Genomic DNA, 144179 nt, shown 5'->3' with positions numbered 1-144179 from the left:
ACAAAATAAAAAATAAATAAATCAACCTACCCAATTTAGAATAAGTCCGAGAATAGAATGATGAAGAAAGAAGAAGAGAAAACCCGCGTAAAAAAAAATTAGTTAGTTGTTTCGTAAAATAAAGAAAAGAAGTTTTCATCCAAAGAAAAGAAAAATAAAAATAGAAATAAAATAAAAACTCCAAAAATAGAATAAAAGGGAGTCAAAAGCCAAAGAAAAGAAAAAGAAAAATATGGCTAAGGATGGAAACAAAGTGTAGAAGCAAAAGTAAATAACAAGGTTTTCTAGTTACGTAATATGAAGACTCTATTATCTCAGACTTGTCCTTTTGAATATCCAATTCCTTCCTTCTTAAACCATCTCCTAATCCCCGTGAACACCTAATAAAGACCTCTAGCTCAATTAGGAATAGGTTAGTGTGATAGTAAGTGGCGATGTGTTTGATCGACCCGCTTCCTTGTTGTCATATAGAGATTGTAAGGTAAAGTGTGCCCATCGTATTAACCGGAGTAGCTAAACTTGAGTGGAAAAATCAGAGTGTTGTTTCTTGACTATTATTGTGAGAACCTACTTAAGGACGCTTATTCCGAAGTTCCTAAAACAAACCTCGCTAAATATTTTATAGTACTACTCATCAGGTATATGTTTATTGTAGGTGATAGATTATTATGCATATATTAACTTAGGGTTTCGACTTGGTTATTCTTATTCAATTGCTAGAGAGATGTATGGATAGTTGAGCATGAATAAGGAAACAATAGTTTTATTTTCTTAGTCGTTGTAGTATAGATGAAGTTTGTGAGTACCTTCATCGAAAACTCTCACGAGGTTATAACTCGGCCCACTAGGGAATTCCTAGTGGTTTAAGGCCTTGTTGCATATGGTCAATGCAATCGCACTCAAATAAAAGAGTAGTTAGAACTCCATTTTTGGTCACTTATTCTAATTTTCATCTTTGCTTGAGGACAAGCAAAATGTTTGTTTAAGGGGTGGTTTGATAAGAGCCCAAACTGTAGTTTTAACCCCTTAATAATCATACTGTTAGACCAATTATGTGAATAATAAGTAAGAGTTAATACCGATTACGTGTTTTTATACATTTCGTGCTTCAAAGTCCATTATGTGCGTAAATGTGCCACTTTTAGCGAGATAAAGGAGCAAAACTTCCCAATGCCATATCTTTGGACTCAGACCTGAATTGGGCCTACCTTATGTCAAAACGACCGGCTCGGAAAGAGATTTGCAATGGTCCAAGCCTTGACCTAATCAGAGGAGCAGAAGTGGACGAAAAGTCTGTTGAAGCCGAATCTAGTCAAGAGGCCTTTTTGATCGAAGAATTGGGTTTTGGGTCCGATTCTCTTCGCCCAAAAACATGGCTCCAAGCCCATGCACGATTTTTGGATCTGGATGTATAAAAACAAAAGCTTAGCTCATTGTTAATGGTAGATTAATGAGTAGAGAATTAGGGTAGATAGGTTAGAGTAAAAAGTAGCCATTAAAATAGCTTCTAGATCTAGTTTTATTTAATTGTTTTTTATTAAGTTTAATTTCAAATCCAATTCTTGTTTAGATTAAACTATTAGAATCATAGTTCTTCATTAGTATTAATAAATAAATAGCTATTAGTTAATTTAGATTTTTGTCATTTCCATTTCTAGATTTAATTTCAATTCTTGTGTTTATTTCATTTTAGTCATTAAATTAGATTTCATTATTGTTTAATTAAGTAAATTTCAATGCTTTATATTATGTTTAGTTTTAATCTAAATGGAAATGATTATGAATGACTCAAGGCTAAAACCTCCATTAGAGGGGGTTGATGAAGCCTTGATGAAAACTTAGTGGTTAGTATAGAATTGGTTGTAGAATCTATTCCACTCTAGAAGGTCGCGGTTTTTTGCCATGAGAATGGGTGGACGACCTCACATGCTAGTTAGTATCCGTAGGAATGCCATGAACACTAGGGATTAGAACTCAAATTCTCGCCGTGAAGAACGCGGAGAATTGAGATACAACATTCTACGCCAGGTCGTTAAGTTGGATTCGAGGTGGATTCAATTCCCCCTATAATTTCTTTATCTAGATTCAAACAATCGTTATTTCGTGAAAGCATTCGTAGTTTAAATTCAAATAATCAATTTCATATTGCATCGTAGTATAATTCCCTTCAGAAAGCTCTCATTGACTTAAGACTGATTTCTTAGGCTTAGAAAACAATCCATGCTAGGGAACTAGGAGTGGAACGAACTTCCTACTCCACTTAGTGCAATTCGCATCGAGAGTAGAAGCTTTGATAATTGAGACTCGTAAGATTAGTTTTAGTTTACTTACGGATTGAATTCATCGCTCATTTTGTAGGTAAACTATTCATTTTACAGCTTATCAATAACTGCATTTTCTTTGAGTTCTCCATCAACATTGATGATGAACCAATGGAAATTACTAGGTTCTTGCTAGCATTTGTTCTTGGACTTGCTATGCTCGCTGAAATACAAGACCCATGGTGTTATTGGGTAGATAATATGTATGTCTACACTTATGAGTTTTGCATGAGTCGATGGGGCGCATTTTCCGTGATCGAGGACCAAGGGGACTATAACGCCGCTTTTGGTAGCCCGGCCCATGAACATAGGAACTGTTATGTTTTGGATCATGCTAAACATTTTGTGGGAATGTCATTTTTCTTCCGTGAATGATGCCACTTGCAGCCTCTTCCTTGCTTTAGCCACGGGACGTATGTGTCATGACCTTCCTTAACCTTGATGTCTAGTTTAGCACGAGCCTATAGCATGAGGCATAAGTACCTTCTTATGCCTGTTCTAATTTCCAGATTATGCTATGTTTCTTTCCTATTTTTTTGTACACGCTTTCACGGATTGGATTACGGCTCCATTAATCGCGGCAACCCACCAATAGTATTATTCGATCTTTCCATGCAATGACTTGGCAAGGGTGGAGGATACAACCTCATCAAGGTTGCACCCTACACCCCGGCCGCACCAAGTGGCTTTTAATAGGTTTGCAATAATAGATGATAAATGGCGGGAAGCCTGGCAAATTATCATGGCATGGCAGACGCTGAAGGAACCTCACTTTTTAGAAGAAGAGGATGAGGAGGATGATGAATAGAGTGGGAGATAAGGTAAGTTTGAATTCTAGTTAGTGTCTGCTTATGTCCCAAGCAATTTGATTCTTGTTAACCCCATAATGGGTGGAACTCTTATAGGCTTCAAGGCCGCTTTTATATTAGTATGTTTTAACCTTGTTTTGCAGATGTTCCAGAATTTCACGCTTTTCCATGGTATTTTTCTACCCTCTTTATTTAAATGCTTTGAGGACAAAACAGGTTTTCTTGTTTGGGGCATAGAAACACGGTAATTAAGGCATCCGTTAAGATATAAATATGTATAATATGCATTTGTTTTCTAGTTAAAATTTCAAAAATTCAAAAATATAAATAAATAAGTTCATGCTATACACTTAGGAATATTGGTATTGTTTTCCTTCTCTATGCTCTTAATAATCTAGAGGTCTCAATGAGCTTTTGCATTAGAATAATTTTTAGAAAGTTAGGGTAATATGTAGGTAATAATCTTTACATCTATCTATAAATATATTACATGAGTATCTATGATTGTTAGCAAGAAGTTATCAAATCTAGGCTAAAGTACTTATTCTACAAACCCGTGGAGAATATAGCCTAAAACCTTATATGAGCTAAACATTTGAGAAATGACACAAGGGGAGAAGTAAAACTGATAGAGAAATCACACGCCCACTTGCTTGATCACTAAACCATATCCTAAGTGAGAATTTAGGCCCCCTTTGGATCGATATAGCCAGAAATTCAAACCTATGAATTATTTTCCGCTAGTCCCCCCTCCGAAATTTTTTAGCATTTCATAAACCACAAATCCTTTATCCTGTTACAAAACAAAACAAAATAAAAAAGCAACCTACCCAATCTAGAATAAGTCCGAGAATAGAATGAGGAAGAAAGAAGAAGAGAAAACCCGTAAACAAAAGTTAGTTAATTGCTTCAAAAAATAAAGAAAAGAAGTTTCCATCCAAAGAAAAGAAAAGTAAAAATAGTAATAAAAAAAAAACTCAAAAAAAAATAGAATAAAAGGAGTCAAAAGCCAAAGAAAAAGAAAAAAATATGGCTAAGGATGGAAACAAAGTGTAGTTGCAAAAGTAAATAACAAGGTTTTCTAGTTACATAATATGAAGACTCTATTATCTCAGACTTGTCATTTTGAATATCTATTTTCTTCCTTCTTAAACCATCTCCTAATCCCCGCAACACCTAATAATAAAGACCTCTAGCTTAATTAGAAATAGGTTAGTGTGATAGTAAGTGGCAGATGTGTTTGATCGACCGCTTCCTTTGTTGTCATTGAGATTGTAAGGTAAAGTGTGCCCACCGCACAATCGAGTAAATAAACTTGAGTGGAAAAATCGAGTGTCAGATCTTGACTATTATTGTGAGAACGCATTTTAAGGACGCTTATCCCGAAGTTTCATAAATGAACCTGCTAGGCACTTCATAGTATTACTCATTGATATATATGTTTATTGTAGATGATTGATTATTATGCATGATATTAGCTTAGGTTTTGACTTGATTACTTTATATGCATTGCTAGTGAGAGGTATAGTTAATTTAGAGCATGAATAAGGAAACAATAGTTTTATTTCTTAGTCGTTGTAGTATAGATGAAGTTTATGAGTACCTTCATCGAAAACTCTCACGAGGTTATAACTCGGCCCACTAGGAATTCCTAGTGGTTTAAGCGCCTTGTTGCGATATGGTCAATGCAATCGCGACTCAAATAAACGAGAGTAGATAGAACTCCATTTTTGGTCACTTATTCTAATTTTCATCTTTATTTTGAGGACAAGCAAAAATACTGTTTGGGGTGGTTTGATAAGAGCCCAAAACTGTAGTTTTAACCCTCAGAATAATCATACTTTTAGACCAATTATGTGAGTAATAATTCAAGAGTTAATACCGACATTTGTTTTTATGCATTTCGTGTTTCAAAGTCCATTATGTGCAGAAATGTGCCACTTTTAGCAAGATAAAGGAGCAAAAGGTCGGTTGCTGAGGAGTTCGCGGATTAAAGGCCAAGATTAAAGAAGACAAAGTCTTTCTAAAGCCCGGTCAAAAGCTGAAAAGTCGATGCGTGCAGAAACAGCACAAAAAGTCAGCAGAACTTCCAAAGGCCTTATCTTTGGACTCATACCTTGGAATTGGGCCTACCTTATGTCAAAACGACCGGCTTGGAAAGAGTTTTCCAATGGTCTAAGACTTGACCCAATCAGAGGAGCAGAAGTGGATGAAAAGTCTATTGAAGCCAACTGCAGCTGAAAAGGCCTTTTGGATCGAAGAATTGGGTTTCACCGATTCTCCGCCCAAAACATGGCTCCAAGCCCATGCACGAGTTTTGGGATCTGAAAGTATAAAAACAAGAGCTTGACTCTTTGTTAATAGTAGATAGTTAGACCTAGATTAGTTAGCCTCCATTAATTAGTTTTAGAACTTAGTTTTAGAATTTCGATTAGTTAATTAATTAGTTTTTCATATCTTGTTTTAAATCTAGTTTTATGTTTAATTAATTACTTTAGATCAAAGTAGATTATTAATTTAGTATTTGAATCATTGTTTTATTATTCATTAGATTAATAAAATAGTGTTCTTGATAATCTAGTTTCATTTTCATTTATTTATTAGCTTAAATCCTTAGATTTACTTAATTGTCATTATTAGTTTAATTCAATTATTGCATGAGTAGTTTTGAATTGAGTTTAAACAAGTAAAGTTCAAATCTTTATATCATGTCTTGTTCAATTCCATTGGGAATGATAATTGATGATTCTCGGCTAAACCTCCATTTGAGGGGGGTTGAGAAGCCTTGATGAAAGCTTGATTCGATTATCATCGAAGTCGCCATAGTTTCCTTTCCACTCTAGAAATGATTAGTTCACCATGAGAATGGGTGTAATCGCTCACATGCTAGTTATGAATTGGTAGAAATGACATGTGTAATTAGGGATTAGGAGTAACTAGATTGTTCTCTGGGCAGCTCAATTCGATTACTTAATTCATTCTTTGTTAGTAGATTAAGTCGAAGTTAAGGTGGAATCAATCCCCTCTAACTCCTTATCATAGAATCAACGAGCATTCCCATAGTTGTTCAAATAGTCGAATTAGTTGCATCTTGTGGGTAGTTGCATCAGAAGTCTATTTATCATTTCGTAAATCTCTCATTAGACTTTTAGTTAAGATTACTTATAATGAGAAGAACATACCATGGAAGGACTAGGCGCGGAACTAATCATCTACTCCACTATATCTCCATAGGATTGAGAGTAGAAAACTTTGATAAATCATAGGCACATTATTAAGTTTTAGTTTACTTACGCTTTGAGTTTTATCGCTCATTTCAGTAGGGTAAACTTTTATCTTTTATGTTTTATCACGCTGCATAAGAATTGCGGATGACACCGGGTGGAGAGGTGTATGATAAGAGCCCAAAACTATAGTTTTAACCCCAGAATGCCATACTATTAGCCCAATTATGTGAGTAATACCAAGAGTTAACACCGACACGTTTTTATGCATTTCGTGTTTCAAAGTCCATTATGTGCAGAAATGTGCCACTTTAGCGAGATAAAGGAGCAAAGGTCGGTTACTAAGGAGTTCTCGTGATTAAAGGCCAAGATTCAAGAAGACAAAGTTTTCTAAAGCCGGTCAAAAAGCTGAAAAGTCGACGCCGGGCGTAAAACAAAGAATAATAAAGTCAGAACTTCCGGCTATATCTTTGGACTCAGACTCGAATGGGGCCTACCTTATCATCAAAACCACAAGCCGGAAAGAGCTTTCCAATGGTCTAAGCCTTGATCCAATCAGAGGAGTAGAAGTAGATGGAAAGTCTGTTGAAGCCAACTGCAGCTGAAGAGGCCTTTTGATCGAAGATTTGGTTTTGGGCCCGATTCTCTCGGCCCAAAACCCCGCTCCAAGCCCATGCACGATTTTGATCTGAATGTATAAAACCAAAGCTTCAGCTATTTGTTAATGGTAGATAGTTAATGGTAGATAAGAGGTTAGAAAATAAAAGTAGCTTTAGAATAGAAAGTAGCCATTAGAATAGCTTCTAGATCTAGATTTAATTTTTTATGTTAAGTTTAGTTTCCAATCCAATTCTTGTTTTAGATTAAACTCTAGAATCATTATTCTTAATTAGATTGATTAATAAAATAGCTGGTTTGTTAATTTCGATTCTTGTCATTTACATTTGTGTTAGATCTGATTTCATTTATTACTTGTTATTCAATTCTTTAGTTATTAATTAGATTTTAATTATTGTTTAATTTAGATTAGTAAATTTCAATTCTTTATATTATGTTTAGTTTTAATTTAATCGAAATGATTAAGTGTAATGATTCTCGCTAAACCTCCATTAGAGGGGGTTGAGAAGCCTTGATGAAAGCTTGATTCGACATCGTAAAGTCGCTGCAATTTCCTTTCCACTCTAGAAGCGATTAGTTCACCATGAGAATGGGTTTAATCGTTCACTTGCTAGTTATGAATTGGTAGGAATGCCATGTGTAATTAGGGATTAGGAATAACCATATTGTTCGCTGGCGGCTTCAATTCGGATTACGACGATTCATCATTAGTAGGATTAAGTCGAAGTTAAGGTGGAATCAATCCCCTCTAACTCCTTATCATAGAATCAACATAGCATTCCCATAGTTATTTTGATAATCGACTAGTTGCATCTTGTGGGTAGTTGCATCGTAGTTCTAGTTGCCACTTCGAAATCTCTCATTAGACTTAAGAGTAAAGAGTACTTATTTATAGAGAACATGAACATCTTGGAAGGACTAGGAGAGTGGAACTAACTTCCTACTCCACTATATCTCATAGGATTGAGAGTAGAATCTTTGAAAAACACATAGGCAAGATAAGATAGTTTTAGTTTACTTTCACGCTTTGAGTTTTATCGCTCATTTCGTGAGGTAAACTACTTCATTTTATGTTTTAGTTTTAAAAAATTGCCATCTTAGTTTCACTTTTCGTGATTGTTTTCGTAGAGAGTAAGTACTTTTCTTAAAGTCCCATTTCACCCACCCACCCTTGTTTGATTCATACCGCGGGTTTTACGATTCAGCCGTTGAAAAGTTCGGACAAAAATACACCGAAGGGACCAAGGCTTATAAGGAGCCACTAATCGCTCTCTATACCTCGAACATTGAGCTAACCTCACTCTAAAAACATCAGAATTTGAAAATTACACGGAGCCGACCATGCCCCTATGAGAGAATTCCTTTGCTAATTTTTTTCGAATTCTACAGTTTTTGACTCGAACTTTGATTTTTCAAGTTTTTCAGTGTTCTAACTTGTTATATACACTAAACACGATAAACAAGATGCTATTCATAAGCCGGGCCAAGGACACAATCGTATATCCTTTCTTCCTCGACTCCTCGCGATCTCCCTCGTTAGAGGTTTATACTAGTATATCGAATTGTTTGAGGGTTGATGGTTTAGCTAAATTTGGTTTTAACCTTGTGAGATTAAGGTCCGGGCTTAACGTAAACACCTAACGTAATTATACAACAACGCCAACAAACAAGTCTATCTAGTATACCACCCACTACACCTCTAGCTACTATTTCACACACATCACCGACACAATGCCCGACAAAGAAGAGACTCCTCTCTCGACTTTTACAAAGCCTTGAGCGATAGCCCCATATCTTGCATCGTTCTAGTAGAAACCCAAATTGGGGATTTAATCCCCCAAATATTTTAATTTGTTACCCGCTTTTCATGGATAGACCATGAAAACCTTATCGCCACACGCCAGTAGATTGAACAAGTCCTAACAACATTCCACCATCCCACGGTTGGAAAGGAACAAATTAAACTCAGGGTATTCCCTTTCACCTTAGCCGATAATGCCGCCTTGGTTAACGCCAAACGCCTAATTCGTGGACTCGTGGGCTAAACTTGTTCACCGTTTATGGAACATTTTACCCACCCCTAAAGACGGATGAGATGCTTTCCAAGATTCATTTCTTTTCGACAAAATCCTCATGAAACATTTTTAGAGGCTTGGAATCGTTTTCACCGATCTCCTTATAGAGTGTCCACATCATAACTTAGCTTAAAGACACGTTAGTTCATGATTTTTCAAAGGACTTCTACACCACCATAAAGAAGTCCTAGACATAATGAATGCAGGGGTAGTTTCTTAAGCAAAGGAGCCTCGGAGGCTTATAAATTTTTAGAGGATCAAACTAAGCTTAAATAACAACTGGGGGTAGTGATGATATCCACGCTCCATTTGGTTCATCAAATACAGTTAAAGGCGGGGTATGTTTGAAATTAAACACGCATCCAAAGCTTAAAACTCTAATCAATCACTCACTAAAAAGGTAGGAGGCCATTTCTGTTCTCAACAAAAGCCTATCCCCATCATGAACGTGAATTCAAATCCATGTAGTTTCTGGTTGAGCCCCGAGCATCCCCGGACACCCATCGGCCCTATAGCCTATGAACAGGCTTTGTTCCATTAATAGTGAACCTAACGCCCCTTGGAGACAAAATCCCAACGCCGGTTGGAGAAATAACCAACACGCCACACCTCCGTGGTACAATAATCAATATGTTAGGCCAACACAAAGTTTTAACCAAGCTCCACCCACGACAAGGATGTGGTCGGGGTAATTTTAATAATTATAACAACCAAGTGCAACCTCGACAAGGTCAAGCACAAAGTCAAGGTAGTTATAATAATTATAATGCTAATAGAGGTATCGTGCTGCAGAAATAATAACTATCAAAATCCACCAATAAATAATTCACGCGGAAATAGTTCCAGTTTACACCACCCGCGGACTACTACACCCACACAACCGGATCGCCTTGACACCTTCATACAAGTAAGCCAAAACTTTTCTAAACCATGGCTCAATCTAACCGGCGGCCTTCTACAATCCATTAATAATTTAACTCTAACAGTTAATTTAAGATAAAGCCCAACCCAAAGGTGTGTTTCCAAGTCATTAAATACCTAATCCTAAAACAACAAATACAGCCTTTGAGGTAACCGATAATACTAGTAATGAATATGAAAAATGTAGGTGAGCTAAAGGCCATCACCCTCTCCGCTCGGGCAGAGTGGTTGATAACAAAGTAACTATGCCTACAGTTACCCCACCAAGAGCCCCTACACCTACTATTTTACTAGATAATCAAATAGAAACTCAAGACCCTACCACCGGAGGTAAGGGTACAGTTACAACACAACCTAAGAAACGTAAAGCCACGGTTAAACATCCAGGTGATACTATTGCTAAATATAGACGAAACCACCGCTTTCCACAAAAATAGCCGCGGTTAAATAGGGATACAACCATGAGGAGATTAGGGATGTTTTCAAGAATCTAACTATAAACCTTCCCTTCCTCAAGCTATTAAAAAGCTACCACACCATGCTAAGTTTCTTAAGGAATTGTGTACTACTAGGCGTGAAGACAAATATACCAAAGACTTTTTTTTTTAATGAACAATTCCCAACTCTATCTGAACATAATGGAATTGTTAAGTACAAGGACCTCGGGGTCCCCATCGCATTAAATGCACCTTAGGATATTCTTATACGACGACCCGCGTTATTAGACTTGGGGCTAGTGTTAACTTATCCCCGCTTTTATTTGCATAGACAAATAGGTCTTAGACGAGATGCAACCCACTAAAATGTTCCGTAAAAGTTCAAGATTTTTACTATCCTTGATTTTGTCATCCTCGATAAGTAAGTCGCTAACCACTCGTCCCATCATCTTAGTATGCCCTTTTCCGGGCAAGTAACGCCAATGTGCTCATTAATTGCTCGCGATGGTTCAATGTCCATGTCTTTTGGCCATCTTGCTGTTGAAGTCAATGTTTTAAAACAAAGACACACTTGCACCCCGGGATTCGGTTCATGGATGGAAAGGTTAAGATGATGAAAGCTTTGCTCGAGATTATTCCAACAACACGTTCCCCGATAATCATATGCCCAAATTCTTTTCCTTTGAAGTTCGAGACTCAACATTTCCATTCCTACTCTATTCGATACACATATTACACGGATGAGGATGAGATAGATGATTTTCTCAAAGCATGTAGAGAACCATCATAGTAACGAGGATACGACCAATCTAGATGAGCACCTCGATGAAGTTTCTAGAAGGGTGATAATTCATCCTATCAAGACCTACTTTCCACAACATCCACCTCGACTTCCCTCCTTCCACCTTTCAAAGGAATCTCAAGTTTGCACTCGATCCTTTTTGTTTCTTCTCAGGTTTCATAATTTTTAAATCCACCTAGTAAACAAATACTTAAGACAAAAGTCGCGTTTGACACCTTCATTTTCAGACTTGAGATAAAGTCCTACACACACCATGAACGAAGTTTTGTGCTAAACCCACATCCTCATTTTTACATGCTATCCTTCAACAACTTATCCATATCGAATTTACATATATTCTCCACAACCATTCACTTTTCCACACTTATTTACTAGAACACCCACTCGCTCAAAAAATGAAAGAAGGTGCATGCTCAGTTACGTGAATTAGGTGATCCGACTTCGCTTTCAATTTCACTAGGGTTGCGCCATAGGAAATCTTGGTGCTTTGATTATGTTTGGATATGTTTTCATGGATATTTATTTATGGAATGATCCACAACTATTTGGCGGTTGTTGATATATGATAAACTACATGTTCATACATATGTTTAGATAAAGTCTCAAGTATTCGACTATAAATGACTCAACTTTTTGTGTTTGATGCATTTTCATTTCCATATATCAAAGGAGTGCACCATTAATAAACTGGCCCTCCTACGGAGTGTGTGGGCTGTAAGCACCGGATCCTAAGTCCACATTTAACATAATTCACGCTTTCCACTCTTGCATGTTTTTCTCGGATTTTGATAGGTGTTTCTATGGGGTGAATTATGTCTTTCTTGTTTATTGTTTTTCTTTTAAAAAGTATATATATATATATATATATATATATATATATATATTAAAGAATAAACATAGTAATCTAGGAAGTCTGGTGGAATCGACTTTTAAAAGCATATCCACTACTAAACAACAAATTTTCTTAAGCTTCACAAAAAATTTGTTTGGGGTGTAAGTGTTCGTACTTCCGGTGACGTAGAATGTTTATGTTTTCCATCTCTATCCGGTGATCCTTTTGACCCAACTATTGAGGAATGTCTTGCACATATCAAGATTTCGATGATATGGACTTGAGAGCTCTAGTGAGAATCATTCACCTTCCCACCAATATTCCCCACCCTCCACCTTTTCAAAGGAACCTCGAGTTTACTTTCGATCCTTTAGTTTCTCCTGTGCTTCATGATTTTTTAAATCCACCTAGTAAACAAATACTTCCCAAAGGATAAACCACTTGACACCTTCATTTTCAGACTTGAACAGTCCCTAATTACACCATGAATGAGTTTTTGCTAAACCCACATCCTCATTGTTTCCATGCTCTCCTCACAAAACTTATCCCAATCCACCATATCTTCCACAACCATTCACTTTTCCACACTTATTCACTAGGACACCCTCTCGATTTCAAAGATGAAACATAAGGTGCATGCTCGGTTATGTTATAGGTCTATTCGACTTCGGCTTTCATTCCACTAGGCTGCGTCGGAAATCTTGGTGCTTGATTGTGTTTGGATATGTTTTTCGTGATATTTATTTATGGAGCGATCCACAACTATTTCCGGTTGTTGATATATGATAAACTGCGATTCATACATATATTTAGATAAAGTCTCGAGTATCGACTATAAGCGACTCAATTTTTGTGTTTGGTGCATTTCCTTTCATTTCCATATATTGGTGAGTGCACCATTCAGGTAACGGGCCCCTCCCTATGGGGTGTGTGGCTGTAAGTACCGGATCCTAAGTCCACGTTTCACATAATTCCGTTTTCCACTCTTGCATGTTTTTCGGTTTTTTGAGTCATGTTTCTCTATGGTGTGAATTATGTCTTTCTTGCTTATTGTTTTCCTTTATATTAAAACCTAATTCATAAAAAGTAAAAAAGTTTAAAGCTATAAAAAATAGTAATCTAGCAAGTCTCGGGAATCGACTTTAAAAGACCCCGTTTTAAAACAAATTTTTACAAACTGTTTTCAAAAATTTGTTTGGGGAAAGGTGTGTTTAGTTTTTCCATTCTTGATCACTTAAATTCCTATTCTTACCCCACCTCGCTCTCCCTTGAAGAGTAGCTAGATTTCTACTTGTTTGTTGTTTTGATGTTGTCTTTTATTATTTTTAGTAGATAGGATATTACGTTGTTAAATTCCGTAGTTAATTTTGACTTTTGTAGTGAAATGTTGTTTGAATGACAATATGAATATAATGTCGTTATTTTCATTATCGTGATTAGTTAATGTTGATCCCACCTTCCCAAACTGTTTTGGGGGTGGTGTTATCTATTCAAAGCATGATTTTATATAAACTTCATTCATTCTACACTCCAACCTACACTACACCTAACTTCCATCACTTTCGCTTTTCACTCCCCGTTTTCGTCTCGATTTTCAATTTTCAGCAACTCGGCTTTTCGCTCTGAGGGCTTTTCGGCGCTCTGTATATTTTGTTCGAATTTTGCTCAGGGCGGCGCCAGCGCCAAGCTGAAGCGACGCCCTCATCTACTGGACCTAAAAGCCAGCAAGTTGAAAGCGACCAGCTAAAACACTCTGGAATTCTAAAATTTGGAGGCGACTCAGCGCCTATCTGGCGGCGCCAGCGCAGCGCTGACTTCCGTGGACCAGAAAAATTCCAGTTTTTCACGGGTAGTTTCGGATCATTCATAGCTATTCCAGGCGTAATTTTGAGATGACATCTCCTATAATAATACCGAAGCAGTCTTTCAAAGATTTGTTCCAAAGCACTACTTATGGTGCTTGGTTTTGTGAGGTGATCACCGCGTAGGCTAGGAACGCTTATGGGTCTTGCTAGCAATTGTTCTTGGACTTGCCATGCCCATTTGAAATACAAGACCCATGATGCTATTGGGTAGATAATATGCATGTCGAGGAGTGGAGGTAAGTTTTAGTTTTGTTGTTGAGTGTGCGCTTATGTCCCAAGCAATTTCATTACGTTAACCCCATAATGGGTGGAACTCTTATAGAGTTTCGTCGGTTTTTGTATTTCCTATATTAGTATGTTCTAACCTTGTTTTGCGGATGTTCCACAATTTTAGCGTTTCCATGGTATTTTTCCTACCCTCTTTATTTAAATGCTTTGAGGACAAAGCATGCTTTTGTTGGGGGGCATAGAAACGCGTGTAATTAAATCATCTGTTAGGATATATAGATATGTATAATATGCATTTGTTTTCTAGTTAAAAATTTCAAAAATTTAAAAATATAAATAAATAAGTTATGCTATACACTTAGGAATATTGGTATTGTTCTTTCTCCATGCTTTTAACAATCTAGAAGTCTCACATAGTACGTTGCATCGACGGAATAATTGTTAGAAACTTAGGTTAATCGTAGGTAATAATCTTTGCATCTATCTATAAATATATTACATGAGTATCTATGATTGTTAGCGATAAGTTTTCGAAATCTAGGCTAGAGTACTTATTCTACAATCCTGTGAGAATATAGCCTAAAAAGCCTTATATGAAATGAAACTTTTGAGAAATGACACAAGGAGAAGTAAAATCCGGATAGAGAAATCACCGTCCACTTGCTTGATCACTAAACCATATCCTAAGCGAGAATTTAGGCGCTCTTTGGATCGATATAGCCAGAAATTCAAACCTATGAATTATTTTCCGCTAGTAAGCCACTCTGAGCCCTTTCATTAGCCCTTCCATAAACCACAATTCCTTTACCCTGTTACAAAAAACAAAAACAAAATAAAAAAGAAAAAGAATAAATCAACCTACCCAATTTAGAATAAGTCGAAGGAATAGAATGAGTGAAGAAGAAGAAGAAAAACACTGTGTAAACAAAATTGTTACTTGCTTGAGGAAAATAAAGAAAAAGAAGTTTCCATCCAAAGAAAAGAAAAATAGAAATAAAATAAAAACTCCAAAAAATAGAATAAAAGGAGTCAAAAGCCAAAGAAAGAAAAAAAAAATATGGCTAAGGATGGAAACAAAGTATAGAAGAAAAGAAAATAACAAGGTTTTCTCTAAGTTACATAATCTGAAGACTCTATTATCAGGACTTGTCCTTTTGAATATCCATTTCCTTCCTTCTTAAACCATCTCCTAATCTCCGTAACACCTAATAAAGACCTCTAGCTCAATTAGGAATAGGTTAGTGTGATAGTAAGTGGCGGATGTGTTTGATCGACCCGGCTTCCTTGTTGTCATTGAAGTTGTAAGGTAAAGTGTGCCCACTTGTACCTTTGGATGTGAAACTTGAGTGGAAAAATCAGTGTTGTTTCTTGACTATTATTGTGAGAACCTACTTAAGGGCAGCTATTCGAGTTCTCGAAACAAACACTGCTAAACATTTGATAGTACTACTCATTGTATATATGTTTATTTTAGATGATTGATTATTATGCATATATTAACTTAGGGTTTTTGTTGGTTATTCTTATGTAATTGCTAGAGATGTATAGATAGTTGAGCATGAATAAAGGAAACAATAGTTTTATTTTCTTAGTCGTTGTAGTATAGATGAAGTTTGTGAGTACCTTCAACGGAAAACTCTCGCGAGGCTATAACTTCGTCCACTAGGGAATTCCTAGTGGTTTAAGGCCACTGTTGCATATGGTCAATGCAATCGCACTCAATAAACGAGATTAGGTAGAACTCCATTTTTGGTCACTTATTCTAATTTCTCATCTTTGCTTGAGGACAAGCAAAATCTTTGTTTAAGGGGTGGTTTGATAAAGAGCCAAAAACTGTAGTTTTAACCCTTAATAATCATCTTTGTTAGACCAATTATGTGAATAATAAGTAAGAGTTAACACGATTACGTTTTTATGCATTTCGGGCTTCAAAGTCCATTATAATGCGAGAAATGTGCCACTTTAGCGAGATAAAAGAGCAAAAGTCGTGAGAACTTCGAATGCCATATCTTTGGACTCAGACCTCGGATTGAGGCCTACCTTATGTCAAAACGACCGGCTCGGAAAGAGCTTTGCAATGGTCAAGCCTTGACCCAATCAGAGGAGCAGAAGTAGACGAAAAGTCTGTGGAAGTCAACTGCAGCTGAAGAGGCCTTTTGATTTGAAAGAATTGGGTTTGGGGCGATTCTCCGCCCAAAACATGGCTCCAAGCCCATGCACGATTTTTGGATCTGAATGTATAAGAACAAAAGCTTAGTTCATTGTTAATGGTAGATAGTTAGGTTAGAAAATAAATTAGATTAGTTAGCCTCCATTAAACCTTAATTCTAGATCTAGTTTTCATTAGATTAATTAAGTTTAATTTCATTTCAATTCTTGTTTTAGATTAAACTCTCAAATTATTGTTCTTGATTGATTAGATAATAAAAATAGTTATTTTTTGTCAATTTCGATTTATAGATCTAAATTCCATTATTGTTTGCTATCATTTCATAGTTATTAATTAGATTTAGATTATTGTTTAGTGAAATCGCATAAAGTTAGAATCTTTTCATTATGTTTAGTTTAGATTCAATGGGAAATGTTAGTTTAATGAATCAAGGCTAAAACCTCCATTAGAGGGGTTGATGAAGCCTTGATGAAAACTTAGTTGTTAGTGTAGAATTGTTTGTAGATTCTATTCCACTCTAGAAAGTCGTGTTTAAGCCATGAGAATGGGTGGGCGACTTCACATGCTAGTTAGTACTTTCGGTAGAAATGCCATGAACACTAGGGATTAGAACTTCGAATTTCTTGCCGTAAGAAGCGTGAGAATCGAGATACAAGAATCTATACTAGGTTATTAAGTTGGATTCGAGGTGGATTCAATTCCCCTCTAATCCTTTATCTAGATTCAAAAACAAGCATATTTCCATAGTATTAGTAGTTAAATTCAGCGTAGACTCATTTTAGTTTCATCGTGAAGTATAACACCGCCCGTAAAGCTCTCATTGACTTAAGAGGCGACTAGTTAGACTTAGAAAACAATCCATGCTAGGGAACTAGGAGTGGAGCGAACCGTACTCCATTTAGTGCAATTCGCATTGAGAGTAGAAGATTTGATAATAGACTTCGTAAAAGTTATAAGTTTAGTTTACTTACGTTTTGGATTCGTAGTTCATTTCGTAGGTAAATTATTCACATTTAACAGTTATCACTTGTCCTCAAGCAAAGATGAGAAATTAACATAAGTAACCAAAAATGGAGTTCTATCTACTTTTCGTTTAGCCGAGTCGCATTGCATTGACCATATGACAAGGCCTTAAACCACTAGGAATTCCCTAGTGGACGAGTTATAACCTCGTGAGAGTTTTTCGAGTGAAGGTACTCACAAACTTCATCTATACTACAGCGACTAAGAAATAAAACTATTGTTTCCTTATTCATGCTCCAAACTATCTATACATCTCACTAGCTATGAACAAGAATACCCAAGTCAAAACCTAAGCTAATATATGCATAATAATCAATCATCTATAATAAACATATATATACAATGAGTAATACTATGAAATGTCTAGCAGTCCGTTTCTGAAACTTCGGAATAAGCGTCCTTAAGTAGGTTCTCACAATAATAGTCAAGATACAACACTCTGATTTTTCCACTCAAGTTTAAGCTACTCTAGTAGTGCGCGGTGGGCACACTTTACCTTACAATCTCAATGACAACAAGGAAGCCGGAGTCGATCAAACACATCTGCCACTTACTATCACACTAACCTATTCCTAATTGAGCTAGAGGTCTTTATTAGGTGTTACGGGATTAGGAGATGGTTTAAGAAGGAAGGAAATGGATATTCAAAAGGACAAGTCTGAGATAATAGAGTCTTCATATTATGTAACTAGAGAAAACCTTGTTATTTACTTTTGTTTCTATACTTTGTTTCCATCCTTAGCCATATTTTTCTTTTTCTTTTCTCTTTTTTTTTTCTTTGGCTTTTGACTCCCTTTTATTCTATTTTTGGAGTTTTTATTTTATTTCTATTTTTATTTTTCTTTTCCTTAGATGGAAACTTCTTTTCTTTATTTTTGGAAGCAATTAACTAACTTTTGTTTACAAAGGTTTTCTCTTCTTCTTCTTCCTCATTTACGTTCTCGGACTTATTCTAAATTGGGTGGGTTGAATTTTTTTTATTTTGTTTTCTTTTTGTAACAGGGTAAAGGATTTGTGGTTTATGGAAGGCTAAAGAAAGGCTTAGAGGGGCGACTAGCGGAAAATAATTCATAGGTTTGAATTTCGGCTATATCGATCCAAAAGAGGGCCTAAATTCTCGCTTTAGGATATGGCATAGTGATCAAGCAAGTGGACGTGTGATTTTCTATCTGGATTTTACTTCTCCCTTGTGTCATTTCTCAAATGTTTGGCTCATATAAGGCTTTAGGCTATATTCTCACAGGATTTGTAGAATAAGTACTCTAGCCTAGATTTGAGAAACTTATGCTAACATTCATAGATACTCATGTAATATATTTATAGATAGATGCAAAGATTATTACCTATTTATTAACCTAAGTTTCTAACAATTATTTCGATGCAACAACTCATTGAGACTTCTAGATTGTTAAGAGCATAGAGAAAGAAACAATACCAATATTCCTAAGTGTATAGCATAACTTATTTATTTATATTTTTGAATTTTTGAAATTTTAACTAGAAAACAAATGCATATTATACATATCTATATCCTAACAGATGCCTTAATTACACGTGTTTCTATGCCCCCAACAAAAGCATGCTTTGTCCTCAAAGCAATTAAATAAAGAGAGGGTAGGAAAAATACCATTGAAGCGTGAAATTCGGGGAACATCTGTAAAACAAGGTTATAACGTACTAATATAGGAAATAAAAACTGACACAACTCTATACGAGTTCTACCCATTATGGGGTTAACAAGAATGAAATTGCTTGGGACATAAGCAGACACTAACTAGAATGAAAACTTACCTTATCTCCCGCATTACTCATCATCTTACTCATTTCTCTTCTTCCATAAAGAAGTGAGGTTCCTTCGGCGTCTGCCATGCCATGATAATTTGCCGGGCTTCCCACCATTTATCATCTATGATTGCTAACCTAGTAAGAGCCACTTGGTCCGGACGGGGGTGGGTGCAACCTGATGAGGTTATATCCTCCACCCTTGCCAAGTCATTGCACGGAAAGATCGAATAATACTATTGGTGGGTCGTGCGATGTCGGGCCCGTAATCCAATCCGTGAAACGTGTACAAAAAACAGGAAAGAAACATAGCATAATACGTAAAATTAAGACATGCATAAGAAGGTACTTATGCCTCATGCTATGGGATCGAGCTAAACTAGACATCAAGGTTCGGGGAAGGTCATGACACATCGGCCCGTGGCTAAAGCCAAGGACGACGCTGCAAGTGGCATCATTCACAGAAGAAAAACGTCATTCCCCTAAAATGTTTAGCATGATCCAAAACATAACAGTTCCTATGTTCATGGATAGGCTACCAAAGCGGCGTTATATTCCCCTTGGTCCTCAATCACGGAAAATGCCCCGCCATACGACTCATGCAAAACTTCGTAAGTGTAGACATACATATTATCGACCCAATAGCACCATGGGTCTTGTATTTCAGCGGGCATAGCGATCCAAGAAGAAATGCTAGCAAGAACCTAGTAATTTCCATTGGTTCATTATCAATGTTGATGGAGAACACTTGTTCTCCATCTGGTCTTTCAAAGAAAATGCAGTTATCGTAAAAATAAGATACTAGAGTCGGAGAATAAAGTGCATCCGGTCTTACCATAAAGCGGCTCCCAAGCCGAATGTGATCGCCACAAAACCAAGCACCATAAGTAGTGCTTTGGAACAAATCTTCAAAGACTGTTCGGTATCAATGTTGGAGATGTCATCTCAAAATTACGCTTTGGAATAGCTGCGAATGATCCGGATACTACGCCTAAAAACTGGAAATTTCCCGGTCCACGGAAGTCGTATGAAAGGCCTCGATATAGAAGCGAAGGCCTCTGAAGAAATTGAAATTTCGAGTGTTTGTTTGGCTGGTGTTTTTAGCTTCAGCTTGGGCTATGGCCTTCGACAAAACTCAAAAAATATACAGAGCGCGAGTGCGCTCCTGTAAGGCGCGAGTGCGCTTGGAGTTGCAGAAACTCAGAAAATGAGCCGAAACGAGGGAATCGCGGGAGTGAAAGGTGAGTGATGAAGTTTAGGTGTAGTGTGAGTTGTGAGGATAGATTGTATCAAGTTTATATAGGTTTAAAGTTGCTAAAATGGATCGGGAAGTTGCCAAAACTAATTACGGCTGTTTCCGGAAATCCTAAAATTTCCAAACCCGAAAACGGAAACAACTCATATCCTTGATTCTAATTCAAACCCAGTATCTTTTAGGTTGATTTTATGATAGAATGTACCTATTTAATCTAGATTTCATCCTACAATGATACTCAATCATAGATATGCCTAAACGGCCATATTTTCACCTTGACTCCGCAATAAATTCTAACACGAGGGTTATAAAAATATTGCTTGAATTGATAAAACCACCCCCAAACAAGTTGGGAAGGTGGGATCAATATGAAACAACCACGCATACTGAAAATAACCCCTTATATTAAAAAATTCATTCGGAGTACATTACACTACAAAATTCAAATTACGGAAATAAACTTGCATTAAAATAAATAACAATAACGAAATTACAAATAAAACATAAAACATCAAACTATACTATCCCTAGCTACTCCGGGCGGTGGCGGAGGGAACATCTCGAGATCAAGCCTCCCGAGCTCTCGAAGAGCCGCAAACACCATTCATCCTCGGCGACGACGCTCGGTGCTGGATGGTGTGTCCTCGGAAGGGCCCCCGTGAGGTGGGAATCATGTCGACATCTCGCCCCGGGCTGGGGCCGAGCTTCTAGCTCGGCGCCATCTGTTCCACCTCTCGTCCCTCTCCGGGTGCGGAGCTCGAAGTTATCTTTGCATCGTTGCTGTCGAGTCCGGAGGTCTTCACAGATAGTGTTAGTTTAACGCATGCCTCGATGGATCACAGCCATGCGTTACGCATCCGGCCCAAAGACCTCTCCAAGGCATCCGCGTCAAAACCGGTCAAGTCCTCCTCATCCTCGGAGGCATCCTGATGTCCCCCAGCCTCCTCGGCATTCTCAGCTCCTCCATCCTCTTCTTCTTCTTCTCTATCCTCAGCCAATCTCCAAACCCGTTGGACACACTCCTTATAGATCACGAGGGTTACGGTGGAGAGTGATGTATGTCGATCGATCGAAGCCGCTCTCAACTTGAGCATGATCTTTGTTATCAACACAGGGAGAGGGGCAACAAACCTCCCTACTCCCCTAATCATGCTCAGTAAAAACTCTACGATGCAGAAGTCATACTTCCGCTCCTGGAGTATCTATAAGATATGGAGGCGATTCAGGCCGATATCGCTAACCTTCCCTTCCCTCGACGGGCGTTGACCAATCCATCGGGCTGTAGCCGGTGGTTGGTCCTAAGGGAAGCTCTGTCGAACACAATCGCGATCTTGCATTGTAGTCCCTCCAATAACTGTCTCATGCATCAATGGCTCTACCCCATTATCTTTGGGACTCTAGCAGGTGACATCGAGATGGATTCTAGGCGAATGCCTAGAATCTCTCTAACAACCGATCGTCACTTCCTTCGCCTCTTCGCTACCACAACAAAAATCCTAGTCCCTTCCAACTCCCAGTATCATAGAACCGTCGGACTAAGTCCCGTGGTAATAGGCTTCGGTCGAAAGTACCCACAAGCTATTCGATCTCGACCGATCATCTAAATCACTTGATAAGAGCCCAAAACTATAGTTTTAACCCCTTAATAATCATCTTGTTAGACCAATTATGTGAATAATAAGTAAGAGTTAATACCGATTACGTGTTTTATGCATTTCGGGCTTCAAAGTCCATTATGTGCGTAAATGTGCCACTTTAGCGAGATAAAGGAGGAAAGTCGTGAGAACTTCGAATGCCATATCTTTGGACTCAGACCACCGAATTGGGCCTACCTTATGTCAAAACGACCGTCTCGAAAGAGCTTTGCAATGGTACAAGCCTTGACCCAATCAGAGGAGCAGAAGTGGACGAAAAGTCTGTTGAAGTCGAATCTAGTGAAGAGGCCTTTTTTTGATCGAAAGAATGGGGTTTTGGGCCGATTCTCGCCCAAAACATGGCTCCAAGCCCATGCACGATTTTTGGATCTGGATGTATAAAAACAAAAGCTTGACTCATTGTTAATAAAAGTTAGGTTAGGAAGCTCATTGTTAATGGTAGATTATTTAGTAGAGAATTAGGGTAGATAGCTTATATAGAAAGTAGCCATTAGAATAGCTTCTAGATCTAGATTTAATTGTTTTAATTAAGTTTAGTTCCATTTAAATTATTGTATTAGATTAAACCTTTGAATCTTGCTCTTCAATTTGATTAGATAAATAAAGTAGTATTCTTTATCAATTTCGATTTTGTCATTTCAATTCTAGATCTAATTTCAATTCTGTCCTTATTTCATTTTAGTCATTAAATTAGATTTCATTATTGTTTAAATTAAGTAAATTTTGAATCTTGATAGTATGTTTAGTTATAATAATATGGGAAATGATGTTTTGATGACTCAAGGCTAAACCCTCCATTAGAGGGGTTGATGAAGCCTTGATGAAGACTTAGTTGTTTAGTATAGAATTGGTTGTAGAATCTATTCCACTCTAGAAGGTCGTGTTTCGCCATGAGAATGGGTGGACGACCTCACATGCTAGTTAGTATCCGGTAGGAATGCCATGAACACTAGGGATTAGAACTCGAAATTTCATGAGAAGAAGCGTGAGAATTGAGATACAACATTCTACACGCTAGGTTATTAAGTTGGAGTCGAGGTGGATTCAATTCCCTCTAATTTCTTTATCTAGATTCAAACAATCATATTTCCATAGCATTCGTAGTTTAAATTCAAATAATCAATTTCATATTGCATCGTAGTATAATTCCCTTCGTAAAGCTCTCATTGACTTAAGACTGATTTCTTAGACTTAGAAAACAATCCATGCTAGGGAACTAGGAGTGGAACGAACTTCCTACTCCACTTAGTGCAATTCGCATCGAGAGTAGAAGTTTTGATAATTGAGATAGTAAAAGATTAGTTTTAGTTTACTTGCGCATTTGAATTCATCGTTCATTTCGTAGGTAGACTATACATTTAACGGTTATCATCACTGTAAAACGGCGCGAAGTGGTCGGCGGTAAAAGCTTGCTCCGGCAAAATTCGGCGTTGTTGAGCCATTGGAAGTTTGGAATGTAGTGGGGGTTTAAATGTGATGTAGTGGTGGGATTTTAATCGACCGGTTGAAGCAACAGTGGTGGTGGTGGAGTGGTGGCGCGGCAGCACCAAAATTTTGAATTTTCGGTGGTTTTTAGTGATGTAAATCGGTGGGAGTGGTGGTCGGTGGTGTTTGGAGTCGATTTGGGTTGGGATTTGATTTTGGTGGGTTAATTCTCGTTTTTCTTTTTATTTTGATTTTTTTTTTTAGGTTTTTGGAGCTTGGCGTTAATGGCGGAATGGAGAAGAAGATCGCGAGTGCTGCTAAAGGTAAGGGTGCGCGGTCGTCGCTGTAGGTGGGCGCGGGTTGGGCCCAAGCCCAAAATCGAAATTTGTGATTTTTTTCGATTTTTCGCAAAACTTCAAATCAAAATTGCCGCTTTATTATCGGTCCGATTTTTGCAAATTAGATATGGAAATGATCAGGAGAGAATTTCCAATCCAATGATCCATAAAACACTCTATTCCGACCGTGGATGACATATAAGATAGTGGAAAACGCCTCGAAGTGCGTGCATGACGACGTTATCGCGAACAATTGAACTCTAAATTCATGGATTATGTCAACCCGAATCGTAATACAATAAAAACGGCCTAAGAAACTCTAATGGGACATAAATATTTAGTAATGCGGAAACATTTAACACCCCACCCCCAAACAAATTTTTACATGAAGCTTAGAAAATTTGTTTTTAGCGATGGGTCTTTTAATGTCGATTCGAGACTTCCTAGGTTACTATGCTTATTATTCTTTATATATATATATATATATATATATATATATATATATATATATATATATATATTTTTAATTTTAAAAATAAAAACAATAAACAATAAAGACATAATTCACCCCATAGAGAAACATGACTCAAAAAAATCCGATAAAACATGCAAGAGTGGAAAACGTGAATTATGTTTAAACGTGGACTTAGGATCCGGTACTTACAGCCACACACTCCATAGGGAGGGCCCGGTTACCTTAATGGTGCACTCACCAATATATGGAAATGAAAGGAAATGCACCAACCACAAAAGTTGAGTCGTTTATAGTCAGATACTCGAGACTTTATCTAGACGTATCTATGAACATGCAGTTTATCATATATCAACAACCGAAATAATTGTGGATCATTCCATAAATAAATATCCCAGAAAACATATCCAAACACAATCAAGTACCAAGATTTCCCATGACTCAACCTAGTGAAATGAAAGCGAAGTCGGATAACCCTATTATGTAACCTATCATGCACCTTATTTTTCATTTTTGAATGAGTGGGTGTTCTAGTAAATAAGGGTGGAAAAGTGAATGGTTGTGAAGAATATGGTGGATATGGATAAGTTGTAGAAAGACAGCCTGTAAACAATGAGGATGTGGTTTTAGCACAAAACTCATTCATTGTGTGTGTAGGGACTGTCTCAATTCTGAAAATGAAGGTGTCAAGTGGTTTGTCCTTCTGTAGTATTTGTTTACTAGGTGGATTTAAAAAATTATGGAGCACGGGAGAAACAAAAGGATCGAGTGCAAACTCGAGATTCCTTTGAAAGGGTGGAAGGAGGGGAATCGAGGTGGATGTTGTGCAAAGTAGTTCTTGATAGGGTGATTCATCACCTTCTCGAAGAAACTCATCGAATTGCTCATCTAGATTGGTCATATCCTCGTTACTATGATAGTCCTCTACATCTTTGAGAAAGTCATCTATCTCATCCTCATCCGTAATATGTGTATCGACTAGTGTAGGGATGGAAATGTTGGAGTCTGAACTTCCAAAGGAAAGAAATTTGGGCATATGATTATCAGGGAACGTGTTGTTGAAATAATCTCGAGCAACGCTCTCGATCATGCTAACCTCTCCATCCATAGACGAATCGGGTAAATGTGTCTTTGTTTTAAAAACATTGACTTCAACAGCAAGATTGCCAAAAGACATGGACATTGAACCATCGCGGCAATTAATGAGCGCATTGGCAGTTGCTAGAAAGGGTCGCCCTAAAATGATCGGGACAGAGTCGTTAACGACTTCCGTGTCGAGGATGACAAAATCAGCCAGATAGTAAAAATCCTGAATTTTTACCAAAACATTTTCGACGACACCCTTAGGATACTTAATAGACCGATCAGCTAATTGCAACGTCATTCTAGTGGGTTGCATCTCGTCTAGACCTATTTGTCTATACAAATAAAACGGGAGTAAGTTGACACTAGCCCCCAAGTCTAATAACACGGTCGTCGTATAAGAATCTCCTAAGGTGCATTGTACAGTAGGATGACCAGGGTCCTTGTACTTAACAATTCCATTATGTTCAGATAGAGTTGGGACTTGTTCTGTTAAAAAGGTGTCTTTTGGTATATTGGTCTTACGCCTAGTAGTACACAATTCCTTAAGAAACTTCGCATGGTGTGGTAGCTTTTTTATAGCTTCGAGGAAGGGAAGGTTTATAGTTAGATTCTTGAAAACATCCCTAATCTCCTCGTAATTTGTATCCCTAGTTAACGTGGCTAATTTTTGTGGAAACGGTGGTTTCTGTCTATATTTAGCAATGGTATTACCTGGGTGTTTAACCGTGGCTTCCTATTTCTTAGGTTGTGTTGGAACTGGTACCTCTACAGTGGTAGGCTCTTCAGTTTCTATTTCGGTATCTAGTAATATAGCAGGTGTAGGGGCTACTAGTGGGGTAACTATAGGCATAGTTACTTTGTTATCAACCATTCTGCCAGAACGGAGGGTGGTGATGGCCTTTAGCTCACCTACATTTTCATACTCGTTACTAGTATTATCGGTTACCTCAAAGGCTGTATTTGTTGTTTTAGGATTAGGTATTTCGTTACCTGGAAACACACCTTTGGGTTGGGCTTTATCTTGAGCCAACCGTTTAGTTAAATTATTAATGGATTGTAGAAATTTTGTTGGTTAGATTGAGCCATGGTTGGTTCGGAAAAGTTTTGGCTCACTTTTATGAAGGTGTCAAGGCGATCTAGTTGTGTGGGTGTAGTAGTCACGGTGGTGTGTTTGGAACTATTTCACGTGAATTATTTATGGGTGGATTTTGATAGTTATTATTTACGGAACGATACCTCTATTAGCATTATAATTATTATAATTACCTTGACTTTGTGCTTGACCTTGTCGAGTTTTAAGCTTGGTTGTTATAATTATTAAAATTCCCCCGACCCTCCTTGTCGTAGTGAGGCTTGGTTAAAGCCGCATGCGTGAGCCTAACATATTGGTTATTGTACCCTTGAGGTGTGACGTTTTGGTTATTTCTCCAACCGAAGTTGGGATTTTGTCTCCAAGGGGTTAGGTTCACTATTAATGGAACAAGCCTGTTCATAGGCTATAGGGACCGATGGGAGTCGGGATGCTCAGGGCTCCAAACAGAAACTACATGGATTTGAATTTACATTCATGCGGGGATTGGCTTTTGTTGTACGAGAAATGGCCTCTACCTTTTTGTGAGGGATTCAATTAGAGTTTTAAGCTCGGGATCTGATTTAACCTCAAACATACTGGTAGCTAGCCTTAACTGTTGAAGAAGAACTAGCGGAGCAGGAGTAATCGTCACTACCCCAGTTGTTATTTCGCTTTAGTTTGGTCCTCTAAAAATTTATAAGCCTCCAAGCTCCTTTGCTAAGAAACTACCCCATTCATTATGTCAAGGACTTCTTTATGGTGGTGTAGAAGTCCTTTGAAAAAGGCACGAACTAACGTGTCTTTCGCTAAGTTATGATGTGGACACTCTATAAGGAGATCGGTGAAACGATTCCAAGCCTCTGAAAATGATTCATGAGGATTTTGTCGAAAGAAATGGATCTTGGAAAGCATCTCATCCGTCTTTTTGGGGTGGGTAAAATGTTCCATAAACAGCTGAACAAGTTTAGCCCACGAGTCCACAGAATTAGGCTTGGGCAGTTAACCAAGACGCCGCCTTATCGGCTAAGGTGAAACGGAATACCCTTAATTTAATTTGTTCCGTACCAACCGTAGGATGGTGGAATGTTGTTAGGACTTGTTCAATCCCTACGCATGGTCTAATCCATGAAAAACGGGTAACAAATTAAAAATATTTGGAGGGATTCGGAAATCCCCCACTGGGTCTGCTAGAACGATGCAAGATTTGGGGCTATCGCTCAAGGCTTTGTAGAAGTCAGAGAGAGGAGTCTCTCTTTCTTCCGCCATTATATCAGGTGGTGTGTGTGAAATAGTAGCTAGAGGTGTAGTGGGTGGTATACTAGATAGACTTGATTGTTGATGTTGTTGTGTATTTACGTTCGGTGTTTTTGTTCGGCCAGACCTTAACCTCATACAAGGCTAAGACCAACTTTAGCTAAACACGTCAACACTCCAAACAATTCTGATATACTAGTATAAACCTCTAACGGGGAGATCGCGAGGTGTGGAAGAAAGGAATACCGATTGCGTCCTTGCTTCGCTTATGAATAGCGTCTTGTTTACGCTTGTTCGGTGTATATAACGTGTTAGAACAACGAAAAATATGAAAGATCAAAGTTCGAATCAAAACCGCGAAATCGAAAAAATTTGATAAAGGCGCTGGTCAGCATAGATAGTGGTCGCTTCCAGTGTATCTTAGAATTCCAGAGTTTAAAATGGTCGCTCCCACATGGGGCTGGTCGCTCGCTCGTCAATCGATGAGTTAGGGTCGGCTCAAGGAAGGTCTTGTGGCCTTCGGTGTAATTTTACCCGAATTTTTCAACTCAAATGGACAACCACAAAGATGAATCAAACAAGGGTGGGTGGGTGTAATGGGACTTTAAGAACAGTACTAACACTACGAAAACAATACGAAAGTGAAACTAAGATGGCGTGGTATGAATTTGATAAATGGGTAAAATTTTGAAGACACTTCGAGGGGATTGATTCCACCTTAACTTCGACTTAATCCTATTAACGCGATAATCGTAAGAATCCGAATTGAGCGGCATGAGAACAATTGGTTCTTCCTAATCCCTAATTACACATGGCATTCCTACCAATTCATAACTAACATGTGAACGATTAAACTCATTCTCATGGTGAACTAATCGTTTCTAGAGTGGAAAGGAAATTACGACGATTCTACGATATTCGGAATCAAGCTTTCATCAAGGCTTCTCAACCCCCTCTAATGGAGGTTTAGCCGAGAATCATTACGCAATCATTTCCGATTACATTTAAACTAAACATGATATAAAGAATTGAAATTTACTTAATTAAACAATAATGAAATCTAATTTAATGACTCAAATGAAATAAGGACAGGAATTAAAATTAGATCTAGAAATGGAAATGACAAAAATCGAAATTAAGAAAAATACTACTTTATTGATCTAATCAAAATGAAGAACAAGATTCAAAGGTTTAATCTAATACAATAATTGTAATGGAACTAAACTTAATTAATCTACATGAAAAACTAGATCTAGAAGCTATTTTAATGGCTACTTTCTATTCTAAGCTACTTTTATTTTCTAACCTAAAAATCTACCATTAACAAAGAATTAAGCTTTTGTTTTTATACTTTCAGATCCAAAAATCGTGCATGGGCTTGGAGCCATGTTTTGGGCCAGAGAATCAGGCCCAAAACCCAATTCTTTCAGTCTAGAAAGGTCTCTTCAGCTGCAGTTGGCTTCAATAGACTTTCCATCCACTTATGCTCCTCTGATTGGGTCAAGACTTAGACCATTGGAAAGCTCTTTCCGAGCCGGTCGTTTTGACATAAGGTAGGCCCCATTCGAGGTCGAGTCAAAGATATGTCCGGGAAGTTCGCTAACTTTGTGTGTTGTTTCTGCCCGCGTCGACTTTTCAGCTTTTGACCGGGCTTTTAGAAAGGCTTTGTCTTCTCGAAACTTGGCCTTTAATCACGGAATTCCTTAGTAACCGACCTTTGCTCCTTTATCTCGCTAAAGTGGCACATTTCTGCACATAATGGACTTTGAAACCTGAAATGCATAAAAACACGTAGTCAGTGTTAACTCTTAATTATTACTCACATAATTGGTCTAAAAGTATGACTGTTAAAGGGTTAAAACTACAGTTTTGGGCTCTTATCAAGCACCTTGAACAACTCACAATAAGCTAAGCCAAGCATGGCTGACTGCATTATCATAAAGCTCAATCATAGAGCAGATGTAAGTAAAATTGGTATGTGTTTTTCCCGACTTTCAGCAATTAACAAATAGTTGAATCAATCATAAACGACAAGTTATAACTCACAGGTAGTAGCAAATTATAAATAATAAAAAAAACAGGTGCAATTGGTTCAAAAATTGCATTCACAACTCTCAATTATAAAACTAAGACACCGACTAAAAGCCCTCGTTGCAACAAAAACTCAAGTCATTCAGAAACTACTGAAAATGTAGCAGCTTTGAAACTACACCCACATCTTAATAGGATTTGACATATTCCTGGACAACGGCCTTTGACTGAAATTGTTTATATGTAAAATTTTAATGCACAAGTTCTAAACTTTATTTAAAGGCAAACATTTTACCCAAAAATAATATCAATTTGATTAGAAACTCATCTATATTTAATATTCTAACACTAGAAAATTCAAATCATTTACCGAAAGATCAGATCAAATGTCCTTACACATCTACATACAATTAAGAAAAGGATCGATAAAAGAAAGCTACTCTATTTTTTCTACTAATGAACAATTTCTACCAAATCACAAAAAAAAAAAAAAAAACATCTTATTACAATTCTACAAGTACAGCAAAGAAAGAGATTGATTATCTACAAGTGCAGCAAAGGAGTGATAAAGTTCGATGAAGCTGTGAGATGAAGAACGAAGCAGAAGCCGGCGGCAGAAGCAGAAGCAATGAAGATATCTTAGTTTTCTTTTCTTCTTTTTCTTTTGTTATTCACTTATTTGAGAGGTTTCAAGATTCAATTTTTACCAAAATAAACGGAGGGAAAGAATGAAAACAGCAGCGGGAACCAAGACGTATTTTTTATGTTTTTTTTTTGAAGAAAATAAATATTAAAATTGATTTTTCCATTTGTGGTCATAAAAACAAGTACTTAAAGCCGCGGCCAAAACTAACTTGTTGCAAGAGCTGTAACTTAAAGCCACGGTTAGACTGAACCGATTGCAAGAAGTGCACTTCTGGGCACGGGTTGTGAAAGGCGCGGCTTAAAAGTACTTCTTGCCACCAATACTACTTGGCGTGGCAACAACTATGTTTTAGCAACCAAACCCTGGCCGTGGCAAAAAAACCCGATGGTAAAAATTGCTTTTTTTGTAGTGTAAGGTGGCTGGGAGGAGGAGAGAAGTATCTACTAGGTTGTTAGCTGAGATTTTAGGCATTCCGCCTAGACGCCATCTCGATGCCACATTACAGGATTCTCAATTTACTGGGTTCGAGCCTTTGATGAACACGACTGTTTCGGAAGGGAACTACAATGCGAGCTCGCATTGTGTTCTCCAGTCGTCTCTCAGAACCAACCAGATGGCTGTAGCTCAGTGGATTGGTAGGAATGCCATAGGGAAGGAGAAAGTCAGCGACATTGGTCTGAACTGCCTTCACATTCTATGGATACTCAAGAAGCATAAGTATGAATTCTGTATTTTAGACTTTTTGAGTAACATGATTAAAGGAGTTGGGAAGAGTATTACACCTCTCCCTGTTTTGATAACGAGGATCATGATGACCTTGAGAGCGACTCCGACGTCTGATAGGATTTACCTGAAAGAGCACCGAAATCCTCATATTTATATGGAGTGTATCCAAAAAGTTTGGAGGTTGCCTGAAGAGAAGGTAGTTGAAGAGGATGAGGAGGACACAACATGTTTTGATGCCGATGCCTTGGAGAGGTGTAGGTCGGATGCAGAATGCATGACTGTGATTCAACGTGGCATGTGTTCTCTCAATACTATTTGCAAAGACCTCCGGACTCGGTAGGCTACCATGCATCATAACTTCAAGACTCGAGCCCAGCGCGAGGATGAGCGTTGGGAACAGATGAGGGCTGAGATGGAAGCTCAGCGCAAGTTCTTAGATGATATGCTTGCACGCTTTCCACCCCAGGTGGGTTCTTCTTCTGAGGAGCAGTCTGTGAGGCACGAGCATCGTCACCACAAGACGGATGACTTTGGCCCATCAGGAGCTCAGGAGCCATCACCTTCCCATGTGCTTTCCACTACCAGCAGCGAGTGGTTTAGGAATATTATGAGTTGATGTTGTTTTGTATTTGCTTTTTATTTAGTTCGGATGTTAATTTATGAATTTTGTAGTTAAATTTGAATTTAGTTGTTCAATGTTGTTTGAATTTCAATTTTAATATAATATGGTGTAGAAACCGTTATTTTCATAATTAATATTTCTACAAACCGCAAGAATCACTCGCAGCGGAATTAATGGGTTCTCACGATTTGGATAGAGAACATACCTTTTAGATCCGGTTTTGATAACTCTGAGAATCCAAGCTTTATGAATTCGAATCAACAATCGACCTCTTGATCTTCTGTTGTATTCCTTTATAATAGATTGGACGTTGTGTGGACAACGATCTACCAATCCCCTTCTTTCTCACAAAGCTAGATCTAATTTTGGATCTATCTTTCCTTGCCTCTTTTTCTATTCAGATGAATGGTGAATTTCGGCCAAAGAGAGATTATTCTATTTATAGGCTACAATAGGGACCATGAGGAAAAATTAGGGTTAGGCCTCCTGACGGGCTTGGGCTTCCCATGTTCGCCCAGAACACACGGCCCAAGTCCGTCAACAAATGGCTTATTTCACTAAAGGCCATTGTTGCACTACCACCCTAATCCCAAATTACATGTCAGCATTTATGGTCCTCATATTATATGCTCGTTGATCTCCCCGTCTTTAAGATATCGAATGTCCATTGATTAAGTCAAATTACTGACAACTACATTAATCAACTTCTTATGTCCTTGAGTAGTACCACTCAACCTCATTGTCATGTCGGAATAAATCTACCTGCAGGGTTTACATGACAATCTTTTTGAGCTCCTCAAGGGGACATCATCAACCCGACTTCTTGCGGGACATGGATTCCTTCTATAATCAACAGCACACCTTACATACAATGTCATTACCCAATCCGTCGAGTTTGTTGATTCACAAATGAATCACCCATTGATGATTTAAAGCAATGTACAATGCATGTAAGTGCCCGTTATTATATCCGGATTAGGAGGACAAGCATCCATAATAACAGAGGCGTTTGTTCTCTTATACAGTCAGTATAAGGAGAAACAACCTCACTTGGTCCTGTTCAATACACACAAAGTGTACTAGTGTAATCCTATAGTCAAGATAGACTAATACCATATTATACTACAACCGTACCAATGGTTTGTCCAAATCCATCTAGGTTGTGAACGATTACTTATACTTTATAAGGTGTTGATGATATGATCTTCTGTATGTTCACACCATATCATCTACAACATAAAGTATTAGACACATGCATATAACTAATAACATATATAATATGCATAACATTTGCCCATATGATTCTCATTCAAAATATAAAGAATTAGAGTTAATACAAAAGTAATGCTTTTAGTATATAACCCTATCATATGGTTCTTTTCGAATTGTGCATTGTTTTTATCATTAATCCCCCCTTCCCGAATTGTTTGGGGGTGGTATTATTTACTCTAGCATGATTTATGATATGATCCTCTAGTTTAGAATTTGTTTTGGAGTGAGGGTTGAGAATATTACCGATATGGGCATGGCTATGAATAGATATTGTCGTAGGATGAAATCTCGATGAGTTAGGCAGTTTCTATCCTAAATTCAATCTAAAAGATGTTAGGGTTGTTTTAGAATCAAGAATATGAGTTGTTTTTGTTTTCGGTTTTGGAAATTTTTTGTTTCCGGCAATTGCCTTAAAGCTTTTTAGCAACTTTCCGATTCGTTTTAGCAACTTAAAACCTATAAAAACTTCATTCATTCTACACTCACAACCCACACTACACCTCACTTTCATCTCTCACCTTTCACTCCCACGTTTCCCATTTTTCTTCCCCATTTTAGCAACTCAGTAGCTCTGAGCGCGCCTGCGCCCTAGGCACTGTCAGCCAGAATTTCATCAGAGCACAACCCACGCCCTACCAAGCCCAGAGCTGAGCGCGACCTACGACCAAAACACTGGAACTCCAGTTTTCATCCTGAGCATGACCCGCGCCCATCCCAGGAAAAAAGTGAGCGCGCCCTGCGCCTAAGTGCCAGGAACTCGAAAATCACCAAGGCGCACCCCGAGCCCTACCCAAGCATAGGTTGAGCGCACCCTGCGCCCTGAACCCCGTGGGCAAGAAAAATTTCAATTTTTTGTGGGTTTTTCCAGGATCGTTGCAACTGTTCTAGAGAGTAGTTTTGTGATGACTTCTCCTATAGTAATATCGGAGCAGTCTTTCGAACACTTGTTAGGGAGCGAGACTTATGGACATTGGTTCCGCGAAAGGATCATGCAGTTCGGATGAAGGCATCTTCTGGTAAGTGAAGACAACTCGTATTCACCTAAGCTTACTGAATTTTTTTACAATAATGTTAAGTTCAATTGTAACCAGGATGGAGAACAAGAATTCTCCGTCACGGTTGATGGCACACCACTAGAATTCAATAAGTATGTGGTAGCGTTAGTTTCGGGAATACCAATACCTGATCTTATTCACACATGGGGATATATGACCGATAATGCATACCTCTATGACTATACATATTTCCATGAGTATTATTGGGGTATTTCGTATAATGAACCAAGAGCGTTACAATATAGCCCTTGGTAGCCTGTCCCTAAATGTAGGCACCACTATGTTATTCATCCTGATGAATATTTTAGGGGATTGGCAGTTTACCTCTGCAAATAGTACTGTTGGTGACATTTTCCTTGCTTTAGCTGAGGGACGTCGCCGATATGACATTCCCCGAGTATTAGTGGCTAGTCTTAAGAGAGCCCAAGGCATGCGACATAAGTATCTTCTTATGCCTGTTTCGGTTTTCCACATCATACTCAGTTGTCTACCTGAATTTTGTACCCAGTTCACGGATTGGAAAAGGGTTGAAGTCATGTTCACTCATTTCGAGTAATGACTTGGTTGGGATGGCAGGTGTAACCTTATTTGGTTGCTCCTTACACCCCATCAAACATAGTAACACTAGACAGGTTAGCACAAGTTGATGACACACGGCGGCGGGCTTGGCAAGTTATCATGGCATGGCAGGATGCGAAGGAACCTCCTCTCTTTGGAGAGGGAAATGAAGATGAGGATTAAACAAGAGTTAAGGTTAGTTTTTATTTCAGTTAGTGTCTGCTTATGTCCCAAGCAATTTATTTCTCATTAACCCCATTACGGGTGGAACTCTTATAAAGTTGCGTCAATTTTTCTTTTCTATATTAGTATGTTAACGTTGTTTTGCAGATGCTTCTTGTTTGGGGCATAGAAACACATGTAATTAAGGCATCTGTTAGGATATAGATATGTACAGTATGCACTTATTTTCTAGTTAAAAAAATCCAAAAATTTTAAAAATATTAATAAAAAGTTTATGTTGGACACTTAGGAATATTGGTATTGATTTCCTTCTCTAGGCTCTTGATAATCTAGAAATCTCACGTAGCTTTTACATTAGAATAGTTTTTAGAAACTTAGGTTATATGTAGGTAATAATCCTTGCATCTATCTATAAATATGTTACATGAGTATCTATGATTGTTGGTAGTAAGTTTCTGAAATTTAGGTTAGAGTATTTATTCTACAAATCCTGTGAGAATATAGCCTAAAGCCTTATATGAATGAAACATTTGAGAAATGACATAAGGGAGAAGTAAAATCCGGATAGAGAAATCGCACGTCCACTTGCTTGATCACTATACCATATCCTAAGCGAGAATTTAGGCCCTCTTTGGATCGATATAGCCAGAAATTCAAACCTATGAATTATTTTCCGCTAGTCTCCCCTCTGAGCCTTTCTTTAGCCTCCCCATAAAATCCCATTACAACACAAACAAAATAAAAAATAAAAAAAAAAAAAAAAAAAAAAAAAAAAAAAAAAATCAACCTACCCATTATTTGAATGAGTCTGAGAATAGAGATGAAGAATAGAAAAGAGAAAGACCTTTGAAATCAAAAATTTGTTAGTCGCTTCAAATAAGAAAATAAAGTTCCCATCCAAATAAATAAAATAAAATAAAGAGTTAGAACTCCAAAAATAGAATCAAATGAGTCAAAAGCCAAAAAAAATATATATATATATATATATATATATATATATATATATATATATATATATATATATATATATATATGGCTAAAGATGGAAACAAAGTGTAGAAGCTAAAGTAAAGAACAAGGTTTTCTCTAGTTACCTAATATGAAAACTCTATTATCTCAGACTTGTCCATTTTGAATATCAATTTCCTTCCTTCTCAGACCATCTCCTAATCCCCGCAACACCTAATAAAGACCTCTAGCTCAATTAGGAATAGGTTAGTGTGATAGTAAGTGGCAGATGTGTTTGATTGACTCCGACTTTAAAAGATGGAAACAAAGTGTAGAAGCTAAAGTAAAGAACAAGGTTTTCTCTAGTTACCTAATATGAAAACTCTATTATCTCAGACTTGTCCATTTTGAATATCAATTTCCTTCCTTCTCAGACCATCTCCTAATCCCCGCAACACCTAATAAAGACCTCTAGCTCAATTAGGAATAGGTTAGTGTGATAGTAAGTGGCAGATGTGTTTGATTGACTCCGACTTCTTTGTGTGTCATTAAGATTGTATGGTAAAGTGTGCCCACTGCACACTGGAGTAGCGAAACTTGAGCGGAAAAATCAGAGTGGTTTTTGTCTTGACATTTATGTGAGGACCTACTTAAGGACACTATTCCAAGTTTTCAGAAACGGACCTGCTAGTACATCTCATAGTATTACTCATTGTATATATGTTTATTCGTAGATGATTGATTATTATGCATATATTAGCTTAGGTTTCGACTTGATTATTCTGTATTCATTGCTAGTGAGATGTATAGATAATTGATACATAGATAAGGAAACAATAGTTTTATTTATGAGTCGTTGTAGTATAGATGAAGTTTGTGAGTACCTTCACTGGAAAACTCTCACGAGGCTATAACTCGTCCACTAAGGAATTCCTAGTGGTTTAAGGCCTTGTTGCATATGGCCAATGCAATCGCACTCGGCGAAACGAGATTAGTTAGAACTCCATTTTTGGTCACTTATGCTAATTTCTCATATTTGCTTAAGGACAAGCAAAATGCTGTTTGGGGGTGGTTTGATAAGAGCCCAAAATTGTAGTTTTAACCCCTTAACAATAATACTTTTAGACCAATTATGCGAGTAATAAATAAGAGTTAATGCTAATTACGTATTTTTATGTATTACAGGCATTAAAGTCAATTATGTGCAGAAATGTGCCACTTTGGCGATATAAAGGAGCAAGAGTTGGTTGCTAAGAAGTTATGTGATTAAAGGCCAAGATTCAAGGAGAAAAAGCCTTTGTAAAGCCCGGTCAGAAGCTGAAAAGTCAGAGTCAACCTTGGTAAAACAAACACAAAAGTCGAAATTAGAACTTAGAAGACTGTATCTTTGGACTCAATCCTCGGAATTGGGTGTACCTTATTTCAAAACGACCGGCTCAGAAAGAGCTTTCCAATGGTCTAAACCTTGAACCAATCAAAAGAGTAGAAGTAGACAAAAATCTTATTGAAGTCAAAGCCAACTAAAAAGGGCCCTGTGGACTGAATAAATTGGGCTTTGGGCTCGATTTTCAGGCCCAAAACATGAACCCTCAGCCCATGCAAGAAAATGTGGATCTGGTCTCCTCCATTTCCACACATAAGGATTAGTTCTTAAGAATCAATTAGGTTAAGATAGAAGATAGCCATTAGAGAATAATTTAGATCTAGTTTTGAGTTTTTTTTATTAGTTAATTATTTAGTTTTTTCATACCTTGTTTTAGATTAGTTATTTGAATCATTGTTTATCATTCATTAGATAAATAAAATAGTTAGTTCTTGATAATTTCGATTTTGCTATTTAAAATTGCTTAGATCTAATTTCAATTTTTGTTTGTTATTCATTTCTTAATTGTTTACTTTCGAATTGAATTCTTGAGTAGATTGATATAGTAAAGTTATAATCTTTATATTATGTTTTATTCAATTTCATATGGAAATGATAGGTTGATGAATCAAGGTTAAACCTCCATTAAAGGGGTTTGATGAAGCCTTGATGAAAACTTAATTGTGTAGTGTAAAATCGTTGTAAGAGTCTATTCAACTCTAGAAGGTCGTTAATTCGCCATGAGAATGGGTTGGACTTCCTCACATGCTAGTCATTATTAGGTAGAGATTGTCATGATTGATCAGGGATTAGAACGACCAATTCTTATCGTAAGAATATAAGAATTGGATTACAACAATCTATGCTAGTTTATTAAGTTGGATTCAAGGTGGATTCAATCCCTAATTCTTTATCTAGATTCAAACCTTAGTATTTCGTAGCATTCTGTAGTTTGAATTAACGTATCTTGTTCTTAGAATTCACATCGTAGTATAATCCCACCATTACTCTCATTAGACTTTGGATAGATTCGCAATTATAGAAAACTTTGAATGCTAAAGAACTAGGAGTGGAACGAATCTTTTACTCCACTCTATTTCGATAGATTCGAGAGTATAAATCTTTGATAAATAGTATTCGTATAAGTTTTAGTTTTACTTGCATTTAGACTTCATCGTTTATTCGGAGTAGAATTATTAATTTTTACGTTTATCAAACACCCATGGCGAAAGCAATAGCCGGTCTTGTACACACCATTGCATACATCAAGCTATCCACTGTGGATGCATAAGGAATCTTTTCCATTTGACTCTTCACATGCTCACCCTTTGGACATATATCTTTGGTCATGTGGAATTGGCCACTAAGCGGACAACTGACTAGCTTCGTTTGATCCATGTTGAATCTCTTCAACACCTTCTCAATGTAACTTTCTTGTGAAAGCCATAACTTCCCACTCTTTCTATCATGAGTGATCCGCATCCCAAGTATCTGCATTGCTTGACACAAATCCTTCATCTCAAAGGAGTTACTCAAGTCTTTCTTGATCTTGGATATCTTGTTGATGTTCTGGCCAACTATCAATATATCATCCACATACAACAAGAGCACAATAAAATCCCAATCTGGAAATTTCTGAACAAACACACAATGATCGGAAGCAGACTTCTTGTATCCATACTTCACAATAAAGGACTCAAACTTTATGTACCACTGTCTCGGTGCCTGCTTCAACCCATACAAGCTCTTTTTCAGCTTGCATACCAAGTGCTCCTTGCCTTTGACCTTAAAACCCTCTGGCTGGTCCATGTAGACATCTTTTTCAAGATCTCCATGAAGAAAAGCTATTTTGACATCTAGTTGCTCAGCCTCTAGGTTCATCCTAGCGCCCAAACCCAATACCATCCTAATAGAAGTCATCTTAACTATCGGAGATAAAATTTTGTCAAAGTCAATACCTTTCCTTTGACCGAATCCCTTCACAACAAGGCGAGCTTTGTGCCTTGGATGTGGATTATTCTCCTCATGCTTGACTTTGAAGATCCACCTATTCTTGAGAACTTTTCTTCCGTTCGGTTTCTCAACTAAGTCATAAGTGTGATTCTTATGCAAAGAACTCATCTTATCTTGTGTGGCCTTCAACCACTTCTCCTTGTCTGTACCTTCAAGAGCATCTTTGTAGTACATAAGTTCTCCACCATTAGATAGTAAAACATATGTATGTGGTGGATACTTAGTTGAAGCTTGTCTTTCTCTCTCGGATCTCCTTACCCCATCTTCTTGTGGCTCAGGAGGATGCACTTCTGCTTGCTCAGGTGGTGGTTCATGCACTTCATCTACATCTTCTATATCAATAGGTTTTATCCCATCATGAGCAATAGTATCATCATCATGAACTTCAAACCTATGGTTCTCTACATTCACAATGCCTTCTTCACGTTCCACAGTAGGAACTTCTGGTTCTAAGTTAACAAGATCATCAATGAAATCTTCTAGCTTCTCACCATTCTCAAAGTCTTCTATTGTTTGGTCTTCCAAGAACACAACATCTCGACTTCGGATTACCTTCTTGTTGATTGGATCATAAAGTTTGTAGCTAAACTTCTCATCCCTATAACCAAGAAAAATGTATTGCTTAGCTTTGTCATCAATCTTGGATCTCTCATTTATGGGAATATGAATAAATTTTATGTACCCAAATACCCTCAAGTATCCATAATCAACATCTTTGCTTGACCATACTCTCTCTAGATAATCACTATTCAGAATCTTCGAAGGTGATAGGATGATCACATGTACGACTGTATGCATTGCTACTACCCAATAACTCCTTGGTAGCTTAGAGTGAGACAACATGCATTTCATCCTTTCTACAATGGTATGGTTCATCCTCTCGGTAATACCATTGTGCTATGGTGTCTTGGGAACGGTTTGCTCATGATGAATCCTATGAATCTTGTAATACTCTTCAAACGGCCCAATGTACTATCCCTTATTATCGGAATGAATACACTTCAAAGGCTTCCCTGTCTCTCTTTTCACTATGATATGGAAAGTCTTGAACACGCCAAGTACTTTATCCTTGGTCTTAAGACTAAATGCTCATATCTTTCTTGATGCATCATCAATGAAAGTCAAGAAGTACAAAGCTCCCCCGAAGGACTTCACTTTCATATGACCACATAAATCTGTGTGTACTAGCTCAAGGACATTCTCCTTTCGGTGAGAAGGGAATCTTTGGAAAGACACCCTGTGTTGCTTTCCAACCAAACAATGAGTACATCTATTTAAATGCGTACTTTTGATGTTTGGCAAAGCCTTTTGCTTGGCAAGAACTTTCATGCCTTTTTCTCCCATATGACACAGGCTCTTATGCCATAGTTCGGAGGAAGTTTCTTCTTGTGCCACTGACAAATGTAAAATGACTAATTGATGAGTAGTTTACCTACGAAATGAACTATGAATCCAAACGTAAGTAAACTAAACTTTCACTTTTATTATCTATTATCAAAGCTTCTACTCTCAATGCTAATTGCACTAAATGGAGTAATGAAGTTCGTTCCACTCCTAGTTCTCTAGCACGGATTGTTTTCTTAGTCTAACTAGTAAGCTCTTAAGTCAATGAGAGAGCTTTTAAATATTATACTACGATACTTAATTAAGATGATTACTAGAAATTAACTACAAATGCTATGGAAATACTATTGTTTGACTCTAGATAAAGGAATTAGAGGGGAATCGAATCCACCTCGAATCTAACTTAATGACCTAGCATAGATTGTGGTATCTCGATTCTTACGTTTTCCGCGGCAAGAATTCGAGTCTAATCCCTAGTTTTCATGGCATTTCTACCAAGTACTAACTAGCGTGTGAGGTAAGCTACCCATTCTCATGGCGAAAACACGACCTTCTATAGTGGAATAGATTCTACAATGTTTCTATACTAAACAACCAAGTTTTCATCAAGGCTTCATCAACCCTCTAATGGAGGTTTAGCCTTGAGTCATCAATCTAACATTTACCATTGAATCTAAACTAAACATAATGTGAGAAATTGAGAATTACTTAATTTAGCAATAATGAATCTAATTTAATGGCTGGAATAAAACAATGACAAGAATTGAATTTAGATCTAATGGAAATGACAAATTCGAACTTGATAAAAATACTACTTTATTTATCTAATCAATCAAGAACAATGATTCAGAGATTTAATCTAAAACAAGAATTTAAATGGAACTAAAACTTAATTTAATTAATAAAACTAGATCTAGAATTCTATATCTTAATTTAGGTCTAACTAGCTACCATTAACAAAGAGCTAAGCTTTTGTTTTTATACATCCAGATCCAAAATTCGTGCATGGGCTTGGAGCCATGGGTTGGGCCAGAGAATCAGGCCCAAAACCCAATTCTTTCAGTCCAAAAAGGCCTCTTCAGCTGCAGTTGTCTTCCACAGACTTTTCGTCCACTTCTGCTCCTCTGATTGGGTCAAGGCTTGGACCATTGCAAAGCTCTTTCCGAGTCGGTCGTTTTGACATAAGGTAGGCCTCAATCCGAGGTCTGAGTCCAAAGATATGGCATTCGGAAGTTCTCACGCCTTTTGCTCCTTTATCTCGCTAAAAGTGGCACATTTCAGCATAATGGACTTTGAAGCACGAAATGCATAAAACACGAAATCAGTATTAACTCTTACTTATTATTCACATAATTGGTCTAAGTATGATTATTAAGGGGTTAAAACTACAGTTTTGGGCTCTTATCAAACCACCCCAAACGACATTTTGCTTGTCCTCAAGCAAATATGAGAAATTAGAATAAGTGACCAAAATGGAGTTCTACCTAATCTCGTTTTGAGTGCGATTGCATTGACCATATGCAACAAGGCCTTAAACCACTAGGAATTCCCTAGTGGGCCGAAGTTATAGCCTCGTGAGAGTTTTCGATTGAAGGTACTCACAAACTTCATCTATACTTCTGCGACTAAGAAATAAAACTATTGTTTTCCCTTCATGCTCAACTATCTATACATCTCTATAGCAATTACATAAGAATAAGAAAAAAAACCTAAGTTAATATATGCATAATAATCAATCATCTACAATAAACATATAACAATGAGTAATACTATGAAATGTTTAGCAGGTTTGTTTCGAGAACTTCGAATTAGCGTCCTTAAGTAGGTCCTCACATAAATGTCAAGACAAAACCTCTCGATTTTTCCACTCAAGTTTAAAGCTACTCCAATTGGTGCGGTGGGCACACTTTACCTTACAATCTCAATGACAACAAGGAAGCCGGGGTCGATCAAACACATCTGCCACTTACTATCACACTAACCTATTCCTAATTGAGCTAGAGGTCTTTATTAGGTGTTGCGGGGATTAGGAGATGGTTTAAGAAGGAAGGAAATGGATATTCTAGAGAACAAGTCTGAGATAATAGAGTCTTCATTATTATGTAACTAGAAAACCTTGTTATTTACTTTTTGCTTCTACACTTTGTTTCCATCCTTAGCCATATTTTTTCTTTTCTTTGGCCTTTGACTCCCTTTTATTCTATTTTTTTTTTTTTTTTTTTATTTTTTTTTTTTTTTTTTTTTTTTTTTTTTTTTTTTCTTTTCTTTTTGGATGGAAACTTCTTTTCTTTATTTTTCTGGAAGCAACTAACTAATTTTTGTTTACGGGTTTTCTCTTCTTCTTTCTTCCTCATTCTATTCTCGGACTTATTCTAAATTGGGTAGGTTGATTTTTATTTTGTTTTGTTTTTGTAACAAGGTAAAGGAATTGTGGTTTATGGAAGGCTAAAAAAAAAGGCTCGTGGTGGCGACTAGCGGAAAGTACTTCATAGGTTTGAATTTACGGCTATATCGATCCAAAAAAGCGCCTAAATTCTCGCTTAGGATATGGTTTAGTGATCAAGCAAGTGGGCGTGTGATTTCTCTATCCGGATTTTACTTCTCCCCTTGTGTCATTTCTCAAATGTTTATTTCATATAAGGCTTTAGGCTATATTCTCACAGGATTTGTAGAATAAGTACTCTAGCCTAGATTTGAGAAAACTTACTTGCTAACAATCATAGATACTCATGTAATAAATTTATAGATAGATGCAAAGATTATTACCTACATATTAACCTAAGTTTCTAACAATTATTCGATGCAAGCGGCTCATTGAGACTTCTAGATTGTTAAGAGCATGGAGAAAGAAAACAATACCAATATTCCTAAGTGTATAGCATACTTTTTATTTATATTTTTGAATTTTTGAAATTTTAACTAGAAAACAAGTGCATATTATACATATCTATATCCTAGAGGATGTCTTAATTACACATGTTTCTATGCCCCCAAACAAAAAGCATTCTTTGTCCTCAAAGCATTTAAATAAAGAGTGTAGGAAAAATACCATTGAAACTTCGTGTAATTAGGAACATCTGCAAAACAAGGTTAGAACATACTAATATAGGAAATACCAAAAGCGACGCAACTCTATAAGAGGTCCACCCATTATGGGGTTAGCAATTAAATTGCTTGGGACATAAGCGCATACTAACTTAACTAAAACTTACCTGCACCCCAACATCTACTCGTCATCCTCCTCTTCTATATGAGGTTCTTTTCGCATCCTGCCATGCCATAACAACTTTGCGCCTTACGCCGTGTATCATCAACTAATGCTAACCTCTCTAGTGTTATTTGGTGCGATGGGGTGTAAGGAGCAACCAAATGTGGTTGCTTTTGCCATCCGACCAAGTCATGGCTCGGAATGATCTTACCACCACGATTGGTAGGTCTCATGATTTCGACCCTTTTCCAATCGTAATGCTGTAATCTGTGAGAATCACGGGTAGGCAAGCGTAAAGGCGGCAAACCAAAGACAGGCATAAGAAGGTACTTATGCCTCAAGGTATGGGCTAAAACCCGTAGTAGCAACTAAAACTTCGGGGAATGTCATACCTACGGCGTCCCTCGGCTAAAGCAAAGAAAAGCGTCACCCCGGTATTATTGGCGTAAACTGCGCGTTCCCTAGAATGTTCATCATGATGAACAACATGGTTGTGCCTACATTCAGTGATAGGCTACTCGAGGCGATGTTATATTGGTCTTGGTCCATGATCACGAAATACCCTCCCCATAATACTCATGGAAATAGGCATATTCATATAGGTATGAGTTATCCGGTCATATATCCCCACGTTGCATAGGGTCAGGTAATGGCAATCCCGAAACCAAAGCTATCAAGTGCTTACTGAATTCCATAGACGTACCATCAATAGTAAGGGAAAACTTTTGTTCTCCTTCTTGGGTACAAAAGAAAGTAATATTATTATAGAAGAATTCCGTTAGCTTAGGTGAAAAAGAATCGTCATCACTCACCAGAAGATGTCGCCATCCTAATTGCAAGATCCGCTCGCGGAACGATGCTCCATAGGTATAAGTTCCCATCAAGTCTTCGAAAGACTGCTCAGGAATCACTATAGGTGGTGTCATCTCAACACTACTTGTAGAATAGCTGCGAAAGCCTGGAAGAAAACTCAGAAAATCGGAAATTCCTGTGATTACAAATGAGGCGGGCGGGCTCTTCATTATGAAGCTTGAGTCGCTCTTTGGTTTTGGACTTCTAGAGTTTGGCCTTGGTCGGCGCTCTGATTGGTTGCGGCGGCGCTTCGGTGAAATTTTCGATTTCGGTGTTTGGCGTGGTCGCTCTACTTGAATGCATCTCTAGTGACTTTTGATTTCTGAAAAGTAGAGGGCGAGTCGCATTTCGGCTTGTAGTGGCTAAATGAGGTGCTTGAAAAGTGAGTTTCTAAGAAAAAACAAGAAAAACTAGAAAAAGGGTGGAGTGAAAAGTGAAGGATGATTGTGGGGTGTAGTGTGGGTTGTGAGTGTAGTATGATGGAAGTTTAAATAGGTTACGGGTTTCCAAAGCGAATCGGCAAGTTGCCAAATTGTTTTAAGGCCATTTAGGAAATAGGAAAGCGCCAAACCCAAAAAACGGAACTAACCATGTCTTTGATTTCCTAACAACCCCGGTATCTTTTAAACTTGGTTTAGAATAGTAACTTCTAAACTCTCCTACATATCATGCTACCGCTACAAAAAAAATAATCATAGATATGCGGTATCGCCTAATTTTCAACTTTTACTCCAAGACAACTATACGAAAGATAATCAAAATAAATTATATTAAAATAATATGAAATCCAAGCAATCTAAAACAAACAACTTAATACTCAAATCTAACTACTGAAATAAAATTCCACTACAAAACAATAAAGACAATGAAATAAAAAATCACAATTGATGGTGAACACCTAGGCGTGTGAAGAAGATGGTCCCTGAGATGGAGACTGGCTCTGTGGTGACGAATGGCTTGAGCCATCGGCTGCGGCGGCGACGACTCATGCCTCTCGGACTTCGGTGAGACGGACTCATCCACGAAAGTGGCATGCGTCGTAGCATCTCTATCTGAACAAAAGCGTGCTTCCATCTCGGTCTTGAGTCTACGACATCTTGGGCTTGGTGGTTATTGTGGATAACCTCCATGTTAGACAAGATATCATCGACCCTTCACGAGCATTTCAACCGTAGATGCGAAGGTCCGTTTGCTTATTTCAAGTACAATCTGTCTATGTCTAATATCTTCACAGATCACGATAACCGCATCGCAAACCAGTTTGCAGCATTATCATTCGTTCTAAATTAGAAGTATGACTATCAAAATTATCCTCAACCAACCATGTCATATCTTCCTTTTCATCATCCGACTCAACTTCCTTCTCTGCGGACAACGGCCAAGTCTTTTGAATGCATTCCTTATAAATACTTCGCATTAGAAGGCAATTTGATCTTAATAGGAGCAGATCTAGCGGCGGCTCTAAATGAGCATAATCTTAGTGATCAATCACGGAAGAGAGCGGGCTCTTTCCCACTCCTCTAATCACATTCAAAATGAAATCGAGGATGCAGAAATTATACTCCTTCGTTTGCAAATTCGAGGAGAGCGTCGCGGAACCGAAGTCCGATGTCGTTGACTTTGTCTTTCAGAGGGCGTTCTTACCAATCCACGGCGGCGGCCGGTTGATTGGTTCGTGGAATAGATCGGCGAACCAATGAGATATCGTATTGTATTCACCCTCTATGACCGTATCTTTCATCAAAGCAGGAAGCTGCGATTATCGCGAGATTCCTGTTTGGTAAAATATCTAGGTTGGTTCTGGGGTGATTCCTAATAGCTTCGACCAACAAAGCTGTCGTAACTTCCCTCCGCGTTCTCGCTATCCTAATGAAAATCCTAGTTCCCTCCACTTCGTTTCTTATAAAACTGTTCTACCAAATCATAGTGGTAGAAATCCTCCGTCGAATACCACGATCCGTTCCAATTTCTCTTAAACATCTCAGCGTCATAAAATGATGGCTATCGGAAACAAAGCGGCGTTTTTCGTGAGAATTCTCGTCGTTAGCGCCATTGAAGTTATTTCTTGATTTGGGGTTTGTAGATGGTGGTGGATGCGAGTTTGATGAAAACTAACCAAACCAAAGTGGTGGTGGTGGTGGTAGGTTCGGCGGCAGGTTCAAACTTCGAATTGGTTGGTGGTTTGTTGGTGGAAGCGGTTGGAGATTGTGTTGGTGTTTGACAATGGGGGTTGGGTGGTCTTTCTATTTGAATGTATTCTATTTTTATTTATTATTTTTTTTATTTGGGTTGCTAGGGTTTGGATTTATACTTTGTGTCAAGCGGCTGGGAAGAAGAAGATCGCGATCTGGTTTTGGAAAGTGGCGGTCTCTAGGTGGAAGTCGGCCCCAAGCCCAAGTCGTATTTTTCGACTTTTGTCGATTTTTAAGCGCAATTTCAAACTAGATTTCCAGCCGTTATCGGTCCGATTCTTGCGAATGAGATATGGAAATGATCGGAGAGAATTTCCAATCAATGATCCATAAAACACTCGATTCAACCGGGGTGACGAATAAGATAGTGGAAAACGCCTCGTAGTGCGTGCATGGCGTAAGTTATGCGAACGAATGAACACTAAATTTGATAACGTCAACCCAAATGAACTATACTAATGGACCTAAACAACACAACTAGAAAGTTCGAGCAATCCGGATGGAAAGACTGATTTCCACCCCAAACAAATTTTTTAACCAAAAATTTGTTTACAACGTCAGGTCGTTTAAAGTCGATTCCCAAGACTTGTTGGATTGCTATGTCTATGATTTTTATGAATTTTAATTTATTTTTATTTGTTTACTATAAGAAACACGAAAAACAATAAATACATAATTCCTCCATAGAGGAACATGACTCAAAAATCGAGAAAAACATGCGAGAAAGTGGAAAGCGTGAATTATGTGAAGCTGTGGACTTAGGATCCGGTACTTACGACCACACACTCCATAAGGAGGGCCGGTTACTGAATGGTGTACTTATCGTATATGGAAATGAAAGTAAGTACACCAAATGACAAAGGTCGATCCTCATAGGCGAGGGGTCTGTAAAAGGACTTCCTCCACATCGGGGGACAAAAGTTAAGTGAAAATGTTTTAACCGTTGACCATTAACTTGAAAGATATTTGTTGTCATTGGGATTTACCAAGGTAATTGCCCGTAAGGGGTGACTTGATAACGAAGAAAAGGACCGGACCAACGGGTTTTAGTTTCCACTGGGAAAATATGTAGGCGGGAGTTGTAAAGCAAAACCTTTTGTCCGACCACAAACTCTTTTCGCGGGGATATGCTTATCATGAACGCGTTTCATGTTAGCTTTATAATCCCAGCGAGATCGTAAGAGTCGCTCACAGTTTCTTCAAGCTCATTTAATTGTAACTGCGTTTGACACCCGCCTCATCGATATTGAAGTTAAGGCTTTTTATAGCCCACAAAAGCCGCGGTGCTCTAATAATTGGCGGGCAAATGACATGGTTTCCCAAATACAAGTCTAAAAGGGAGACATACCTATAGGAGTTTTGAAAGCAGTTCTATATGCCCATAAGGCATCCGATGAGGCAACGCTTCGACCAGTCTTTCCTATCGAGGGTTTCTTGTTGTTTCTAAAATCTTTTTGATTTCCCTATTAGAAACTTCTACTTGTCCGCTAGTTTGTGGATGATAAGGAGTTGCTACTTTGTGTGTAACTCCATACTTTTTTCTAGGGATGCAACAACTCTGTTGCAAAAATGTGTTCCCCATCACTAATGATGGCTTTAGGAATGCCAAACCTACAGAAAATGTATTCTTTAATAAAAATACTACGGTCTTATGGTCATTGCTTTACGGCAAGCTAGGGCCTCTATCCATTTAGACCGTAGTCCACGGCAACTAGAATATAAATATAACCGTGGGAAAGCGAGGGGAGCGGGCCCATGAAATCAATACCCCAAACATCAAAAATTTCTACTATTAAGATTGGATTTAATGGCATCATATTGCGGCCGTGATTAAGCCCAAGTTGTTGGCAGCGAATACGCGTCTTGCAATGCACTTGGGCATCCTTAAAAGGGTAGGCCAATAAAATCCACATTGAAGAACTTTAGCGGCTGTTTTCATTCCACTAAAGTGGCCACCACACTCTTTGTCATGGCGAAGGATAGAACTTCATTATATTTTTCGGGGAATGCAACGGCGAATAATCTGATCCCACAATACTTAAAAAGGTAGGGCTCATCCCAATAAGATAGTATAACTTGACTCGGCCAAGAACTTCTACGTTCATTTCTTGACCAATTATGAGGCATAACATCAGCCGCTAAATAATTTCACGATGTCGCATACCATGGTGATGAAAAATAGCATCTGGATGCTCATCGGGGAAAAGAGTCGGTATGGACCGGAATCACTACTATCGTCATTTGTAAGTCTAGATAAGTGGTCGGCAACTACGTTTTCGACCCTCTTTTGTCCTTTATTTCTAATGTGAACTCTTGCGAGGAGAAGAATCCATCGGATTAATCTGCTTAGCATCCTTCTTTGCAAGAAGGTACCTAAGGCTGCATGGTCCGTGTAAACTAAAGTTTTAGAACCAACCAAATAAGGGCCGAAATTTATCTAAAGCATAAATGACAGCTAAAATTCTTTTTCAGTAGTTGTATAATTCCGTTGAGCATCGTTTAAAGTTTTACTAGCATAATAAATAGCAGTGGACTTATTATCTAGTTTACGTCCCAAAGAGCGGCACCAAGCTGCATAGTCACTAGCATCACACATGAGTTGAAAGGTTTAGACCAATCAGAGGGCTGTATAATAGGTGCGATGGTTAGATGACTTTTAAGGTTTCAAAAGCCCTGTTTCTGAGTTAAAATTAAAATCAAAGATGGCATCTTTCAAAAGCGAGGTTAGTTAAAGGCCTAGCTATTTTGAAAAATCTTTAATGAACCACCTATAAAACCTCGTGGCCTAGAAAGGCTCTAATCTCAGACCGGTCCGTGGTTTAGGTAGAATTAAGCTATCTTATCTAGTTTGGCTTTATCTACGCCGATGCCATCACTAGATACAATATGACCTAGTACTATGCCCTTTTGACCATGAAATGACACTTTTCCCAATTTAAAAGCGAGGCTCTTTTCTTCACACCGTGTCAAAACCTTAGGCGAGGTTAGACAAAAGCGATCGTGAAGGAGTCTCCATAGATAGAAAAATCATCCATGAAAACTTCCATAAAGCTCTACCATGTCACTAAATATATGAAGCATACACATTTGGAAGGTACGGGGAGCATTACAAAAGCCAAAAGGCATTCGTTTATAGGCATATGTTCGAAGGGACATGTGAAGGTTATCTTTTCTTGGTCATCAATATCAATAATAATCTGAAAATAGCGGAGTAGCCATCCAGGAAACAATAAAAGGCATGACCGGCCCGGACGTTCAAGCATCGATCTATAAATGGTGCGGAAAGTGATCCTTTTCGTGTCATAGCATTTAAACGTCAGAATCAATCTGATTCTCCATTTCATAGGACCTTGAGTGACAACATAGTCACCCTTCCCGCACGTACCATGGTAATTCCGACTTCTTAGGAACTACATGAATGGGACTTACCCATTCGCTATCGGAGATGGGTATATAATACCGCATCCGATGAATCGCAAGACTTCTTCCCTAACCACCTCTTTCATGGCAGGGTTTTAAGCGGCGAGGTTAGCGAGAAGTCTTGGCGTTATCCTCAAATGGATACGATGAGTGCGGACATTAGGGTCGATGCCCTTAATGTCAGCTAAGGACCAACCGATCGCGGACCGATGTTCCCTAATCACCCTTATTAAAGATGTCTCTTCATCTTTAGATAACAAAGAAGATATAATTACCGGATGACTACCATCCGGATCAAGTTAATATATATTTTAATTCCGGAAGAGGTTTAAGCGGGGGTGGGTGGAAAATCAATAGATATTTCGTCCGGGTCCTCATTTTGCATAATGAATACACCTTTCGGTAGCAAGTCTTCATAATCGGTGTATGGAGCAAACCGACGGTCTACAATTGGTGTGGACTCTAGGATGGTGTTGACTTCCTCTAAGTAGGAGTCATTTACAAAATCTGAAGGTCCCAAGGAAAGGAATTTGTACATATTGTTTTGAAAGCGTGTTGTTAAAATAATCTTGAGCTAAACTCTCAATCATGCTAACCTCCCCATCTATAGAGCCGAATGCATAAGCTGTTTCATCATTTTAAAACATTTACCTCGTGAGAAAAGATGGCCAAAAGATAAGGACATCTTTCCATCGCGACAATTTATAAAGCGTTGGCGGTTGCCAGAAGGCGCCCTAAGATGATTGGTACTGAGTCATTAGCGACTTACGTATCGAGGATAACAAAATCGGCGGGATAGTAGAAATCTCGAACCTTAACAAGCCGCGTTTTCTACTAAACCTTTAGGATACTTAATTGACACGTCCGCTAATTGCAACGTTATTTTTTGTAGGTTGCATTTTCTGTAGACCTATTTGTTTATATAAAGTAATCACGGGGAGTAAGTTAACACCGCCCCCGTGTCTAATAAAGCGGTCGTCGTGTGGGAATCTCCTAAGGTGCATTTTCTGATAGGGGCGACCGGGGTCCTTGTACTTAACAATTCCATTATTTTCGGATAAAGTTGGGAGCTGTTGGGTTAAAAGCGTCTTTGGGTATGTTAGATCTTCGCCTAGTAGTACACAACTCTTTAAGAAACTTAGCGTGGCTAGGAAGCTTTTAATAGCTCGAGAAAAGGGAGGTTTATCGTTAGATTCTTGAAAACGTTCTAATTTCCTCAAAGTTTGTATCCCTAGTTAGCATGGCTAATTTTTGAGGAGCGGTGGTTTCGCTCTATATTTCGCGATATGGCTCTACTTGCTGTGTAACCTTGGCTTTCGGTTTCTTTGGTTGTGGTTTAACCGGTACCTCTACCGTGGTAGGCTCTTGAGTTTCTATTCGCGGTATCTAGTTCGATATCGGTGTAGAATCTTGATGGGGTAACTACAGCGTAGTTACTTTTGTTATCAACCACTCTTCGAGCGGAGAGTGGTGATGGCATTTTAGGTCACCTACGATTGTAGTTTCCATTACTAGAATTACCGTTTACCTCAAAATTTGTGTTTTTGTTTTAGGGTTTGGTATCGGTTGACACGGAAACACGCCTTTTGGTTGGGCTTTCTCTTGGGCTAACTGTTGTATGCCCTGATTTATGGATTGTAAGATCTGTTGGTTTGATTGAGTCATTATGCGGAAAAGTTGTTGGGGTAACTTGTATAAAGGCGTCTATACGATCCGGTTGTGTAGGTGTAGTAGTCGCGGGTGGTGCTTTGGAACTATATCTCGTTGATTATTTATGGGTGGGTTGTGATAGTTATTATTATTATCAGAACGATACCTCTATTGGTATTATAATTATTATAATTATTCGGACCTTGTGCTTGACCTTGCCTAGGTTGCGCTTGGTTGTTATAATTATTATAATTCCCTTGACTTTGTCCTTGTCCTTGCCTAAGTGAAGCTTGGTTATAATTGTTTGCTTGCCTAACGTTTTGATTATTGTACCCTGGAGGCGTTACTTGTTGATTATTTCTCAACTGAAGTTGGGATGTTGTCTCAGTTAGGAATAGGATAGTTATTAATAGAGTAAACATTATCTTGCTCTAGTGGTTGTTGTTCATAAGCTAGAGGACAATAATTGTCAGGGTGCTCTGGACTCAAACAGAAATTACATGGGTTGGAGTTTACATTCATGACGGGGATAGGCTTTGTTGAGCGAGAAATAGCCTCCACTTTTTAGTTAGAGATTCGATTAAATTTTAAGTTCGGATCGGTTTTATTCTCAAACATACTAGCGGCCTTTGTTGAAGAAGAACTAGCGGGCGGGGATATCATCACTCCCCAATTATTATTCCGTTTAGTTTGGTCTTCTAAAAATTTGTAAGCCTCAGAGGCTCCTTTACTTAGGAAACTACCCCGGTCATTATGTCAAGGACTTCTTTATGGTGATGTTGAAGTCCTTTGAAAAAGGCAACGAACTAACGTGTCTTTGCTAGGTTATGGTGTGGACACTCTATAAGGAGATCGGTGAAGCGATTCCATGCCTCGAGAAAATGATTCATGAGGGTTCTGCCGGAAGAAATGAATCTTGGAAAGCATTTCATCCGTCTTTAGGGGTGGGTAAAAATGTTCCATAAACGGTGAACAAGTTTAGCCCGCGTGTCCACTGAATTAAAGGGCAGTTAACCAAAGACGCCTTAAAACTAATGTGAAAGGAAATACCCTTAGTTTTATCTGTTCTCGTACCAACCGTAGGGTGGTGGAATGTTTAAGGACTTGTTCAATCCCTACGCGTGTCTTTGATAGGGTTTTTCATGGTCTAACCCCATGAAAAGCGGATAACAATTAAATATATTTGGGGGATTTAAAAATCCCCGTTGGTCTGCTAGAACGATGCAAGACTTAGGGCTATCTCTCAAAGCTTTGTAGAAGTCGGAGAGGAGTCTCTCTTTCTTGACCATTATGTCGGGGTATGGTGTGTGTGATAGTAGTTAGAGGTGTAGAGTGGGTGGTGTACTAGATAGACTTGTTTGTTGTGGTGTAATTACGTTTGTTGTTTTGTTCGACCCGGACCTTAATCTCATGCAAGACTAAGTTGCTTTTAACTAAACATGCAACACTCCAAACAATTTCGATATACTAGTAGAAAACCTCTAACTGGAAAATGCGAGGTATGGAAGAAAGGAATACCGATAGCGTCCTTGCAGCTTTTATGAATAGCGTCTTGTAATGCGCGTGTTCGATGTATATAAGAGATTAGAACACCGAAAAGCTTGGCAACTCGAAGTTCGAATCAAACCGTGGAAATCCACGAAATTTCGGTGAAGGGCAAGATTATTAGTAGTATTCTAAAGGTAAAGTCGACCTCAAGAAGATAGCTGGGTCTCTCTTTGAAGCGTGGCCTTCGGTTATGTCGAGAATTCGGAAGAAGATAGCGCCGGTCGCTCTCTTTGAAGCGCTTGGCCTTCGGTTATGTCGAATTCGAAGAAGATAGCGGGTGGCGCTCTCTTTGAAGCTGGGCCTTCGGTGTATTTTCTCGCGGAATTTTTCCAAACTGAAACGGCAACCACAGTATGAATCAAACAAGGGTGGGTGGGTGAAATGGGACTTAAAAATAACTAATTATATTATGAAAACAATGCTAAAGTGCAACTAAGATGGCAGCGGCGCCATTTGACAAATGTAAAATGACTAATTGATGAGTAGTTTACCTACGAAATGAACTATGAATCCAAACGTAAGTAAACTAAACTTTCACTTTTACGTATCTATTATCAAAGCTTCTACTCTCAATGCGAATTGCACTAAATGGAGTACGAAGTTCGTTCCACTCCTAGTTCTCTAGCACGGATTGTTTTCTTAGTCTAACTAGTCGCTCTTAAGTCAATGAGAGCTTTACGAAATATTATACTACGATACTTAATTAAGATGATTACTAGAAATTAACTACAAATGCTATGGAAATACTATTGTTTGACTCTAGATAAAGGAATTAGGGGGAATCAATCCACCTCGAATCTAACTTAATGACCTAGCATAGATTGTGGTATCTCGATTCTTACGTTTTTCCGCGGCAAGAATTCGAAGTCTAATCCCTAGTTTTCATGGCATTTCTACCAAGTACTAACTAGCGTGTGAGGTAAGCCCACCCATTCTCATGCTTAAAAACACCACCTTCTATAGTGGAATAGATTCTACAATGTTTCTATACTAAACAACCAAGTTTTCATCAAGGCTTCATCAACCCCTCTAATGGAGGTTTAGCCTTGAGTCATCAATCTAACATTTACCATTGAATCTAAACTAAACATAATGTGAGAAATTGAGAATTACTTAATTTAGCAATAATGAATCTAATTTAATGGCTGGAATAAAACAATGACAAGAATTGAATTTAGATCTAATGGAACTGACAAATTCGAACTTGATAAAAAATACTACTTTATTTATCTAATCAATCAAGAACAATGATTCAGAGATTTAATCTAAAACAAGAATTTAAATGGAACTAAAACTTAATTTAATTAATAAAACTAGATCTAGAATTCTATATCTTAATTTAGGTCTAACTAGCTACCATTAACAAAGAGCTAAGCTTTTGTTTTTATACATCAAATCCAAAATTCGTGCATGGGGCTGGAGCCATTGGTTGGGCCCGAGAGAATCAGCCCAAAACCCAATTCTTTCAGTCCAAAAAGGCCTCTTCAGCTGCAGTTGGCTTCCACAGACTTTTTGTCCACTTCTGCTCCTCTGATTGGGTCAAGGCTTGGACCATTGCAAAGCTCTTTCCGAGCCGGTCGTTTTGACATAAGGTAGGCCTCGATCCGAGGTCTGAGTCCAAAGATATGGCATTCGGAAGTTCTCACGCCTTTTGCTCCTTTATCTCGCTAAAAGTGGCACATTTCTAGCATAATGGACTTTGAAGCCCCGAAATGCATAAAAACACGAAATCAGTATTAACTCTTACTTATTATTCACATAATTGGTCTAACAGTATGATTATTAAGGGGTTAAAACTACAGTTTTGGGCTCTTATCAGCCACATTTAACTCTACTTTACACAAACTAGCTTGTCTTATAAAGCGAGCAAGTTTTCTTCCCTTTTTCTACTACAATGGAACCTCTACTCAGTTTTCATTACCAAATGAGTTTTGAAAGCTATCATCATCTAACTTCCCAGTGGAAATTAGGCTTAACTGAATGTCAGGGACATGTCTTACATTCTTGAGTGTCAAGGTGTAGCCGACGTGGTTTCTACATGAACATCACCAATGCCTATAATCTTTGAGACTTCATTGTTACCCATCTTCACATCACCAAAATCACCCGATTTGTAGGTAGTGAAGAAACTCATGTGGGGTGTGACGTGGTAGAAAGCATATGTATCTGCCACCTACTATGTACCCTGGTATGAAGTGCTCAAGCATAACTCATCACAATCTGACACAATTCCTACTTCACCTTCTGAAGCTATGACAGTGGAGTCTCGACCAGTGGTGCTTTCTTTCATCTCTAACTTGTCTTCTTGTACGGTACTAGTCTTCTCATCCCTCTTCAATTCTTTGCATTCATACTTGAAGTGGCCATGGATACCGCAATGATAGCACGACAAGTCTTTCTTAGGAGTTCTACTCGCGTTCCTAGATTTTCTTTTGTCCTCACCTCTAGAATAAGATAGCTCTCTACTTTTACCTCTCTCTTGCTTTTCTGTACCAAGGATCTCTGAGTGACAGGAGCTACTATGTGCGTCCTTTCTTGTCTTCTCATAAAGGTCTTCTAAAGTCTTCCACAGACTGAAAGTTGTGGTCTCTTGGGATACAAGGCGGATTACATTGTTGTCAATCCGTTGTTTAATGCATTGTCAAGCATATTCCATTCTCCTCCAATCGTCTTCCAATCGGCATTGGATAATGTATCCGGTTTTTCAATCGGCATTGTTGTCAAGCGTTTTCCAATCGGCATTAGATACTGTATCTGATTTTTCTCCTCCATTATTAATCGGTTGTGCCAAGTCCTTGAAATAAAGCAAGTCTTCCATCTTGGTTTTCCAAATGGTGTAGTTACCTCTATTTAGACTAGTCATGCGAGTGTTTATAGAATGGTCCATCTCAACAATCTATTTCAACTCAAACCTCCTCTTAGGAATTTTATCAAACACCTTCCGAGTAGGATTTGGATAACTTTTTTTATGATTAATCTAATCTGGCTCTAATACCACTTGTTTAGGAAAATGATACCAATCGATCCCCACTAAAATAGCTTGCACTTAGACAATCTAAACTCCAAACAAAAATCTAATTTTTCACTACAACCAACAGCCAACCCAACCTTTCTAAGCAATCAACAACTATCACAAACAAGTAATAATAAAGCTGTTAGAACCCCTTTAATACCTCACACTATTCACCTCCCTTTTCTTAGGTCTCGCCCCTCTCTTTTCTTTTCCTCCTCCTCTCTCCCACTATTCTTTTTATACCCCTGACCCTCTATCATAGTCGTCCACCTATTCCCTCATCCCACGTTCATTCTTCTCCCACGTGTAGGGTTTCTGCAGTGTACCCGAGAGTCCGCAGTCTGATCCGGTGCTACTGAACCCTCCACATATCTTGGCTCGGGCCCATTCTTTTATTAATCCTCTGCACCCCGGTTTCCCTACCACCATAGCCTACCTCGGGCCAATATTACCCCAATCTTTTATATCACTAATTCTTCCACTACAGATGCCCCTTCTCGACTCTGCAGCCCTATATAGGTCCGAGGTCGAGAATACTCTTTACTTCTTTCCTCCAGCACCCCGCCTCCCTTTTCTGACAGCTCATCGATATATGCGTGCTGCAGTGAGTACTCATCACGCGTGTCTTTTCATTACCCCTTCATACACCGAGCCTCCACGTGTCGCACATCCACTGGACCCCCTGCCGACTCTTCGGTTTCTTCACCCTAGGGATTTTACCCTTTTACCCCTCCCCTACTTAAAGTCCCGCTCACTTCTTCTTCCTCACTTACCTCACTTCGTTTTTATCTCATTTTTCTTCTCTTCTTCTTTAACAACTCTTCTTCTTCCCTCACATTCCGACCCTTTGAGACCCTTGGTGATTGCTCCAGTTCGTCTTTTCTCTATTGGGATTCCGATTCAAGTTTGTCATTTCCCTTTCCCTTTTGATTTAGTGTTTATCTTTAAATCCCTTCTTCGCTTTATATAGCAATTGTTTGAATCTTCCCACTTTTTCAAAACTATTCCTTTTCCTTTCTCGATGTCGGCGTCCAACTCAAAGGACTCCCCTTCTTCCCGATCTGCAGAGGTGGCATCTCCACCTCTAGTGGTCGCTGTTGTGATCCCGTCCACATCTGGACGATTCATTCTCCCATTGCCGCCCCCTCCCCGAAGTCGCAGACCTAATTTGAATGTGATTAGGGTTGCCTATGGAATCCTTGCTAACATCATCATAGATCATGTGCCATCTGTCACTCACTATCCTCATATGGTTCCCTGACGGCCGGGGTCTCTGGTAGTCACGATCGATCAGATTGTCGCTGGGCTGCGGCTTCCCCTCACTTTGTTAGAGGTTGAAGTATGCAATCACTTCAACATCCCTCCTTGCCAAGGCATTGGGAACTTCTAGAGGGTGATGTATGCCGAGTACGACTATAATCGGTTCGAGGATCCCAAATTGTCATGCTGCGATATTATCTCCAACTATTTCATAAAGACCAGCACTAAAGATGTCAGTGTGCGGTACCAATCTTTCTGTGTCCATCCCAAAAAGAAGTCCTTTGTCTTTCGCGTCACTACTTCTGACAAATTGTGGCATCACCATCCGCTGTATGTATTGGGGAATTTCTTGCCCGCTGACCTCCCCTCAAGATTGACACTTAATCACCTTGCTTTCCAATCTAGTGGTGAGTCTAGTTGTCGCGCTCCTTCTACTCTTGCAAGTAGCCCACATTATTAACGGTTTTGTTGATGTCTTCTCATGCAGGTTGGCGGCCTTACTCCAAGTCTCGCATATACTCAAGAGTCACCACTCCCGTCTTTGAAAGACTCTGTAACCTAGGACCAACCCAAACTGCCTTTATGAACCTCCACCCATCTACAGGTACCCCATTGTTAGAAGTGCCCAACTCCACAACATCGCAGGCTTCTCCGCGCCCTTTTTCCGTCCACCCCCTCCCAAAGAAAGGAAACATAGAGCATCACCTCCTCCCAAGAAACGTTCTCGTCTCCACACTTCCCGACGCTGCCCTATCCGAGACTCCTCAAATTCGTCTACTGCTCTTGCACCCAGTGACCCTCTTCCCCCATCCGCTCCCGAACCCCTTTCCTCTTACAGATCTATTTCTACCTGGGAAGATCAATACACCCCTCCCCCACTCTCTCCCTCCACAGAGATGGGTGTCGCAAAAATGAAACTGTTTGATAGCGATGATGATGATGATGAATGGATGGAAGTCTCGCCCACTGAAGTGGCGGCTTCGCGTCCCACCAAAAGACCGCGGATGTCTGAACTAGCAGAACCTGCCCTAACAACTCTAGCCCTTGACTCTGCGGCCCATGTCGTGCCCGCCCGTCGGTCTGGTAAGGAGCATGCCCTCCCTTCTAGCAAAGAGATAGCCCCCGAAGAGTTTACCCCTACTTTCAAAGTTCGCAACCGTAAGGTTAATATTGCGGACTCCGCCCTTGAAAACCCTGATGTGGCCTCCTCCCTCTTCTACGGTTCTCACCTCCCAAAGGATATGGCCTACGCAGAAGGAGGGACCTTTGAGCAACACATGACTTCCCTTTACACCAACTGGGAGAAGATATCCACTCTTATCTCCTCCCCTGTTCTCTCGTTCTTCTCTTCTGACTTACTATCCTTCTCGTTTTCAGGTGAGCCTTAACATCTCCTACATGATCCGCCGTCTGTTTGGTGTCGAACCAAGGTGGAGTCCCTGGAGAAGAAATCCAGCCATCTCCAGTAAGATCTAGAAGCTGCAGAACTGGCCAAAAACCAGGCCCAAGATGAGCTAAAGATTGCGGAAACCAACCACCAGCAATATATGGACGGTGTCAATGATCACTTGAGTCACCAGCATGCCACTCTCCTTCAGCAGCACCAATCTAACCTGGATGCTCTTGCACTGCAGCACCAAGAATGTACTGCGGCACTTCTAGAGCAGCACAAGGCGGATATGGTCACTCTCCAAAACCGCTTCAAAGCTCTGGCAAACAAGAGGGTGGCCAGGAAAATACAAGAAGAACATGATCAGCTTCTCAAGGAGGGTCGTCTTACGCCGAGAAATTTTATCTACTACATTTGAAGAGCCTTGAAGAGACCTTGAAGCTACAGGTGGAACCGAAGTGCTAGGATCCATCATGGAAGATAACACCACAGAAGCCGTCAGTACTAATAATGAGATCCCTATTGCGGTCCCTACCTATGTGGAGCTGCCCTCCAAAGTACTATGAGAAACAAATAGAGGATTTTCTGTCTGGACCCTTTGTGTCCTTTGTTTATTTTTGTGGCTATGCATGTTTGTTTGTGCACATGTTGTACTCATTTTGCTAAGACTTTGACTTTGTAGATGTTTTCTTTCCAGTACTATTATTACAATCCTTCACTACTTTCATTATTAATTAAGTATTGACGCTCTTTGAAATCTGTTTGCTCTTGCACTCATACTTTACTTGCTCAACAACACATGCAATCTACAAAATGATGTAAGAACCCCCCCCCCTCTTGTCCGCTACTCATGCTTACTGGTGGTCCTTCTTCTCGTTATTTTGCCCAACTCAATGTCCACGAAGGGCTCTTCCCCCCTCGCTGTCTTTCGGCGGCTAAAGAGCCGGCTGGGGGCAACTCACCTTGCCCCAAGTTTGATTTGGACCTCCTGTCTGCGAAGGGCTCTTCCCCCTTTGGCTATCTCGGTGGCTAAAAAGGCGGGCCGGGGGCAACTTACCTTGCCCCAAGTTTGATTCGGACCTCATGTCCGTGAAGGGCCTCCTCCCCTCGCTATCTCACTAAGGTTGGTGGGCCAGTTGGGGCAACTCGCCTTACATAAGTTTGATTTGAATGTGAAGTCCGCAAAGGGCGCATTCCCCCCGCTGTCTCTCTGAGACTGATCTGCCTTTATTAATTAGCCATGCAAATTTCTCAAAAGTGCCATTGTATTATATATGTGCAAACAGCCCAAGTCCCTTGCTCCGAACTGGTGTTATATTTAAACATAAAACTTTTTCAACAATCTTACATTCCAAGGTCTCTCTATCAACTTTCCTTCCATGGTCTGCAGCTTGTTGGTGTCAGCCCCTCCGACATCCACCACCTTGTAAGGTCCCTCCCAATTTGGTCCCAGCTTCTCGTCATTTACTTTCTTGGTACTTGGAGTCACTCTGCAGAGCACAAAGTCTCCCACTCGGAATTTCCACAGTTTTAACCTCTTGTTATAATGCCTTTGCAGGCGTCTGTGGTACTCCTCTAGTCTGATATGTGCAGTGTCCCTCCTTTCCTCAACCAAGTTCAAGTCTCAAGACAGTATGCCCCAGTTTAAACCCCCTTCAACAGCCTTAGTGCGTGTTGTGGATGCCACCATCTCCGATGGGATCACTGCCTCTATGCCGTATGCTAACGAGAAAGGAGTCTCTCTAGTGGAGGTTCGCGGTGTAGTGCGGTAAGCCCAGAGTATGTAGCTCAATTCATCGGCCCATGCCCCTTTCCGATCTTTCAACTTTCTCTTGAGGTTGTTCATTATGGTCTTGTTAGATGATTCGGCCTGTCCATTACCCTCGGGATTGTAGGGAGCTGAGAATCCATATTTCACATTATAAGCCTGCAAAAACTCCTTCACCTTCGACCCTGTAAACTGTGTTCCATTATCCGCTATGATGGAATGTGGTAACCCAAACCTGCATATGATGTTTTCCCATAAAAATTTGATCACTTGCTCCTCCTTCACCTGCTGCAAGGCCACGGCCTCTATCCATTTGGTAAAGTAATCTGTAACGGTCAGCATGAATCTCCTCTTACCGCTGGCCATTGGTAGTAGACCCACAATATCCATGGCCCACATAGGGAATGACCACGGACTTGATACATTGTGCAGCGGCTCCGCTGGTGCAAATATTAACTGAGAAAACCTCTAACATTTTCCACATTTTTTAGCAAACTGTACTGCGTCCCTTTTCATATGGGGCCAAAAGTAACCCTGAGTCAGCAGCCGGTGTGTTGTGGTTCTTCTCGCATAATGACTCCCACAATCTGCCACATGCAATTCTGCCAGCACTTCTTGTGCCAGGTCCGGCCCCAGGCACCTCAACAGCGAAGCATCGAAATTCTTTCAGTACACCTCCCCTTCTATCAGAGTGTACCTCTGCAAAGTATGTTCCAATCTTCTCTTCTCTTTCTTATCAACCACCTCTCCTCCGGACAGAAAGTGCTTAATATGGTCCATCCATCCTCCCACCCCTTCCATGGTCTGGCATATTTCTTCCACCCTCTCGATACTCGGCTTCTCCAACCTCCTTATTCTTATGGTTCTCTCTTTTGACCCTAGTATTGCAGCCACGATGTAAGCCAAGGCATCCGCAGGTCTATTCTCACCTCGACCCGAATGTATGAACCTTCTCTTTTTGAACTTCGCGGCTCTGCTGCATACAATCTCCAAATATCTCGACATTCGCGCACATCTAGCAACAAAACCGTCGTTTGCCTAGCACACCAACAAATTTGAGTCGGAGTACACCGTCAATTCGTCCACCCCCAAATCCTCTGTCATTCCTAATCCTGCTATCACAGCCTCATATTCTGACTCATTATTGGATGCCGCGAACCACAACTTCATAGACAACTCTATTCTGTCATTATCTAGAGTAACCACTATGACCCTATTCTGCTGCACGTGTCTATGGCAGACCTGTCCATGAACACTCTCCATCCATTCCTTTTATCCCATGGATCTAACAAGTCCGGTTCCCCCTCATGTTCAAGCTCCATGACCATCTCCTCACCCCAAGTAGGATCTTCTGCCGGGAACTCTGCCAAAAACTCCGCCACTGTCTGTGCCTTTTCCACAGTCCTTATTTGATATTGAACTTCATAAGAACTCAGCATCACTGCCCATTTTAGCATTCTTCCGGACTTCTCTGCTTTCAACACTTGTTTGAGGGGCAGATTTGTCACCACCCTTATCGAATGTGCCTCAAAGTAAGGTTTGAACTTCAATGCTGAGAATATTAATGCCAAAGCGTACTTCTCCACTCTACTGTACCGGGTCTTCGCATCCAACAGGGTTTTACTCTGGAAGTACAGCGGTTTTTCAACCTTATCAACCACTCGGACGAGGACCGAACTTACTGCATACTCTATAACCCCCAAGTACAGGTACAACCTCTCTCCCTATTACGGCGCTGACAAAAAGGCGCCTTGCCCAAATAACCCTTCAGTTCCTGAAACGTTTCCTCGCATTCGGCCGTCCAAACAAAGTCTGGAGTACTCCTTAATAGTCGATAAAGCAGCCTACACTTGTCGGACGACTTAGAAATGAACCTGTTCAATGCCGCGACTCTTCCCGCTAGCCGATGTACTTCTTTAATATTCTGAGGCGAAGGCATCTCTATCAGTAATGGTATTTGCTCAGGATTGGCTTCTATTCCTCGATGAGTCACAATGTATCCCAGAAACTTCCCTGTAGTTACCCCAAATGTGCACTTCTCTGGGTTGAGCTTTAAATTGTGTGCCCGCAATATTCTAAATGTCTCCCTTAGGCCCTCTAGGTGCTCTTCCTCCGACATGCTCTTTTCCACCATGTCATCTATATATCTCTCGATTTCCTTTCGGATCTTGCTCTTGAACATTTTCTCTCCCAGCCGCTGGAAAGTGGCCCCGGCATTCTTCAAACCGAACGACATCCCCGTATAACAATATGTACCCTCTTTCACTACGAAAGACTTCTTCTCTTGATCCGGTCCATACATCGCGACCTGGTTATACCCCATCGACGCGTCCATGAATGAGAATATTTTGAATCTCGCCGTTCGGTCAACTAGCTCATCCACTCGCAGCATAGGATAATTGTCTTTCAGACACTCTGAGTTGATGTATGTGAAGTCGACGCATATATGCACCTTACCATTCTTTTTTGGTACCACGACGATGTTGGACAACCAGTCCGTGAACTGCACTTCCCGTATTATTCTCGCTCCTTTTAACCTTGCAACCTCCTCGCGGATTCCCTCTGCATACTTCGGCCTAATGCTTCGCATCTTTTGTCTCACAGGCTTAGCATCTTCCTTCATGTGCAAACGGTAACATGCGAAACCTGGGTCTAATCCAGTGATATCCTCAATTGTCTAAGCAAAGACATCCTTATTTTCAGAGAGGAACTGTATCAGTTTGTTCTTCTACTCTTCAGGCAAACTAGACCCTACTGATGTAAACTGCTCTTCCTCCCCCGTTTCCAAATTCACTATCTCAATCTCATCGAGTGTCTTCGGTACCGCCAATGACTCCACTTTCCCCTCTGCGGAGGCACACTGTAATTGATATGCCTGCCTGTTCCTAGAGTTCAATGTCTCTCTTTCATCCCCTCAGATCAACCTCTTCACTGTCCCCTGATGACTATTCTTTGCCATCACCTGATCGCCGCGAACCTCATACATCCCTGTTAGGGCGGGAAATCGGATCACTTGGTAGTAACTGGATGGTACCGCCTTCATCTCGTGAATCTACTGCCTCCCTATAATGGCATTATACTGCGAATTGGCATCCACCACCTTGAATCGAGATAACACTATCACCGGTCCCGTTGTCACAGGGAGCAAGAGTTCTCCTAAAGGCTCGATCATGCTTCCATTGAACCCGTACAAATTTGTCTGCGATGGTCTCAACTGTTTCCTATCAATCTTCATTTCCTCTATTATCCCTATAAATAGCAAATCCACGGCGCTCCCGCAATCAATTAGTACCCTTTTTACCATGTAATTACTCATTGCCACTGTGATTACCAACGCGTCCTCATGCGGGGAGTCGACCGTCTTCAAGTCCACGTCAGTAAACACTATGCTTCCCCTTTCAGTCGCGGACCATGGGGCTGGCCGCAAGTGTCCTTATGCTTCATTGACTTGTTGTATGCTCACGATTCGTTTTATCTTATCTCGGTGGGCGTTGTGACTCAATATCTCTCCACTGAAAATGATGTTGATTGTCCCCAGTATCCTTCCCTGGTTTGGTACCTGCTCCTTTTTCCCCTTCCCCGTTGTAAACTCCTATCATCCTCTGTACTAACCACTTTCGTGTGTAGCATTCATTCGTCTCATGGTTCTGTATCTTATGGTAGGCACAATAAGGCTTACCTGGTATTTCCTCTGGTTTATTTCGTGGCCCTTCATAGCCTTGCAAATTCTGAATTAGCGGTAATATTTCACTCAGTGGCAAGTTTAACGGTGTTTGTTCCATTTCCCGGTACAATTTTCTCTCTCTATTCTCCCTCCTGACTTCGTTTCTCCCCCTTCCAGGCCGCGAAGCGTAGCTCCAATATCCACTGCTTCCCCTGTCTCATGCCTCGTATCTTCTGCGATCCTCGCTTCTCTCTAATGACAATACAGCCTTCCCTGACCTCTTCGTCTCTTTCTGCATAGTGTCCTCATACCTTATATATTTCTCCACCCTCGGGTATGATCTCGTTCTTGGCCACGGACTCATGTACCCTAGTTCCCGGGCGTAACCCCCTTTCAAACGCAATCACCGCGGTTCTTTCGTCCAAGTTTTCGACCTTCAATGTCTCTGCCTTGAATCTGCATAAGAAATCTCTCACTGACTCCGCTGATCTCTGTCTTATATTGAACAGAGATGCGATATCTACTACCCGTTTTTTCTGGTGTATGAATTGATCCACGAAAGCTTGCTCTAACTCTTGAAAGTTGTTTATACTCTTCGACGGCAACCGGTAATACCAGCAAGCAGCTCCCCCTTTAAGTTTGCAGGGAACATCATGCATCGCAGTCTATCATACCAAGGTTCTTGCCACAATGGCATCTGTTGTCGGAAATGATGGATGTGATCTGCCAGATCTCCCTTCCCGTCATACCTCTCAAATCTGGGTTGGTTAAACCGCTTTGGAACCTCAGACTTCCAAATTGCATCAGCCAATGGGTTGCAGTTCAGCCCCTGCACCACCTGGTTCGCTGCTCCACTTATGCCCTTAGCTTGCTCCAGATTCACTTTCAGGTCACTAGCAATCATTTCCCTCACTTGCTCCCTCGTGAGTCCAGGCATCACATTGTCCACTAAGTTGGGCCTCCCCTCCTCCTCTTTCTCTGACTCAGACACCTCTCTCTCTGACTCCTCTATGGTCTCCTTCTCCCTCCAAAGTCCATCGTTCTCTTCCCTTAATCTTGCTATTTCCTCATGTAACAGTCTTGTTTCCTCTGAAACCGACGCGGTGGTCTCTTCTCCGCCTTGCTCTCCCCTATCACTCCTCACTGATTCCACCTCCTCCTCTACAACCGCCACCTTCCTTGGCCTTCCTACTCCTTTCTTCACTCTTGTTGCCATTTCTCCAACTATTTAGATCTCGTCCCAATAGACGGCGTCAAATGTTAGAACCCCTTTAATACCTCACACTATTCACCTCCCTTTTTTTAGGTTTCTCCCCTCTCTTTTCTTTTCCTCCTACTCTCTCCTCTCTCCCACTGTTCTTTTTATACCCCTGACCCACTATCATAGTTGTCCACCTGTTCCCTCATCCCACGCTCATTCTTCTCCCACGTGTAGGGTTTCTGTCGTGTACTCGAGAGTCTGCGGTCTGATCCGGTGCTAGTGAACCCTTCGCATATCTTGCCTCCGGCCCATTCTTCTGTTGATCCTCTGCAGCCTGTTTTCCCCTACCACAGCCTACCTCGGGCCAATATTACCCCAATCATTCATATCACCAATTCTTCTACTACAAAAGCAAATAAAGTAAAACATACCACAACACAAGATGTAACGTGGTTAGGCCAATAATACCTACTTCCACAAGAGCTAATCATTTTACAAGTGTGGGAAGAAAGATTACAATCACTCCTCTCAAGTCTCTCCAAACTTACTAGATCACTCTTCTCTCCTTACAAGTTTTTCCTCTTTGCAAGGGTTTCCTCTCAATTTTGGTTTCTCACAAAATTGGGTTTCTATTCAAGACATGGTTTTCCAAAACCCGAAACTCTTCTATTTATATTGGGGTGACATATCAGTGTAAAAACACGTTCTTGATATTCTGGTGAAATATCGAAACCACTTCCACAAGAGCTAATCATTTTACAAGTGTGGAAAGAAAGATTACAATCACTCCTCTCAAGTCTCTCCAAACTTACTAGATCACTCTTCTCTCCTTACAAGTTTTTCCTCTTTGCAAGGGTTTCCTTTCAATTTTGGTTTCTCACAAAATTGGGTTTCTATTCAAGACATGGTTTTCCAAAACCCGAAACTCTTCTATTTATATTGGGGTGAAATATCAGTGTAAAAACACGTTCTCGATATTCTGGTGAAATATCGAAACCTGGTATGAAGAGGCATGAGCATGGGCGCGCTCTTGGCAAGGCCAAATCGAGCGCATGCGCGCCCTCTTATATTTCTAGTTTTCCCAACTTCCAGTAGACATGTTTCGTGAGAGCCTAAACAAAACTATCTTCTTTTTTACGACAAGGGCGCGCCTTGGGCACGACTAATCTGAGGGCGCATGCTCTTCTTCACACGAACAGTACATGTTTATGTCTCATGAATTTCACTTGAAGATTACAATCTAAGTCAACTATTATCTTGCGGTCCAATCCTTGAGACATTGGTTATAGTTGATTGTGTTTTTGGTTTTTATCTCTCAACTATATCCCTTCCTCAATTGAAGGCTTTAATTGTTAAGGGAACGAGTCCTCTAGTTGAACTTTCTGTACTGCGACTCAAATCCATGAAAATCTATCAAGACTGACCATGCAATATTACATTTGTTGATAACATTCTTTCCCTCGTTGATGCAAACATCAGTTTGCTGGTAATAGCTAACCCAACACAAGTAGAACTCACATTCTAAGGTTGTTTGTTCTGTTTATTTTTTATAGGAGTAAACTATCAAAGCAGTAGCAACAGGAGTAAACTCATCGAATGCCTATGGAAAGCAGCAGCAGTCATAAGCATTGTGGCACTTTGGAAAAACAGAAACCATGTCTTGTACGATGGGGGAACCTCCAAGTTTTGTTTCTTCTACCTGCAAGTCAAAAAAGCAGTCGATAGAGCCTACAAACTGGTCAAATCCTGCATGCATAGCACCACTCAAGACCTCGCAACTCTGAGAGCTTTCGACCTTCAAATCAAGCTCCAAAGAGCACCACATTCTCTTGAGTGTTGGTCATCCCCTCCTCCTAGAGTGATTAAAGCCAACACAGATGGATCTCCTCGAGGTAATTAACCCAGGCATCTCAGGTTGGGGTTCCACTTTCAGAGACAGTGAAGGCCGGCTTGTTGGCACCCTTATTGGTGGGTTGGGAGTTGAAACAAACTATGTTGCTGAATCCCAGGCCATTGCTCTAAGTATTGAAAAGGCTCTACACATGGGCTTGAGAAGACTGTGGATTGAATCTGATTCAATTGCAGCAGTGAAAGCCTTTCAAGATAACCAAGTACAATGGAAATCAAGAGCTACTTGGAATCAGGTGAGAAACAAAATGGATTAGCTCATGATCACTAGCACGTGGAGGGAAGTCAATTTCGGAGCAGATAGATGTGCAACGAAGGAAAGTCAACTGCCAAAGGGACACACTCAACGGTGGACTGATAAGCCGAACTTCCTCAAAAGGTTGGAACACCACGGAATAATCTATTACAGGTTCACCAACTAATGTTTCTACTTTCTTTTTGCTTTATGCTTGCCTTGAGTCAAGCTACAACTCATTTTTTGTAACCTATTATTTTTTTGTTATAAAATCAATTACCTTCAGCTAAAAAAAAAAGGTCTGTTTATTTTGGTAAATATTTCCCTAACTTTCGTTTTGTGTCTTCATTTTTCTTGAGAGAATTAGTTTTCGCATAATAGATCGATTATGGTTTTTTTTTTTTTTTGCACTCAAATAAGGTAATTTTATTAGTGAAAAGAGAGAATGATACAGAGAAAGGGAAAGCCTTTTACATCATTCAGTCACACTTAGGTAAACCTAAAATAAGTTCTATACGGACATTCAAGAGATTTCACAAAGTCAGGCCTAGTACAACTCCAGAGGATTGCATCTTTAGCCAATTGTGAACCTTTTTTTGCTGCTGCGTCAGCTACAAAGTTCACTTCTCTGTAAGTGTGCGTGATACGCAACTTTTGGAGTTGTTTGTATGCCCTTCTCCATCTTTGTCTCCATTGCCAAGGACCTTGATTCCCATTGAAAGCAAGAACAGCAGCACTAGAATCTGATTCAATCCATATCTTCAGCCATCCTTGACGCATTGCAGTTTCCACAGCAAGTACTATCGCAAAACACTCAGCCTCATAGTTTGTTACCACCCCCAGCCTCATAGCTAAGACTCCAACAACCATGTTTTCACTATTACGACAAACCAGACCACTACCCCGATTTCCAGGATTTCCCAAGGAAGAGCCATCAGTGTTAACTTTCACAGTATACTCATCTGGTGGTATCCAAGACACTTGTTTGATGCATTCAGTTGGTCTGACTCGACATCGAAGTTAAGTTTACGAAGAAGAACCAGCTCATTTAAATCATTTTTCATGAAGCCTTTCGATAGCATACTTGCTAGGCCAATACTACTCAGAATAAGCTTCTTCATCAGGTGGATTCTGACATTAGCATCTTCGAAAGTGCATTTGTTTCTGACCTTCCAAATTTTGACCAGTGTGTTAGTCACCACAGCCACCAAGAGATCTTGAACCAATGAGCTTCTGGTTTTAGATGCTTCCATCATGCTACCGAAGTTATAATCATATCTGACGTATGACATATATATTCTCTGACATATATATGGTTTTAGATTGATTATGGTATCTGACATATATATTCTCTCTTTCTTTTTCTTTTTTTGATTTTACAATGTTGCAGTCGTTGGCTTTCAATGTCACTTATGAGCCTCTTGCACTGAAATGCATACAATATCAATTTGACAATCTGAAGCTGTTAAAGCTCGGGACCTTATCTACTGATTAACAGTTTTCTGAGTTCCTCTCCCAAAATTGAAACTCTTGTCATATAAAATGAACTGGTAAACACCAAACTCTATCATTACAATTACTTTTTAATTTGCTACACGTTTTCTATCAAATTTTTACTTACTTCTATATTTGTTACCAAGGGTAAGTTAAATGCAGAAACAATGGCACTTGATATTGATGCGGAAAAAGGTGTGGTTCGAGTACAAATTGTTTCATCTCAAGTTAGTTACATTCCTGATATTCAGAGGATGCGAGAATGAATTGAAACTTGTCCAGTTCCTTATAACGAATGGAACTAAACGGATTTGGAGAAGTTGAGTATTGTGGCAGAGTCAAAGGAAGTGGTTGCGGAAACCAGCAAAATACTGAAAGCATATCCTCGAGTTACTAAACTATTTGTCAGTGCAAATAATGATATAACTGTTGGGATTACTTTGATCATAGAAATTAAAAAAAAATATTTTTAAAATCGGAATTAGAGATTGACAATAAATAAAAACTTTCCAAAACTGAATCCAAAAACTTAGTCTTCAGCCCTTCTAGTAGTATTCACCACACAACACATCACAAAACACTTTTGTTTTTCTCCGACTTTTAGTTGTACTTTTGCTGAAAAGACTAATAGTCTATTTAGGATTCTAAGTCTGATCTTAAAAAAAGTCTCGACTACTTGTATTTGATATACTAAAACACTTTTAATATATATTTCTTGGAAAATGCCCATTAACAAATCCATATTTATAATAAAACTCTTGAAACTTTCAAGAAATTCTTTTCCTACCATCAAGTATATATAAGTCTTTTTCACCTCACTGGTATTCACAATTAGACCATTGAAAATTTGTTCTTCACTGTCACACCCATGTCTAATTGACCCAATGTGACATTCAACATCAATTGAGCATTAAGAAACTATTTTTTATACCGACCGAGTTTGAACTCAATTAGTTATGTCACAATTTTCAAATACATAACTCCGTAGAGTGGTAGATCCTTTATTAGAATCCGTGATTCAAAACGTCCTATATTCATTACCTAAAACGTCAAGTCTAGTCTATAAATAAACATTACTTTTTAATATCTCAAAGTAATAAATTTGGTACACAATAAATTTTCACAATTCTTCAAGTCTAGAGATTAATTGGTAGAGTAGATTTGCACACTAATCTTAATAGTAAATTTATAGTGTGTTCTCACTTTGATCCCCTCAGTGTCATTCATATGACTACACCAATATACAAACTTAGAGTTGTACTCAAATGATTGAGATATCATCATCCTATCATATAACAGTTATGTATATTACAGTCTTATAAGTGAAGCGTCCAACTTCACCCCTAACTGTGAGCATTCTAGATAAATAGATACAATCAAATCTTCCGCACATGACTCTTCATATACTTGATTGTTCCAATTCTATTATTTACGAAACTTATGGTTTCATCATATGATATTAGTTCACTCATATACATAATAATAAGATTCATGTATTTAATTAAACATCATCATATATAAACAATAAATGTTCATTGGCTTTGTAAAGACCAAATATCCCAACAGTAACCCTTCAGTTTGTCAATTTGACAAATTAGAGAAACTGTCGCAACTATTACAGTATTAGGGATTACTAAATAACCATCTCTTTTGCATATTCATGATCAGATAAACTTAACCCAAACTAGAATATTTCAACAAGATTATTGTGATAACTGAAAATGACAACAAACAAGTACTACTTGTACATATTATTACATTCAAAAGTAACAAAAGCCTATTTCTGCTAATTTGTCTGTAAATAAGCGCACTGACATAATCAAGTCACAAACTTAATTGCACAGGAAACGGAACTACAAATTAACACAATTACCATGTGCCACTGCTTTTCCCTTGGGAGCCTCCGTACAACCGGAATAGGTTAAAGGCTGACAAACAAGATAGAGATACCATGCTAAGACTAACTATAAGTGCACTTGCAATTCCCTCCCCTACTTGAGTACAGAACTTTCCATACATGTTGCATATTTTCATCCACTGTAATTCTGGCTGCCCCAGTTCGGCAAACACAGCAGATTGCACAGCAGCTGCCACAGCAGCCAATGACAAATATGCCATCACCTGCAATAGTAGTAACTATTAATCAGGTTCAAATGATTTTTCAAGTATGGGACCAGTAAGCAATATGTCACAATAATAAGCTAAAGATAAAAGCTACGCTGCCACAATTAAGAGGGGCGGGGAAAGTGTTGGCCGTAAATACAAAAAATAAATTATAATTCTACTGAAATGACATTATTTAAGTCACTGCTGTGATTTGCGATACGTTATGTTGGTAAGCTTATAATATATCAGAAATAGACTGAATCCAATCTATATTTTTGTTAGGGAAAACTAGAGTCCAATAATACCAGTGGAATCTTAAGAGTGGCTTACCTAAACACCTTTCAAGGTTTGGATAACCAGCATTATTAATCTAGGCATAATGGAGAATATCGTATTAATCCTGCCATTGTCGAAAGGCGGAGGAATTTATCAAGGGCCAGAAAACTTTGAATACTAGATAGATTTTGCAATGTCAAGATTATCTCTGTCTGGCTGAAATTATGCGTTTTTCTATTATAAGCGACCCGTAGACATTTTTCGGTCGCACCATTTTACATCCTAGAATAATTCCTCTGTATGACCTGACCAATAGTTTTCTTTGATAAATTATAGGAATTAACAATTCCATGGAACATTAATCTATTCGACTCAAATGCACCTCCTATGTATAAATGATGAATGAAAATATGATCGTATGCTCATTATGCTGACAATCAAGATGAACGACAAGGTAAATATGAAACCTTTTCCAACTCGAAAATAATCAATTTGCATATGGAAAATTAACGACATTAAGATATTTTTACAGCAAGTCTGGTAAAAAGAACTTCTAATATGTAAAGGCAGGTAGTCAAGATAATTCTTTGAGCTTGTCTTTAAGGAATAAATAGGTATACATTCTGAGCAACTGCACAAGGCCATAATAGTAGGATGGTAGGAAAGGTAGAACAGTTGCAACTTGCAAGCCTTAATGATATGATTCCTACTTGTATCAAATACCTTCCAATTATCAACTTTCACAGGTGTTGTCTATTACAATGGTCTAGACATTACTAATATCGACTAAAGCTGAGGCATGGGGCCACCACCACTTCAAGCCCATAATGGGGTTTCAATTTATGTGTCTAGAACTCTAGACTCTGGAGGACTGATTGAAACCGATAAATGCATGGTAGTGTAGTTGGTGACAGGTGCCTTCCTTATGCGGTAGGTCGTGTGTTATAAAGCCCATTAAAATCGAAATGATGTTGTGGGCCAATATCCACTTATAATGCAACTTGATTAATATCTGACCCCGTGTTAAATTCATGATACTATGGTGGGGTCAAGCTATCAACAGCCATATTTTCCACTTCTGGATCTCAGCTGCGACAAGCCACAAGGCATGATGTGATTATGTAGCACTACCGCTGTCTTGCAAAGTCAAATATGGTGAATTAAAGTTTACCAACCAACAAACTAGCAGAAAAAAAAAAATAGTTTGCGAGGCACTATTTGGACTTAAAGCAAATATGAACTTGAAGAAACAAAATGTTATACCTGATCACCAGAGAAAATAGCCCAAGCTAAGGGTTTGTTGAATAGAACACTTCCCCTTATCATACTTACAACACAACGAAACCCTTGGATCAGGGAATAAGCAGCAACTATCCCATTAGCTATAACCAAAAACCTGTAGAACCAATGAATAAATTAGATAGAAATTTGGATTTTGTAGGAAGAACATAAAATGAGCTTTGAAAATAGTCTTACATGAGAGCTTTCACATCAGTAAATTTTGCTTTCTTATTAATAGAAAATATAACTTTAACTTGGGAATCAGACCCAATAAGAACAGCTGCAAGAACACCCAACCCACATATCACACACCTCAAAACCATTTCAGCAATCCTAACCCTCCTGTCAATCACTTTTAAATCGCTCCCATGATACACTGGAACATTTCCTGGACTAATACCAAGAGCACCACCAGTGCTCATCTTTACAACTCTTGCACGCAACTCTCCCAAGAAAGAAGAGGATATGAACAAAAGCTCAAATGTCACTGAACTCAACAACAAAGAAGCACTATTTATAGACACTCTAAAAGTAATTATTTGATTTATTAACGAATGTGATCAGCTGGTACTGGGCCCATAACCTGCCAAGTGGCAGAGCAATGACTCTAAATAAAAACACATGGGCAGTAAAAAGAAAAAAGACTAGATTAGTGGGTACGGTACGGTTTTGAAATGGGTGAAGAAAAGTAGAGAACCTTATCCTGCACGTACTGCAGTTTGCATTTAAGGAAGCTTAAATCTGAGTTCTGTATATGCATTTAAGGACCTAGCTAGAGAGCAAGCAGAAAAATGCAATAGATTAGGAGCTTTTACTGGGAAGATGAGATGGATATTATGATGAATTCCCAAGAACCAAGGAGAAAGGGTGAGGATGAAAGAAGTGCTTTAAAGTATCACTGAGAAGAGGGTAGGAGAATTTATGGAGACCCATTTCCCATTTCAAAAGTTAATCAGACTCGTGTTTAACAAGTACATTATCAGGATGGTGAGTTAAAGAAAGACAGGAAAAAAGGAGTAAACAAAGATGATGGAATGATTGACATGGACCACCATTTTATGGATTCAGTTTTTTCGTTTTTTGTAAAGATTTCATGGATTTAGTGGTTTGGTCCAAATAAGGGGGTGGATTGTTATTCTGTATTCACATGGTTCAATACTTCAACGTTTCGAGAACATATGTGGACTGTGGTGCATTTTTTGTCGTTAGGACCATCAGATTATCTCAGACAGATCCTCGAGATAGCCAAGCAGCAGTGGAAACCAGCTTTAGCCACGACGAGGAAGACAGTAGAGCATCAACAGTGAAGAAAAATTGTCACATTGTCGAAGGATATTGAAAAGGGTTAACTAGTATTACCCCCCACTAGATGAGCCAATTAGGATTTCCCCACACTAGATGAGAAATTAGGGTCTCTTCCCTAAATACACACAAAAAAAAAGTCAAAGTGGGTTGACCAATGTGTATTTAGGGGGAGACCCTAATTTCCCATCTAGTGAGGGGGAAATCCTAATTGGCTCATCTAGGGTAATACTAGTTCACCCTATTGAAAATGCTGAAATCAGTCTAGTCTATAAGACTATAACTAACACGCAATGTTAGAAAATAAGTTGAGCAATAATGAATTATGCTATAGAAGTTAGGTGTTCTAAGCTTGAGTCATTAGAAGATGTATAGCATTAAGTATTAGAGTAAATATTTGCTTTGATTATTGTATTTTCGTTTTCGTATATGGGGATATAAATAGATGTATGTGCAAGGCACCAAATCAAGTCAATTGATTGAATTTGAAGTCTAGTAATCTATCTTTGGCCTTATTGTTCTCGTACACATTAACAAGAGAACAATCTTCTTCCCTTGTAATCTATCTATCAAAATGGTATCGGAGCTTGGTTGAAAAGGAAAGTAATGGCTTCCAATAATTTGTTACAACCACAACTTTCCCGTTTCAATGGCAAGAACTACAACCAATGGAGCATTCAGATGAAGGTGTTGTATGGTTCGCAAGACTTCTGGGAGATTGTTGAAACTGGTTTTGTAGAACCAGAAAATCTAGTTAATCTTACGCCGCAACAACTCACTGAGTTGAAGGAGAACCACAAGAAAACTTTATTCTTCATCTATTAAGCAATGGATAAAGTGGGATTTTAGCGGTGAAAACGGCCAAAAGAAGCATGAGATGTACTCTGTAAATGTCTAAATTTACACAAGAGATTAAGACTTAGTTATTAGCCCTTAAGTTGGAATAATAAAGAGGGGATGGTTTTGTTTGGTGTTAATGGTTGCTCTTCATGAGTAAGAAGATGCCTACGTATCCAGCACTGTGTCAGTGAGACTGGAATCCAGCCACATGTAGCTATAGAGGGTGGCTTTTATAGTCATTAAGAGTGGGCATCAGGTGCGACATGTGTACTGATGAGTACATATGTGCGGTCGTGATGAATGACATGTGTCTGTAAAAGGCACGCGGATAATAGTTGTAGGTGTCTAGGTCTATCTGAGTTGGCATATATAGGGTGTAATGATGGTGTTTTCCGTAGTGATAGTGGATAGTTGTAATGGTGAATGTATTATGACGGGAAAGGGGCTTAAGGATAAAGTTGGTAATGATGACAATAGTAGGTGATGACGTCACAAGATGAGGTAGAGTGACGAGTCACTAGGCTACTAAGTATGCGAGTATTCTGATATAGCGAGAGCTTGGAGTTGTTTGCGAGTGTGATGGGCACTCGTATGTCTGGGGGTGGGTGAGTCTCGTGCACATCACGTGGCTGGTAGGATGCCCCTTATAGAGCCCTATCTTGTTAGCACGTCATTGAAAATAGCGTGTTGATGAGAAAAATAGATAATTGAAGTCACGTGATGTAATGGTTGCGAAAAGCGAGGTGGGCTGGCTGGGATAATAACTGTTGCGGTTATGATTGTTTTGCGTATAAAGAGACGGTTGTGAAGCTCAAGGTGGGTACATGGAAAATGAAGCGTGGGGTAGGTGTTGTATCTGCAGTTATGACAGATGGGCGTTGGATGAAAAACGTGTGGATGACCATTGATTGAGATGATGATATGAAAAACTGGCGCCCAGAAGAGGGTAAGAGAAAAGTCGCATTATGTGAAGCGTTAATAAGGCTATAATAATTTTGGGGATGGGACAATTGGGGAGTGACTAGGTGTGATATATAAGTGGAAAGAGTTGGTGGAAAAAGGCTTTGTTGTGGTCTGTGTAAAGTTGAAGAAAAAACTTTGGAATACCAGTAGAGAGGATTGCACTGAAGGTCGTCAGGAGCCTATTTTGCGAGCATTAGGATCTTCACAGTACAAGGTACGTTTTGGACTTCTTAGTATTGTTAGTTATGTTTTTCCAGTTTGTGTCTTTTGTTCTGTTAGGGAGGGAAAAAATTATCTTGTTTAATTGGTGATGAAAGGAGAGGTTCTTTTTTGTTGTAATTTTATGTAGGAATTGTTAGAATGGTAGATAGATATAGGTGGATTTTTGGATGTGGTCTAAATAGTGATAGTTCTGATGACACTTATGTAGGGGAAGAAAAGTTGTGAGTAAGGAGGAAAGTGTTTGTCTGGAGGAGGTGTTGTTGTTGGTGAAGTTTAGGGGTAGTATCTATGCGAAAGAATTGTTGGATATGGAGGAGTTGGCGTCAAATCAGGAGAAGGGTAGTGGGAGTAGTAAGGAAAGGACCGAATCTAGCAGTCGCGCAAGCGGTAACCAGGGAGTTGTGGGTACTTCACTGGCTGGTAAGGTGTATCGTGGCTTGAGAAGTGTGGAGTCGCTGGAGCAAACAACAAGGGAATTTATGGGGGTTAGAAAAGTTGAAATTTAGAGTGATTGCTGACCTGTGAAGGGATTTTCCAGCTTGTAGGACTCCTGAGTATGAATTGCCAATGCAGACAGTGGTAGTGAGTACTGGCCAGATGTGGGCGGGATTGAGGATACCCTTTACAAAGTTGACAATCAAGTTTTTGAATTTTTGTATGTAAGAAGAGTCCATACCAAATTACGAGTAACAGCTGGAGGTATTTGAGGGTTTTTGATATATTAAATAAGAAGCAGGGTTATGGGATTACTCTGAACGATATTCTGGAGTATATGTATGTGAAGTCGACTTGGTCGAAAGATAGAGCAGTGATGACATGTGCACTGAGCTTGAGGGTGGGTGCGTTAGAGTTGATGGAGTTACCGAACTGGGAGGCTTGGTGGGAGCATCCGGTTCTGATTACAGGGTTGTATTGTGAACTAGGTAGTATGTTGCACTGTTGTTGTTATAATAACGGAGGTAAGAGTGGGTGGGGTTTGAAATTAGTGTGTGTTTTTGTTTAAGATTGAAGGTTTTTTATATAGGTTTATTTGTATGTATTTTGCAAATATTCCAAGGTACACGGTTCCACTCGCGGAGCGGTGTGGTAGGATAAAGGGTTTTGCTAGCTTAGGGAGGAAAAATACAATTTTGTTGACAACAATCGCTGAGTATTTCGACAAGCGGTGGTCGATTGTTGTTCATGAGAAGAGGGACGAGAAAAATGATCGTGCGAGGAGTCGTCGCAGGGAGTCGATTAGTTTGATAGGGAAGTCATCTAAAGATATGGAGGGGGGTGTTTGGGGACAAGAAGAAAGGTGTAGCTGGAGTGGAGTCGTCCAAAAGTGGAAATCGTGGTCGATGAATATCAACTTTTAGAAGCTGGGAGGAAGGAAGGTGGTTGATCTGACTGAAGGAGAGGGAGCTGGCGGAGCAGGAGATGCGGCTGGGGTGAGTGGTAGTGAGGTGTCTGTACTGACTGGGGTGAGTGAACAGGGGGTTTTGGTGCCGAGTGGCGGTGGGGGTGGTGTGAGTGTGGCAGTGCCTAGTCTCATGATTCATATCTAAACCTCCATTAGAGGGGTTTGATTGAAGCTTTGATGAAGACTTGATGTATTAGTATAGATTAGTTATAGTAAGATATTCCACTCTAGAGGGTAGTCAATTCGCCATGAGAATGGGTTTCAATTGCCTCACATGCTAATTATTAGTTTGTAGAGATGCCATGAATAATTAGGGATAAAAGGACCTAACCTTTATGTGAAAACATAAATATTAGGGTTGCAACAACTCCGTACTAGCATATTAGGGATTAATAAATGTGGATTTCAAATCTCCCTAATTCCTTCTCATTCACATCTTCGTATTTAATTGTCATAGTATAATTTAGAATATCTTTAATATTAGTTCTCACCATATTAATTATATTAGAATTATTACTCTCATCATATTGTTGAATTGTTAAATTAGTGAAATTGTTACGTTCTAAGCAACTAGGAGTGGAACAAATCTTTACTCAAGTTATTGCATGATAATTGAGAGTAGAAACTTTGATTAAACGTAGAATAACAAGTTTTCTTATTCCTAGCATAAATCATTATTCATAGGGTAGGAAGCTCTTATTTTCATTCTATCACTCATCTTATACTGGCTTGGAACCACTCGATTGCCTTTAGATTTTGGTCGTGGCATGTATGCGTCGAGGGAGATAGAGAAGATGCAGTCGTATGCCTTGGCCTTTGTGTTTTCTGAAGTACATTCATCGTCGGGTGTTGCGAAAGACTTTGGTGGTGTCGATGCAACGATAGAGATGATGATGCATGCCGACGAACCAATGAAATCTTTAACGACTGAACAGGGCGAGACGAGCCCGCAGTGTATGTAGAGAGTGAGGGAGTGACTTGTGATCATGTAATCTAAGAATTGTAAAATGAGAGAATAACTTGTATTCATGTAATATGAGAATTGTAATCTGAGAATGTATAGTGTTATGAATATAATAAAAGAATGCCTTTGTATTTTATTTTGTGGAGAAATAATCTCTGCTTGATTGATGTAGCTGTCTAATGTAGCTAGCATATTGCATATGATTTGTTGTCTGTTGCTGTTGTTAAGTATTTGTTGATGACTGGTTCGACTGGACGAATGTAAAAGAGGGAGTGGTAGCCCTCAGTGTGTTGAGGTTTTCAATCATGCTATAATTGAAATGAGAATGAATGTAGCCTTTGAGAAGTGATTGTAAGACTTATTGATATAGTAGCAGACTGTTAAGAGAATCGTATGCATGTGAGCTCCTTGAGGTTGAACAAGCACTTAAGAGTGAGATGATGTTGGGCTTAACATATGTAGATGTTGTGCGCAAGCGACTGACCTCAATCAATCCGAGTGGGAGAGGGCTTATGAATTGCCTCAGTAAGATGCGAGTGGGAGATGGCTTACGAACTGCGTGTAGCTCTTGGTTATTGTAGACCATAAGTGCGGCTGTTAGCCCTTAATATGGAACTTGAGACATTGTGCCTTGATCATTTTGAGGGCGTGATTTTAATTTATCCCTCAATTTTCGAGTATTGTTTGCAGTGTGATGTTTTTTAAGACGTTGTGAGGGCATTGATCGAGCACATGTTACCAAGAGTTGGGCCATTGGCCTTCTCGGGTTTAGGATTTGATTAGTTGAGTACATAGATTAAAATGAAGCCCTCCATGATCAAAAGTTGTTGGATTGACCTGCAATGTGTCAAGCTACGCTATAAAAAATGTCGGTGGCAGTTAGTAATGGTTTGGAATGTTGTGAGTAAAATGAAGATGAAAAAATAGAAATGTTTTAGCTTGGTAGTCTATGACATTTCTGTATTCACTATGGCTTGACTTGGTGAGGGTTTGGCAAAAATCTACACCTCAATCACCAAATGTTGTCTGTAGTAGAGTAACAAGAGTTAGGTCGTGGACCTACTTAGATTTTATATTTATGCGTTGATGAGGCAATTGTAAGAGCACTCGGCATGTGAGTTTTGAATTTGAGTTTCGAAGGATATAGATTAAAGCCAAGCCCTCAGTGATCAAGCATTGTAAATACTGAAATGTCAGGTCATTGTTAATAAAAAAACGAAAGGGAAATGTAAATGAAAAAAAAAAAGGGTTATCCTTGATTATGTTGATGCTTTGGAAGAATGCTTGAGTTTGGAATGAAATTCACGGTACTTTGAGCAAACAGACAGTGCCAAATGTAAATGTCTGAATTTACACCAAACATTAAGACTTAGTTCTTAGCTCTTAAGTTGGAATAATAAAAAGGGGATGGTTTTGTTTGGTGTTAATGGTTGCTTTCCATAAGTAAGAAGATGCCTACGTATCTAGCATTGTGTCAGTGAGACTGGAATCCATCCACATGTAACTCTAAAGGGTGGCTTTTATAGGCATTGAGAGTGGGCATCAAGTGCGACATGTGTATTGATGAGTACAGATATGCTGTCGTGATGAATGACATGTGTCTGTGAGAGGCACGCGGATAACAGTTGTAGGTGTTTAGGTCTATCTGAGTTGGCATAGGGTGTAATGATGATGTTTTCCATAATGATGGTGGATGGATGTAATGGTGCATGTATTATGGCGGGAAAAGGGCTTAAGGATAAAGTTGGTAATGATGACAGTAGTAGGTTGTAAGACCCCTATTATTTTTACATTATTATGTAACAATATTTAGTATTTTTGGATTAGATATTTATTTCATGGTCAGGGTGCTAGTAAATTGGGTTTGACTTTTATTATAGAAAGAGAAAGGAGGGAAACAAGAGAATATTTTTGAAATTGTATTAAAGGTATTTAGTGTTTTGAATTTTAAATTTTTGTGTAGAGATTTTTAATATTTGGAAAGTTTTCAAATAAAGATGAAACAAGATTAATATAAGGTATATAATTAAGGGTTAGTTAGACTTACCCACCCCCCATTAATAGTTGCAATTAGTGTTACCCCCATTTTCAAAAATATTAGTGATACAATTGCAAGATCCAACGGCTCTGAGATGAATTTTTTTTCAGGATGAAGAAATCGACCGTTGGATCTTACAAATGGAAAAAAAATCTAAATCTATCTAACCCTATAATTAATAGAGTACTTTTAACAGAGAATAATATTTTATAGTTATGAATAGAGATATTTGGTAAAATGGAAAGTTTCTTAAAGTTAAGCGTAATATATGGCAGAGAATTCTTTGGAATGGAATGCCTTATCATAAAGTTAGGGTTTTCAGAAAGTAAGGTTTTTGCTTAAAAACAAGTTAACTTAAAGAAAGAAGAAGGAGAAAGGGCGGATTTGTGCATCTCTTAGCTAGCTTTGGATCGGATTTTTGGCATGGTGTAACATGATTTCTATTATATACATTCTTTTCGCTAATACAAGAGGTGAGTAACCTTTATTTTTGTGTGGTAACATATATTAAATTGATATTATAGAAGAAATGTTTTGTTTGATGTTGTGCGTGAATGAGAACATGACTATATGATTGATTTTTCTTATTTAACACATACTACTATGTTTGGGTAACCTTTTAAATTAATCATGTTATTTTTTTTTATGAAACACTATATATTAATTTGTACTGTAGTTATTTCTAACTTTTCTATGAATATGTACTGTAGCGCGTACTATATCAATGTAATAATTAAGGGGCATTTAGACTTTGGTTCTAACAATAGTGGGTTTATTAGGGTTTGGTCCAAAAAAGCTTTAATATTAGGGTTTAGTCCTAGTTTTGGTTCTTGACTGCCAGTTAACACAATTGGCTGTGGTCAATCTGCTAATTATTTTGATATGATCAGAATACCTTTCAGTGCGATGTCACGTGATAACTGGTTGTATAATTTGTTGGACACATGTCAGTATATGATTGGATATTACAATCTAAATCATGTGACCGTTAGATTTTTTTGATTTTGCGTATGTCGATAATGTTATTGGAGTCTAACCCTCATCTTCTTCGTCAGAACCCACACTTTAGCACTAAAAACTCAAAACCCGACCAGTCGAGTTCTTTCATCACCGATCCAATTTCATGATTGGTTGGGTTCATCACCATTAGATTGTTGAGTTTTCATTTGAACGCGAGACTGAGTTCATCGTGTTTTTCATTTTGGTTATTTGAATTTTGGTTATAGTTTTTGACAAAGCGAGTCTTCTGATAGTCATTGATCTTAATAACTTGTTTCCAGTAGTTAGCTACCTCAAGGAGACCATTGCATTCACATATGTAGACAAGATTGAGGATATCCTTCTGAAAGCATGAACCTCCAAACCCAACACTAGCATTTAGAAACTTTGGTCTGATCCTTGTGTCCTTCCCAACAACATGGGACACCTCTGCAACATCTGCTCCAGTAGCCTTACAAAGAGCTGACATGGCATTCACAGATGAGATCCTCTGAGCCAAGAAGGCATTGGTGGCAAGCTTTGACAGTTCAGCAGACCAGAGGTTGGTGGTTATGATTCGGTCTTCAGGAACCCAATAAGCATAAACACTTTTCAGGGCTTGAATAGCCTTCTGACCACCAGGGGTCTCCTAGCCTCCAATGAGAACTCTATTAGGAGCGAAGAGATCATCAATGGCAGTCCCATTAGCAAGGAAATTGGGGTTCGAGATAATTTGATAATTGATTCCCTTGCTGTTGGTCATAATCTTTTCAATGGCCTCAGTAGTTTTCAATGGATACAAATTTTTTCAAGTTGGATACAAATTTTTATTCACGTGATGTTGCACGTGAGGGGTATTATTGTCATTTCAAAAATACAAGCAGATTGACCACAATCAACTCAGTTGACTAACAGTCAACAACCAAAACTAGGGCTAAACCCTAATATTCAAGCTTTTCTGGACCAAACCCTAATAAACCAACTATTGTTAGGACCAAAGTCTTAGAAACCCAACCATTAATTATGGTACTGTTACTGTAGCGCGTACTGTAGTGTTAGTAATCATTACCGATGGTACTCTTACTGTAGCGGGAACTGTAGCATTAGTAATCATTACTGGTGGTACTGTTATTGTAACACGAACTGTAGCACTGTAATAGTTAAGGATGCATACTGTAGCTCTTCTAGCCCTTGATGGCAGTTCTGTAAATATTAATGTTGCTGATATAAATGCTATATAATGGTCTGCATCTCTTTTTATGATTTTTTGTACATTTAAAAGATGTTATATTGATGAATTACCAATTCCATGGTGTGTTATGTTGCATTCTCTAACCATGTTGACTTCCTTTATTAATGATGTAATATCATTGTTAGTTAAGGGTGTGGGTCATTTATGCAATATTTTTTAGGAATGATTACGTAACTAAAGTTGGTGTTATATTTACGATTGCGTTGCTATGAAATAGTATGACAATGTCTTTGGATAAATTTGAGACATACTTGAACATGGATAATTAGTTGAACTTTACGTAAACAAGTTAAAATGACACTTCGAAATTTTATGACGCAAAATCCTAGCCCCTAGTTATCACAACTTTTGTGATAAATATGAAAGTTGTCTTTTTAAGACAACGTAAATTTAAGGTAACTTGGAGCCCTTGTAGCCAATGATGGCTTTGATTATCTCTTTACCAATTCAAAATGAGATGCGCGATATGTTATGCCTAGTAAATGCTTACTCACATAATTTTGGCGTCCGTGTGGGGGTTACCTGGTATGCGACATCCCGCTTAGGGTAACTACGCACGTGAGTGGTTCCATTATAGTTGAGAGGCATGCGGATGTGCATGTTCGGGTCGATTGAGGGGAGTGATTGTGGTAGATAAGACTAGGTAAGACTTAAAACCGACACGCTACTAGGGACACTTGTTAATTAAACATTCTCGAAATGAAATTTTCCTCTTATATAGTTATTATTCTAAAACTTACTATACAAGTTATGTTTCATTTATGATATTACAACTAAAAGTTGTTTTGCAGGAGAGTGGGTTAAACTAATTATTTTTGCAGAGATAACCCACTTTGTGAGAGCATGTGATAATTACAAATTTATGTAAACTAACTATTTATGCGTAAACACAAATAATCAATCAACTAAACAAGTGCTTAGATCAATATTCCTACTCTCAAATAATAATGAAATAATATAAAGAGTACGGATTCGTTCCACTCCTAAACTACCAAGACATAAATGGAATTCAATTAATTTAAATCACAAAGAAACAATGGTGAGAGTAATATTGTATTGAGAGATTTATATTCTATGATTATACTATGGATTCAAATAAATCTAAATTAACTAAACTAATAGAAATAGGGTTTTGATAGAAAAGAAAGTTATAGAGAAGAGTAATCAATCCACCTAATGATTAGTTTCATGCAAGAATCGAATTATTCATTGAAAAGAGATCATCTTTAGGTTTTCACGCAATGATCCAACCTAAAGCCTCAAACTTTATCAGCCCCAGCAACAACCTACATCTCTATAGTAATTATTACTATCATGTAAGATTATTACAACCAAGTCTCTCGACTTAATTATAACAATCCCTAGTTTAATTTAATATATGCTTATTTTGGAAGTTATACAATAAACTAAACTCATTGAGACACATACACAATTAAATAATTCTACTAAGCAATATATTTCTCATCAAACTTCATAATCACTCCCTCTAATGTGGGGATTAGCCTAATATCATTGGATTAATTAAACTAAAACAATGAATGGAAGGTATAATATAAAGAAGAAGTAATTGAATTGAATAAACTAAAGCTTTATTTGGAAGGTTCTAATGGAGACTACAAACTAACTCTAAACTAAACTAAAGAGGGAGATATATTATTCTAGCTAATGGTAGGAGAGAAATGGAGTTTAGGGTTTTTATTCTCTTATATAATGATACAAAATCATGCATGGGTTTTTAGGCTAGCTTATGGAACCTTAAATCAAGTCCATAACCCAATTGGTTGAATCCAAGACTTCCAATTCTGGTCATATTATTGTAGCGCGTGTTTTTTCCAACTTATAATACTCTGATCAAGTCAAGCCCTATATTATTGGAAAGGTATTTCTGAGCCGGTCATTTTGATATAAAATGGGCCCAAATCCGAGACATGAGTCCAAAGATATGACCTTTTGAAGTTCTGTTGACTTTTCTTCAACTCTCTAATCCGGTTTGACTTTCACTTAACAATTTTAACTTGGGCTTTTTCTCTATGAAACTTGGGCTTTCTTCATTGAACTTCCATAACAATCACTTTAACTCCTTTTAGCGCCTAATTAGTAATGAATTAACATTTCTTTAACTTTGAAGCCTGAAATACTCAAAAACACGTAATTAGTGATAAACCTATATTATTAATAACATAATTGGCTACATAGAAATACTATTAAAGGGTTTAAACTACAATTTTGGGCTCTTATCAAACCACCCCCAAACATCATTTTACTTGTCCTCAAGAAAATATGTGAAATTAAAATAAGTTGCCAAAAATATTTTTAACTAGTCTCGTTTTGCTGAGTGCGACTGCATTGACCATATGCAATAAAGCCTTAAACTATTAGGAATTCCCTAGTGGACGAGTTATAGCCTCATGATAGTTTTCCCGAGAAGGTACTCACAAACTTCATTTATACTATAACGACTAAAAAATAAAATTATTGTTTTCTTATTTATTAACAGATATCTATACATCTCACTAGCAATGAATACAGAATAATCAATTCGATACCTAAGCTAATACGTGCATAATAATCAATCATCTACGGATAAACATATATATAATGAACTATGCTATGAAATGCAATAACAAGTCTGTTTATGAAACTTTGGAATATCGTCCTTAAGTAGGTCATCACAAATATGTCAAGACAAAAACACTCTGATTTTTCTACTCAAGTTTTGCTTACTCCAGTGTGCAGTGGGCACACTTTTCCTTACAATCTCAATGACGTACAATGAAGCCGAAGTCGATCAAACATATCTGCCACTTACTATCACACTAAACTATTCCTAATTGAGCTAGAAGTCTTTATTAGGTGTTGCGGGGATTAGGTGATGGTTTTAAGAAGGAAAAAAATGGATATTCAAAAGGACAAGTCTGAGATAATAGAGTCTTCAAAATATGTAACTAGAGAAAACCTTGTTCTTACTTTGCTTCTACACTTTGTTTCCATACTTAGCCATTTTTTTCTTTTTCTTTTGGCTTTTGGCTTTTGACTCATTTGATTATGTTTTTGGAGTTCTAACTTTTTATATTATTTATTTATTTATTTTCTTTTCTTTGGATGGAAACTTTCTTTTCTTTTCTTATTTGAAGCAACTAACAAATTCTTGGTTTTCCACAGGTCTTTCTCTTTTCTTTTCTTCATTTCATCTCTATTCTCAGACTCATTCAAAAATTGGGTAAGCTGATTTTTATTTTTGTTTTGTTTTTTATATAAGGGTAAGGAATTGTGGTTTATGAAAAGGCTAAAGAAAGGCTCAGAGGGGCGACTAGCGGAAAATAATTTCATATAGGTTTGAATTTCTGGCTATATCGATCCAAAAAGGGCCTAAATTCTCGCTTTGGATATGGTATAGTGATCAAGCAAGTGGACGTGTGATTTCTCTATTCGGAATTTACTTCTCCCTTGTGTCATTACTCAGATATTTCACTCATATAAGGCTTTTAGGCTATATTCTCACAGGATTTGCAGAATGAGTACTCTAGCCTAGATTTCATAAACTTACTGCCAATACAAACGTAGAGGCTTATGCAATATATTTATGGAAAGATGCAATAATTATTACCTACATATTAACCTAAGTTTCTAAAAACTATTCTAATTAAAGTACTATGTGAGATTTCTAAACTAATATCATCATGGAGAAGGGAATATTATCATTATCACTAAGTGCCTAGTATAAACAATATTTATGATTTTTAATATTTTGTAAAGAAAAGTTCGTAATTTACATCTTAAAAGTACCTAATTTTTGCAAATGTTTCTATCCCACCCCCAAACAATCAAACGCTTTGTCCTCAAAGTGTAAAGAGATAAGGAAAGAATTTACCATAGAAACGTTGAAAAAATAGGTAGTACCTGTAATAGAAATATTGTGAAGATGATATGATAATATGAAGCACAATTAAACTGTTACGTACTAACTAACATCAACTCTTTTGGAGTAAACATGACAGATAAAGGGTGGCAAAACGTTTTGAAATGAAAAACCAAAATACGCCACCCCAAAACAAAATTGGAAAACTCTTCTTAACTTTGAAATATTTTGTTTGGCCTATACTCCAGAAAGGTGGTATTGTACAAAAACTGGGGTCTTTTCAAGTCAGATTCCTTAGACTTACTAATATATGTTTATGTTTTTATTTTATTTAGTTTTTATATGTTTGATTTTTAGAAAAAACAAAACAAAATTACGATAAAGAAATAAAAATGAAACTCACTCCATAGAGAAACACTACTCAAATAACGAGAAAAAGTGCAAAAGATGAACGCGTGAGTCACATGAAACGTATACTAAGGATCCGACACTTACAACCACTCACTCCAAAAGGAGGGTCCGGTTACCTTAATGGTGCACTCCCATAACATAAGATTGGAATGGAGTACACCGAATAATAAAATGAGTAATTTATAGTCAGATACTCGAGACTTTATCTAGTATAAATGTATTAAAATGCAGTTTACCATATATCAACAACCAAAAAAGTTGTGGGTCTTTCCATAAATAATTAACATGGAATGTACCACCAAAAAGAATCAAGCACCAAGACTTTCTACGATGCAACTTAGTTGAATGAGAGGGTGTCCAAGTGAATGATCGTGAGAAAATGAATGGTTGTGGAAAATACTTGGGATGTGGATAAGTGTTAGAAGAAAAGGGTGGGAAGAATGATTGGATTCTGTGAGCGATTAGCTCAGGTGGATGGTGGTCGGGTGGTGCTCTAGGTAGTTTTGGAGAGGGTGGATCATCACAGGCTCTTAGAAACTCATATAATTCCTCATCTAGCTTGGTCGCATCCACATAATTATAGTATTCATCTGCATCTTTGAGAAAGTCATCAATCTCGTCCAAGGAGTCAAAATTGTGATGATCTTTTTCCATAAGAGGGGTATCTACTAGTGTGGGGACAAAAGTGTCGGCCACACTAATATGAGATACAAAACTGTCAATGGACTTCACTTCTCCTTTTATAGGCAAACCTAGTTGTCCCTGCTTGATTCTAAACATGTTAACCATCACATAAAGATTTCCAAAGGAAAAAATCATTGAGCCATCCCGACAATTTATTTAGGTATTGGCGGTTGCCAAGAAAGGACGCCCTAAAATGATGGGAATAGAATCCTGAGCAGTTTCTGTGTCGAGAATAACGAAGTTAACGGGGTAGTAAAAATCCTGAACTTTAACGAGAAAGTTTTCAACTACACCTTTGGGATACTTAATAGAACGATCAGCTAACTACAAAGTCATTTTGGTTGGTTGAAATTTTGTGATAGAGCATGTGGTAATTACAAATTTATGTAAACTAACTATTTATGCATAAACACAAATAATCAATCAACTAAACAAGTGCTTAGAACAATATTCCTACTCTCAAATAATAATGAAATAATATAAAGAGTACGGATTCGTTCCACTCCTAAACTACCAAGACATAAATGGAATTCAATTAATTTAAATCACAAAGAAACAATGGTGAGAGTAATATTGTGTTGAGAGATTTATATTCTACGATTATACTATGGATTCAAATAAATCTACATTAACTAAACTAGTAGAAATAGGGTTTTGACGGAAGAGAAAGTTATAGAGAAGAGTAATCAATCCACCTAATAAGTAGTTTCATGTAAGAATCGAATTATTCATTGAAAAGAGATCATCTTTAGGTTTTCACGCAATGATCCAACCTAAAGCCTCAAACTTTATCATCCTTAACAACAACCTATATCTCTATAGTCATTATTACTAGCATGTAGGATTATTACAACCAAGTCTCTCGACTTAATTATAACAATCCCTAGTTTAATTTACTCTATTCTTATTTTGGAAGTCATACAATAAACTAAACTCATTGAAACACATACATAATTAAATAATTCTATTAAGCAATCTATTCCTCATTAGGCTTCATAATCACTCCCTTTAATGAGGGGATTAGCCTAATATCATTGGATTAATTAAACTAAAACAATGAATGGAAGACATAATGTAAAGAAGAAGTAATAGAATTGAATAAACTAAAGCTTTATTTGAAAGGTTATAATTGAGACTACAAAGTAACTCTAAACTAAACTAAATGGGGAGAGATATTATTCTAGCTAATGGTAGGAGAGAGATGGGGTTTAGGGTTTTTATTCTCTTATATAATGATACAAAATTGTGCATTGGTTTTTAGGCTAGCTTATAGACCCATAAATCAAGTCCATAACCCAATTGGTTGAATCCAAGACTTCTAATTCAGGTCGTGTTACTGTAGTGCGTATTTTCCCCAACTTATACTACTCTGATCGAGTCAAGGCCTAGACCATTGGAAAGGGCTTTCTGAGCCAGTCATTTTGATATAAAATGGGCCCATATCAAAGGCCTGAGTCCACATAATTGGCTTTTTGAAGTTCTATTGACTTTTCTTCAGCTCTCTAATCCGGTTTGACTTTAACTTAATAGTTTTGACTTGGGCTTTTTCTCCATGAAACTTGGGCTTTCTTCATCGAACTTCCATAGCAATCACTTTAGCTCCTTTTAGTGCCTAATTAACATTTATTCACCTCAGAAGTCTGGAATACTCAAAAACACGTCATTAGTGATAAACCTATATTATTAATAACATAATTGGCTACATAGAAATACTATTAAAGGGTTTAAACTACAATTTTGGGCTCTTATCAGCATGTATAGAGGTAAGTGTATCATACATTTTATTTATTATTAGCTAGAAGCTAAGGTGCCTTTATGTAGGAACTAACTACCTTAAGCTAAGGCACCTCGGTGGAGGAACTAACTACCTTAATAATGTGTGCATATTGAAGTTGTTTTATAACTGAGGCTACTCATACCAGCATTGTTTATAATGCTGACCTGATTTTCATCTTGATCAGCTCCCAAATGTGCATTTTATTACCCTTACATTACTGCATTACAACCCTTCTTACGCTTAATGAAAAGGCAACTCATACCTTTTATTGCCTTTTTTAGGTTACAGAGAAATTCAGACCACTTTCATGAAAGTTGTGTCTTAGCACTAAAAGGAGTTTTAATCATGCTTATTATGAAGAATAGAAGCTGCTATGAAAAAGTGTTGAAAAAGTCAAAGTCATAGTCAAAGTCAAAGTTAAAGTCAATGGTCAAAGTCCTCAACTCAAAAGACCAGAGATAGATGTCTCTAACACCAAATATGGCTTTCTCTAAAACCTATCAACAAAAAAAAAAGCAAAAGCATAAAGTAAAGGGTGAGGTGTCTCAAATGTAATGGAGAAGGGCAAATCAATCATTTACATAAAGTAGGGGTATAAGAACTAAAAGTTAGGGAGAGAATGCACCTAGACTTAATCTAGTGTCATGTAGGATTTAATTTCTAGTCTTTTTTTCATTCAAGTCATTTACTTTATTGTTCTTCATTTTCAATCTTGTTATTTGCTTTTGTTATTCAATCAATCAATCTTCTTTCTTTGTTGTTCTTCTTTGCAATCATTTCATTTCATTCCATTTCTTTCAAGTTTGTATTATTTCAATCATTTCAACTTAAGCTTTTCAATGTTCTTCATAATTAGTAACGAATACAAGTCTTAAACTAAAAATTCTACCTTCCTTTCTTCTAAAAAACCTCCCAACCATTCAAACTCTAAACAATCTATAGTGAACCACTTCAAAACACTTTGAAGACTCAACACTAACTACAACATCAAATGGCACCGCTGTCATGGATTGAAGGAGCAAGAATGCTTGGTTGAGCATCTTAGGAGGAAGCACTACTCTCACCTTTTGACTTCTTATTTTTCTAACTTTTGTTAATTTATTTCGTTGTTTTTCATTACTGACTTACTTTTTTGCAAATCCAGATTCAAGATCAACATGCTGGAAAGGAGCTGAAGCTACAGCCGAAAACCGACAGAACTTAGCCTGAATCCGATGGGCAACCGCAAGTCTACCTTAGGATTCCAATGTCTAGTTTTTCACAGTTCAGTTGTTTTTTAATGTGTAGTTGATCTACATATCCGGATTTTGTAATAAAGTAGTATAAATTAGTGGAACTTGTTTGTAATAGATAGAGATATAAAAAAAAATGAAAAAAATGAAAAAAAAGTAGAAAATATTTAGTTTTGATTGATTATGTGGATGAACATGGGTGAACACTTGGTTGAAGTTCTAAACTTACAAAGAGATTAGAGTTTTCATTGCCTTGAGAAGTTGAAGTGTGCGAGGCGAGTCGTGAATCATACGCTAGCACACTTTGAATCAACTTGGTAATCAATAGTTTAACTAAGTTTAGCTCTAGTTAATCTAGATAATCTATCTAAACTAGTTAATCCATTAGATTAATTTAGCATTAGTTTAGTTTTATGTTTTGGGCCCTTAAAGACAAAGTTGTTTAATTATCAAAAACCCAAACTGTGGGCTTTTTAAATGGACTTTTATTGTAACGTAAAACAGGGAAAATCTTGAAAGGTTGGGCCTGATTATCAGATCACGCGCCAACCAACATTGCCTTCTCCCCAAGCAGCTTGTAAGCAAGGCTTGAGAGGTAAATTCTAAACCACCTTGAAACCCATGTAAGAAGATACCTTGTGTGTTCAAGCATGCTTACGTGATTGTTTGAAATTTAGTTTTTACACTGCAATTTACATTCATGCATAAGGCTGAACCTGAGCCACATAACAACCATTGGGAAGTCATTCCCCAATGTAGATAACTTGACGTTGCTTGATTCTTGAAGATCCTAGACAAAAAAAATGAATTAAAATCAATCAACTAAAGCCCAAAGTAGTTACGCTCCTCCATAAAATGACAAAAATATAGCCACTAGGATTTAGAGTAATCAGTTACCAGATTCTGGTGGACCAACTACCTTCCTCACTCCCCTCCCCCAGATTCATCGTGAGTGAGATTCTTGGTAGCACACCACTTGGTGAAGTGACTGCTTACTCTTCTGAGCCGTGTAGTAGAGTCATCCTAGTCTCACGCCCAATTGTTCCCTTGAACAGGGCATAGTAAATTATAGACCAAGCAAATATTTTCAAAAATCCAAAAAAATGAATTTCTACAACTTGTGCATTGTCATTGATTAAGCATTCATGTCTTATCAATATGTATCACAACCATCATGGAATTACAATACAAACCCATAACCTTGTTTTTTTTTTCAGTAGTCCTTACCGCAGGTTATCTCATTGTCCATCATATACCGAATTCGAGTCTACCATGGGAAATCCTTACGATTACGAACCTCAATTTCCAAACTTCCCTGGTACCCAGTACACTCAAGAGTTTTCTAATCATGTCGACAATTCATGGAGTTCCACCACAAATAGTCAACCATCATTCATATATCCACCTGGTCAGTCAGAGTATAGTTTCACCCAAAACCCATTACCATTCACATCACCACCCATATCAAATTCATATTCCACTCCACCATCCATCACAGACCAACTCTACCAGGAAATGGCCAAGCAAACAATACTAACTCAGCAAGTAGCAACTACGTTATGTTTTCTCTAATCAAATTCAATTGATGCCACATCTGAGACTCATATTCTTCCCACCAGTCCAGAACCCAACCAAAAAGAGAAATAAGGTGTTACTATAACAAAACTAATTGCTAAGGCCCATCCTGATACTTATGACCAATCAAAGCCCCATCAACATCCACATGACTATCGTGAGAATTCCAAATCTTATGATGATGACTATATGCCCGAAGTCACAATTTCTCTCACATGCTTTAATGCATCATCACCCATAAATGAGAAAACTCTGGCAGAAGAAACTCAAGAGTATGTATTAGACTAGACACATTCAGAAAATGGCATTGAGAAAATTTATGAAGATGTAGGCAGAGAGGACAAAGAAAACGAAGTGCTTGGAAAATATGGAATAAATTATATATTGGAAAGTAGATTTCAATTTAGTTTGGCCGTTAAAGACTTATCGATAGAACAAATTTGTGACATCCTTACTATTGCAGATATGAACCACAATCTGGAAACACCAAACTTAGATGAAGAATTCTCTAACCCCTCGAGATCATATGAAGAACCGCCACCCAACTATCACCATCCCAATTTAACACATCTTGAAATCCAACCTCCATTCATAAAAACTCCACCAAATTCGGAGGACTACACCACGAAACCATTTCAAAGAAATCTCAAATTCACACTTAAGCCAATTACCTTTGAGATCATTCAAAGTTTTATAAACCTTCCCAGTAAAGAGACTTTGCCCAATATATAAACACAAGAGTCCATCATTTCAGTAGTAGAGAAATTTGATATGTCCAATTCCCCATCAATTGAGCCTCATGAAGGACATATACTACCAACCTCTCACTCTTTTGGACAATTCAACTATGATGGGTTATTGCATAAGTTTCATGATAGGTTACACAAGCATTCTCTTACAATTCTATATCTTACACTATAGATACATCTTGTCATTCTGTTTGGGGGTGTATGCTTTCATATGTTTTTCTATTAAGATCCCCAACTGTTTAGACTATTAGTATATAGTTAATAGCATATCATCTATCTTATGTGTAATCTTGGGGAATCTGACTTAAAACGACCACCCCACATATAGTCTTGAATATCTCACTATAAAAGATTCATGTTATGTTTTCTCGATGCATTCCATGGGAGTGCATCCTTAAGGTAATCGGACCACTCCACTTGGAGAGTGTGGTTGTAAGTGCCAGAGCCTTAGTCCATGTATATCTCGCATTTTCTTTGTAAAACACTTTTTACTCGTCATTTGAGTAAGTGTGACCCTATGGAGTGAGTATACAATTTTTTTTTTCTTTATTTTACATTTCTTTGTCAAATAGTTGTTTTTCCCCGTTCTCATCATGCTAGGTTCTCGATACATCAATAGTTATGTGATTTTTCCAAAAAAGGCAATGGATTCCTGATAAATGTAAAATGAATAGTTTACCTACGAAATGAACGATGAATTCACAACGTAAGTAAACTAAACTATTCTTTTACTGTCTATTATCAAAGATTCTACTCTCGATGCGAATTGCACTAAGTGGAGTAGGAAGTTCGTTCCACTCCTAGTTCTCTAGCACGGATTGTTCTCTAAGTCTAAGAAATCAGTCTTAAGTCAATGAGAGTTTTACGAGGGGTGATTATACTACGATGCAATATGAAAAGCAATATGTTGAATGTCACTACGAACTATATGGAAATACTAATGTTCTTGAATCTAGATAAAGAATTAGAGGGGAATTGAATCCACCTCGAATCCAACTTAATAACCTAGTATAGATTGTCGTATCTCGATTCTTACGTTTTAACGGCAAGAATTTCGAGTCTAATCCCTAGTGTTCATGGCATTCCTACCGGATACTAACTAGCATGTGAGGTCGTCTACCCATTCTCATGGCAAAACACGACCTTCTAGAGTGGAATAGATTCTACAACCAATTCTATACTAACCACTAAGTTTTCATCAAGGCTTCATCAACCCCTCTAATGGAGGTTTTAGCCTTGAGTCATCAAACTACTATTTTCCATTGAATCTAAACTAAACATAATGTAAGAAATTGAGATTTACTTAATTAAACAATAATGAATCTAATTTAATGGCTGGAATGGAATAAGAACAAGAATTTAAATTAGATCTAGAATGGAATTGACAAGAACGAAATTGAATAATAACTATTTTATTTATCTAATCAATCAAGAACAATCATTCAAGAATTTAATCTAAAACAAGAATTGTAATGGAACTAAAACTTAATTAATTAATTAAAACAGATCTAGAATTCTATATATTAATTTAGGTCTAACTAGCTACCATTAACAAAGAATGAAGCTTTTGTTTTTATACATCCAGATCCAAAAATCGTGCATGGGCTTGGAGCCATGTTTTGGGCCGAGAATCGTGCCCAAAACCCAATTCTTTTCGGTCCAAAAGGCCTCTTCAGCTGCAGTTCGCTTCAACAGACTTTTCGTCCACTTTTGCTCCTCTGATTGGGGCAAGGCTTGGACCATTGGAAAGCTCTTTCCGAGCCGGTCGTTTTGACATAAGGTAGGCCCAATTCGAGGTCTAAGTCCAAAGATATGGCATTCGGAAAGTTACGGACCGTTTGCTCCTTTATCTCGCTAAAGTGGCACGGTTACGCACATAATGGACTTTGAAGCCCGAAATGCATAAAAACACGTAATCAGTATTAACTCTTACTTATTATTCACATAATTGGTCTAACAAGATGATTATTAAGGGTTAAAACTACAGTTTTAGGCTCTTATCAAACCACCCCAAACAAAGATTTTGCTTGTCCTCAAGCAAAGATGAGAAATTAGAATAAGTGACCAAAAATGGAGTTCTAACTACTCTCGTTTCACTGAGTGCGATTGCATTGACCATATGCAACAAGGCCTTAAACCACTAGGAATTCCCTAGTGGCAAGAGTTTTCCAGTGAAGGTACTCACAAACTTCATCTATACTACAATGACTAAGAAATAAAACTATTGTTTCCTCCTTCATGTCTCAACTATCTATACATCTCACTAGCAAATACATAAGAATAACCCAGTCAGAACCCTAAGCTAATATATGCATAATAATCAATCATCTAAAATACACATATAACAATGAGTAATACTATGAAATGTAATAGCAGTCCGTTTAAAAAACTTCGAATAAGCGTCCTTAAGTAGGTCCTCACATAAATGTCAAGACAAAACCACTCTGATTTTTCCACTCAAGTTTATTTGCTCCAAGTGTGCAGTGGGCACACTTTACCTTACAATCTCAATGACAACAAGGAAGCGGAGTCAATCAAACACATCCGCCACTTACTATCACACTAACCTATTCCTAATTGAGCTAGAGGTCTTTATTAGGTGTCATGGGATTAGGAGATGGTTTAAGAAGGAAGGAAATGGATATACAAAAGGACAAGTCCGAGATAATAGAGTCTTCATATTATGTAACTTAGAGAAAACCTTGTTATTTTCTTTTTGCTTCTATACTTTGTTTCCATCCTTAGCCATATTTTTCTTTTTCTTTTCTCCGGCTTTTGACTCCCTTTTATTCTATTTTGGAGTTTTGATTTATTTCTATTTTTTTTTCTTTGGATGGAAACTTCTTTTCTTTATTTCTGAAGCAACTAACTACTTTTTGTTTACTTGGGTTTTCTCTTTTTTTCTTTCTTCATCATTCTATTCTCGGACTTATTCTAAAATGGGTAGGTTGATTTATTCTTTTTTTTTTTTTTTATTTTGTTTTTGTAACAGGGTAAAGGAATTGTGGTTTATGGAAGGGCTAATGAAAGGCTCAGAGGGGCTTAACTAGCGGAAAATAATTCATAGGTTTGAATTTTCGGCTATATCGATCCAAAGAGGGCCTAAATTCTCGCTTTAGGATATGGCATAGTGATCAAGCAAGTGGACGGTGATTTCTCTATCCGGATTTTACTTCTCCCTTGTGTCATTTCTCAAATGTTTAGCTCATATAAGGCTTTAGGCTATATTCTCACAGATTTTGTAGAATAAGTACTCTAGCCTAGATTTTGTAAACTTATTGCTAACAATCATAGATACTCATGTAATAAATTTATAGATAGATGCAAAGATTATTACCTACATATTAACCTAAGTTTCTAACAATTATTCTGATGTAAAAGCTATGTGAGACTTCTAAATTGTTAAGAGCATAGAGAAAGAAAACAATACCAATATTCCTAAGTGTATAGCATATTTTTTTATTTATATTTTTGAATTTTTGACATTTTAACTAGAAAACAAGTGCATATTATACATATCTATATCCTAACAGATGCCTTAATTACACGTGTTTCTATGCCCCCCCCCCCCAAACAAGAAGCATGCTTTGTCCTCAAAGCATTTAAATAAAGAGGGTAGGAAAAATACCATCAAAGCGTGAAATTCGTGAACATCCGCGAAAACAAAGTTAAAACATACAAATATAGTAATAAAAAACCGACGCGAACTCTATAAGAGTTCCACCCATTATGGGGTTAATGTAATTAAATTGCTTGGGACATAAGCGGACACTAACTTAACTAAAAACTTACCTGCACCCCAAAGATCTACTCGCCATCCTCCTCTTCTATATGAGGTTCTTTTTCAGATCCCGCCATGCCATAACAACTTGCCATGCCTTCCCGCCGTGGTATCATCAACTAGTGCTAACCTCTCTAGTGTTATTTGGTGCGATGGGGTGTAAGGGGCAACCAAATGTGGTTGCAGACCGCCATCCCGCCAAGTCATGGCTCGGAATGATCTTACCACCATCGATTGGTGGGTCTCATGATTTCGACCCTTTCCCAACTGCGGTAATCGCGGTACAGAATATGGGTAGGCAAAGCCGCGATAAGGCGTAAAACCAAGACAGGCATAAGAAGGTACTTATGCCTCAAGGAATGGCCTCGCTTCGTGAGTAGCAACTAAAACTTCGGGGAATGTCATACCGACGACGTCCCCTCGCCTAAAGCAAGGAAAACGTCACCCGATATTATCGCGTAATAAACCGCCGTTCCTAGAATGTTCATCATGATGAACAACATGGTTGTGCCTACATTCAGCGATAGGCTACTTTCAGAGGCGATGTTATATTGGTCTTGGTCCATGATATTTAAACACCCTCCCCCATAATACTCATGGAAATAGGCATATTCATATAGGTATGAGTTATCCGTCATATATCCCCCGCGTGTGCATAGTGGTCGGGGTAATGGCAACCCGAAACCAAAGCTATCAATTGCTTATTGAATTCCATAGTCGTGCCATCAATAGCAAGGGAAAATTTTTGTTCTCCTTCTTGGGTACAATAAAAGTAATATTATTATAGAAGAATTCAGTTAGCTTAGGTGAAAAAGAATCGTCATCACTCACCGTAAGATGCCGCCATCCTAATCGCACGATCCATTTCGTGGAACGATGCTCCATAGGTATCGGTTCCCATCAAGTCTTCAAATGACTGTTCGGGAATCACTATAGGAGGTGTCATCTCAAAACTACTGTGTAGAACAACCGCGAAACCCTGGAAGAAACCTCGAAAAATTGGAATTTCGTGTTTATCGATGGAGGCACGGCGCTTCAGATAGAAGCGCGAAGTCGCTTCTTAGGTTTTGAAATTTTGAGTTTGGTTTGAGCTGGTCGCGCTCTGCTTGAATGCTGGGCCTTCCGAGATTTTTCGATTTACAGTGTGTTTAGGGCTGGTCGCTTTACTTGGCGTGGCCTCTGAACAAAATTTCGACAAAAGTGTAGAAGCCGCTTTCCTCGGGACGCTGGCGCTCGTAAGTGCAGAAACAGAGTTTACAAGAAAACAAGCTGAAAAAGCTTGGAGTGAAAGGTGAGAGATGATTGTGAGGTGTATTGTGGGTTGTGAGTGTAGAATGATGGAAGTTTAAATAGGTTCTGGGTTTCCAAAACAAATCGGCAAGTTGCCAAATTGTTCTAAGGCAATTTCCGGAAATAGAAATCTGCCAAACCCGAAAACGGAAACTAACCATAGTTTTGATTTCCTAACAACCCTGGTATCTTTTAAACTTGGTTTAGAATAGGTGCTTCTAAACTCTCCTACATATCATGCTACCACTACAAAAAATCATAGATATGCCGATATCGGCCTAATTTTCAACTTTGACTCCAAGACAACCATACGAAAAATGATCAAAATAAATTATATTAAAATAATATGAAATCCAAGCAATCTAAAACAAACAACTTAATATTTAAATCTAACTACTGAAATAAAATTCCACTAACAAAACAATAAAAACAAGGAAATAACAGGACACAACTGATGGTGAACACCTAGGCATGTGAAGAAGATGGTCCCTGAGATGGAGACTGGTTCTGTGGTGAAGAATGGCTTGAGCCATCTGGCCTGCGGCGACGACGCTCATGCCTCTCGACTCACCGAGACGGACTCATCCACGAAAGTGGCATACGTCAGAGCATCTCTATCCCTGAACAAGCCGCGGCTTCCATCTCGATCTTGATTATCGCGATAACCGGGCTTGGTGATTCGGTGGATAATCTCCAAGTTAGACAAGATATCTTCCTCGACCCCTTTTCGAACATTTCAACTCTCGCCCGAAAGTTCGCTTTGCTTATTCGAATTACAATTTGTCTATGTCGGATATCTTCACAGATACGATAACTGCATCGCAACCCGGTTTGCAAAGATTATCATTCGTTCTAAATTAGAAGTATGACTATCGAAATTATCCTCAACCAACCATGTCATATCTTTGCCTTCATTATTCGACTCAACTGATTCTCTGCAGACAACGCCAAGTCTCTTGGATGCATTCCTTATAAATACTTGCATTAGAATGCAATTTGATCTTAATAGGAGCAGATTGATTTAACGCTCTAAATGAGAGCATAATCTTAGTGATCAATACGGGAAGAGGCCATGCTCTTTCCCACTCCTCTAATCACATTCAAAATTACATCGAGGATGCAGAAATTACACTCATTCGTTTGCAAAATCCGAGAAGGTGCGCATTAATCAAGTCCGATGTCGCCGACTTTTTGTCTTTGCCGAGGGCGTTCCTACCAATCCACCGAAAGCTACCCGGTTGATTGGTTCTCGTGGTCGCCCCGCTTAACGCAATGAGATATCGTGATTGTATTCACCCTCTATGACCAGATCTTTCATCAAAACAGAACTGCAGATATCTTTGGGATTCCTGTTTGGTGATCTAGGTTGGTTCTGGCGTGATTCCTAATAGCTCGCCAACAATCGCCTCGTTATTTCCTCCTCGTTCTCGCTATCCTAATGAAAATCCTATTTCCCCAATTCTCGTTTCTTATAAAACTGTTCTACCAAATCATAGTGATAGAAATCCCGGTCGAATACCACGGTCTGTTCCAATCCCTCTTAATCATATTGGCCAGTAAAATGGTGCGAATTGGTCGGCCTCAAACGCGTGCGGTTCTAAGAACATTCTTCGTCAGGCGCCATTGGAGTTTGAACCGATTTGGGGTTTGTAGATGGAGGTGGATGCAAGTTTGATGAAAAACAAGGAGAAACAATGGTGGTGGCGGTGGTGGTTACGGTGGAGGTTTGAAAACTTGGATTGGTGTGCGTTTTCTTGGTGGAAACGGTTGGAGGTTGTGTTGGTGTTTCACAATGGGGTTGGGTGGTCTTTCTATTTTGTTGTATTCTATTTTTAATTTTATTATTATTTTTTTATTTGGGTTGCTAGGGTTTGAATTTAAAAGTGTGTCAAGCGGTTGGAGAAGATGAAGTCGCGATTTGTTTTTGGAAAGGGGGGCGCGGGCGCGCTGTAGGTGAGCGCGAGTTGGGCCCAAGCCCAATTCGATTTTTCGACTTTCGTCGATTTTCAGTGCAACTTCAAACTAAATTTGCCGCTTCGTTATCCGTCCGATTTTTGCGAATGAGATATGGAAATGATCAGGAGAGAATTTCCAATCCAATGATCCATAAACTACTCTATTCCGACCGTGGGTGACATATAAGATAGTGGAAAATGCCTCGAAGTGCGTGCATGACATAAGTTATGCGAACAAATGAACACTAAATTAGATGATGTCAACCCCAATGAACTATACTAATGGACCTAAGCAACGGAAAAGGAAGGTTCGAGCAATCCGGATGCAAGGATCGACTGCCCACCCCCAAACAAATTTTTAAACACAAAATTTGTTTACAACGTGGGTCGTTTAAAGTCAGATTCCCAAGACTTGTTGGATTGCTATGTCTATGATTTTTAAGAATTTTAATTTTATTTTTATTTGTTAAGAAACACGAAAAACAATAAATACATAATTCACTCCATAGAGGAACATGACTCAAAAATCGAGAAAACATGCGAAAGTGGAAAACGTGAATTATGTGAACTGTGGACTTAGGATCCCGGGTGCTTACGTACCACACACTCCATAGGGAGGGCCCGGTTACCTGAATGGTGTACTTATCAGTATATGGAATTGCAAGTAAGTACACCAAATGACAAGGGTCAGTCCTCATAGACAGGGTCCTGTAAAAGGACTTCCTCCACATCAGGGGACAGCAGTTCGTGAAAATGTTTTAACCGTTGACCATTAACTTGAAAGGTACTGTTGTCCTTGGGATTTACCAAGGTAATTGCCCCGTAAGGGGTGACTTCAGTAACCAGAAAAGGACCAGACCAACGGGTTTTTAGTTTCCCTGGGAAAATATGTAGACGGGAGTTGTAAAGCAAAACCTTTTGTCCGACCACAAACTCTTTGCGCAAGATATGCTTATCATGAACACGTTTCATGTTAGCTTTATAATCCTTCGCGAGATCATAAGAATCGCTACGGATTTCTTCAAGCTCATTTAATTGTAACTTGCGTTTGACACCCGCCTCATCAATATTGTAGTTAAGGCTTTTTATAGCCCACGTGAGCACGGTGCTATAATTCACGGGCAAATGACATGGTTTCCCAAATACAAGTCTAAAGGGAGACATACCTATAGGAGTTTTGAAAGCAGTTCTATATGCCCATAAGGCATCCGATAGACGCTCGACCGATCTTTCCTATCAGGGTTTATCGTTGTTTCTAAAATCTTTTTGATTTCCCTATTAGAAACTTCTACTTGGCCGCTAGTTTGTGGATGATAAGGAGTTGCTACTTTGTGTGTAACTCCATACTTTTTCACTAGGGATGCAACAACTCTCAAGGTAAAATGTGTTCCTACCATCACTAATGATGGCTTTAGGAATGCCAAACCGGCGAGAAAATATATTCTTTAATGAAAAATACCACGGTCTTATGGTCATTGCTACGGCAAGCTAGGGCCTCTATCCATTTAGACACGTAGTCCACGACAACTATAATATAAATATAACCGTGGGAAACAGGGAAAGGGCCCATGAAATCAATACCCCAAACATCAAAAATTTCTACTATCAAGATTGGATTTAATGGCATCATATTACGCTTCGTGATTCGCCCAAGTTGTTGGCAACGAATACACGTCTTGCAATGCACTTGGGCATCCTTAAAAAGGGTAGGCCAATAAAATCCACATTGAAGAACTTTAGCGGCTGTTTTCATTCCGCTAAAGTGGCCACCACACTCTTTGTCATGGCAGAACGATAGAACTTCGTTATATTCCCACTGGGGAATGCAACGACGAATAATCTGATCCGCACAATACTTAAAAAGGTAGGGCTCATCCCAGTAGTATAACTTGACTCTGGCCAAGAACTTCTTACGTTCATTTCTTGTCCAATTATAAGGCATAACATCAGCCGCTAAATAGTTTACGATGTCCGCATACCATGGTGATGAAAAAATAGCATACAGATGCTCATCAGGAAAAGAGTCCGGTATGGACTCGGAATCACTACTATCGTCGTTTGTAAGTCTAGATAAGTGGTCGGCAACTACGTTTTCGACCCCTCTTTTGTCCTTTATTTCTAATGTGAACTCTTGCAGGAGAAGAATCCATCGGATTAATCTCGCTTAGCATCCTTCTTTGCAAGAAGGTACCTATGGTCGCATGGTCCGTGTAAACTAAAGTTTTAGAACCAACCAAATAAGGACGAAACTTATCTAAAGCATAAATGACAGCTAAAAAATTCTTTTCAGTAGTTGAATAATTCCGTTGAGCATCGTTTAATGTTTTACTAGCATAATAAATAACAGTGGACTTATTATCTAGTTTCTGTCCCAAGACAGCACCAACTGCATAGTCACTAGCATCACACATGAGTTCGAAAGGTTTAGACCAATCAGGAGGCTGTATAATAGGTGCAGTGGTTAGGGCGGCTTTTAAGGTTTCAAAAGCCTGTTTACAGTTAAAATTAAAATTAAAGATTGCATCCTTCAAAAGCAAGGTTAGTTAAAGGCCTAGCTATTTTCGAAAAATCTTTAATGAAACGCCTATAAAACCCTGCATGGCCTAGAAAGGCTCTAATCTCACGGACAGTCCGTGGTTTAGGTAGGGTCGCTATCTTATCTAGTTTGGCTTTATCTACTTCGATGCCATCACTAGATACAATATGACCTAGTACTATGCCCTTTTACCATGAAATGACACTTTTCCTAATTTAAAAACGAGGCTCTTTTCTTCACACCGTGTCAAGACCTTAGACAGGTTAGACAAGCATTCTGTAAAGGAGTCTCCATAGATAGAAAAATCATCCATGAACACTTCCATAAAGCGCTCTACCATGTCACTAAATATATGAAGCATACATCATTTGGAAGGTACGGGGGCATTACAAAGGCCAAAAGGCATTCGTTTATAGGCATATGTTAGAAGGGACATGTGAAGGTTGTCTTTTCTTGGTCATCAATATCAATAATAATCTGAAAATAGCCGAGTAGCCATCGAGAAAACAATAAAAAGGCATGACCAGCTAGACGTTCTAGCATCGATCTATAAATGGTAAGGGAAAGTGATCTTTTCGTGTCATAGCATTTAAACGCGTCAGTAATAAATACAGATTCTCCATTTCATAGGACCTTGAGTGACAACATAGTCACCCTTCCCGCTACGATACCATGGTAACTCCCGATTTCTTAGGAACTACATGAATGGGACTTACCCATTCGCTATCGGAGATTGGGTATATAATACCAGCGTCGAAAGTAATCGCAAGACTTCTTCCCTAACCACCTCTTTCATGGGGGGTTCAAAGCGGCGGCGAGGTTTTGCGAGAAGTCTTCGCGTTATCCTCCAAATGGATACGATGAGTCCAAACATTAGGGTCAATTCCCTTAATATCGGCTAGGGACCAACCAATCGCAGACCGATGTTCCCTAATCACCCTTATTAAACATGTCTCTTCATCCTTAGTTAACAGAGAAGATATAATTATCGGGTGACTACCATCCGGATCAAGTTGAATATATTTTAACTCCGGGGGAAGAGGTTTAAGCACTGGTGTGGACGGAATGTCCATTGATGTTTCATAAGTGTCCTTATCTTGCGTAATGAAGACTTGCTTAGGTAGAAAGTCTTCGTAATCAGTATATGGAGCAACCGACGGGTCTACAATTGGTGTGGACTCCAGGATGGTGTTGACTTCCTCTAAGTAGGAGTCATTTACAAAATCAGAAGGTCCAAAAGAAAGGAATTTGTACATATTGTTTTCAGGAAACGTGTTGTTAAAATAATCTTGAGCTAAACTCTCGATCATGCTAACCTCCCCATCTACGCATCGAATCCGTAATAGCTGTTTCATCATTTTAAAACATTTACCTCGGACGGACAGGATGGCCAAAAGATAAGGACATCTTTCCATCGCGACAATTTATAAGCGCATTGGCAGTTGCCAAGAAGGGGCGTCCTAAAATGATCGGTATAGAGTCATTAGCGACTTCTGTATCGAGGATAACAAAATCAGCAGGATAGTAGAAATCCTGAACCTTAACAAGCACGTTTTCCACTACACCTTTAGAATACTTAATTGACCTGTCCGCTAATTGCAACGTTATTTTTGTAGGTTGCATTTCTGTAGACCTATTTGTTTATACAAGTAATACGGGGAGTAAGTTAACACTTGCCCCCAGGTCTAATAAGGCGGTCGTCGTGTGGGAATCTCCTAAGGTGCATTTTACAGTAGGACGACCAGGGTCCTTATACTTAACAATTCCATTGTTTTCGGATAACGTTGGGAACTATTTAGTTAAAAAGGCGTATTTAGGTATATTGGTCTTACGCCTAGTAGTGCACAACTCTTTAAGAAACTTAGCGTGGTTAGGTAGCTTTTTAATAGCTTCGAGAAAAGGAAGGTTTATCGTTAGATTCTTGAAAACGTTCCTAATTTCCTCAAAGTTTGTATCCCTGGTTAGCATGGCTAATTTTTGAGGGAACGGTGGTTTCGCTTTATATTTAGTGTATGGCTCGACTTGAAGTGTAACCTTGGCTTTCTGTTTCTTAGGTTGTGGTTTAACTGGGACCTCTACAGTGGTAGGTTCTTTAGTTTCTATTTCGGTATCTAGTTCGATATCCGGTGTAGGGATTACGGATGGGGTAACTATAGGCATAGTTACTTTGTTATCAACCACTCTTCCAGAGCGGAGAGTGGTGATGGCATTTAGGTCACCTACAATTGTAGTTTCCGTACTAGAATTACCGTTTACCTCAAAGGCTGTGTTTGCTGTTTTAGGGTTTGGTATTGCTTGTCCTGAAAACACGCCTTTTGGTTGGGCTTTCTCTTGGGCTAACTGTTGTATGCCCTGATTTATGGATTATAAAATCTGTTGGTTTGATTGAGTCATTGTCTAGAAAAGTTGTTGGGTAACTTGTATAAAGGCGTCGATACGATCCGGTTGTGTAGGTGTAGTAGTCACGGGTGTGTGGATTGGAACTATCTCGTTGATTATTTATGGGTGGGTTGTGATAGTTATTATTAATAACCGGAACGATACCTCTATTGGTATTATAATTATTATAATTATTCTGACCTTGTGCTTGACCTTGTCGTGGTTGCGCTTGGTTGTTATAATTATTATAATTCCCTTGACCTTGTCCTTGTCCTTGTCTAGTTGGAGCTTGGTTATAATTGTTTGCTTGCCTAACGTTTTGATTATTGTACCCTGGAGGTGTTACTTGTTGATTATTTCTCCAACTGAAGTTGGGATGTTGTCTCCAAGGGGCGTTAGGAATAGGATAGTTATTAATAGAGTAAACATTATCTTGTTCTGGTGGTTGTTGTTCATAAGCTAGAGGACAATAATCGTCAGGGTGCTCTGGACTCAAACAGAAATTACATGGGTTGGAGTTTACATTCATGACGGGGATAGGCTTTTGTTGAGCAGAAATAGCCTCTACTTTTTTAGTTAGAGATTCGATTAGATTTTTAAGTTCTGGATCGGTTTTCTTCTCAAACATACCGGCGGCTTTTACTGTTGAAGAAGAACTAATCGAGGGGGGATATCATCACTACCCCCAATTATTATTCCGTTTAGTTTGGTCTTCTAAAATTTATAAGCCTCCTCAGGCTCCTTTACTTAGGAAACTACCCCATTCATTATGTCAAGGACTTCTTTATGGTGGTGTAGAAGACCTTTGAAAAAAGGCAACGAACTAAGCGTGTCTTTAGCTAAGTTATGATATGGACACTCTATAAGGAGATCGGTGAAACGATTCCATGCCTCGAAAATGATTCATGAGGATTACGGCCGGAAAAAATGAATCTTTGAAAGCATCTCATCCGTCTTTAGGGGTGGGTAAAATGTTCCATAAACAACTGAACAAGTTTAGCCCACGAGTCCACGAATTAGGCGCTTTGGGCGAGTTAACCAAGACGCCTTATCGGCTAGGGTGAAAGGGAATACCCTCGGTTTAATTTGCTCCGCACCAACCGTAGATGGTGGAATGTAAATAAGGACTTGTTCAATCCTGCGATGTAGCCGATAAGGTTTTTCATGGTCTAACCCATGAAAAACGGGTAACAAATTAAATATGTTTGGGGGAATTCGAAAATCCCCCACTGGGTCTGCTAGAACGATGCACGATTTAGGGCTATCGCTCAAGGCTTTGTAAAAGTCGGAGAGAGGAGTCTCTGTTGCTTCCCCCATTATATCAGGTGGTGTGTGTGAAATATTAGCTAGAGGTGTAGTGTGTGGTATACTAGATAGACTTGTTTGTTGCTGTTGTTGTGTATTTATGTTTGTTGTTTTTGTTCGACCAGACCTTAATCTCATGCAAGACTAAGTTGAGCTTAACTAAACATGCAACACTCCAAACAATTCTGATATACTAGTAGAAAACCTCTAACTGGAAATGCGAGGTATGGAAGAAAGGAATACCTGATAGCGTCCTTGCTTCGCTTATGAATAGCGTCTTGTGTACGCGTGTTCAGTGTATATAAGAGATTAGAACACTGAAAAATATGAAAGATCAAAGTTTGAATCAAAACTGTGGAAATCCGGGAATTTTTAATCGGGCGGCGTTCGCTTCGCAGAAGCGGCCTTCGGCTCGAGTAATTTTCAGATTACAGTGTGTTTTAGGTGGTCGCTCCAAATGGGGCGGGTTAAATTTCGATGGGAAGTCGAAGTTCAGTGTTTGAGCTGGTCGCGGTATTGGTATGAAGCGCTGAGGCCTTCGTGTGGTAAACAAAATTCCGAACTTAGCTGGTCGCTCTCCTTTGGTGGCTCCAGGTGTATTTTCTCGCGGAATTTGTCACGCTGAAATGGACAACCACAGTATGAAACAAACAAGGGTGGGTGGGTTTAATGGGACTTAAAATTGACTACTTCTACTATGAAAACAATGCTAAAGTGTAACTAAGATGGCAGCGGCGCCATTTGATAAATGTAAATTGAATAGTCTACCTACGAAATGAACGATGAATTCACAACGTAAGTAAACTAAACTATTCTTTTACTGTCTATTATCAAAGATTCTACTCTCGATGCGAATTGCACTAAGTGGAGTAGGAAGTTCGTTCCACTCCTAGTTCTCTAGCACGGATTGTTCTCTAAGTCTAAGAAATCAGTCTTAAGTCAATGAGAGTTTTACGAGGGGTGATTATACTACGATGCAATATGAAAAGCAATATGTTGAATGTCACTACGAACTATATGGAAATACTAATGTTCTTGAATCTAGATAAAGAATTAGAGGGGAATTGAATCCACCTCGAATCCAACTTAATAACCTAGTATAGATTGTCGTATCTCGATTCTTATGTTTTAACGGCAAGAATTTTGAGTCTAATCCCTAGTGTTCATGGCATTCCTACCGGATACTAACTAGCATGTGAGGTCGTCTACCCATTCTCATGGCGAAACACGACCTTCTAGAGTGGAATAGATTCTACAACCAATTCTATACTAACCACTAAGTTTTCATCAAGGCTTCATCAACCCCTCTAATGGAGGTTTTAGCCTTGAGTCATCAAACTAACATTTTCCATTGAATCTAAACTAAACATAATGTAAGAAATTGAGATTTACTTAATTAAACAATAATGAATCTAATTTAATGGCTGGAATGGAATAAGAACAAGAATTTAAATTAGATCTAGAATGGAATTGACAAGAACGAAATTGAATAATAACTATTTTATTTATCTAATCAATCAAGAACAATCATTCAAGAATTTAATCTAAAACAAGAATTGTAATGGAACTAAAACTTAATTAATTAATTAAAACAGATCTAGAATTCTATATATTAATTTAGGTCTAACTAGCTACCATTAACAAAGAATGAAGCTTTTGTTTTTATACATCCAGATCCAAAAATCGTGCATGGGCTTGGAGCCATGTTTTGGGCCAGAGAATCAGGCCCAAAACCCAATTCTTTCGGTCCAAAAAGGCCTCTTCAGCTGCAGTTCGCTTCAACAGACTTTTCGTCCACTTTTGCTCTTCTGATTGGGGCAAGGCTTGGACCATTGGAAAGCTCTTTCCAAGCCGGTCGTTTTGACATAAGGTAGGCCCAATTCCGAGGTCTGAGTCCAAAGATATGGCATTCGGAAGTTTTTTCGATGTTGCTCCTTTATCTCGCTAAAAGTGGCGATTACCGCACATAATGGACTTTGAAGCCTGAAATGCATAAAAACACGTAATCAGTATTAACTCTTACTTATTATTCACATAATTGGTCTAACAGTATGATTATTAAGAGGTTAAAACTACAGTTTTGGGCTCTTATCAATTCCACATAGACCAATCCTTAGAACTACGCAATCTCCATTCTTCTAAGGGCGGTTTGAGGATCAGTTATGTGTTACTAAGGGTTGCCCATTTCACCATGCACTTTCTATCTCAGCTTAAACAACATAGATACCAATTGTCCCTTGCCCAACAATATATCATCACCCAACCAGAAGAAGTCCGAGTTTTAAATGTACCAAATCCACCATGGAGGCAACACCCAAATTATACATGGAGTACAATTCCATAAAACCAACCACCTCCAGGGTTTGTTCACCAATCACGTCAAACCTCCAAATACATTTAGACAAAGACAATGTACCTACAACAATCATAATAGAGCATTGGTTCCATCCCATTTTAACCAGAACTACCAAAATCCACCAAAGAGACCTAGTTACTCCACCCACTAGTATCTAATTAGCTAAACCCTTCCATTATTTCTTGTGCAATAAACCCCCCAACACACATAACTGAAGCCACAGTCTGACTGGATTGGGCTCAATAAAGAGCCGACACGAAGTTGCCTGAGATTACCTGTTATGATTTGTTTTCAAAAACTTAGCGTTTAGAATCACTGCTTTTTTAGTACGAGTATCTTAAAACATCTCTCCATAGTTTTCAAAACTAGAGGATATAAAAATGAAAATTATACTCCCCGGAGTAACCAAAATGATACCAGATTCACGTATAATTTTATCTTCTTGTCAAAACCGCTATATGGTTAGAGATATCTTTTGCTTGAGAAAACCAACTAAAAAAAAATAAAAAAAAGATGAGGCGTCTCCAAACGAGAATTAAACAAAATAGAGTAACCCAAAGTGATACTATTCTTTATTTAATTCTATCTTTTAGCTCCACCTCTCTATTTGCGCTCCCGCATAGTGATAGACACCCTAGGACCCGACGTCATCAAGGAGAAGGATCTTCTCGATGTCATGACGAGTCACGCACGAAATCTGACTAGGCAGCTCCCTAATGTCCGTATAGATAGTTTATAGTTTATGTTTTATCTTTAGTTTAATGTTTATTTTATTTCCGTACTTATGTAGTATTATAACTAGTAGTGTAATTTTAATATTATCTGTTTGTTTTATTTGTTTTATTGTGGAATTTGGTATATGAGTAGAAGGTAATACAAATACATCATGCCAAAAAAATTCATTTTTCCTTTCTGCATTTTATATAGGTTTTCAAAAACACAAAAAACACAAAATGATATTTCATAGTAGAATAATTATCCTTAGTATAATAAACCACGTATTTCTCGTTCTATATCAAATAACCCACGCCCCAAACTTATTTGGGGGTGGCATATTTTCATCATGAAGAACAGAATACAGGTGTATCACCATTTTTGCTCATGTTTATATGGTAATCTCTTTCCTTATCTCTTCATACTTTAAGGACAAAGCATATTTCTATTTGGGGTGGTATAGTAATATTCTGTAAAAACTAGGCATTTTTGTATAGTAGATATAGTAGTATATTTCTTCATTTCTAAAAAAAAAAAAAAAAAATTGAAAAAGACCAAAAATATTTTTCTGTTTAGTTTTAAAAAGTCTTGTTTCATTTTCTATGATGAATAAAAAGTTTAGAAGTCTGATTATAGCAATAGAGTAAGGATTCGTTCTTCAAACTTAGACTAATAAACGTACAATAGTTTTCGCATCTTTTCATGAATGACATGCATTACATTTGATCGTATATAGTAGTGAGTTTTCGAGACCAAGGTTAGAACAATTAAGTTCCATATATATCCTGTGAGAATCTAGCCAAAAGCCTCATCTGAATGATTATTGAGTGATGACACAAAGGATGTCTAGATAGAAAGACCACACATCCACTTGCTTGATCACCACGCCATATCCTAAGAGAGAATTTAGGCCATTTTTGGATCGATACAGCCAAGTAAACATTAAAAACCCAAAAAGATAGTTTTTCCTCTAGTTACCCCTCTTGAGCCTTCACGATTTTCTAAAAAGCCTTTTTATTCTTCGCCAGAAATTTCTAACCCATTACAACACAGAATAAAAAGCTTACCCAGCTGACGAGTTGAGAATTGGATGGATATCAGGAAAAAAAAAAGAAAAAAAAGAAAGAAAAGAAGACCTTGTACAAAAACAGATCAATTATTTGCTTCCAAAAGAAAATAAAGAAAAGAAAAGAAAGACCCACCAAAAACCAAAAATCTAAAAAAAAAAATCAAAGGAGTCAAAAATCAAATCTCCCCAAAAGTTCAAAATAAAAAAGGAGATGATATCAAAAGCAAAAAGAAAAGCAAAGTTAGAACTCCAAAAATTCAAAATCATATGGAGTCACAAAGCCAAAGGGCTAAAAGAATGAATCACAATTCGGAAGCAAAGAACAAAACAATGTTCTTCTCTGTTACAAGTATCTTAAAGGCCCAATTTCTCAACTTATTAGATTTTGTTCTTCCCTTCCTTTTTCTTTCTAAACCATCACCCTAGCCCCGTAACTCCTAAATAAAGTAAGTGGCAAGCTTGATCAATCGACCCCAGTTTCTTTGGATGTCATTTGAGTATGTGAGGAATATAAGTGCCCGCTACAGTTGAGAGAATGAAACTTGAGTGAATCTATTAGAGAGTAGTGATTGCAACACACCCCTGTGAGAACCCACTTTAAGGACTACGCTCTCCAAAAATCTTGAAAACGACTCTGCTTTTGCAAGTCATTTCTCATGTTTTGCACATTTATCTTTAGGTGATTAAATTATTGTACATATGTTATTCTAAGTTCAAAGGAGCTTGTCCTTATTCCTCGCTAATGAGATGTATGGACTTCTTCGAATAAATAAGGAAACAAGACCCTTTGTACTAAATAGAAGAAGTTTGTGAGTACCTTCACTCTAAAACTCTCACAAGGCTTAAAGCTCATCCACTAGAGAATTCCTTGTGGTTTAAGGCCTTGTTGCATATGGTCAATGCAATCGCACTCCGCGAAATGAGATTAGTATAACTTATAATAAATTAGTCATTTGTGATCTTAGTTTTTTCTCTCATCCTTGCTTGAGGACAAGTAAGATGCTATTTGGGGGTGGTGATCAACTCCCAAATGTGCATTTTATTACATTTACATTATTGCATTACAACCCTTCTTACACTTAATGAAAAGACAACTCATACCTTTTGTTGTCTTTTTCAGGTTATAGAGAAATTCAGACCACTTATCATGAAAGCTGCGTATTAGTGCCAAAAGGATCCTTAATCACGCTTATTATGAAAACTAGAAGTTGCTATGAAAAATTGCTGAAAAAGTCAAAGTCAAAAGTCAAAGGTCAAAGTCCTCAACTCAGAAGACCAGAGATAAATGTCATTAACACCAAATATGGCTTTCTCTAAAACCTATCTTGATCAAGAAGAAATCAAAAAGCAAAAAGAAAAATTAAAAGCATAAAGTAAAGGGTGAGGTGTCTCAAATTTAATGGAGAAGGGCAAAATCAGTCATTTACATAAAGTAGGGGTATAAGAACTAAAAGTTAGGGAGAGAGAATGCACCTAGAATTAATCTAGTGTTATGTATGATTTAATTTCTAGTCTTTTTTTTCATTCAAGTTATTTACTTTATTGTTTTTCATTTTCAATCTTGTTATTTGCTTTTGTTATTCAATCAATCAATCTTCTTTCTTTGTTGTTCTTATTTGCAATCATTTCATTTCATTTCATTTCTTTCGAGTTTGTGTTATTTCAATCATTTCAACTTAAGCTTTTAAATATTCTTCATAACTAGTAACGAATACAAGTCCTAAACTAAAGATTCTACTTTCCTTTCTTCTAAAAAACCTCCTAACCATTCAAACTCTAAACAATCTATGGTGAACTGATAAGAGCCCAAAACTGTAGTTTTAACCCTTTAACAGTCATACTTTTGGACCAATTATGTGAGTAATAATTAAGAGTTAACACTGATTACGTGTTTTTATGCATTTCAGGCTTCAAAGTCCATTATGTGTAGAAATGTGCCACTTTAGTGAGATAAAGGAGAAAAGGTCGGTTACTAAGGAGTTCCGTGATTAAAGGCCAAGATTCAAGAAGATAAAGCCTTCTTAAAGCCCGGTCAAAAGCTGAAAAGTCGACACGGGCTGAAACAGCACACAAGTTAGCAGAACGTCCGAAAGCCGTATCTTTGGACTCAGACCTCAGAATTGGGCCTACCTTATGTCAAAACGATCGGCTCGGAAAGAGCTTTCCAATGGTCTAATCCTTGACCCAATCAGAGGAGCAAAAGTGGACGAAAAGTCTGTGGAAGCCAACTGTAGCTGAAGAGGCCTTTTTGGACTGAAAGAATTGGGTTTTGGGCCTGATTCTCTAGCCCAAAACATGGCTCCAAGCCCATGCACGATTTTTGGATCTGAAAGTATAAAAACCAAAGTTTAGCTATTTGTTAATGGTAGCTAGTTAGACCTAAAATAATATAGATAATTCTAGATCTGTTTTCATTAATTAAATTAAGCTTTAGTTCCATTTTCAATTCTTGTTTTAGATTAAGTCTTTGAATCATTATTCTTGATTGATTAGATAAATAAAATAGTTGTTTTAGCAATTTCGAATTGTGTTATTTCAATCTATTAGATCTAGTTTTAATTATTGTTGGTTACCATCTCTTAGTTATTAATTAGAATTTAATCATTGTTTAGTTTAGATTAGTAAATTTCGAATCTTGATAATATGTGTAGTTTAGATTCATATGGGAATGATTGCGGAATGATTCAAGGCTAAAACCTCCATTAGAGGGGTTGATGAAAACTTGGTGGTATAGTGTAAAAGCATTGTAGAATCTATTCCAATCTAGAAGGTCGTGATTCACCATGAGAATGGGTGGACGACCTCACATGCTAGTTAGTACTCGGTAGAAATGCCATGAACACTAGGGATTAGAACTTCGAATTTTTCTTGCCGAAGAGCGTAAGAATCGAGATACAAGAATCTATACTAGGTTATTAAGTTGGATTCGAGGTGGATTCAATTCCCCTCTAATCCTTTATCTAGATTCAAAACAATCATATTTCCATAGCATTCGTAGTTAAATTCAAGTAATCAAATTCAGTTAGTATCGTAGTATATCACCTTCGTAAAGCTCTCATTGACTTAAGACTGATTAATTAGATTAGAAAACAATTCCATGCTAGAGCACTAGGAGTGGAACGAATTTGTTACTCCACTCTATTTCGATAGAATTAAGAGTAGGAAACTTTGATAACATAGCATCAAAAATAGTTTAGTTTACTTACGTTTTGATTTCATCGTTCATTTCGTAGGTAAGCTATTCATTTTATGTTTATCAAATGGCGCCGCTGCCATCTTAGTTGCACTTTAGCATTGTTTTCATAGTAGAATTAGTCATTTTTAAGTCCCATTAAACCCACCCACCCTTGTTTGATTCATACTGTGGTTATTCGTTTCAGCGGTTGAAAAATTCGGGACAAAATTACACCGAAGCGATCAAGCCTATAAAGGCGCGCTGCTCTATAGTCTAGCACACGAGCGATCCGCCCTCATCTTGGCGTGGCGTGCGCCCTCACTTACTGGACTTGGTATGACCAGCCCTCATACCAAGAGCGACCCGCGCTCACTTACTGGACAAGGAGCGACGGCCGCTATCTATGCGGCGCACGCATTGCCCTAAGCAAAATTTTTTGCGGATTTCAGCGGGTTTGTTTCAAACCCGATTTTTAAGTTTTTCAGTGTTCTAACTTGTTATTTACATTGAACGATGTAAACAAGGCGCTATTCATAAAGCGAAGCAAGGACGCTATCAGGTATTCCTTTCTTCCATACCTCGCATCTCGGTTAGAGGTTCATACTAAATATCAAGATTGTTTGGATTGTTTTCGTGTTTAGACTTAGACTTGCATGAGATTAAGGTCGGTGGGAGAAAAAACACGAGCGTAATTAACGTCAACAAACAAACATATCGAAAGTATACCAATCACAACACCTCTAACTACTATCCCACCAACCATACGACATAATGGCTAAAGAAAGAGACTCCTCTCTCCGACTTCTACAAAGCTTTTGGCGATAGCCCTAAATCTTGCATCGTTCTAGCAGACCTAGTGGGGATTTTTGAATCCCCAAACATATTTAATTTGTTACCCGTTTTCCATGGTTTAGGCCATGAAAAACCTTACCAACACATCGTAGGATTGAACAAGTCCTTACAACATTCCATCATCCTACGGTTGGTGCGGAACAAATTAAACCGAGGGTATTTCCCTTCACCTTAGCCCGATAAGGCAGCGTCTTGGTTAACTGCCCAAGCGCCTAACTCTGTGGACTCGTGGGCTAAACTTGTTCAGCTATTTATGGAACATTTTTACCCACCCCTAAAGATGGATGAGATGCTATCCAAGATTCATTTCTTCCGGCCAGAACCCTCATGAATCATTTTACGAGGCTTGGAATCGCTTCACCGATCGCTTATAGAGTGTCCACACCATAACCTAGCAAAAGACACGTTAGTTCGTGCCTTTTTCAAAGGACTTCAACATCACCATAAAGAAGTCCTTGACATAATGAATGGGGTAGTTTCCTAAGTAAAAAGGAGCCTCGGAGGCTTACAAATTTTTAGAAGAACAAACTAAACAAAATAACAATTGGAGTGATGATATCCCCCCGCTCGCTAGTTCTTCTTCAATGATTAAGGCCACCCGGTATGTTTGAGATGAAACCCGATCCAGAACTTAAAAATTTAATCGAATCTCTAACTAAAAAGGTAGAGGCTATTTCTATTCAACAAAAGCCTATTCCCGTCATGAATGTCAACTCCAACCAATGTAATTTCTGTTTGAGTCCTGAGCACCCTGACTCCTATTGTCCTCTCGCCTATGAACAACAATAAGTAGAGCAAGATAATGTTTGCTCCATTAATAACTATCCTATTCCTAATACCCCATGGAGACAACATCCCAACTTTAGTTGGCGAAACAATCAACAAGTTACAACTCCAGGCTTTAATAACCAAAATGTTAGGCAAGCAAACAACTATAATCAAGCTCCACCTAGGCAAGGACAGGGACAAGGTCAAGGAACTTATAATAATTATAACAACCAAAGCTTAACCATGACAAGGTGTAGCACAAGGTCGAGAATAATTATAATAGTTATAATACCAATAGAGGTCTCGTTAGGTTAACAATAGTAACTATCAAAACCCACCCATAAATAATCAGCGTGAGATAGTTCGGTCGCACCACTGTGACTACTACACCTACACAACCGGACCATATCGGCCTTTATACAGGTTACCCAACAACTTTTCCAATCAATGACTCAATCAAATCAACAGATCTTACAATCCATAAATCGGGGCATACAACAATTAGCCCAAGAGAAAGTCCAACAAAAGCGTGTTTCGGGACAAGCTATACCAAATCCTAAAACAACAAACACAGCCTTGGAGGTAAACGGTAATACTAGTGCGGAAACGACAATAGTAGGTGATGAATGATGCCATCACCACTCTCGGATTCGGAAGAGTGGTTGATAACAAAGTAACTATGCCTATAGTTACCCCATCAAGATACTCCTACATCGGATATCGAACTAGATACCCGAAGTAGAAACTGAAGAGCCTACCAGCGTAGAGGTACCGGTTAAACCACAACCTAAGAAACAGAAAGCCAAGGTTACACATCAAGTCGAGCCATACACTAAATATAGAGCTAAACCACCGTTCCCAAAAAATTAGCCATGCTAACCGGGGATACAAACTTTGAGGAGATTAGGAACGCGTTTTCAAGAATCTAACGATAAACCTTTCTTTTTCGAAGCTATTAAAAGTTACCTAATCACGCTAAGTTTCTTAAAGAGTTGTGCACTACTAGGCGTAAAACCAACATACCTAAAGGCGCTTTTTAACTGAACAATTCCCAACTTTATCCGAAAATAATGGAATTGTTAAGTACAAGGACCACGGTAGATCCCATCGTAAAATGCACCTTAGGAGATTCCCACACGACGACCACTTTACTTTATTAGACACGGGGGAGTGTTAACTTACTCCCCGTATTACTTGTATAAACAAATAGGTCTACAGGAAATGCAACCTACAAAAATAACGTTGCAATTAGCGGACGGATCAATTAAGTATCTTAAGGGTGTAGTGGAAAGCGTGCTTGTTAAGGTTCAGGATTTCTACTATCCCTGGCTGATTTTGTTATCCTCGATACGTGAGTCGCTAATGACTCTGACCGATCATCTTAGGTATGCCCTTTTAGCAACCGCCAACGACTTATTAATTGTCGCGATGGTAAGATGTCCTTATCTTTTGGCCATCTCACGGTTGAGGTAAATGTTTTCAAGATGATGAAATAATTACCAGATTCGTCTATAGATGGGGAGGTTAGCATGATCGAGAGCTTAGCTCAAGATTATTTTAACAACACATTTCTTGAAAACAATATGTACAAATTCCTTTCCTTTGGAAAGTCAGATTTTGTAAATGACTCCTACTTAGAGGAAGTCAACACCATCCTTGAGTCCACACAAGTTGTAGACCGCCGGTTGCTCCTTATAATCGAGTATGAAGACTTGCTACCTAAGCAAGTCTTCATTATGCAAAATGAAGAAGACCCGGCGAAACATCTAGTGATTTTCCTTCCCCCCGATTGCTTAAACCCCTTCCCCGAGTTAAAATATATACAACTTGATCCGGATGGTAGTCATCCGGTAATTATATCTTCTGTTATCTAAGGATGAAGAGACGCGTTTAATCCGGGTGATTAGGGAACATCGGTCTGCGATTGGTTGGTCCCTAGCGATATTAAGGGAATTGACCCTAATGTTTGCACTCATCGTATCCATTTGGAGGATAACGCGAAGACTTCTCGCGAACCTCGCGTCGCTTGAACCACGCCATGAAAGAGGTGGTTAGGGAAGAAGTCTTATGATTACTCGATCGCGGTATCATATACCCCAATCTCGATAGCGAATGGGTTGACCCCATTCATGTAGTTCCTAAGAAATCGGGGAGTTACCATGGTTCATAACGGAAAGGGTGACTATGTTGTCACACAAGGACCTATGAAATGGAGGATCGTATTGATTCTGAGGGCGTTTAAATGCTATGACACGAAAGGATCACTTTCCTTTACCTTTTATAGATCAAATGCTTTCGAACACCTAGCTGGTCATGTTTTTATTGTTTTACGGATGGCTACTCGGGCTATTTTCAGATTATTATTGATATTGATGACCAAGAAAAAAACTACCTTCACATGTCCCTTTGGAGCGTATGCCTATAAGCGCGAATGCCTTTTGGCCTTTGTAATGCTCCCGGAACCTTCCAGGTGTATGCTTCATATATTTAGTGACATGGTAGAGCTTTATGGAAGTTTTCATGGATGATTTTTCTATCTATGGAGACTCCTTCCGCATTTGTTTGTCTAACTTTGTCTAAGGTTTTGACAAGGTGTGAAGAAAAGAGCCTCGTTTTAAACTGGGAAAAGTGTCATTTCATGGTGAAAAGGGCATAGTACTAGGTCACATTGTATCTAGTGATGGCATCGAAGTAGATAAGGCCAAACTAGATAAGATAGCGACTCTACCTAAACCACGGATTTGTCAGGTGATATTAGAGCCTTTCTAGGCCATGCGAGGTTTTATAGGCAATTTATCAAAGACTTCGAAAATAGCTAGGCCTTTAACTAATCTGCTTTTGAAAGATGCAATCTTTGATTTTAATTTTAAGCGTAAGCGGGCTTTTGAAACTTTAAAAGCCACCCTAACCTCTGCACCAATTATACTGACCTCCCGATTGGTCTAAACCTTTGAACTCATGTGTGATGCTAGTGACTATGCGGTTAGTGCGATCTTGGGACAAAAACTAGATAATAAGTCCTTTGTCATTTATTATGCTAGTAAAACATTAAACGATGCTCAACGAAATTATTCAACTACAGAAAAAGAATTCTTAGCCGTCATTTATGCTTTAGATAAGTTTCGTCCTTATTTGGTTGGTTCTAAAACTTTAGTTTACACGGACCATGCAGCCCTTAAGTACCTTCTTGCAAAGAAGGATGCTAAGCAGAGATTAATCCGATGGATCCTTCTCCTGCAAGAGTTCACATTAGAAATAAAGGACAAAAGAGTGGTCGAAAACATAGTTGCCGACCACTTATCTAGACTCACAAAGCGACGATCGGATCGATTCTCGAGTCCATACGGACTCTTTTCGATGAGCATCGTATGCCATTTTTTCAGCACCATGGTATGCGACATTGTAAATTATCTAGCGGCTGATGTTATGCCTTATAATTGGTCAAGGAATGAGCGTAAAAGTTTTTGGCGAGTTAAGTTATACTCTTTGGGATGAGCCCTACTTTTTAAGTATTGTGCGGATCAGATTATTCGATCGTTATATTCCCGGTGGGAATATAATGAAGTTCTATCGTTCGCCATGACAAAGAGTGTGGTGGACATTTTAGTGGGATGAAAACAGCCGCTAAAGTTTTGTAATGTGGATTTTATTGGCCTACCCTTTTTAAGGATGCCCAAGTGCATTGCAAGACGTGTATACGTTGCCAACAACTTGGGCTTAATTACTTAAACGTAATATGATGCCATTAAATCCAATCTTGATCGTAGAAATTTTTCGGCGTTTGGGGCATTGATTTCATGGGTCCTTTCCCGATTTCCCACGGTTTCATTTATATTCTAGTTGTCGTGGACTACGTGTCTAAATGGATAGAGGCCCTAGCTTGCCGTAGCAATGACCATAAGACCGTTGTATTTTTTATTAAAGAATATATTTTCTGTCGGTTTGGCATTCCTAAAGCCATCATTAGTGATGGTGGAACACATTTTTGCAACAGAGTTGTTGCATCCCTAGTGAAAAAGTATGGAGTTACACACAAAGTAGGAACTCCTTATCATCCACAAACCAGCGGACAAGTAGAAGTTTCTAATAGGGAAATCAAAAAGATTTTAGAAACAACTGTAAACCCTGATAGGAAAGACTGGTCAAAGCGTCTATCGGATGCCTTATGGGCATATAGAACTGCTTTCAAAACTCCTATAGGTATGTCTCCCTTTAGACTTGTTTTTCGGAAACCATGTCATTTGCCCATTGAATTAGAGCACCGTGCTCTGTGGGCTATTAAAATCCTTAACTTCAATATTGATGAGGCATGTGTCAAACGCAAGTTGCAATTGAATGAGCTTGAAGAAATCCGTAGCGATTTGTACGATCTCGCGAAGGATTATAAAGCTAACATGAAACGTGTTCATGATAAGCATATCTTGCACAAAGAGTTTGTGGTCGGTCAAAAGGTTTTGCTTTACAACTCCCGTCTACATGTTTTCCCAGGCAAACTAAAAACCAGTTGGTCTGGCCCTTTTCTAGTTACTGAAGTCACCCCTTATGGGGCAATCACCTTGGTAAATCCAAATGACAATAGTACCTTTCAAGTTAATGGTCAACGGTTAAAACATTTTCACGAACTTACGCCCCCGATGTAGAGGAAGTCCTTTTACGGGACCACGTCTATGAGGATGACCCTTGTCATTTGGTGTACTTACTTTCATTTCCATATCTTGATAAGTACACCATTCAGGTAATCGGGCCCTCCCTATGGAGTGTGTGGCTGTAAGTACGGATCCTAAGTCCACAGTTCACATAATTCCGTTTTCCACTTTTGCATGTTTTCGGTTTTAGAGTCATGTTCCTCTATGGAGTGAATTATGTATTTATTATTTTTCGTGTTTCTTATAATAAACAAATAAAAATAAAATTAAAATTCCTAAAATCATAGAAATAGCAATCCAACAAGTCTTGGGAATCGACTTTAAAGCGACCCGTTGTAAACAAATTTTGTGTTTAAAAATTTGTTTGGGGTGGGCGATCGATCTTTCCATCGGAATTGTTCGAACTTTCCATTGGTTTTGTTTAGGCCCATTAGTTCAATTGGGTTGGCGTAATCTAAACTTAGATTTCCTTCGTTAAGCATAACGACGTCACACACGCGCCGAGGCATTCTTCCACCCTCTTATACGTCACCCATTGTTGGAATTGAGTGTTTTATGGATCATTGGATTGGAAATTCTCTCTACGATCATTTCCATAACACATTCGCCAAAATCGGGCCCGAACGAAGCGGCAAATTGAGTTTGAATGGCGCGAAAAATCAGAAAATTTCGAATTCAAACGGGCTTGGGCCTAACTCCCGACGACGCGTTGGCGTCTCCTTCCTTCCCAACCCAAGACGCACGGTGTTTCCACTTCAATCCCAAACCGCCCGGTTACAAGTTAAATTAAATGTTGGAAACCAAAATAAAAATAAAAATATAGAGAGGGAAGAAAACCTAACTACACCTACACCAAGGAAATCAAATCCACCTAAATCTTCTCTAAACAATCATCACCGCCAACCCAACTTCGAAAAAACAGCCAACAATTATAGTTTCCACCACCACCACCGCCACCAACGCCGTTTTAGTAGTTTTCTTCAAAACTTCGCCTCCCCACAGTCTACAAACCATTAGTAGTCTAAGAAATTTCAATGGCGCTCTACGACGTAGAATTTTTTGCGAACACGCGTTTGCTTCCGGTTTCAGCGCCATTTTACGGCGTGGAGATGTTCAAGAGACATTGGAACAGATTGTTGTACTCAACTGAGGAGTTCTATCACTATGATTTGGTAGAACAGTTTTATAAAAAGTGAGAATTGGAAGGGATAGGATTTTCATAAAGTTAGGAGGAACGCGGAGAGAAATAACGCGGCGGTTGTTAGTTGAATCTGTTAGGAATTACGGCTTTGAAAGCAACCTAGTAACGACAATTCAAGAATCGATATCTTTGGAGTTCCGCTTTTATGAAGGATCTTGTCGTGGAGGGTGAATACAATCCGACATCCCATTCGTCCGCCCGGACCACCACGAGAACCAATCAATCGGTCAGCTCGCTTCGGTGGATTGGTAGGAACGCCCTCGGGGAAAGACAAAGTCGGTGATATCGACTGCAATGTCCGCGACGTTCTCTGGATTTTGCAAACAAAGAAGTATAATTTCTGCATCCTTGATTTAATGTTTCATGTAATTCGAGGAGTGGGGAAGAGTTTAGCGCCTCTTCCGTATTGATCACTAAGATCATGCTCTCCTTTAGATTTGTCGCAAGATCTGCTCCTATTAAGATCAAATTGCATTCTAATGCAAGTATCTATCTGGATTGCATCCAAGAGACTTGGCGTTGTGCGAAGAAAAATGGATGAGTCGGAGGATGAAAGGGAAGATATGACATGGCTGGATGAAGATGCATTAGAGAAGTGTAATTCTAATGTAGAACGCATGCAAGTGTTGCAAACTGCCTTGCGGTGCATTTATGGTATTTGTGGAGATATCCGAAATAGGCGGATACTAGTTCAAAAGAAGCAAGGGAACCTTCGGAGGAGATTTGAAATGCTCGAAGGGGTTCGGACGATATCTTGTCTAACATGGAGACTATCCACCGGCAACAACAAACCCGATATGCGATTTTCGATGCTTGAGATGGAAGCCCAACGCTTGTTCGAATAGAGATGCTCGACGCGATGCCACCCGTGGAGGACTCTATTTCAGCCCGAGGTCGACGGGCATGAGCGTCGTCGCCGAAGGATAGATGGTTCAAGTCATTCTCCATCCCAGAGCCAATCTCCATCTCAGGGTCCATCATCATCACAAAACTAGGTGTTCACCCCAGTTGGAGTTCGCTATTATTTCATAATTTCGTTTTATTAGAAGGATGTTAATTCAGTAGTTAAATTTAAATAGTAATGTGTTTATTTAATGTTGTTTGGATTTAAATTTTATTTTTAATATAATTGGTTATTTTCGAGTACTGCTTGTTTTATCATTAATTCCACCTTCCCGACTCGTTTGGGGGTGGAAATATTTAGACCGAGCATAAGTCGTGATATGATCATATGCTGTAAGTTGTCTTGGAGGGAAGGTTGATAATTTGGCCGATATCGGCATATCTATGACTTGTGTGGTGAAAGCATGAAATCTACGAGAGTTTAGAAGTTACTATTCTAAATCCAGTATGAAAGATACCAGGATTTTTAGAAAATCATGGAAATGGGTTGTTTCTGCTTTCGGTTTTGGAATTTTCCTATTTCCGGAAATTGCCTTCAAACAAATTGGGAACTTCCCGATTGGTTTTGGTAGCTCAGAACCTATTTAAACTCCTTTCTTTCTACACTAACAAACCACACTACATCCCACCATCATCCCGCACCTTCCACTCCAAGTTTTTCTTTCTTTTTGCTCTAAACTCCGGTTTCAAAGCCCGCCCTTGAGGCTGCGCTGCTTTTTACATTTTGAAAAATTTTGTCGAGGGCGACCAGCGCCAAAAACTGTAATTCTAAAACCCACGAGCGACCGCTATGCTTCTATGGGACCAGCGCCTGCATATGATGCGAAAAAATTCGAATTTTCGGGCGGTCATTCCGAGGATTTTTGTGGAGCTATTCAAAGAGTTATTGTGATGACATCTCCTATAGTCATACCGAACAGTCTTTCAAAGATGTGTTGGGCACGAGACCTATGGACATTGGTTCCGACAAAGAATCCTGCTGATTAGGATGGCGTCATCTCGGTAAGTGATGACGATTCATATTCACCACGACTTCTTGCTTATTTCTACGACCATGTTAAATTCTATTGTAATCAGGATGAAGAACAAGAATTCTCTGTCGTAGTCGAGGACACGACACATCAATTTGATAAAAATGTGGTCGCTTTAGTTAATGGGTTACCAATACCTGATCCTGTTCACACATGGGCATATATGATCGATAATGCATACCTTTATGATTATACATATTTCCATGAGTATTATGGGGGAGGGGTATTTCGAGTAATGGACCAGGGGCGATATAGCATTGCCCTTGGTAGCCTTTCCCTCAACGTAGGCACCACCATGTTATTCATCCTGATGAATATTTTGGGGGAATGGCAGTTTATTTCTGCAAACAGTACTGTTGGTGACATTTTCCTCGCTTTAGCTGAGGGACGTCGCCGATATGACATCCCCCGAGTTTTAGTCGCTAGTCTTAAGAGAGCCCAAAGCATGAGGCATAAGTATCTTCTTATGCCTGTTTTGGTAAGCCGCATCATGCGTAGTTGTTTACCTGTATTCTGTGCACAATTCACAGATTGGAAAAGGGTTGAAGTCATGAGACCCACCAATCGGGTGGTTCGCTCGTTAGCAAGATAATGACTTGGCGGGATGGCGAGTGCAGCCTCATTTGGTTGCCCGTACATCCCATCGGACATGATAACACTTAACAGGTTAGCATTAGTAGATGATAATGGCGGCAAGCTTGGCAAATTACAATGGTTGGGGATCGCGAAGGAACCTCGTCTCACTAATGAGGAAGAGGATGCTTAAAAGGGAGATATGGTAAGTTTTAGTTTCGGTTAGTGTCCGCTTATGTCCCAAGCAATTTAATTACATTAACCCCATAATGGGTGGAACTCTTATAGAGTTGCATCAGTTTTATTTTCTATATTAGTATGTTCTAACCTTGTTTTGCGGATGTTCGAATTTCCGCAGCGTTTCCATGGTATTTTTCCTACCCTCTTTATTTACAATACTTTGAGGACAAAGCATGATTCTTGTTTGGGGGCATAGAAACACGTGTAATTAAGGTATCTGTTAGGATATAGATATGTATAATATGCATTTGTTTTCTAGTTAAAATTTTTAAAATTCAAAAATATAAATAAATAAGTTATGCTATACACTTAGGAATATTGGTATTGTTTTCTTTCTCTATGCTCTTAACAATCTAGAAGTGTCACGTAGCTTTTGCATCAGAATAATTGTTAGAAACTTAGGTTAATATGTAGGTAATAATCTCTGCATCTATCTATAAATATATTACATGAGCATCTATGAATGTTAGCAGTAAGTTTCTGAAATCTAGGCTAGAGTACTTATTCTACAAATCTTGTGAGAATATAGCCGAAAGCCGTATATGAGCAAAACATTTGAGAAATGACACAAGGGAGAAGTAAAATCCGGATAGAGATATCACACGTCCACTTGCTTGATCACTATGCCATATCCTTAGCGAGAATTTAGGCCTTCTTTGGATCGATATAGCCAGAAATTCAAACCTATGAATTATTTTCCACTAGTCGCCCCTCTGAGCCTTTCTTTAGCCTTACCATAAACCACAAATCCTTTACCCTGTTACAAAAACAAAAACAAAATAAAAAAATAAATCAACCTACCCAATTTAGAATAAGTCTGAGAATAGAATGAGTGAAGAAAGAAGAAGAGAAAACACGCGGTAAAAAAAAATTAGTTAGTTGCTTGAGGAAAAGAAAAGAAGTTTCCATCCAAGGAAAAGAAAAAAAAAAAAAAATAGAAATAAATAAAAACTCAAAAAAATAGAATAAAAGGGAGTCAAAAGCCAAAGAAAAGAAAAAAAAAATATGGCTAAGGATGGAAACAAAGTATAGAAGCAAAAGAAAATAACAAGGTTTTTCTAAGTTACATAATATGAAGACTCTATTATCTCGGACTTGTCCTTTTGAATATCCATTTCCTTCCTTCTTAAACCATCTCCTAATCCCGACAACACCTAATAAAGACCTCTAGCTCAATTAGGAATAGGTTAGTGTGATAGTAAGTGGCGGATGTGTTTGATCGACTCGGCTTCCTTGTTGTCATTGAGATTGTAAGGTAAAGTGTGCCCACTGCATTACTTTGGAGTAGTGAAACTTGAGTGGAAAAATCAGAGTGGTTTTGTCTTGACATTTATGTGAGGACCTACTTAAGGGCGCCTATTCCGAGTTTTCAGAAACGAACCTGCTAGGCATTTCATAGTATTACTCATAGTATATATATTTGTATCATAGATGATTGATTATTATGCATATATTAGTTTAGGTTTTTGACTTAGTTATTCTTATTCAATTGCTAGTGAGATGTATAGATAGTTGGGACATGAATGAGGAAAACAATAGTTTTATTTCTTAGTCGTTGTAGTATAGTTGAAGTTTGTGAGTACCTTCACTGGAAAACTCTCACGAGGCTATAACTTCGTCCACTAGGGAATTCCTAGTGGTTTAAGGCCTTGTTGCATAGGTCAATGCAATCGCGACTCAAAGAAAAGCGAGTAGATAGAACTCCATTTTTGGTCACTTATTTTAATTTCTCATCTTTGCTTGAGGACAAGCAAAATGCTGTTTGGGGTGGTTTGATAAGAGCCCAAAACTGTAGTTTTAACCCTTTGATCATACTTTTGGACCAATTATGTGAGTAATAATTAAGAGTTAACACTGATTACGTGTTTTTATGCATTCCAGGCTTCAAAGTCCATTATGTGCAGAAATGTGCCACTTTAGTGAGATAAAGGAGAAAAGGTCGGTTACTAAGGAGTTCTGTGATTAAAGGCCAATATTCAAGAAGATAAAGCCTTCCTAAAGCCCGGTCAAAAGCTGAAAAGTCGACACGGGCTGAAACAACACACAAGTCAGCAGAACTTCCGAAAGTCGTATCTTTGGACTCAGACCTCAGAATTGGGCCTACCTTATGTCAAAACGACCGGATCGGAAAGAGCTTTCCAATGGTCTAAGCCTTGACCTAATCAGAGGAGCAGAAGTGGACAAAAAGTCTGTGGAAGCCAACTGCAGTTGAAGAGGCCTTTTTGGACTGAAAGAATTGGGTTTTGGGCCTGATTCTCTGGCCCAAAACATGGCTCCAAGCCCATGCACGATTTTTGGATCTGAAAGTATAAAAACCAAAGTTTAGCTCTTTGTTAATGGTAGCTAGTTAGACCTAAAATAATATAGATAATTCTAGATCTGTTTTCATTAATTAAATTAAGCTTTAGTTCCATTTTCAATTCTTATTTTAGATTAAGTCTTTGAATCATTGTTCTTGATTGATTAGATAAATAAAATAGTTGTTTTAGCAATTTCGAATTGTGTTATTTCAATCTATTAGATCTAGTTTTAATTATTGTTGGTTACCATCTCTTAGTTATTAATTAGAATTTAATCATTGTTTAGTTTAGATTAGTAAATTTCGAATCTTGATAATATGTGTAGTTTAGATTCATATGGGAATGATTGCGGAATGATTCAAGGCTAAAACCTCCATTAGAGGGGTTGATGAAGCCTTGATGAAAACTTGGTGGTATAGTGTAAAAGCATTGTAGAATCTATTCCAATCTAGAAGGTCGTGATTCGCCATGGGAATGGGTGGACGACCTCACATGCTAGTTAGTACTCGGTAGAAATGCCATGAACACTAGGGATTAGAACTCGAATTTCTTGCCGTAAGAATGTAAGAATCGAGATACAAGAATCTATACTAGGTTATTAAGTTGGATTCGAGGTGGATTCAATTCCACTCTAATCCTTTATCTAGATTCAAAACAATCATAATTCCATAGCATTCGTAGTTAAATTCAAGTAATCAAATTCAGTAAGTATCGTAGTATATCACCTTCGTAAAGCTCTCATTGACTTAAGACTGATTAATTAGATTAGAAAACAATTCCATGCTAGAGCACTAGGACTGGAACGAATTTGTTAGTCCACTCTATTGCGATAGAATTGAGAGTAGGAAACTTTGATAACATAGCATCAAAAATAGTTGAGTTTACTTACGTTTTGATTTCATCGTTCATTTCGTAGGTAAGCTATTCATTTTATGTTTATCATGAACCACATTAATAACATTGAGATACTCAACATTAGACTACATCACATGTCTGCTAATTGGGTGTGTTCCAATATGAACATAGTCGATCAGCCTGGACAGGATTAGTTGACGTTCGAAAAGGTGGCTTGCTGTTCGTGTGTTATGCTAGCATTTTCAATAAGATGTCCTTCATTTTCCTTTGAGATGTAGTATAATTTGTTGGAGACAGATGTTTTTATTTATGGGTTAGTTAGACTTACCCCCCATTATTAGTTGCAATTAGTGTTACCCCAAGTTGCAAGATCCAACGGCTACGAGATGCAGTTTTTTTTTTCATGTATGACCGTTGGATCTTACAAATTTTTTCTTGAAATCATTTATTTCAGAATTGTTAAGTGAGGAAGTTTGTAACTTAACTTTGATTGCGAGTTTTCATAATGATGAGATACTTGTTTTGAGTATTAATTAATTATTATTATATTCTTTGGTATTATGATACATTAGGGAGTATGCGATAGGTTAAGTTTTGAGGTAGTTGTCACACCTGATAAGTGCTTAAAAAGTGCAATTTAACCCTCGATTATGCCTATTGTTTAGTCATCTTAGTAGACTAATAGTGTTTGTAAGTTATGTTTTATGATTCTACAGGTGAAAAAAAGAGTTTTGTGGAATGATAATAGCCCAAAACTATAGTTTTAACCCCTTAATAATACTACTTTTAGACCAATTATACGAGTAATCAATAAGAGTTAATGCTAATTACGTGCTTTTATGTATTTCAGGCATGGAACTTAATTATGTACAGAAATGTGCCACTTTGGCAATATAAAGAAGCAAAGGGTTGGTTGATAAGAAGTTCTGTGATAAAGGCCAAGATTCAAGGAGACAAAGCCTTTATGAAGCTCGGTCAAAAGCTAAAAAGTCAACACGAGCAGAAATAGTGCACAAGCCAGCAGAACTTCCGAAGACCATATCTTTGGACTCAGACCTCGGATTTGGGCCTACCTTACGTCAAAACGATTGGCTCGGAAAGAGCTTTCCAATGGTCCATACCTTGACCCAATCAGAGGAGCAAAAGTGGATGAAAAATCTGCTGAAGTCAAAGCCAGCTGAAACGGGCTCTGTGGACTGAAGAAATTGGGCTTTGGGCTCGATTTTCTGGCCCAAAACATGAGACCTCAGCCCATGCAGGAAATTGTGGATCTGGTCTCCTTCTTTATAGAAAACAAGACTTAGCTCTTAAGAAAGATATAGTTAGATAGCTTAGAATAGAAAGTAGCCATTAAAATAGCTTATAAATCTAGTTTTTGGAATTTTAATTAGTTGATTAATTAGTTTCATACATTGTTTTAGATTAGTTATTGGAATGATTGTTCTTCATTGATTAGATAAATAAAATAGTAGTTCTTGATCATTTCGATTTTTGTCATTTAAATTTGTAGATCTAGTTTCAATTATTGTTGTTATTCAATTCTTAGTTATTAATTAGATTTGAAGTATTGTTAGTTAAAATTAGTAAAGTTCAAATCTTTATATTATGTCTAGTTTTAATTCAATGGGAAATGATAGTTTGATGAATCAAGGCTAAACCTCCATTAGAGGGGTTTGATGAAGCCTTGATGAAAACTTGATTGTGTAGTATAGAATCGTTGTAAGAATCTATTCCACTCTAGAAGGTCGTTGATTCACCATGAGAATGGGTGGACGACCTCACATGCTAGTTATGAATTGGTAGAAATGCCATGTATAATTAGGGATTAAAACGACCAATTCTTACCGTAAGAACGTAAGATTTGGTTTACAACAATTCTATGCTAGTTTATTAAGTTGGATTCAAGGTGGAATCAAATTCCCCTAATTCTTTATCTAGATTCAACTCTTAGCATTTTGTCATTTCGTTATTCGTAGCTTGTTATTTGAATTCACATCGTAGTATAAATTCCACCATTACTCTCATTAGACTTTGGATAGACTCGTCAATTGTAGAAAACTTGAATGCTAAAGGATTAGGAGTGGAACGAATCTTCTATTCCAACTCTATGTCAATAGATTCGGGCGTAGAAAACAAATATCTTTGATAAATCTAGTAACAGTTCAGTTTATAGTTTTACTTGCGTTTAGAGTTTCATTGCTTTATTTGTGAGTAAAACTATCTTTTTATGGTTATCAAATGGCGCCGCTGCCATCTTAGTACTCTTTAGTATTGTTTTCTTTAGAATTGATAGTTTTTCAAAGTCCCATAACCTACCCACCCTTGTTTGATTCTCACTGTGGTTGTCAGTTCCAGCACTGAAATTTTCCTTGGAAAATTACTCGGAGCGCGACATGCGCCCTGGGCAAGCCAAATTGGAGTGCACCCTGCACCCACACGCCCTGGAATTCCACTTCAAGCCGAGCGACTGCGCCGGGCCGGGGGCCAAATTGGAGCGCACCACGGGCCCTGCGCCTAGAATTCCACTTCAAGCTCGCGACCTGCGCCCTCTAAAAAGGCTAACTTGGAGTGCGACCAAGCCCTGCGCTGGAACTCGGCTTGACTGGCGACGACTGCACCCAACCTAGGCCTATTCTCGAAAGCCAGCAGCCCTCAATTTGAAAGCGGCTCGATTTCCAAAGGTTTGATTCAAACTTCCATTTCTTCAAGATTTTCAGTGTTCTAACTTGTTATATACACTGAGAACGTGTAAACAAGACGCTATTCATAAGCGAAGCAAGGAGGCTTTCAGGTACTCTTTTCTTCCACACCTCGCATCTTCTGTTAGAGGCTCATACTAGCATATCAGGATTTTTTGGAGTGTTGTTGAGTTTCATTAAGATTGGTCTTCGCCTTGCATGAGATTAAGGCCAGGCCGAAGAAAAACACCTAACGTAATTAACCGACAACGGCAACAAACAAGTCTTTCTAGTATACCACTCACTACACCTCTAGTTAGCATACCACACACACCACCTGAAGTAATGGCTGAAGAAAGAGAGTCTCCTCTCTCTGAATTTTACAAAGCCTTAAACGATAGCCCTAAATCTTGCATCATACTATCAGATCCAGTGGGGGATTTCCGAATCCCCCCAAATATATTTAATTTGTTACCCGTTTTTCTTGGGTTAGACCATGAAAAGCCCTATCAGCACATGTGTAGGATTGACCAAGTCCTTACTACATTCCACCATCCTACGGTAGGTGCTGAACAAATTAAACTGAGGGTATTTCCCTTCACCTTAGCCGATAAGGCGATGTCTTGGTTAACTGCCCAAGCGCCTAATTCTGTGGACTCGTGGGCTAAACTTGTTCAACTATTCATGGAACATTTTTACCCACCACTGAAGACCAATGAAATGCTTTCCAAGATTCATTTCTTTCGACAGAATCCTCATGAATCATTTTCAGAGGCTTGGAATTGTTTCACCGATCTACTTATAGAGTGTCCACATCATAACTTTGCGAAAGACAAGTTAGTTCGTGCCTTTTTCAAGGGACTCCTACACCACCATAAAGAAGTCATTGACATAATGAATGGGGGTAGTTTCTTAAGTAAAGGAGCCTCAGAGGCTTATAAATTTTAGAAAAACGGACTAAGCATAATAATGGCGGGGGTAGTGGCGATTTCTCCCTAACGCTAGTTCTTCTACAACAGTAAAGGCCACCAGTATGTTTGAGATGAAACCCGATCCGGAACTTAAAAATTTAATCAAATCTCTAACTAAAAGGTAGAGGCTATTTACGTTCAACAAAGCGCCTATCCCGTTATGAATGTCAACTCCAATCCATGTAATTTCTGTTTGAGTCGAGCATCTCGACTCTATTGTCCTTTAAACATGAGCAACAACAATCACAACAAGATAACGTTTGTTCCATTAATAGCGAACCTAATGCAGCTTGGCGACAAAACCCCAACTTCGGTTGGCGGAATAATAACCAACCTCCAAGGTTGTTTAACCCAAATGTTAGGCAAACAAACAATTACAACCAAGGTCCACCAAGGCAAGGACAAGGCCAGGGTAATTATAATAATTATAACAATAATAATTATAATGTTAATAGAGGTATCGTTCCAATAAATATTAACTACCAAAATCCACCCATTAATAATCAACGTGACATAGTTCCTGTCACACAACCGGATCGTTTTGATACCTTTATGCAATCTCAACAACAGATTTTACAAACCATCCAACTTTCCTTACAGTAGTTAGCTCAAGAGAAAGTGCAAACCAAAGGTGTGTTTCCAGGACAAGCGATACCTAATCCGAAAACACCAAACACAACCTTTGAGGTAAATGGTAATACTAGTAACGAAAATGCAAATGTAGGGGAGATAAATTCCATCACCACTCTCCGTTCAGGTAGAGTGGTGGATAACAAAGTAACTATGTCTATAGTTACCCCACCAGTAGTCCCTACACTAGATATTATACTAGATACCAAAATAGAGACTGAAGATCCTACCCCTGTAGAGGTACCAGTTAAACCACAACCTAAGAAACAGAAAGCAAAGGTTAGACATCCAGTTGACTCATACGCTAAATATAGAGAGAAACCATCGTTTCCTCGAAATTAGCTATGTTAAACAAGGATACAAATTTTGACGAGATTAGGGAAGTTTTTAAAAATCTAACGATAAACTTACCTTTCCTTGAAGCGATTAAAAAGTTACCTCATCATGCTACGTTTCTTAAAAAGTTGTGCACTATTAGGCGTAAGACAAAGATTCCTAAAGACGCCTTTTTAACAGAACAGTTTCCAACTTTAACAGAATACAATGGAATAGTTAAGTACAAGGACCCTAGTCGTCCTACTGTACAATGCACCTTAGGGGATACTCACACGGCCACTGCCTTATTAGACCTCGGGGCGAGTGTTAATTTACTCCCTTATTATTTATATAAACAAATAGGTCTACATGAAATGCAACCTACAACAATGACGTTGCAACTAGCTGATAGGTCTATCAAGTATCCTAAGGGTGTAGTAGAAAACGTGCTGGTTAAGGTCCAGGATTTCTACTATCCTACGGATTTTGTTATCCCCGATATAGAAGTCGCTAACGATTCTGTTCCAATCATTTTAGGACGCCCTTTCTTAGCAACTGCTAATGCACTTATAAACTGCCGCGATGGTTCGATGTCCTTGTCTTTTGGCCATCTTTTCCGTTGCGGTTAACGTTTTTAAGACGACTAAACAGTTGCCTTATACAAATATTGATGGAGAGGTTAGCATGATCGAGAGCTTAGCTCATGATTATTTCAAAACCACGTTTTCGAATGACCAGATGCACAAATTCCTTTCCTTTGGAAGTTCCAACTTCAACAAATACTCCTTGGACGTAGAGGAAATTGAGGAAGATTTCCTTCAACTCTTTTGCAACTCTTCCCTGCCACCTCGCGAGTCCCACCCTGCCAACATTCCTTTATCCCTTGACGCTGTGACGGAAGATGAATTTTTCACCCTCTATCCCAGTGATTCTTTTGACCCACCTATTGAGGAATGTCTAGCATATCTCAAGGCTTCTAATAATCTAGACCTGAGAGCTCTAGCTGACACTCATTCATCTTCCCTCACTAATATTCCCCACCTTCCACCCTTTCAAAGGAACCTAGAGTTTGTGCTTGACCCTTTTGTTTCTTCTGTACTTAATGATTTTCTAAATCCTCTGAATACATAAATAATGCCCAAGGGAAAGGCACTTGACACCTTCATTTTCAAAATTGAGACAGTTCCCACCTACACCATGAATGAGTTTTGTGCCAAACCTACATTCTCATTTCTTCCATTTCTTATATCTAAAATTCCTCCATATCCACCATATCTTCCACAAACATCCATTTTCTCACGATCATTTAGTTGGAAACCCTTTCGTTCAAAGGCAAAAAAGAAGGTGCATGCGCGGTTATATTCTAGATCCATCAGACTTCGCTTTCATTTTAATAAGTTGCGTCGTAAAAAATCTTGGTGCTTGATTCTGTTTGGGGGTGCATTCCATGGTAATTATTTATGGAAAGACCCACAAATTTTTAGGTTGTTAATATATGGAAAACTGCATGGTATATATATTAATATATCCAATTAATTGTTAAAGGTCTCAGGAATCTGACTTTAAAAGACCCATTGTTAAAACAAATTTTCTAAACTCTGTTGTCTAAAATTTGTTTGGGGATGGGGTGTTTGGGTTTCTTTCATTGATGGTCAAACTTTCCATTTATGTTGTTTAGACTGTTTAATCGTATTTCGATTTGGGTTGACATTTTCTACTAAGTTAGATTTCATTCGTTCGCATAACTTATGTCATGCATGCACTTCGAGGTGTTTTCCATCTTTTTATATGTAACCCATGGTCAGAATAGAGTGTTTTATGGATCATTAGATTCGAAATTCTCTCCTGATCATTTCCATATCTCATTCGCATAAATCAGACCGGTAACGAAGCGGAAATTTTAGTTTGAAGTTGCATTAAAAATCGACAAAAATCGAAAAATCATTTTGGGCTTGGGCCCAACGCACGCGCGTGCGTCTCCTTCCTCCAAATCAAATAGAATCGCGATTTCTTTCCAATTCCACCATTTCCAAATTCAAAAACCTAACCAAAAATAAAAATAAAAAATAAACCTCAATACACCCACACCCACAATATAATTCTAATCTTCTCCAAAACACTCTTCCACCAATCCCAAAAATTGAAACCACCGGAAATCACCCAAAACCCAAAGAGCTTCGAACTGCGCGCCACCACACCACTTCTATTTTATTAGTAAGGGAGTCTCAAACTCCATTCCCACAGTCCTTTTAAACCCCTAATCGTTCTAAGATATTAATGGCTCAAAGACGAAGGTTGTTGCCGGAAGAAGCGTTTACGGCCGACCGCTTCGTGCCGTTTTACGGTGATGAGATGATTAGCAGGGGTTGGAATCGGTTGTGGTACTCGACAGATGATTTCTACCACTCTGATTTGGTTGAACAGTTCTTTAAGAAGAGAGAGTTGGACGGTCAGAAAATTTTCATGAAAGTGGCTGGGACTAGGAGAGAATTATCGAGAGACAAGTTGGCTGAAATTTTAGGCATTACGCCTAGACGCCACCTAGAAGTCACCGTGCAGGAATCCCAGTATACTGGAGTTCCTGCATTGATGAACAACACCCTCATAGAGGGTCAATATAATACGACTTCTAATTGTGCTCGACAGTCATCTCTGCGAACCAACTAACTGGCCGTAGCTCAATGGATTGGCAAGAACGTCATTGGAAAGGAGAAAGTGAGGGACATCGGGTTCACATGTCTGCACGTTCTCTGGATATTACAAGAGAAGAGGTATGAATTCTATATCCTCGAGTTTTTGCTAAATATGATTAGAGGAGTTGGGAAGAGTATCGCACCATTTTCTGTTTTAATTACGAAGATAATGTTGTCTTGGGGGAATAAACCAAAAACTGAGCGTAGGATGTTGAAATTGCATGCAAATGAAACCAGTCATAAGGAGTGTATCCAAAAGACTTGGATATTACCGGAGGATAGGGTGGTGGATTCAGATGAGGAAATAGAGGACATGACATGTTTGGATGAAGATGCCTTGGAGAGGTGTACGTCTGATTCATAATGCATTTCATTGTTGCACACTAGCGTACATTGCATTTACGCTATTTGTGAAGATATACGAGATAGGCAAATTATAGTTCGAAATAAACAAACGAACCTTCAGACAAGTTTAGAAGTGCTCGAAAAGGGTCATGAAGATATCTTGTCTAACATGGAGACTATCCACCAGCGTCACCAGGCCCAGTATACAGTAATAAAGGCTGAGATGGAAGCACAGCGTTTGTTCCGAGTAGAGAGTCTACGACGCATGCCACCCTTGGAGGGTTCTGTTTCAGATAAGTCTGAGAGACATGAGCGTCGTCGCCAAAGAACGGATGGCTCGGGCCCTTCTTCATCCCAGGCCCAATCTCCATCTCAGGATCCATCTTCACCACGTGGCTAGGTTTTCTAAAATATGTGGTTTCGATATTATTTAGTTATTTTTATTGTTTTTCTTAGTCCGGATATTAAGTTGTTTAAATTTAGTAGTTAAATTTAAATTCGGTAGTTAATTGTATTTGAATTTCAATTTTAATATACTTTGGTTCTTTTCAAATTGTGCATTGTTTATCGTTAATTCCACCTTTCCGAATTGTTTGGGGGTGGTATTATTTATTGTAGCATGATTTGTTATAGGATCCTCCATTTTAGTAATTGTGTTGGAGTAAAGGGTGAGAATATTGCCGATACGGGCATCACTATGAATAGATATTGTGAAAGGATGAAATCTTGAAGAATTAGGCAGTATCTAACCTAAATTCAACCGAAAAGATATTAGGTTTGTTTTGGAATAGAGAATATGGGTTGTTTCCGTTTTCGGTTTTGGAAATTTTTTGTTTCCGGCAATTGTCTTAAAACTTTTTGGTAACTTCCCGATCCATTTTAGCAACTTAAAACCTATAAAAACTTCATTCATTCTACACTCACAACCCACACTACACCTCACTTTCATCTCTCACTTTTCACTCCCACGATTCCTATCTTTTTATCCATTTTAGCACCATCAAGCACACCTCGGGGGCCTCAATGCCCCAGGAGGGGCGACCGACTCTAGGCACCTTCTGACAGAAATTCTACCTTGAGCGCGACCTACGCCCTCTCCAGGCCAAACCTGAGCGCAACCCACGCCCAAAACACTGGAATTCCAGTTTTCCTCTGGAGCACACCCGCACCCATCACATGCTAAAAGTGAGCACACCTTGCGCCCAAGTGCCTGGAATTCGAAATTTAACAGAGTGCACCCGCACCCATCCCAGGAATACCTTGAGCGCACCTGCCCCCTGACCCCTGTGGGCACCAAAAATTTCCAGTTTTCCGAGGGTTGTTCCAGAATAATTGTAGCTGTTCTAGAGTAGTTTTGTGATGACTTTTCCTATAGTAATACCGGAGTAGTCTTTCGAACACTTGTTATGGAGCGAGTCTTATGGACATTGGTTCCATGAGAGGATCATGCAGTTCGGATGGAGGCATCTTCTGGTAAGTGAAGACGACTCGTATTCACCTAAGCTTACTGAATTTTTCTACAATAATGTTAAGTTCTATTGTAACCAGGATGGAGAACAAGAATTTTCCGTCACGGTTGATGACACACCCTTAAAATTCAATAAGTATGTGGTAGCATTAGTTTTGGGAATACCAATCACTACACCATAACAGGCTATTTGCAACAGCAAAAAAGCGTTGCTAATAATTTTCGCAACGCTTTTTAAGCGTTGCAAATATGGCGTGGGTAAAGTGTTGGAAATATTTGCAACAAAGCGTTGCAAACAGAAATTTCCAACGCTTATTAAGCGTTGCAAACATAACTTTCCAACGCTTATTATAATTATTTCGTACACATATTTAAAACCTTTGCAACGGTTTTTTATTTCACAAACGCTTTTTAAGAGTTGGTAATTTGTTAAATTTTTTATCAACGGTTTCTAACCGTTGCAAAGTTGTTAGTTAATTTAAAAAAAATAATTTAAATTTCGTTTGTAACGGTTATAAACCATTGCTGATGGGTTGCTAATAAAAAAATAATAATTTCTCATATTTTGTAGCAAGACCAGCTAAACCTACAATAAACAATGAATACAAGAATACAATAAACAATGTATCATAGTTGCCAATTGAAATAACTGAGTCCACAACCATAGATGTTAAAAATTCTTTTTCACCACCAATCAGATTTGAAGAAAGTGAGGTCTTTCCTAAAAAAAAAAAAAAAAAAGCTTTGAAGAGAGTGTGGTAGCAGCACACTTTGCCAACAAACTCTTCTTTTCTTCCATACTTTTCTCCTCTATACTCGCAACAAGTTCCTTAATTTTGCTAATTGCCTGAAATACAAGTAGCAAACTCATGGCTTCTAGAACAATTTCTCATGAACATATCCATCCAATCAAACCAAAAGATCAAAATTCCTTACCAAATTGGAGCAGATTTCGAAAACTACATTATAAGACTTTGAGTGGACACCATAAATGAAAAGTTTGGCCTCCTTTAAAAACTCTTCCGCAAAAGAACTACTATAGTGGTTCCATCACCCTTTGTAGACAATAAATCCGGTCATTAAAATTACAAGTGAATTCCAAATTTATCCCTAAAACCTAACCAATACAATTATTAATGATACCCTCTCAACTTTTTCTGAGACAATGTCCTTGTTAATGGTCATTATCTTCTCTAAAATATAAGCTGTTAAATGTTGTAGTAATGCAACCATCATAACCCACTCTAAGATAAATATAAACTTTTGCATAAAAATTTCACTCTTTTAGTCAGCCAATCACTAAAATTAGTAAATTTGTTTTCTATTGTATACCTCAGATTCTTGAGACTTGGCAATATCGACAAGAATCTTAGCAGCAGGATGAACAACATCAAGAAGTTTCATAATAGTAGCACCATCATTAGAAATAGTGGCATTGCCCTTGTCATCATGAATCAATTTATCCATTCCTCAATAAGAAACATATACGCAAGCCAGAGTTGCATAAAAGAACGACGTAATATCATAAATATGAAAGAAAATAGATCTACCTCGATTTGTTAAGAAGACTCACTTTGCGAGAAACTTGCTGGCTTTTACTATCAATTTGCAACACTATTTGCTTTCTTCTTTGAGAGAACCATCTCTTTGCAAATCAATGATGATGGGAGCTCGAGTTGCACCATTTTCTCCGTTGGTGAAGAATGGACACATTTCAAAACCGCCAAATGAGAAGAGAACAAAGTGGCTAGAGGTATGAGTTATGATGTTGAGCGAAAAAGAATAGAGTTGGTGTGGGCTACTTACCAAAACAGGATGACCAATTAAACTATTTAAAACCGCTGATTTACACCGCACCACGACAATATCAAAGCACAACCAATTCGGCAACCTAACATCTCCAACCTAACATCTCCAACATATATATATATATATATATATATATATATATATATATATATATATATATATATACATGTCGATAAAACATTCTAATGTGCAAGGCATCCAACAATCATTATAAGAAATCTATAAAACAATTAACCCCGATTAATTTATGGCGTGAGACTAATTAACGATTAAACATAATTTCTACTCTGAACCTACATTTTGCATCCGAAAAAGAAGTAAAACTACAGCAACAAGCGATCTAACAATAAAAAGATCTAATAGCAAAACAAAGTGAAGCACGCTTATAATGGAAGGAGTTACAAGCACTGAAGCAACTCATCGAATGTTCAATTTGAACTTGAAGGTCTACCACTAATAAAAAGGAAAGGATGCATTTGATATTTCTATCATCCAACACGGTTTAATATGGGCCCATTGTTCTATGACATGAGGCTATTAGCTACTAGATTTGAACTTCCCGCATTGTAACTTTTAGCATATAGGAGTACTCCCCAAAATTTCACACGTAAGAAAACGGGGTTGTGATCTGTGCTGCCTTTCATTCATATATCCATTGCCTTCCATGATAAAAAAGAAAGAAGCGTACTTACTTTGCCCATTCCATGGCTTCTATTTTCTTGGTTTCTGTTTCCATCCTCTGTGCTTTGATATTCTTTATCATCTCCAATTTGGAATCCGCCAAGGGATCCTTGTATGACGGGGCATTTCACTTTGGCCTAGACCACGCGTGCTTGGCTCTTCCTCTCATGCCCAGAATCATTATAAACTTCCTTTAATTTTTTCTTCACGGGACTTTCTGCAGACCGCGTATCACCACTTGGCCTTCTCTTGGGTTACCGCTTTTAAGCTCCAACAGGTGTCCCATGATACTTTTCCAGAGCAGAGCATACACGTTCACGGTAATCCTAACAAAAAACAGAGAAGAGTCAAAAGACAAACAGGGCAATTCCATAACTGAAACAATGTGCACTAAGGATGCTTAGCGGGTTGGGATAGATCCACCGACCAACCATACTAAACCTATACTTAGTTGATTTGGATCATTAAGGTGGATCTGACTTAAAATTAGGATTTTATCCCAAATGAGATTCAACTCGGGTTTGGAAAACTAGACAATTCGATCTAATGCACACTGAATGTGTAAAACTGTTATTGATGTATCTTTACGATCAATTACACTTTGGTTGGGCATGGGTATAGGAGTCATGAAAGGAGTCTGGACAATTGTGTCTGATTCAGAGGTATATGCTAAATCAATCCCAATTGAAAACACTAATGTCACGTTAGGTACTACATGTAGACAAAAAATTGATCCACCGATGTTAAGCATGCATAGCATCTTCATTATATATTTACCAGAAAAAAGAAACATAGATACAAATGAAACCCAAAAACAAAAGATCCAGATGTTAAACGTGAACTGTAGCATTCTTGTTATTAGGGAACCATCTTTTACACCAAATCTCTTACTTTTTTCAAAAGTTGGTTGGGATAACAGTTTCAATACTACAAAAGTAGCAAAGCCGTCACCCCTCGGTGACATCTATTAGTCTTTGGTTAACAAAGAGCACCATTCTTTTCTTATCCGGATATTAAGTTTCTTAATTCAAGATCATAATCAAGATGGTTTTGACGGTAGAATCTTGGTTTCGCGCATGTGGTACTTCGCAGCTAGAGTCTAAGGTAGGAGTGCAGCCCCAAACATCATTTTTATTAAGTTTTCTATGTATGAACCAAGAATAGCGATGAACTTCCTTTACTCCTTCTTTTCTTATGGACTTTGATAGTCAAAAGAGAAATGTAACAAAATCACAACACTCAATAAAGCTAAAACAATCCTGTCGGAATGCTTAGCTCGCCCGGATCAACCCAAGGCTTTAATCCAAACCATTAAGTCTCATATTCCTCTATAAGACTGGGCTTATTTACATTCTACATTAAAAATCTAAGACCTTTCATGATCTTGTTAAAAAATTCTTTAATTAATATGCACATGTATCAAAATTCAAGAGAAAAATATGTTCTCTTATCAACTTTCAAAACCAAAAATCCAAAATTCAAGATTATCTTCTTCCAAGATCACTTCTTTTTTAATAAAAACTAGATAATTCAACATAAAGAAGTGTTCTTTACTTTAAAAAAAAATCACATACCGGTATATACTTGAACTTTTTCTTAGGCGGTTCTTCTTCTTCCTCTGTTAAAGTAGCATTACTATTGTCTTTGCCTGAAATCTTCTTGGCAGTAGCATTATTACCATTGTTGTTGTTGGTTTGAGAAAGGGCGGTCCACTTATAAAGAAGAAGGTGATGAGTAGAAGAAGAAGAAGAACCATTGCTTTTGCACATATTATGCTACAATTCACGTTTAGGGATCTTGAGATAATGCGGCGGTGAGAGAGAGAGAGAGAGAGAGAGAGAGAGAGAGAGAGAAAAAAAAAATTATGTTTTATATTTCGATATTTTTGGTTTCTCTCTGTTCGCGAAATTTTTAAGTTTGTAACACTTCTCCAATGCTTTTTAAGCGTTAGCAATTAATTCCGGAAATTCACCCAAATAAAGCAACACTTTACAACATTACCAACGCTTATTTAACGTTGGAAACTTACTAACGTTAAATAAGCGTTGCAAATCAAAAAAGGTGCGTGTTGCAAATATCCTATTATGGTGTAGTGAATACCTGATCCTATTCACACGTAGGGATATATGACCGATAATTCATACCTCTATGACTATACATATTTCCATGAGTATTACGGGGAGGGTATTTCGTATAATGGACCAAGGGCGTTACAACATAGCCCTCGGTAGCCTGTCCCTAAATGTAGGCACCACCATGTTATTCATCCTGATGAATATTCTAGGGAGTGGCGGCGATTTTATACGCAAATAATGCTGGCGATGATGTTTTCCTTGCTTTAGCTGAGGGACGTCACCTATATGACATTCCCCGAGTATTAGTGGTTGGTCTTAAGAGAGCCCAAAGCATGCGACATAAGTATCTTCTTATGCCTGTTTTAGTTTGTCGCATCATGCTCAGTTGTCTACCAGAATTATGTACCCAGTTCACGGATTGGAAAAGGGTTGAAGTCATGAGACCCACCAATTAGGTGGTTCACTCATTTCGATTAATGACTTGGTCAGGATGGCAGGTGGAACCTCATTTGGTTTCTCCTTACACCCTATCAGACATAGTAACACTAGACAGGTTAGCACAAGTTGACGACACACGGCGGCAGGCTTGGCAAGTTATCATGGCATGGCAGGATGCGAAGGAACCTCATCTCTTTGAAGAGAAAAATGAGGAGGAAAATGTATAAACGGGAGTGCAGGTAAGTTTTTATTTCAGTTAGTGTCTGCTTATGCCCTAAGCAAATTTGTTTCTGATTAACCCCATTACGGGTGGAACTCCTATAGAGTTGCGTCAGTTTTCTTTTCTATATTAGTATGTTATAACCTTGTTTTGCAGATGTTCTGGAATTTCATGCATTTCAAATGGTATTTTCCTACCCTCTTTATTTAAAATACTTTGAGGACAAAGCATGCTTCTTGTTTGGGGGCATAGAATCACTTGTAATTAAGGCATATGTTAGGATATATATATGTATAATATGCACTTGTTTTCTAGCTAAAAAATTCAAAAATTTAAAAAAAATATAAATAAAAAGTATGTTATACACTTTGGAATATTGGTATTGTTTTCTTTCTCTATGCTCTCAATAATCTAGAAGTCTCACTTAGCTTTTGCATTAGAATAGTTTTTAGAAACTTAGGCTAATATGTAGGTAATAATCCTTGCATCTATCTATAAATATGTTACATGAGTATCTATAATTGTTGGCAGTAAGTTTCTGAAATCTAGGCTAGAGTACTTATTCTACAAATCCTATGAGAATATAGCCTAAAGCCTTATATGAGTGAACATTTGAGAAATGAGACAAGGGAGAAGTAAAATCCGGATAGAGAAATCACACATCCACTTGCTTAATTACTATACCATATCCTAAGAGAGAATTTAGGCCCTCTTTGAATCGATATAGCTAGAAATTCAAACCTATGAATTATTTTCCGCTAGTCTCCCCTCTAAACCTTTCTTTAGCCTTTCATAAACCACAAATCCTTTACCCTGTTACAAAACAAAACAAAATAAAAAAATCAACCTACCCAATTCTTTGAATAAGTTTTAGAATAGAGATGAAGAATACAAAAGAGAAGAACCTTTGAAATCAAGAATTCGTTAGTCGCTTCAGAAGAGAAAAGTAAGTTTCCATCCAAATAAAATAAAATAAAATAAAAGGAAATAAAGAGTTAGAACTCCAAAAATAGAATCAAGGAGTCAAAAGCCAAAGAAAAAGGAAAAAAGATATGGCTAAGGATGGAAACAAAGTGTAGAAGCAAAAGTAAAGAATAAGGTTTTCTCTAGTTACATAATATGAAGACTCTATTATCTCAAACTTGTTCTCTTTGAATATCCATTTCCTTCATTCTTAAACAATCTCCTAATCCCCGCAACACTTAATAAAGACCTCTAGCTCAATTAGGAATAGGATACTGTGATAGTAAGTGGCAGATGTGTTTGATCGACTTCGGCTTCCTTGTGTGTTATTGAGTTTGTAAGGTAAAGTGTGCCCACTGTACACTGGAGTAGCGAAACTTGAGCGGAGAAATCAGAGTGGTTTTTGTCTTAACATTTATGTGAGGACCTACTTAAGGACCCTATTCCGAGTTTTCAGAAACGGACCTGCTAGTTCATCTCATAGTATTACTCATTGTAAATATGTTTATTCGTAGATGATAGATTATTATGCATATATTAGCTTAGGTTTCAACTTGATTATTCTGTATTCATTTGCTAAGTGAGATGTATAGATAATTGAGACATAAATAAGGAAACAACAGTTTTATTTCTGAGTCGTTGTAGTATAGATGAAGTTTGTGAGTACCTTCACTGAAAAACTCTCACGAGGCTATAACTCGTCCATTAGGGAATTCCTAGTAGTTTAAGGCCTTGTTGCATATGGTCAATGCAATCGCACTCGGCGAAACGAGATTAGTTAGAACTCCATTTTTGGTCACATATGCTAATTTCTCATATTTGCTTGAGGACAAGCAAAATGCTGTTTGGGGGTGGTTTGATAAGAGCCCAAAACTATAGTTTTAACCCCTTAATAATACTACTTTTAGACCAATTATGCGAGTAATAAATATGAGTTAATGCTAATTACGTGCTTTTATGTATTTCAGGCATGGAACTCAATTATGTGTAGAAATGTGCCACTTTCGTGATATAAAGGAGCAGAGGGTTGGTTGCTAAGGAGTTCTGTGATAAAGGCCAAGATTCAAGGAGACAAAGCCTTTATGAAGCTCGGTCAAAAGCTGAAAAGTCAACACGGGCAGAAATAGTGCACAAGTTAGCAAAATTCCGAAGACCATATCTTTGGACCTCGGATTTGGGCCTACCTTACATCAAAACGACCGGCTCGGAAAGAGCTTTCCAATGGTTCAAGCCTTGACGCAATCAGAGGAGCAAAAGTAGACAAAAAGTCTACTGAAGTCAAAGCCAGCTGAAACGGGCTCTGTGGACTGAAGAAATTGGGCTTTGGGCTCAATTTTCTGGCCCAAAACATGAGACCTTAGCCCATGCACGAAATTGTGGATCCGGTCTCCTTCTTTACATAAAACAAGACTTAGCTCTTAAGAAAGATATAGTTAGATAACTTAGAATAGAAAATAGCCATTAAAATAGCTTGTAGATCTAGTTTTTGGAATTTCAATTAGTTGATTAATTAGTTTCATACATTGTTTTAGATTAGTTATTGGAATGATTGTTCTTCATTGATTAGATAAATAAAATAGTAGTTCTTGGTCATTTCGATTTTTGTCATTTAAATTTGTAGATCTAATTTCAATTCTTGTTGTTATTCAATTCTTAGTTATTAATTAGATTTGAAGTATTGTTAGTTAAAATTAGTTAAGTTAAAATATTAATATTATGTCTAGTTTTTTTTTTTTTTTTTTTCCATAACTAGGGGTTAAGGGGACCCCAACCTTTTATTACTGGCAAACTCTCAAGTACAACTTTCCTTCTTTATCCCCCTTGA

General features: G+C 38.3%; 2 protein-coding genes across 2 annotated transcripts; both read right to left on the bottom strand.

Annotated features, from left to right (window-relative positions):
• Positions 1 to 70918: 70918 nt before the first annotated feature.
• On the bottom strand, positions 70919 to 73798 carry LOC147474719 (CASP-like protein 2B1). The gene is made up of 3 exons (XM_086583512.1): positions 73087 to 73798; positions 72874 to 73006; positions 70919 to 71349 (listed from the first exon to the last, which is right to left on the bottom strand). The coding sequence occupies exons 1-3, from the start codon at positions 73311 to 73313 to the stop codon at positions 71098 to 71100; spliced, it is 612 nt and encodes a 203-aa protein (XP_086439638.1). The 5' UTR covers positions 73314 to 73798; the 3' UTR covers positions 70919 to 71097.
• A 7986-nt stretch (positions 73799 to 81784) lies between these two features.
• LOC147474718 (UDP-glucose 6-dehydrogenase 3-like) lies at positions 81785 to 137635 on the bottom strand. The gene is made up of 4 exons (XM_086585170.1): positions 137501 to 137635; positions 136952 to 137015; positions 82670 to 82803; positions 81785 to 82249 (listed from the first exon to the last, which is right to left on the bottom strand). The coding sequence occupies exons 1-4, from the start codon at positions 137633 to 137635 to the stop codon at positions 81785 to 81787; spliced, it is 798 nt and encodes a 265-aa protein (XP_086441296.1).
• Between the last annotated feature and the right edge of the window lie 6544 nt (positions 137636 to 144179).

The sequence above is a fragment of the Coptis chinensis genome, chromosome 9, assembly GCF_015680905.1.
Source record: "Coptis chinensis isolate HL-2020 chromosome 9, ASM1568090v1, whole genome shotgun sequence".
Taxonomy (NCBI): Eukaryota; Viridiplantae; Streptophyta; class Magnoliopsida; order Ranunculales; family Ranunculaceae; genus Coptis; species Coptis chinensis.
This window is presented reverse-complemented; position numbering and strand designations above follow the sequence as displayed.

Bases quoted from the DNA above. Each gene is read 5' to 3' on its own strand.
- LOC147474718 (XM_086585170.1), bottom strand. From the start codon at position 137,635: ATGGATAAATTGATTCATGATGACAAGGGCAATGCCACTATTTCTAAT. The intron at 137,016-137,500 runs GTATACAATAGA...CTTGTATTTCAG, and splicing joins CCAAGTCTCAAGAATCTGAG to GCAATTAGCAAAATTAAGGA. The intron at 82,804-136,951 runs GTTTGTTGGCAA...TAATATTTACAG, and splicing joins AAGTATGGAAGAAAAGAAGA to AACTGCCATCAAGGGCTAGA.
- LOC147474719 (XM_086583512.1), bottom strand. From the start codon at position 73,313: ATGAGCACTGGTGGTGCTCTTGGTATTAGTCCAGGAAATGTTCCAGTG. The intron at 73,007-73,086 runs GTAAGACTATTT...TTGGTTCTACAG, and splicing joins ACTGATGTGAAAGCTCTCAT to GTTTTTGGTTATAGCTAATG. The intron at 71,350-72,873 runs GTATAACATTTT...CTACTATTGCAG, and splicing joins CTATTTTCTCTGGTGATCAG to GTGATGGCATATTTGTCATT.